The sequence below is a fragment of the Suncus etruscus genome, chromosome 15 (genome assembly GCF_024139225.1).
Source record: "Suncus etruscus isolate mSunEtr1 chromosome 15, mSunEtr1.pri.cur, whole genome shotgun sequence".
NCBI classification, from domain to species: Eukaryota; Metazoa; Chordata; class Mammalia; order Eulipotyphla; family Soricidae; genus Suncus; species Suncus etruscus.
The window spans coordinates 82,754,193-82,888,643 of NC_064862.1; the positions used below are offsets into that span (position 1 = coordinate 82,754,193).

The window sequence follows — 134,451 nt, forward strand, 5'->3', positions numbered from 1 at the left end:
TCTCTGGCCCCCTTTTTTTGTTTTTTTTTGTTTTGTTTTTAGGCCACTCCCGTTTGACGCTCAGGGGTTACTCCTGGCTATGCGCTCAGAAATCGCTCCTGGCTTGGGGGACCATATGGGACACCGGGGGATCGAACCGCGGTCCGTCCTACACTAGCGCTTGCAAGGCAGACACCGTACCTCTAGCGCCACCTTCCCGGCCCCAAGCCTAAAGAGTTTTGCAGAGGCCAAATAGAGGACAGTGGGAGGCCACGTGCCTTGTACATGAGCAGCCCCCTTTTCTTCTTGGCACCCGACAAGTCCCCGACCTCTGACAAGAGTGGTCCCTGAGCACAAAGCCAGGAGTCAACCGTAGCCCTAACAGGAGTGATCCCTGAGCATTGCTGAGTGTGACCCCAAAACAACACCAAAACAACCAACCAAAAGCAATCCCTGGAGGGGAGGGCCACCTGTATGGTTCCGAGGGGACCCAGAATACGGAGGTGCCTCAAGTGTGTGACCTGAGGGTGCCTGTGTCGTCTCCTCCACCCACAGGATCTGCTCTGTGGCCAGTGGGACCAGGGGATGCAGAGGGCAACTGTTTCTCTGGCTCCTGACCAGCTGCTCTTTATGAGTCCTGAGTTGTGCTGAAAGATTGGGGATGTGGGGCAGAGCACAGGGAAGGCTTCTGGGGACTGTTGTACCTGGGGAATGGAAGGTTGCTCCTTGCCAGTGGCCACACACTGGGGGTTGCTCAGGGACACCCCCATTCCTGGATCCGTTGGCCTCTTTCCTTCCCTCCCAGGTTCGTTGCTTCTTGCAACACCCTTTAACCCGGGGGCCGTTGGAGCGGGAACAACTGAAGTGGGGAGAAGAGGAACGAGAGGGGGAGGCTGGGGCTGAGACTGGGCTCCCCGACCCTGGTATCCCGGGTCTGCCTGAGCTCCTTCCCTGCTCCAGGACAGGTCTAGGAAAATGCCGGGCTGCAATCCATAATGGGCAGGATCCTTTCCTGGGACACCCAAGCAGGAAAGGGGGCTCAGGACTAGGGGTGTCTGTGTACACAGGAGAGCTGTGGGTGTACATGAGTCTTACACGTGTGTGCCATGTGTTGGCATGTGTAAGTGAACATGCATATGCTTGAGTGTCTGCAGAATGCATTTGTGTTGCACGGGCGGGTGCGTGTGTTGTGCGTCTGTGGGGGCTTGTGCATCCATGTGAGTGTTGTGTGAGAGTGCCACATGTATATGAGTTGCAAATATGTGTGTGCATGCATGGTCACATGTTTGTGTGTGTGACTTGTGGCACAGACACATGTGCACATGAGTTTCCTAGATGCTCTGGCCTGCAGACACCCACTGTCCCAGCCTGGCTCTGAGCCCTTGTCAAAAACAACAACCAAAGACAGTTGGGAAGAGCCTGCTGTCCCCAAAAGGGGGCTTTAGTCTGGGGGGGTTCTGGGGGTCCAACCCCACCCTGGTACCAACTAAGCCTGTCCTGCCAGGTAACAGGTGGGTGGGTCTGTGCCTCAATTTCCACCCCTGTGCAGTATCAGACCTCACCCTGCCATGATGCCAAGGCCTGGGTAAACTGAGAACTGGCTGAATCTCTCTACTTTATTTAGGGAGAGAACACTACATAGTGTGGTGTTCAGGGCTCAGTTCCAGCTCATTTTTGGACGGTAATTTTGGTTTGGGGGCCTCACCTGGAGGCACTCAGGAGTTACTCCTGGTTCTGTGCCCAGAAATCGCTTCTGGCAGGCTCAGGGACCATATGGGATGCCGGGGAATGAACCTCGAACCATCCTGGGTCAGCCAAGTGCAAGGCAAACATTCTACCACTATGCCATTGCTCTGGCCCCATTGGTCCCAGTTCTGTGCTCAGGAATCATTCCTGACTGTCTCCTGGTGGGGCACCTCGGACTTGGAAAACAAACTGTGTCTGGCCCTGCTCATGGCAAGCACCCCATTCCCATTCTATGTGCTGAGCACCCTTCCCTTCCTGAGCAGAAGTCGGGTCTCAGCTGGTCAGAAGGAGGATGGGGGGGGCTAACGCTGGGGACACTTAGGGCTGCCTGCCCCCCACTGGCCTGGGCATCCTGCCCAACCCACAGCCCCTCACCCCCACCCCTGCTCCTCATCTCCAGGGAGAAGAGGGGAAGTGGGGAGCCATGGGGCAACTCAACGGCCTCCAGCATCCTGGGACTATAAGAAGGTCTCTTGGACACGAGCGAGAGAGACTCAGAAGCCCCCCATTAGACCATGACCCCGAGTTCAGCCTTCGTTGCCCTGCTGCTGACCACACTGCTGGCTGGTGAGTGCTGGCCCCCACTTCGTCAGTCTATCTGTCCATCTGTCCATCTGTCCATTCTTCCTTGGTGTCCATCTCTGGCTCCCTACCAGCTCCTCCTTCCCATGTGGCCCCTCATCCTATGGGACTTGGAGGGTCTGTTTCCAGAAGAAAAAAGTGAGGTTCTGAGGGTATTCCCTAGTATGGATGTGCTTATGGGAGAAGAGGTCAAGGATGAGGTGGTGGAGATGAGCTCTGGTGGGAAAATGTGTGTATGCGGGGGTGGGGGGGGTGTTTGGGGTGGTGGGGACATCCTTTCTGCTGTACTGTGCCTGTTTCCTTTTCTGAGCAACCTTGGTGAGAAGAGCCCTGAGTTCCTGGGGTCCTGGGAATTCAGGAATTGCTGGTTCAGGGCCACCCTGAGCTCCTAGGTTTCAGGTGGGAGTTCAGATCTGACTGACTCGGGCTGGAGAGATAGCATGGAGGTAAGGTGTTTGCCTTTCATGCAGAAGGTCATCAGTTTGAATCCCAGTGTCCCATATGGTCCCCCGTGCCTGCCAGGAGCAATTTCTGAGCATGGAGCCAGGAGTAACCCCTGAGCACTGCCAGATGTGACCCCAAAATTCAAACAAACAAAAAAAAAACAGATCTGACTGACTCAAGGTTTCCTGTCTCCCCTGTGTTCCCCGTCCCGCTTTTCTGCCTTCTCAGGTCCTGCTCTGGCCTCGGAGATCGTGGGGGGCCGTCCAGCTCGACCCCATGCATGGCCCTTCATGGTGTCCCTGCAGCAGCGTGGAGGTCACTTCTGCGGGGCCACTCTCATCGCCCCGAACTTTGTCATGTCGGCCGCACACTGTACGAATGGCATGTGAGTATCCGGCTTTGCTTTCTACTCACTGGGAATCTCAAGGTGGGGAGATGGGGAGTCCGGTCTGGCAGTGTCCCTCCACCATGAGAGGGGGTGGCTGCCTGGAATCACCTTCCCTCCTGCCCCACCTCCAGGAACATTCAGGGAATCCAGGTGGTGCTGGGAGCTCATGACCTGAGCCAGCGGGAGCCCACGCGGCAGGTCTTTAGGGTGCAGAGGATCTTCGAGAATGGCTATGATCCCACAACCTTACAGAATGACATCGTGATTATCCAGGTGACATAAGGGCAGAGGGACACCACAGGCAGGGGGTTGCCTTCTCTAGGAAGTTTCTGGACAGAGGTTGGACCATATTTTATTGGATAACCATCACTGATTCTTTTTAGGGGGAGCACCTTGTAATGCTCAGGACAGACTCCTAGCTCTCTGCTCAGGGATCACTCCTGGCAGTGCTCAGGGGACCCTACGAGGTGCTGGGACTCAAACCCAAGCCAGCAGCATGCAAGGCCAAACCTTAATCCCAGGACAGTAGTACTGTGTCTCCAGCCCAAGCTGAAGCGCTTGGTGATAAGTCAGATCCTTTCAGAAAAATGGTTTATTCCAGGGACTGGAGCGCCGCCAGGTGTGCCCCCTCCCCAAAATAAAAAGAAATAAGAAAATGGTTTATTTCAGACTGTCATTGGAGCAATCAGAGGGTACCCAGACTTTTGTAGTTTTGTTCTGTATTTTGGAGAGAGAGGTTTGCGGGAGTGCTCAGGGTTTACTCAGTTACTCCTGGCTCTGAACTCCGAAATCACTCCTGGCAGGTTCAGAGGACCATTTGAGATGCCAAGGATCAAACCCAGGTTCATCCCAGGTCAGCAGCGTGCAAGGCAAATGTCCTACCACTGTTGCTATTGCTCCGGCTTTGTAAATAATACAACTTTAAAATCTGATGATGTGAGGCTCAAACCATAGCACAGTGGGGAAGGCATTTGCCTCACACGTGGCCGAACCGGGTTCGATCCCCAGCATCCCATAGGGTCACCGCCTCCCCCCCAAGAAAGAAAAAAACCCCAGAAGCACAGTGATGAGGACACTAAGGCACATCCCTGACCCTCTGCCCCCTGTCTGTCTGCCCACCACAGCTTAACGGATCGGCCGCCCTCAATTCCAATGTGGGCCTTGCTCAGCTGCCAGCCCAGAATCAGGGCCCACGAAATGGGACTCGGTGCCTGGCCATGGGCTGGGGTCGGTTGGGCACCAACAGGCCGACCCCCAGTGTCCTGCAGGAGTTGGACGTGAATGTGGTGACATCCGGGTGTCGGCGGACTAATGTGTGCACGTTGGTGCCCCGTCGAAGGGCTGGCATCTGCTTTGTAAGTACCCAGAATGCCCCCTCCTTAAGCCCAGTCCCTGCTCCAACTGCAACAGCTGCACCTGCATAGAGGATTATTATTTTTTTGTTGTTGCTGTTGTTTTGGGGTTACTCCTAGGGGTGCTCTGGGAAGCCTATGGGATGCCGGGGATGGAAGCCAGGTTGATCCCATGCCAGGCAGCGCCCTCCCCACTGTGCTATTGCTCTGGCCCCTCTGCTGAGAGAAAACCTCATTCCCACCCTCTACCCTCATTGCAGGGAGACTCAGGGGGACCCCTGTTGTGCAACGGGGTCATCCAAGGAATCGACTCTTTCATCCGCGGTGGCTGCGGCTCAGGCCTCTACCCCGATTCCTTCGCTCCCGTGGCCCAATATGCAAACTGGATCAACTCCATCATCCGCAGGGACAGCCCGGCCCCGATGCACCCCAGAGACCCGGCAAGCAGGATCCACTAGAAAGGAAGGGGTCTGTGCCCCCCCCCCCATCACCAACTCTGTCCCCTCAGCAGTCCTACAGCCCCTTCTCTCCCCGCCTGTGCTAAGCTCACACAATAAAAACCTCTATTTCCCAGTGCTCAATTTGACTGGCTTAAAAAAAAAATAAAAACTGTTTTGGTCAAGGGGGTCTGAGTACTTGGATGGAGTTTGGGGTCGTCTTGAGAGTCCGGGGCCACTAGGTGGCGGCAGAGACAAGACAAATGTCTAACATGCGCCTTTGGGGACAAAGAGATAGCACAGCCGGGAGGGTGACTGCCTTGCTTGTGGCTGACTTAGGTTGGATCCCTGACACTCTATGTGGTGTCCACTGAGCCCCTCCAGGAGTGAACACTGAGCAGAGAGTCAGAAGTGAGTCATGAGCACCTGGGGAGTAGCCAAAACCCCAAAAAAAGTGTCTTTGCAAGTCAGAGAGAAATGATTGTACAGAAGTTACTTTCTTGCCTTATCTGCTTGCTTGTGTGCTGAGGACCTAGTTTCAAGCACCAAGCCTCACAGGAAAGATCCCTCAGCACAGAGCCAGGAGTCAGCCCTGAGTACCACCTGGTATGCCCCCCTCAAAAAAAATGCTTTTAGGCTGGAGCAATAGCACAAGAGCAGGGAAGGTGCTTGTTTTTCAAATAGCTGGCCTGGAGCCCCGTAAAGTCCACCCCAGCATCACCAGGAGTAACTCCTGAGCACAGAGCCAGGAGAAACCCCTTAACACCACCAGATCTCTCTCTCTCTCTCTCTCTCTCTCTCTCTCTCTCTCTCTCTCTCTCTCTCTCTCTCTCTCTCTCTCTCTCTCTCTCTCTCTCTCACACACACACACACACACACACACACAGACTCACATAATCTCCACAATGATAGCACAGTCGGAAGGGTACTTGCCTTGTACACAGGCAATTGAGGTTCAATGTCTGGTACCCCATAGGATCCCCCAAGCCTTGCCAGGAATGATCCCTGAGCTCAGAGCCAAGAGTCAGCCCTGAGCTTCACCAAATATGTATCCCAAAATCAAACCATCAGATAAAGAACTCACACTCGTACATATTCCTAACTCTGAGCCCTCCTCCCATTGAGCTTGCAATGGGTTTAGAAGGAAGATGAGGGGCCAGAGACATAGCACAGTGGTAGGGCATTTGCCTTCCATGCAGCTGATCCAGGACCAACGATTGTTCAAATCCCAGCATCCTATATGGTCCCCCGAGCCTGCCAGATGCGATTTCTGAGCACAGAGCCAGGAGTAGCCCCTGAGCACTGCCAGGTGTGACCAAAAAACAAAAAAACAAAAAACAAAAAAAAAGGAAGTAAGATGAGATCTAACCTGCAATCACACACTCGGTCTGTTGGTAACTCGCTTCTTTTGTATGTATGAAAGGAGATGAGGATGAGAAAGGAGTGAGAGACAGAGGGGGGACCCCCTACGAGTCATTATACCTCAGCTCAGAAGGCCCAGTTCCAGGGAGTTCTTCCAGAAAGGACAAACAGATGATAGAGTCGAAGAGATAGGACAGTGGGGAGAAAGCTTGCCTTGCACACAGAGTTCCTCAGGAGTCATCCCTGAGCACAGAGCTAGGAGTAAGCCCTGAGCACTGCCAGATGAGAACTAAAAACAAAACCAGTGGTAGGGGAAAATAGTAACGCCTGTGAAAGGGCCAGAATGATAGTACAGTGGGGAGGGCATTTGCCTTACACACAATTGAACCAGTTTCTATTTCCAGCACCCCAGATGTTTTCCTGAGTACATCCAGGATTGATCCTTGAGTATGGAACTAGGAGTAAGGAACTACCCTGAGCACTGCTAGGTGTGGCCCAAAACATTAAACTTGGGGGCCAGACTGATGGTACAGTAAAGACTGATGGTACACTTGCTTGCAAATTGCTGACAAGAATTTGATTTCCCAGGCCAGAGAGATAGCATGGAGGTAGGGTGTTTGCCTTGCATGCAGAAGGACGGTGGTTCAAATCCTGGCATCCCATATGGTCTTCCGAGCCTGCCAGGAGCGATTTCTGAGCGTAGAGCCAGGAGTAACCCTTGAGCACTGCCGGGTGTGACCCAAAAACCAAAAAAAAAAAAAAAAAGAATTTGATTCCCAACACCATGAATGGTCCCCGAGCACTGCCAGGAGTGATCCCTGAGCAGAGAGGCAAACGTTTGCCTTGCACATGGTCAACCCTGGTTCAATCCCCGGTATTCCAAAGGGTTCCCCAAGCCTGCCAGGAGTGATTCCAAAGAGCTGAGCTATCACTCCAGCCTATGAATGGGGCCTTTCTGGCCCGACCCAAGAGACTGTCACATGGTTCCGAGCTACAGAGGCCTGTCAGCTCATCTTCCAGGGCCAGCTCTGATGCCCATAGCAAATCCTCCTGGATCCAGTACCCAAATGAGCCGATGATTCATTCATACATCCTCTTGGAAGCTGCTCTGGTGGGCATGGTAGGAGGGGATTACAGCAAACCCATGTCCCCAGAAATAGGAAGATGGGATGGCAGTTTACCAGATAGAGAGAAGGTGTCAGGACCAGGTAGACTCCCTGGCCACAGTGGTGCCAGAGAAGGGGCACCACAGACAGGGGGAACACATGAGGCAGAGAAAGGGGACATCTTGTCATGTTGGTGCAAGGCCAGCCCATCAGGACCAGTGTGAGAGGAAGCCAGAAACAGCTGGAACAAATTGAAAATTGAACTTGGGGCTGGAGCAATAGCAAGGGTGGTTGCCTTGCACGCAGCTGACCCAGTTTCGATCCCCAGTATCCCGTAGGGTTGCTCCTGGCAGGCTCGGGGGACCATATGGGATGTTGGAAATTGAACTAGGGTTGTTCCTGGGTGTTTCCAAGGCAAACACTCTACTGCCCTACTGTATCGCTCTGGCCCCTAAACTTAATGGTCTTTTTTTGTAACTTTCCCACCAAATTTCTTGTGATCCTACTATAAAATGTTGGCGTGCTGAATGGCCGCTTGTCAGGATCCATAGATGTGGAACATACTCGGTGCCTTGGCAGTTTGATAAGGTTAAGTTGTAGAACCGGGCCATTTCTGCTGGAGTATATAGGGGGTGGTATTGGGCTGCTGTAGCTCATGCAGAAAAAGGAAGCTGCCTGCCCCTTTTTGAGGAGGCCCCAGAGTTTTCAGCCTGGACGGGACTTCCTGGGAAGAATTGGAGGCCATCATTTTCTTTCAGAGTTTAGTAGAGTAGTTTGTTCAGCTTGCGTGAACCCACTGGCTAGTTTGCTTCTGCATTTTCAGACACAAAAGCAGGGTGGACGTTTTTACTGTGCTCCTTTGACTCTAATCCTTAAAAAAAAAACCACTTAAACTTTTGAGGTTAATTAAGCTAATATGCATGTACATGAAAATGTAAAAAGTACTATGCCTCTAATGTTTAAGGAGTTACGTAAGTTTTATGGCTTTAGATTGCCTTGTGTGCTGTTAAGAAATATTATAATGTGTTACAATCTGGGGACTTGAGGGACAAAGTAATTGTACATGAATTCTGTTTTATTTATCTTAATGTTCTTTGGCTGAAAGTTCAAAGTTAAGATATCAGCAAGGGGACTTCTTCTGAGAATTATGTTATGGGTGATTGTCCTTCCACTATAACTTTACCTTGTCCTCTTTCTTTGCATCTTTGTTCTCATAATTAAAAATAAAATTAAAGGGCCGGAGAGATAGCATGGAGGTAAGGCATTTGCCTTTCATGCAGGAGGTCATCGGTTCGAATCCCGGCGTCCCATATGGTCCCCCGTGCCTGCCAGGAGCAATTTCTGAGCCTGGAGCCAGGAATAACCCCTGAGCACTGCCGGGTGTGGCCCAAAAACCAAAATAAAAAAAAAAAAAAAGAACTTAAAATTAAAAAAAAAAAAAAAAGGCAGGGTGGATGGGGCTGGAGAGATAGCACAGCCTTACATGCTGCCGACCAAGGATGGATGGTGATTTGAATCCTTGCATCGCATATGGTCCCCTGAGCCTGCCAGGAGCGATTTCTAAGCGAAGAGCCAGGAGTAACCCCTGAGTGTCACTGCGTGTGACCCAAAAACAAAACAAAACAAAAACAGGGTGGACTCTCAGTTTGGGGCTGAGAGTTGCCAAGGTAACCTGAACTCTTGATCCACATGAATAAACTCCTTTCTCTTCCACCTACCTTGGGTTGTAATCTTGAGTGAGCCAGGAGGCCATATTGACCCCTAGGGCTGTGTCTGTGAGTCCTTGACATCAGAGCAAGAGGACCAGATGATGAGAAAAGCGATCAAGGAGAAACTAAGGACTGGAGAGAGAGAGTACCGAGAGTTAAGACACTTGTGTTATTTGTGGATGAGCCTGGTTTCATCCCCAGCTTTACATATAGTCCCCTGAGCACTGTCAGGAATAATCCCTGAGCACAGAACTAGGTATGTCCCTGAGGAGAGCCAGGAGGAAGCCCTGAGCAGCATTGGTTGTGACTCTAAATAGGTTATGTACCTGGATCAAGCCACACCTGAAGGCAGATGCTGAATCCCCCCACCCACCATGAAATTGTCACTCTTTGAAGTCAATCTTTCTTTTTTTGTTTTGTTTTGGTTTTTTTTTTTTTAAGCCAATCTTTCAAGCAGTCTAACTTGCTGGGGGTGAAGAACCAAGGTGTTAGATGACATTCCCTCCCACCTGGCCTGGCCTCTTTCTCCCAGTTTGAGTGAGAAAGGGGCAGAAAAAGAATGAGGAAGTGGCGCTGTTTACAGAGTGGCCTCCAGGGAAGTTGTGAAATCTTGGAGGTTGAAAGTTTGGGAACACTGGCCTAGAGCTAGGAACTGAGGCATGCCCTGTCCTGGCCTGGCGTTGTGCATCCTACTGGATTGTGGGTCTGTTATGCAACAGGGTTAAGTTTAGGGCGGGAGTACAGAGGCTGAAGGACCCTAGAAATCTGCTGACTCTTAGTTTAAAACCCTGCTGGGGAGGGAGGGGAAGAGATTACCCCATCCCCAGTAGTTGGGGAGGACAGAAGCCAGGATTGGTCCTCCCCCTTTCTCCAGCTGGGCAGCTACCCAGAAGGTAAACAGAATCTGTAAAGCTCTTTCGACCATCCTCCCTATCCCCAGTCCTCTTGGGTCAGTGTCCTGGCCACCAAGGCACCATGGGGGACAGCTGGGTGCGTGTTCTGGCTCTGATCTTCTTAGGAGCTGCCATGTGTGGTGAGTGGGCCTGGGCCAGACATGACAACCCCTTTAAGACGAACCCCTTGGTCACGCCGTCCCACTCAATGGGCTTGGAAGACCCACAGTCCAGGCATTCTCCCAAGTTTGACTCTGAAATCCAGGGTTTCAGAGTGGGGCATACCTGGAGTGCTCAGGGGTTACTCCTGGCCCTGCACTCGGAAATTACTCGTGGCAGGCTCAGAGGACCATATGGGATGCTGGGGATAGAAGCTGGGTAGGCCATGTGCAAGGTGAACACCTACCTGCTGTGCTATCGCTTCAGTCCCCTTGCTTGCTTTTTTTTTCTGATTATTTTTAGGGGACGGTCGCACCTGAAGGTGCTTACTCCTGTTTCTGTGCTCTGGGATCATATCAGCAGCCCTATGCAAAGCTAGGGACTGACCCTGGGTTTGCCCCGTGCAAGACAAAACCTTTCCCACTATCTCTCTGATCCTGTCAGCGATTCCGGCTGAAGCAGAAACAGGAAAGGCTGTCCGGATGGGACTCTGCCCCAGACCTCTGTCCTTGGGTCTTCTCCCACTTGCCTCTCTGGCTCCCTAGAATCAGATCAGCACCCCTGGGCTTTGGGGGAGGTCTCCAAGGATGGAATTGGAAGTCTGCAGCCTTTCCAGCAATGTCCTTCTGTCCTTTTCCCTCCTCCTCCAGCTCTGGCACAACCCCGGGGTCGCATCCTGGGCGGCAGCGTGGCCCAGGCGCACGCGAGGCCCTACATGGCCTCAGTGCAGGTGAACGGCAGTCACATGTGCGGCGGCTTCCTGATAGCGGAGCAGTGGGTGCTGAGCGCCGCGCACTGCTGGGACAACACGTGAGCCAGGGGGCGGAGCTGTATGTTAGAGGGGCGGGGCCTGTGTTTTGGGGGCGGGGCCAGAAGCGATTGGGGGTGGGGTAGTTTGTTAACTTGGGACCCTATGGGTTAAGGGCGTGGCAGGATGGGGCTGGGGGCGTGGCAGGACGCGCTGGGCGTGGCAGGGGCGTTGTGGGCGGGGCTTGTGGTGTAGGGGCGTGGCTGGCGGTGTTGGGGCGTGATGGGACGGGGCTGGAGGCGTGGCTTTGTGGTGTGGGCGTGGATTTGTGGTATTAGGGCGTGGTTTGTTTGTAGGCGTGGCTAGATGTGTAAGGACGTGGCTGGCTGTGTTGCGTCTGGTCGATTGTGTTGTGGGCGTAGTTTGCGGTGTAGGGGCGTGGCTTTGTGTAGGGGCGTGGCTGTCTCGTTGGGGGCGTGGTAGGATGCTTTGATGGCGTGGCTGGCGGTGTTGAAACTGGACAAGGCGGAGTTAGGAGGCGGTGCCAATCGGTGTTGGGCTTGGCCGGATTCGGACCCATCCATTCCCGTCTGCTCCTAGGACCGACATGCAGGTGCTCCTGGGCGCCCACTCCTTGTCGCTACCGGAGTCCTCCAAGCGCCTGTACAATGTGCTTCGCGCCGTGCCCCACCCAGGCAGTAAGCCCGACACAATCGATCATGACCTCCTCCTGTTGCAGGTCTGTATCCCACAGCTCTCACCGTTCCTTGCAGTCCTGGAAACAACTTGCTCCTCATACCCGGCGGCGATCCCCGCTCCGTCTCACCAAAATCCGCCCAGTCCCTCCTGCGGGGTTTCCTCCCCTCCGCCGAACCCCTCCCCCTGTTCCGAATTCACTCTCCTCTCCTCTCCATCAGCTGTCGGAGAAAGCCGAGCTGGGCCCAGCAGTGCAGATTCTGGCGTGGCAGCACGAGGACTTGGATGTAAAGGGTGGCACTCTCTGCGATGTGGCCGGCTGGGGTGTGGACAGTTACACTGGTCACCGACCTGACCTCCTAAAGAACCTGACGGTGCCTGTGATGGATCGCGCCACCTGCAACCTGCGGATCTACCACGATGGCACCATCACCGACAGCATGATGTGCACAGAGAGTCACTACCGCCGAGACAGCTGCACGGTGCGTGGAGCCAGGCGGGCGGCTGGGTCTGGTGACATGGGCAGTTTGGGATAGGGCCTACCCCGGTTCGATCCCTTGCACCACAACGGGGTCCCTCAGGCCCATCAGGAGGAATCCCTGAAGACAGAGCCAGGAGTCAACCCTGAGAATAACTAGGTGTGGCCCCCACAAGCCCGCCACACCCAATAAAAAAAGAGAAAAAAAAATCTCAGGTAGAAAATAGGTTGAGCTCTGTTGCAGGAACGGGACCATCTGGGCGGGGCTACTGAGGGCGTGGTGACGAAAGGGGCGGGGCTTGAAATTGACTAGCTTGTAGCCCCGCCTCCTCTGAGCCAATTCAGGCCCCCGCTGGTGGGCGTGGCAGAGGGCGTGGTCACAATGGAATTGTTGATTGGACGGTGCTTGTGATGGGCGTGGTCTCGGGACATGGGCGTGGCCTTGATATTGACATGCTCGCGGCCCCGCCTCTTCAGGGCGACTCCGGGGGACCGCTCGTGTGCGGAGGCGTGGCCGAGGCCGTGGTCACGTCGGGCTCCCGGGTCTGCGGCAACCGCAAGAAGCCCAGCATCTTCACGCGCGTGGCCCCCTACCAAAAGTGGATAATGCTAGAGACGAACGACACCATCAGTCACCAGAGTAACCTGAGCAATAAAGCCCTGTAGCATCCAATGTCCATCATCCTGCGTCAGGGTCACTGCGTTGGAGCACACGCGGGGCTGGAGGGACCTGCGGCCTCTGGGACACAGCGGGATTTTTTTTTTTTTTTTTTTTTTTTTGGTTTTTGGGCCACACCCTGTGACGCTCAGGGGTTACTCCTGGCTATGCGCTCAGAAGTTGCTCCTGGCTTCTTGGGGGACCATATGGGACGCCGGGGGATCGAACCGCGGTCCGTCCTAGGCTAGCGCAGGCGAGGCAGGCACCTTACCTCCAGCGCCACCGCCCGGCCCCACAGCGGGATTTTTAGGGTCTGGCGCCGTTGCTAGTCAATGGATGTGGGAAGCGACCTCCCCCCACCACCACCATTCCCCCAGGCCGTGGAAATGTCAAAGCCAGTCCTACACCAGACTGATGGAACTACCGGGTACAAGCTTGGTCTGCTCTGAGCAGGATTAAAGGACTATGGAGAGCCTGGAGTGTGCTCCCAGTGGATTTGGAATCCGTGTCCCAGAATGAGGAAACTGAAGCAGCATGTCCCACAGAGACTCCCAATCAAGCCCAGCGACTGTGGACCCTTAGAGTGAGGTTCTCACCTGGGGCTGGAGCCTTAGTAAAGCCGGGCTGGTAATTAATTGCCTTGCAAATGGCTGACCTGAGTTTTTTTTTTTTTTTTTTTGTGGTTTTTGGGTCACACCCGGCAGTGCTCAGGGGTTATTCCTGGCTCCAGGCTCAGAAATTGCTCCTGGCAGGCACGGGGGACCATATGGGGCGCCGGGATTCGAACCGATGACCTCCTGCATGAAAGGCAAATGCCTTACCTCCATGCTATCTCTCCGGCCCCTGACCTGAGTTTTGAGTCCCAGCATTTGAGTGTCCCCTGAACCCTGCCAGGAGTTATCCCTAAGGAAAGAACCAGGAGTCAGCCCTGAGCACCACTGCATGTAGGCCCCTTCCCTCCAATAAAAGGTGTTAATTGTCATATTGGGGAGTGGGAGGCTGGTGATGTCTGAAATCCTGCCCTCAGAACCTGGGACAGAGGGCACGCAGTCTGGGGCAGACACTGGAACCTGTGGGCTTTGAGCCAGGCTGCCACACAAAGCATCTGCTGAGCCACCTGTCATGTGTTCAACCCTGTGATCTTTTGTTTAGTGGGGGGTACTCACCTGGCAGTTCTCAGGGCTGACTCCTGGCAATGTGCTTAGGAATCACTCATGGGGGTGCCCAGGGACCATATGAGGTGCCAGCTCTTCTCATCCGACCCCCTCAGTGTTTTCAATAGATATTCCAGCAACACACAGACCTCCTTATCCCTCATAGCCTGGGGGCCCCCACTAGCCCCAAGGGGTCAAGCATTGCTTCTGTGCTGCCCAGAACAGTGACCCCAGTCGTCCCCAAAAAACTTTTCAAACCGTGGATCAAAAGCCAACAGACTACACACTATACTACTGATTCAGCCCTGGAGGGCCTCTTGGGAGAGAACATTCTGCAGAATACCCACATTCCCAGACCCCGGGATCTATAGCAGGCTCTTGGTGGACTGTACAGGACAATCGTGTTCAGGAACCTTTTGAGTGAACAGTGTGTGCAGGGCAGGGGGTTGCCCCAATAGCACTGCCATATCTCATGTACCAACAGGAAGTCAAGGGTGGAGTCCTGAGTGCTCAGGGAAATAGGGAGCCCGGGAAAGTTCCACAGCACAGATCAAGGGGGGAGTAGTCATGTGGTCCCAGAAGCACAGAGGATCACGAGCGGGGCACAACCCTCAGGGGTGCACACGTTTGGTCCCTGCCAGTGGCCTGTCCCCATGGACCCCCAAGTGCGGCTAGGCACTAAGCTGGCCTCAGGCAGGATGGCAGAATGAACTCATCATCCTGGAAACAGCTTCATGCTAAGTGCCAGGCACAGCTACTACAGAATTCCAGCAGCACACAGGGGCCCCGATCTCACACAGTCAGGGACCCCATCAGCATCAGGGAGCCACACGATGCCTCTGTGCTGCCCAAGAGGGAGACCAGCAGGCGACCCACCACAAGTAACCCCCAAAACAGGAGCCATAGGCCTACAGACCATTGCAGAACTTGAGATTCCTTTGTTTTCATTTTTTTTATTTTGTTTTTTAGGTCACACCCAATGTTGCTGAGAGGTTACTCCTGTTTCTCTGCTCAGGGGACCCTGTGGGATGCCGGGGATCAAACCTGGGTTGGCCGTGGGCAAGCACCTTCCCCAATGGGCCATTGCTTCAGGCTCTTTTCACTGGTATAAGGATGAGATCCTGTTCCTGAGGCCATCCCAGATAGGGCTCTCTAAAGGGGGATCCCAGGTTAGGCTCACCAAGAGGGCAGGACAGGTGGGGGTGACCCCAGATAGGCCCTCTTAGGGCTACAGGGGTTAATGCACATCAGGCTCTGAAGGGGAGTAGACAAGACACTGTAGTACCCCCCCCTAAAGAATGGTTAAGACAGTGGCCAGGAAATGGCCCTGAAGCCCCTGACTGGGTAAGGGGCTTGCTGGCCGTCCCCTCCCCTGACAGCTAAGGAGCAGCTTTATCCTGCACTATCAGGCCCCTCAAGGCTCCTTCCAGCAGCAGCTACCACTTTCCCAGCAAAAGCTGAGGGTGCCATGGGGAGTAGGATCTTAGAGGGAGCAGCTAAAGGCTGGATCGGGGGGAGGGTAGGAGAGAAGATGAATATGGGAAGATCTCTCCTTAGTGGGACCCATCCCTTATGTCTGTGTGTACCTGGGTTACCTTCTTGCTACGAGAAAACAAAAACTGAGCCTGGTGACTGTGAGACCTTACTGTGCCCAGGATGTAGTGGATATGCTAGGGGCAGCGGAGGAAACTGAGGCAGCCCTGAGCTGACTAAAGGGCCTCAGCAGGCTGGAGCCACAGCACAGTGGGGAGGGTGCTCGCCTCGCTCGCTGCAGATCCAGGTGAGATCCCCACCACCCCACAGGGTCTCCCCAGCCCTTCCAGGAGTGATCCCTCCCAGACAGAGTACAGAAGCCAGAAGTCAGCCCTGAGTGCTGCTGGGTATGGCCCCAAAACTAGTAACAAAATCAAAATAAAATAAAAGGGAGAGACCCGGCCCTGCTGGCCCTGCAGCTGGGAGCAGCGTGTCTGGAGGAACTCCGAACTCCAAGGTGGGATCGGGGGTCCTGGGGTAGCCACCGAGGGAGAAGCTACTCCAGGTCACGGGCAGCCGAGGGGTAGCCGCCGCCACAGCCCCCCGCAAAGGCAGTTCTTGCTCCACCGCTGTTCCCACTGCTTTACGGCTGTGGCCTTGTTGGGCGAGTGCAGCATCGTGACGCAGCCACACCTGCGGTACAGGACAAGGCCGCTCACACCTATCCAGGTCCCCCGGAACCCCATGGTGTCTCCTGCCCAGCCTCACAGTGTTCATAAATCACCCTCCTTTCAGGGACATTTGTCCATTCCTGTCCCCGCCCTGCCCTGAAAGGGGGCACCCCTGGTCCCTCCCAGACCCAAGCCCACAGGTGGAGTCACCTGAGTTGTCCCTGCACCCAACTCCAGCACAGTCCCAAGACCTGGTGAGTTTGAGGGAACCCACCTGGTACAGGCCTTGCACTCCTCTGTGGGGTGTGCACCCAGGTGTACACGTCGCAGGTGGTCAATCTTGGGCTGGCCTGGAGCCCTGAGGGGGAGCGGGGTTCAGGGGGTCACGACCCGCACAGGAGGGGTCTCACACGCACTTCCCAGGGCTGGCTGTCAGGCTGTATAGTCTCTGTGTCAAAGTGTTCCCTCCACAGCACGCTTCTCCCCGCTCTGTACCTCTGTACCACCCTCTGGTATACCCCAGCACCCTGGAAGGCATTTCCTGCAGCTCCCAAAGGACCCAGATGGATCTTTTGTCTGGGTCCCTCTAAAAGTGGCTACAGGGTTGGTGATAGCACAGCAGGGAAGGCGTCTGCCTTGCCATAGGGCCTCCTGAGCCCTGCCAGGATTAATTTCTGAGCATGGAGTCAGGAGTCAGTCTTAAGTGGCATCCCAGGTATGGCCCAAATTCCAAAACAGGGGGTAAAACCTCATCATAATTCCTTTCCTGGCAACTCAGAGTGCTGGCCAATCTGCGGCCAGCAGAACCTTCCAGGCCAGGGATCCAGCGACGCAGGGCCTCAGATTGCAGGGAGGCAGAAAGGGAGGGATGAGGGAATTCTAAGTCTGTCCCAGTACCCCTAGCCCCCTCCTGGCTTCATAGAATATGGGTTCCCCTGACGTGGCATCTCCAGACACAACTCATCAAGCCCAACCCCAGCCATGGTCAGGGAGGGTGGCCTGGACTAGCGGGGTAGGAGGGGTGTCCTGTCTGCCTGAGGCCTTGGGGGACCCGAGGGTTGACTTGGGGATCTGAGGGGTTGGGGCACTCAGGCCCACGCACCTGAGCAGTCCGTCCAGTTGCAGTGTGGTGGCACTGCTGGGCAGAGCAGGCGCCCGGCCAAACTGCAGGCGCAGGGGCTGCTTGGGCTGCAGGCGACTGACCAGGCCGTCGCTGACAGGCAGCCAGTCCAGGCTGGGGATGAGCAGCTGGCTGGGTAGCAGGCAACACTCGTCCACCAGCGCCTCGTCCGGCTCACTGGCGGGGCCTTCATCTCGGCCTGGGGAGTTGGGGAAGAGCATTGGAGGGAACCCAGTAGGGCCTGGCACATGGCCAAACCAGGTCTGACCCCTCCACGGTTGTCCCCCAGCCCACTGGGATTTACTGTGCGCCTACACCGAACATGGAACCAGAACAAGCAGGCTGGCTACTCCCAGAGTTTATATTCTGGTGGGGAGACCAACTTGAAAGGGGGACTTATAATTTGGTGGGTGAACTTACAGCAGATCCAGAGCTTGGTGAGCAGGCGGAAGAGCAGAGACATGCTGTCCTGGGTGTCGGAGGTGGCCGTGTACACAGGCAGGCAGCTGGGTTTCAGCAGCCCCCAGATGCGGATGACAACCATGAGCTCCCGCAACATGCCCAGAGAGGTGCCGTCGCGCAGGAAGCTGTGGCCCGGGCGCAGTGGGGAGCCCTGTGGGGAGATGTGGGGCTGGTTGTGGGCTCCATCCTGGGGCTGGGCATGAGGGATAAACCAAGGGGGAGGATGCGGGGTATTGGAGCACACACCTGATTGGGGAGGCTAGCCAGCAGGTAGAGAACGATGTCGCCTACCCACTGTAGCAGCTGCTGGAGTGCCTGCAGCGTGCTCATGTCCAGCACGAACTCCTCCGTCTTCAGGTTGATCATGACCTTGTCGATATCTGTGAGGGGAGTCGCTATCAGGGCTGGGTGGGGTGCCCCCAGCTCGTGTCAACAGAGACTCTGATCCCCATCGGACCAACAGGGTCCCCTCACCCCCATCTCCCGGGCCCCACCAACATCTGTGATCTTGGAGCAGATCTCAGTGAGGCGGTCCCCAGGGCTCTTGTCAGGTGTGTTGAGGAAGTGGGGCCGCAGCAGAGACTTGAGCGTAGAGCTGATGGCAATGAGGAAGAGCTTGGCGTGGTAGTCGCACACGCGGGCCACCGTGCAGGGCGACAGCTTGCACAGAGATGCCTTCATGGCCAGAATTCGGGTGGACAGGACCTGGCATGGGAGAGAGGGACATTAAGGATTGTAGGGGAGTCCCCTGAGAATACACCACTTGGAGGCTGCTCTGGAGCGAGAGGGCTATGTCTGTTGCTCGGAGAAATGGGGGGGGGGGCCTCCTGGATGGGAGGTGGGCATACCAGTCCCCGGGACAGCGGCCCCACCTGTTGCAGCGCGGCATTCTGGCGTGTGTACTCCTCATGCAGCCGCTCCACCAGGCTCTGCACCATGCCAGGCTGCACGTGCAGCAGGATGTCCCACCAGTCGTAGCCCGTCACCATGCAGTACTCCAGCAGGAAGAGCAGGTGCCGCAGGGCCAGGTTCACCTCCAGCGCGTGGCCCATGGAGGGCGAGATGCGCAGCATGCTGAGCTGGGGACCAAGAGAGGGGAGAGGAGAGGGTTGTGCTGGGCAGAAGTGATGGGGTCCCCCCTCCAATTCATTCTCCACACGCCGAGTATACTTGGGCTCTGTAGTCAGATCCCCCAAAACTGGCTCTCAAGACTTGAAGCCTTAGCACCCTGGCTGGGTATATATTTTGGGGCAGGGACAAGAGGAGCCAGGGTAGAGTTGACAGAAGGTGGAACTGGAGGGCAGGGATGGGCGGAGCCTTGGATGGTGGGCGGAGCATGGGTGACAGGGTGGATGAGTCAGGGCAGTTGCCAGAGGCGAAACTGGAAGGTGGGTGTGGGCGTGGCCTGGAAGGTGGGCGTGGCCTGGATGACAAGGTGGGAGGAGCCAGGGCAGAGTAGCCAGGAAGGCAGAACTGGAAGGGGGGGCGTAGGCGGAGTTTGGGTGGTGGGTAGAGCTTGTTGGGTGGGTGGAGCTACCCAGTAGGCAGAGCCTGAACTTTGTCAGGTGGGCGGCCCCAGGCACCGCCTTGGGGCGGGACTTGCACAAGGGCCCCACCCACCTTGCCATGGTTGTCGATGCCCACGAGGGCCAGGGAGGTCCAGGAGAGTTGCATGGCCTTGAAGTGCACAGCGGGCCCGGTGGTGCGCGGGCGCTTCAGGGCAGGCTCATCCATAGCGCGCGGGGCGGCCGAGCTGTAGAAGATGGCCATGGACTGCAGCGAGAGCCGGTGCACGATGTGGACGCTGCCGTCGTGAAAGGCCAGGGCCAGCCCTGGGGACGAGGGGGCTCAGGCAGGTGTCCGATGGCGGAGCACCCCTCACTCCCACTGCTCACGGTCCCATGATGGGACTGCATACCCGACGACCCGGTACCAGGCGGGGCTCGACTGACCTGAGTCAGTGTGCAACTGCCTGCCTACATCCCAGGGCCAGCCCGGTGGGCACCCCAGTGAGAGCCAGCAGGGACATAGGCCCCTCGGGGAACCGACTCAGAGCAGAGGGCAGGGTAGTTGGTAATCGAGGGTGGGGCCCTGTGGGCGGTCACTGTGGCTCCCCTCCAGCCGCCCAAATCCCACCATTTGTCCACAGACCCATAGGTTCTGTGATGGAAAGGTGGGTCTGGGGCAGGGATGGCTTTCACTTATATTTTTTAGGTCACACCTTCCTGGCTCTGGGCTCAGGGATCCCTTTTGGTAGGGTCAGGAGCAACACTTATGGTGCAGAGGACTGACACTGGGTTGCAAAGCAAGCATAGATTCTGTTGTACTATTTCTATCGCTTCTTTTCTTTTGGGCCACACCCAGTGGTGCACAGTGCTGACTGCTGGCTCTGCACTCAACCCTAGAGACTCAGGGGACTTTATGGGATTCTGAGGATCAAACTTCCTACAGTCAATCGATTTAGCCACTCTTATTTTTTTTTTACTGGGGTGGAGAGCAAACCCTATACTGCTTGGGTTACTGCTTGGTCCCAACAGTGCTCAAGGGCCCATGCAGGGCCTGGTATCAAACTCAGGGCCTCTAGTATGGAAAGCCTGTGTCCAGGCTTCTGAGCCATCTCCTCTGACCCTCTTTCCTGTGCCTGATATTGGAGGTGGAACTTGGACTCTCAAGCATATAAGAGCTTTTCAGCTGAGTGGCTAGGCAAAATCTTTATGTTTCTGACTTTCCTGACTATGAGTGGAGGCCTGGAGCAAGCGGAGGCCCCAAGAGCAGTACCTCCCAGTTTGGGGGGGACAGGAAGTGGACACTTTGGGTCTGGAGATGGAGTCTCTGCCCTAGTGGCAGCAGGAGGCAGGCAGCTCGGAGTCTTACCCAGGCCAGGGTAGAACTGGGTGTCGCTGGCCACCTTCAGGTCTGTGTTGGTCAGCGAGATTGGTAGCTTGGGCAGAGCCACGGCGGACACGCGGTCTAGGTCATTTGTGGCCGACAGTATCCGCCACTTCAGAATCATGGGCTGTTTCTCCCCAACTGAAGTGGGATGGGAAAGAGGGGGACAGGAAAGGTGTGAAAGAGTGACAGTCAAGGGAGGCACCAGAGTCCTGTTCTCCAGCCATGCTTCACCCCCTTCTCTGATCTCAGCCCCTAGATTGCAGGAGCTCAGCCTCCTTACTGGGGATACAAACAATGACTAGTAAGTAGATTTGGGGTATTTTTCCAGATACTGCATGCACACACCTGGCCTAGTGGCCCCACCACACGCTGGAGATGTGTCTGAGAGTGGATACCCTAAAAGGGTTCTGAGAGTAACTAAGTGAATGAGAGACATGAGCTTCCCAAACCAATGTGTAAGGAGGTGTGGGAGGCTGATACATCTCAACCCCCACCCCTCAGATGAGCCTGAAGTGGGAGGTGTGGGGAACAAAGAGTTTAATTCCAGGAGGTATGGGCCACACCCGGTAGGGCTCAGGGCTCTGTGCTCAGAGCTGACTGACTCCTGGTGGTGCTTGGGGGACCTGTGTGGTGCCAAGGACTGAACCAGGGTCCACTGCGTGGAAGGCAAGCACCTTGACCCTGACTATCTCTATGTCCCCACTGGCCTGGTAGAGGACTCAGGATCCTGGTTCTATACTACGTGCTGGCAAAGGCAGGTCTGGGGGACAAGCATGACGGTGGTAGCGTCCCTGTATAGGTCTGCAAGGGCCGCCCAGGGCCAGACACTCACCCACGGGGGAGATCTGCTGGAAGATGTTGTTCACGGGGAGACCCTCCTTCCGCAGGGACCAGCATTCCACAATGCTGCTGGTCTGGCTGGAGGCACAGAGGAGCACCTGGAGGGGCACAGCAAAGGCAATGGGGGGTGTCCTTGCTGTGGGAGTAGGCAACAAGGGGCGGGATTTTGAGGAGGGCAAGGCCATCCCAGGGTAGGATCACTGAAGGAGAATGTGTAGAGCCATCTGAAAGATGGGTATGGGTGGGGCTATCTGGGTGGGTAGAGCAGGGGTGTGGTCAATTCTGGAGTTCGGGGAGCGACCCGTACTGGGTTCTAAATCTAGGTCTCAGGATTGTCTAGTTCAACATTCATCCTTCTATTCCCTGGGCTCCTGATGGTATCTCACAGCCCACCCAGCATCCCACCACCTTTTTTTTGTTTTTGTGCCACACCTGGAGGTGCTCAGGGGTTACTCCTGGCAGGCTCACGGGACCACATGGGATGCTGGGAATCAAACTGAGATCCATCCGGGTTTGGTTGCATGCAAGGCAAGCTATCGCGTGCTATCTCTTGGGCCCAATCCCACCACCTTTTATTTTATTTCTCTTTTTAGGGTTTCTTTCTGGGGTCAGTGGCCATCCCAGAAGTGCTATGAGGGGGATGGGGGCCCAGGATGGGCTTCTGAATGGTTCTAAGGTGCAGCACCTGCACTTAACCCTTGAAGCCATCTCCCTGCTCCTCTTCCCCCTCCTGGCAGCACTGCTGGAACAAGAAGGATGACTGGCAGGTCTTTAGGTGGGCAACACAGGATAAAAAAAAGAGTTGGACGAATAGCTCAGTGGGGAGAGTGCTTGCCTTGCATATGGTCAACCCAGGTTTGATCCCTGGCACCCCATATGGTCCCCTGAACACTACTAGAAATTAACCTTGTGTATCATCACAGGGTTATGGCCCCAAAACAAACAAACAATAAAACAAGCAGGGAGGTCTGTGAGTGCCTCAGACACATTTGGCATCTTGCTGATGCCCTCTTGAAACTCGGGACCATGCAAGTGGGATAAATCTGGAGGGGCCCAGAATCCCCTGAGGAGTGGGGAAAGGGTCTGAGTGAGAAAGGGAGATGTGGTGCAGGGAAGCCCTCCACATCAGGAGCCAAAAGGGTCCCTGGGGCCGACCGACCTGCTCTGACATGTCCCGGGCCAGGAACTTGAGGTGGGTGATGGCGGGGAACTTGTCCTTGCGGTTGAGGTCCGTGGTGCAGCGCATGAAGAGTGAGGGCAGGATCTCGGTGTCGATGCGGCACTTCTCGCTGACCACGCTCACGCACACCTTGTAGAACTGCACGGGTGACGCACTGCTGCCATCGGCGGTGGCCACCACAATGTTGCCGCCGCCCGTGAAGGCGATGTCGGCCAGCGCCACGCGGCCCCGAAGCCGGCACAGGCTCTCGGTGGAGGTCAGCACTTGCCCGCTGGGCTTGAGCAGGGACACGGTGACCAGGCCGCTGACTGTCACCGCGATCCAGCCCTCCATGGGTTTGCCGCCGAAGAGCGTGAGCGAGGGTGAGAACTTGACTCGGGAGAACTTCTCTCCGAAGCTGGAGGCCCCTGACTGTGGGCGGGAGCAGAGGGTGGGGGAAGAGGGCTAGGGGCTACGGCTTCAGTCAGGGGGTGCCCAGGGGAGAGTTCAGGAAGAGGACAGCAGCTTCTATTTATATAGTATTTGGTTTAGACGAGAGCAGCAACCAGTTAAGTGGAGGAGCCCTGGGAAAGTGGCCATCAGCTAAATGGAGGAATCAGCTAACTGCAGTGAAATGGGGACAAGGGCCAACAGTTAAATGGGGTGCACTAGGGATGGGGCCATCAGTTCATTGGGAGCATACTGGCGATGGGGATGGGGCCACTAGTTTAATGAAAGCACAGGGGTTCACTGACAGGTTGTTCACAGGCATGAGCGGGGCTCAGGGTTACAAGCCTCGAGGTTACTGGTGGTAGGCAGGAGATGCCTCCTTGAGTAGGAGGTCATGGGTTGTGTCCCCAGGCACCCACCTTCTCCACATGCAGAGCCAGCTTCACCCCATTGTGCAGCCAGGACAGAGCCACGATGGGGTCTCCCTCCACCAAGCTGCCTACGGGGCTCTCCCAGCTGTTGGCCAGGTGGTCAGCCATGCTCCAGCACTTGATCTGACCATCGGCGTCTGCCGACAGGAGCCGGGAACCTGCGGGAACACAAGCGGGTCACCAAGTGGCCTGGGAGGACACCAGCCCCTATGGTGGGACAGTGAAGGGGTGAGGCGAAGGCAGCTCCAGAAACAGCTCTGGAGATGGGAACCGAAAAAGAGTCTAACATGTGCTACTGAGTCTGAGTTCACAGACAGGTAGGCATTGTAGCTCCCAGCCACGTATGATCCCATAACAAGGATTCAGGGTACACGTGAGGGCTAACTCGACCAACCATGAGGGACCCCACAACCAGGTTTGTGGATGCAGTGAGCGTGGTCTGAGTCCTGTAGACATACCTGACTGGTCCCACTCAAGGCAGGTGATGGCCTCACGATGCTCTGAGGGAATGGAGTGCACGTCCCAGGGGTGCTCTGTGTCCAGGATGTGGATCCTGCGGGTTAGGTCTGCGGAACAGGGTGTCAGTGCCCACAGGGACACAGCCCAGCTCCACAGCCGTGGGTGAGCTGGGGTGCCCGAGAGGACCCTACATGTGCACACCCACGGGGTGACACAGGTCAAGGAAGAGGTGTAGGTGCCTTGCAGGGAGAGTGGCCACCCAGATCCAACTTCCCGCACAGCTACATCAAACTTGAGTTGAATTTGCCTCTTGGGCCACATCCAGGGGATACTCAATGCTGAGCATCTGCACTGGCTCTGCACTCAGGAATTACTCCTAGAAGGCTTGGGGACTATATAGGGTGCCAGGAATTGAACTGATGTTGGCTATGTGCAGAGCAAGCAACCTCCTGGCTGTGCTATTGCTTCAGCCCCATCACCCAGGAGCATTTTAAAATAAAGCAGGGGGTGGGGGTTCTGGAGTGATTGTATAGCAGGGAGGGCTTTTGCCTTGAGCACAGCCAACCCAGGCTAGATCCTGGCATCCTTACAGTCTCCTGAGCACCAGCAGGAGTGATTCCTAAGTGCAAAGCCAGAATAAACTCCTAAGCACATCTGGGTGTGTTCCCAAAAGTTCCAAGTCAAACAGAGCTGGATCAATGGTACAGCGAGGAAGGCACTTGCCTTGCACATGGCCAACCCAGGTTCAATCCTGGTACTGTTTAGCATCCCCTAAGCCCCACCATGGGTCACTCCTGGGCATAGAGTCAGGAACATGCTCTGAACATGGCTGGTTGTGACTCAACAGCACCCTCTCCCCCAAAAAAAGCACAATGGTGACATGTAATGTTTCCTCCTCAGCAGACAGGATGCTTGTCACCACGTTCAAGCCTGTGTGGTGTCCCCTCATACCACGGCCAGCCCGTGCCCCTTGCCTGCAAGGTTGAGGCTCTCAGCACCCCAAGTGTAGTGAGGAAACCCTAATAGCGCTGGTGGGCAAAAGGGGGTTCCCCAGATTCCCTCTAAGTCCCGTGACAGGTCCTGTGGGGTTGGGGGATGAGGGTTTCTAAAGCGAGGGGGAGGGGAAACACACCCTGGTCATCGTTCCGGAGGTCTGTGGTGAAGGCAATGAGGTTGCGGCAGGACCAGGCACAGACCAGGGGTACAGACGGGCAGTGGGTGGTCTTGGGCCATTTTTCCCACTCGCAGACATAAGCCAGGTCCATGGCGGCTCCAGAGGACGTCTGGGCTCCTGAGAGGGGGAAGATCAGTTAAGCTTCATGGGTGCCCTAAGTCTGCCAGCCATGGGACACCACGGGGAACCAAAGGGCCCCCATGCCTTTGCCTTGTGGTTCTGGTGAACAGCATCTCCAAGGAAGTGAATTTCAGGGAGAAGAAACACGGTGAGCAAAACTGCAGAGGAGAGAAAGGGCTGGAGCGATAGCACAGTGGGTAGAGCCTTGCAAGAGGCTGACCCAGGTTTGACCCATGTGGTCTCCCAAACCTACCAGGAGTAATTTCTGAGCACAGAGCCAGGAGTAACCCCTGAGCACTTCCATGTGTGACCCAAAAATGGGGGGGGTGCAAAGGCTCCCTTAGCCTGGACATCTAAGAGACAGTATAGAGAGGAAGGCACTTATCTTTTTGTTTGTTTGTTTGGGTCACACCCAGCAGCCTTTAGGGGTACTCCTGGTTCTATGCTCAGAAATCGCTCCTGGCAGGCTCAGGGGACCATATGGGAACCCGGGATTCGAACTACTGACAGAATGCACTTAACCTGCTCCTGGCCAACATTGATTAATCCCTGAGCCTAGAGCCTGGAGCACTTCCCAGTATACCCTGGTCCCCCATTAATAAAAATAAAACAATCAAGGAATGGCCTCAGGATCCCTGTAACAGGAATGAAGGAGTGATGAAGCAGGGGACAGAAAAGAGGATATAGGGCAGATTCTGGATGTCCTGGATTTCTGCCTCCAGTGGAAAAGAATAAAGTAGGGTTGGTAGTGCCTCCTGGCTGCTGGATGTTGCACGGTGACCGGTGAACAATGAAGAGGGTAATGGAAATTAGTTCATGCTGGGGCCATCTGAAGAAAGGAGCCACGAAATGCTCGGGCATCCAGGGCTGACCTTGGCAGGAGAAGGAGGTCTGGGGCTTACTGCATTTACCAATAAAGCACTGCAAGGTGGAGATATGGCACAGGAGGGGAGGTACACGGTTAGCATGGAACCTGGAGCCTGCTTGGTTCCACCCCAGCACCGTATAGGGATCAGAGCACCCAAAACAAATAACGGTACGTGCCCTCCACTCACTATAGTCGATTTTCTTCCACTGTCAATGAAGCCCAAAGAGACCAGGATTAGTTTCAACAGGTGAAATAATTTTAGAACCCTTGGCTCTGCATGCAAACCTTTTCTACATACCCGGAGATGCTCAGGGGTTGTGCTAGGATCAAACCTGGATCGGCCACGTGCCAGGCAAGCACCTCCTCTTGCTAACGCTGTAGCCCCACTTTCATAGACTTTATAAACTTTATGCCCAAAGGCCCTCCAGTCCCATTCCCAGCCATCTTTACAACCTTGCTATCAGGTCCCCAGGTTTAGTCTAAATTCTCAGCCACCCCGTCCGGAAACCCCACAATGTCTTGGCCCCTGGGCCCCTGTGCCCCACAAACCGAGGTCCTTTCCCGTTAACTTCAAGCCCCGCCCACAACACAGGCAAAAATAATTTGCATGCCCCGCCCACCCACACGTGACCCGGAAGTGATCTTCCAGCCCCACCCACAACAAACTCCAGACCCGTCCCGATCTCCCCGGTTATCAGTGCTCCGAACCCTACTCCACCTGAGGCTTCACTCCCAGTTTCCACCAAAACCCCCAGACTCCGCCCACCAGTGTCTCCAGGCCGCTACCCAGCAGCCTTTGCTCCCTAGTTCACCTCTGACCCCCAAAAGCCCCGCCTCCCCAGTCCCCGCCTTTTCCGGGTTTTGCTCCCCTGGGGACCATCCGAACCTCCAACCCCCGGCAGCGCCCCGGCGGGCGCCATTCCCGCGGTCACCTGGCCAGCCCGCGCGTAGAGCGCTCTCTGAGCGGAGCCTCCACCGCCGTAGCGCTGGCGCTAACGCAGCGGCTCCGGCGCCGCCATCTTCGCCTGAACCAATGAGATGCGCGCGCAGCGTGCTGGCAGCTTCCTAGCGACGCCGTGGGCGACTCCGGCTCCGCCCCTGCTTCCGGGAATATTTGCATATGCTAATGAGATGTTTCCCAGCAGCCCCCGCAGTTACCGATCGGATAGAATAATGATCCCCTCTGAATAAATTTTAGTCTAAAAGAGTACTTAACAGTATTGTATACTAGCATGTTTATGATCAACGGCATTATATACCAGCATGTTTTTAAGATAAAGCTGAATTGCTGGCAATAGAGAAACTCACCCTTACTGTAAAGTATTGGTTTCCTTAGCCTATAAATACTGATAGGATTAGACGAGTGTTTGTGCTCGCTTCGGCAGCACATATACTAAAATTGGAACGATACAGAGAAGATTAGCATGGCCCCTGCGCAAGGATGACACGCAAATTCGTGAAGCGTTCCATATTTTGTCCCCTTTTTCCTGCAGCCCAGTAACTCTCGGGCAACGGGTTCAATTCCTGCCGTATCCCGCCCCATGCCTGCGAACCCAGAGCCACACCTGATGTCCCCGGAGCCTGCGGTTCTAGGCCGGACATTCGACAACTTCTTTAGGGCCAGGAGCTCTCTAGCAACAGTGGGGTAACCGGTTGCCTTCCGGGTTTGATCCCGGTTCCCCATAGGGTCCCCTGAGGGTCCCCTGAGCATCCCCGGGTTGATGACCAAAAATAAATAAATAAATAAATAAATAAATAAATAAATAAATAAATAAATAAATAAAACATTTATGGAAACAAAGAACTTGTCTTTTTTTTTTTTTTTTTTTAGATTCTAATTCAAATTAGGAACTTAATAGCTATGCATAAAAAAAAAATCAGGCAGTAAATAGCCCATAATGGTTGAAATAGGTGTGGACAGATCACTTGATCAGGTCCTTATGCTGAGAGAAGAGCCCTCATTCCAGGCCTTCTGCTCAAGGGGACAGAGAGCAAGGAAGGAAGTTGATTTAGCACAAGGCACAATAGCCGCAGCATTAGGGATCCTAGTGTCATGTCCCCTCCCAGGTTACTCCTTAGAGCACTTCCCAAGTGGTAAGGACACAGCAGAAAACCCAGATCCCAAGGGGTACCTTTCCCCCACGACCATCCAAGCACTGGGGTATGGACTCGAATTTGCCTTGCAAGCAGCCAAACTGGGTTAGATCCCCAGCATCCTATAGGATCCCCTGAGTGCAGAGCCAGGAGTAATCCCTGAGCACCACTGGGTGTAGGCCCCCACCCCAAAAAAATGGGTACTCTACTTTGGGGTTCAACTGACCAAGTTTAGTCATTCTGAGAACTCAAGAGAAACAGTGACATAGCACCTTGAGCCAGCACATCCAGCATACAAGGAGACAGTGAGAAACTATGTAACTCAAATCAGTGGCGGGTGCTGGGTCCAGGCCCCCAGGAAGCTCACACAAGTAACTTCTGGTGGTGGTGACACACTTGAGATGTCCAGGGTTGAGTGTTTTATCCTGGGGAGATTCACATTCTGATGCCTTGCAGTCACCCCCAGCCCCTAAGTGTCTACTACACCCCAGCCTGGTACCCCCAAAAGGAATAATCCAGAGTCCAGGACCAGAGCACCAGAAATTTATTTAAAATCTCTTTTCTCGGCGTACACATGTCACACAGGGAGTTTAAGGGGGTTCTCTCCTGCTCCTGAGGGCCAGGCCAGGGGTGACCCAAGTCACCCCCCAACCCAGGGGACAGAGCCAGGAGAACAGGGGTGTCTGAGGGCGGAGGCTTCTGGTTGGAAGTCCCGGAGCCCCAGTTTGAAGGAAGAGGGGAGTCTAGAGCAGGAGGGTTCCCCTAAAGCCCCCCTGGAACACACGATCCGTAAAAGAGGATAAAATGAGAATGATCACACGCGCACATACACACGAGATGCCATTCTTGGGGCACTAGGTAGGGCCCCAAACTGGAAGGGGGAATCAAAAAGGGGCTGGAGCAAAGCACCCCCCAAAAAATCCCCCATATCAGCTGGGGCAAGTTTTTGGTTTTTCTTCCCCAAAGGAAAATTTAAAAATATACAACAAATCACACCAAATTCCTTAAAAGTGATAAAAACCCAGGCTCATTGCCTCCCCCCTAAATAAGCTCAATTGGGGCAAGGAAAATGAATGGAAAAAGGAACTGGGAAGGGACCAGAACTGGGCAGGTCCCCCCACCTGAATACAAGTCCCAGTATGCAAGGGACCAGGTGGGTTTCCCCACCCAAATACAAGTCCCAGTATGGTGGTGGTTATGGGCAGTTGGGAGAGGCTGGGGGGAGACACAGCCACCCCCAAGGGGAGAGAGAGCAGGTGCCAACCACAAATTTAAAATCATGAAGCTCTTGTAAGAGGGGTGGCATTGGGGCTGCAGGGGGGGTGTCCCAGGTGCCGTTATCAGCTGCGCTGCTCCAGGTATGCTGACAGGAGAAGCCCGGGTGGCAAGAAATCCAGATGCCGGTTGCTCACCTTCATCTGCCGCTTGCCCTCCAGATCAGCACCTGAAAGAGGGGACAAGGAGGTCACAGCCAGTCTAGCCTCACCAGCCCTGCGCTCTCTGGATCTGGACCTGGGTCAAGCTCAGGGCAGCCCAAACGCTTCCCCCCCCCCCAAGCTGTTCCTCCAATGGCCATGTTCAGAAGGTCTATCCGAGGTTCATAAAGTCCCATCCATCCCACAAGGCCACATCCCAGGCCAATAAAGTCCCATCTGTCCCATAAGGTCTCACCTAAACAAAGCCCCACCCACCCAAAAGACCCCACCCACAATCATAGCAGGCCACACCCACAAAGTTCCACCCATCCCCAAGACCACGCCCACCCACAAAGCTCCAACTGTCTCGCAAGGACCCACCTACCCAACAAAACCCCACCCATCCCATACAAACCCCATGCACCCCACAAAGCTCCACCTATCCCACAAGGTCCCCCTCAGACCTACACAGACCCCCAAGGTCCCAGGCAACCTCCCTCTCGGGCTGGAGCAATGATGCAGAGCACAGAAGTGTATTCCTGGTGTGAATAAGGCCAAGGGTTTGCTCCCCATTACTGCATGGCCCTCCCACCCAAAGAAAATAAATCTTCCTTTCCATCACCTCTCATTTTAGGGATGGGGGAGCCACACTTGGCAGTGCTCAGAGACCACCTAAACAGGCACAGGGATGGATCCCGGCTTAGCCCAGAGCAAGGTAGCGGGCATTTTAGTCACTATCTGTTCTCTCTGGTCTCCACCACCTCCTTACGCCCCAAGATCCAGGCTAGCCAAGTCAGACCCTACTCTGGGATGTCTCCTCTGCTGGTCTCTGCCTACCCCCCTTCCTCTTAAGGTCCCCTGCACAGTGTACCCGGCCCAGCACTCCCTCCTGTGTCTGTGGAAACAAAGGCAAGTGAGGGGAGCATCTCCCCACGGCCCCCCCAGCTGCAGACCTCATCCTCGATCGCCATGGAAACCTTCCCATGGCAACTCCAGCAGGAAGCGGGGGACAGGCAGGGTGTGGGGACCGCCTGGGGTGCCTGAAGCTAGCGCACACCCCGGGGGAGGAGTGGGGGCAGCAGGAGTCCTGAGACCATCCCCAGCACAGAAGCAGGGAACACAGATTCGGGGTGGGCTCCCCAGAATCCCTGTAATGGGGAGAAAATCTTGGGTTTTCTTCTCTCTCGTTTAAGCTTCCTCCTAACTAGACTGTCACCATGATTGAGGGTATCTGGCACCGGGGTCCAAATATCGGGGTGCATCTGATGTATGAATTCATGTCCGAGGAGAGCCCCTCTCTTCCCCTCAACTTCCTGCCCAGGGTTCAGATCCCATGGGTTCTTGCCTATCATCCATCATGGGGGTCCCGCAGCCACCACTTACTGGCAGAGATAAGGTCCATGTACTGGCACACAGCGTGGAGCAGGAGCCTCTCGAAGCTGTGGAGAAGGGGTCACTGAGCAGTCATCCACCATGAACCCCTGTCCCCCCAGCAAGTGCCTCCATACACATCCCAGTACCTGTTGTCCAGCATAGCTGTGTACACAGCCTGGGGGGACACGGAGAAGAACCGCAGCAGTCGCTCCTCCCATGTTTCCAGAGTGTCCTATAGCAGACATGGTTTCCAGGGACTGGTCAGGCGGGAGAAATCGAACCAGTAGCCCCCACCCAGATCTGGGAGTCTCTAGAGCCTAGCTTGGGGCTCAAATACAGCCCCTAATCTCACTATAGGATTTGCCCTAGACCTCTCCAAAGAGACCGCAGGCTTAACCAAGCCGCAGCTTCCAATGCTGCTGCCTGGTGAACTCCTATTCTTCCTGCAGTGGCCTTGGACATCACCCATGTAAGGAAAAAGTCTCCCATAGCCCTGTTCATGTCCTCTCCAAATAGAGGCCTGAAGATGACAAAACAGCAAATCCCCCCCCCCCCCAAAAAAAAAAAAAACAAACAGCCTGAAGTGGTCCTGGGACTCACCATGGGGATGCGGCTCCGTTTCAGGACAGCACGCAGACGCCTGCTGATGCGCTGGAAGCACTCACGGGGGGTTAAGACTGGATCAACTATGGGGTGGGGGCAGAGGGCAGAGGACACAAGTCATCCACTCAGCCCTGTCCTCTAGAATTAGGGGGCTTTTTATGTTTGTATTTAACCCACAAGCTCAGGGTCACTCCTAGCTCTGCACATAGAAAGTCACTCCTGGCAGTGCTCAAGGAACCATGTGGAATGCCAAGATGGAACCTGGTTCTGGCCCTCCTAGCTCTAGCCCCTGTGTTCTATCTAGCATTGGGCTTCTCCCCAAGAATTCCATTCCCTGCTAGCGGGTTCAGACTACATTTGCATAACCACACCCACTCATCCTCCCACCACTCGGCCACACCCATGCAGAGCCCCTCCCACTTTCAAAGCCACGCCCCCTGACCTAGCTCTGCCATCTCCAGCACGCAGTCACTAGGCCCGCCCCCCAAACTGGCTCTGCCCTATAGCAGCCCAGTCCGCAATCACTAGTCCCACCCCCAGACTTAGCCCGGCCCTATAGCCATCCAGCCCGCAGTCACTAGGCCCACCCCCAACTTCCGGCCCGTCCCACCAACCTCTGGGCCGCTCCTCCCCGCGGCTAGGCCCCCTCCTCCGGGCCTTGCTCTTGGTCTCATCCTCCAGGTAGCGCAGGACTCGCTCCTGCTCCTCCCCGGAGCGGTTCATGAAATCATTCCAGATCTGGGGAGCCAGAAGTGGGGAGGCTGAAGGGGGAGGTACCTCAGGCCTCAGTTTCCCCATCAGGCCAGCACCCAAGGTGGGAACCACTCATGACAGCCTCGGTGCCTGCTGGACTTTTGAGCTGGGTGCTGGGAAGGATGGAGATCAGCCAGGGGTGCTACAAGGTTCTGGGTTGGGAAAGGGGGCTCCGGAGGGGGTGCATCTAGTAAGGACCCCGTGGGCAACCCCAGCTGTCTAGGGAGGGGACCCACCTCCACGTAGTTCTCGTTGTTGCAAGCCTCTGCGAAGATGCCCGGCGCAGCTGGGGGTGTCAGGTCCCCATCATCAGGACCCGGGGTGTCCCCCTCGGCTTCCAGCAAGGTTAAGAGGTACTGGGCTGATGGGAAGACAGATGCAACCTTTAGATTTGGAGGTAAGCAAGAAGGAACCTCCTGGCTTCTCTCTCTAGCTCTGTCCAGCCTCCCAACCTCCATAACCTCAGCAACCTCTTGGCTTGCTAAATCCTACACAGCCCTCAAAACCCTAGATCGCCAATGCCAAGTGCTGATGCCCACTTGTACACACTGCTTGGAAGAGACCTAGTGACACCCCCATCTCCCCTATCCGGGGCCACCCCCCCATCTCCCCTGTCCGGGGCCCACCCCACCCCACCCCACCCCACCCCTTAGCCCCACTCACTGTTCTCCAGTCGCTGGAGGCTCTTTCGCCCTTTGGCTTTGGGTACCAAGTCTGAGTTGCGCACGGCCTGGTTGATGAAATGCCGCTTCCGTCTGGAGGCTGAGAATCTCTTCACCTGGGGGCTGGCCAGGGGGGGCAGGCAGCCAGGGAGGGGCCTGGGGCAGAGTTGGAGAGAGAAACAGCCCTTAGAGGCCAGACCAGCCAGCACCTCCTCTACAGTACTTGGGACCGGCCCCCCCTTTTTTTGGGGGGACGCACAGGGCTGACTCCTGTTTTTGTGCTCAGGGTTGTCTCCTGGCCAGATACAGGACCTATGGGCTTCCGGGGATCGAACCTGGGTCTGCCACATGCAAGTCAAGCGCCTTCCCCACTGTGCTATGGCTCCTCCCTCCAAATAAGTCATTCTTTGTTACCAGGAGTTGGTACCTCTTCCAGAAGCCCAGGAAAGGAGAGGTTTGCCCAAAGACAGCTATGGGACTCCCCTTTGAACCCCAGATTTGAGCCCCAATCAGGGAAGACTGAACTTCTCAGGCACTTACACAACAGCTTACACTGGCTGTGCCCCCTCTCAGAAACTCAAGGCCAGGCCCAGCCCACCTGCTGAGTGCACCCCATGAGCCCCCCATAATGGCCCAGTCCCCCTGAACCACAGAGAGGTCTGAAGAGCAGCCCCACAGAGCTAATCCTAGCATATGGCATTAATGGTAGATAAGGATTAGCCAGACCCAGGGGAGCAATGGCTCTAGCAGCAGAAATGGGGACCAAGTTCTGAGCTGGGAGATCTGACCATCTCCCCCACTATTGGGGAATGCTTGCTGCAAATATGAGGGGGCAGCAGGGAGGGCACCCCAGATCCTGGCCCTTTTCCCTCTGACTGCCCAGCCCTGTCATACCTCCTGGCTATTGTCCAATGGCTAGGCCCCCTCTCTTATTCTTCTTTAGTTTTTGGCTTTTGGATCACACCTGGTGGCTCTCAGGTGTTACTCCTGGCTCTGCACTCAGAAATCCCTCCTGGCTGACTCGGGGAACCATATGGAATGCCAGGAGTTGAACCACAGTCTGTCCTGGGTCGCTGCCTGTAAGGCAAACACCATACAACTGTACTATCTCTCTGGCTCCCCTTTCCTATTTTGGGGGGGTTTCACACCCAGCAGCGCTCAGGGGTTACTCCTGGTTTTATGCCAGAAATCGCTCCTGGCAGGCACAGGGGACCATACGGAATGCCAGGATTCAAACCACCGTCCTTCTGCCTGAAAGGCAAATGCCTTACCTCCATGCTATCTCTCCGGCCCCCTTTCCTATTTTTTTTTTTTTTTTTTTTGGTTTTTGGTTTTTGGGTCACACCCGGCTGTGCTCAGGGGTTACTCCTGGCTGTCTGCTCAGAAATAGCTCCTGGCAGGCACGGGGGACTATATGGGACACCGGGATTCGAACCAACCACCTTTGGTGCTGGATCGGCTGCTTGCAAGGCAAAAGCCGCTGTGCTATCTCTCCGGGCCTCCCTTTCCTATTTTTTGTCTCTGGATTCTGGTCAAAATTCACAGGTGAGGGGCCAGGAAGATAGTTTAGGAGTCAGAGCACAGGCTTTTGCATGCCAGAGTTTCCATGATTCCGTCCCTCTATCACACCCCGAAATGCAGGGTACCCTGAGCACTTCCAGGAGCAAATCAACCCCGGCACAGCCCACTGTGGCGCCACAAAATAATATCCTTTTTTTGGGGGGGCGGGGCCCACACCCTGTGATGCTTAGGGGTTACTCCTGGCTATGTGCTCAGAAATCGCTCCTGGCTTGGGGGACCATATGGGATGCCAGGGATCAAACCCATGTCCGTCCTGAGTCAGCCGTATGCAAGGCAAACGCCTTACTGCTGTGCTATAGCTCTGGTCCCCTCCTCTGCGGGACCCCTTGAGCAAAAAGTAATTGGCAAATGACAGCACCCAGGTCTATGCAACTGACCAGCAACAAGGCATCTCTGAGCATTGTGCACTGTCCCCAACTGCCACCCTGAGTTGAATCCTGAGGCTTGTGGTCAGAGTTCAAGTTCAGTCAAATGGGGAGAGGGGATGTAGTTGTGGGATGGGGTCCTCCCCTGAGACAGAGGGATCGAGAAAAATCCTCTCCATGGTAGTTCCAGCCTCACCTTCTTGATTGCTTCCTGGGACAGGGAGCTCACCCCTTCACCCTTATACTTGATCCTACAGCTTTTTCCTGGTTGGCCCAGATCCCGTAAACAAAACAAAAAAAGGAGCAGATGGGGATGGGGCCAATGAGTGAGCAGCAATCATCCCACACCTCAAGTTCCAGAGTCACCCCAAAACATTAGGTCTGCATCAGCTGGAAGGAGTTCCGAGTTCCGGGTGGCAGCCTGGTGGCAGCTGATAACAGAGGTCACATGGGGGTGGGGGGAAGCTGTTAAGGAAGGGGGGAGGGACCCAAAGACAGGGCCCTTCCCTTTTCACCTAGAGTAGAGGAGGGCTGGGAATTTGAACTTAGTAGAAAGGCTCCCCCAGGACCACCAAGGGAGAACCCCTCAGTTCTGCATCCCCCCAACCCGGCTCCAAGGCACCCTCAAAGCCTAGTTGCTCCAAGTTTCCAGGGAGAGTCACCCCATCCTATCTCTAACGGAAACACAGGAGCTGGTCACCATCTAGACTTCAATGCCAAAAGGAGCACAAAACCAGGAGTCCCTGCAAGCCAAGAACAAGCTCCAAGTGATTCCAGCAGAGAGGACTCTGTTTTTGTGGGGCTGGCGCAATAGTACAGCAGGTGGGACACCTGCCATTCACAAGACCGGCCCAGGCATCCCATAGGGTCTCCTGAGCCCCACCTGAAGGAATTCCTAAGCGCAGAACCAGGAGTAACACCTGAGCATCACTGGGTGTGGTCCAAGACACAAACACACACACAATAAACTTTATCTTTTTGTACTATCTCTCTCCAGCTTTAGGGGCAGAGAGATAGGACAGCCAGCAGGCGGGTGTTTGCCTTGCATACATCTCACCCAGGTTCTGTCCCCAGCACATCACCCATTGAGTCCCCTGTATGCTGCCAGGAATGATGCCTGAGTCAGAGTCAAGACTCAGCCCTGAGTACTGCTGGGTGTGGCCCCAAAAACAAACCAAACCAAAAAAGCAGAAGCAACCCCAGCTCCCCGTTCAGGAAACAGCCTTGAAGGTGGGGTCAGCAGGTCAGGTGGGAATGAAGGTGGGTGTGGATGACCCTGAATCACAGAATCTGGATCCAAACACACTAATGCCAGGGCAGGGCCAGGGAGAGGTCTTGCACGAGACCTAGGAGGCCCCGAGCAGAGCATGACCCCATCACCTTGGCCTTGGGCCCAAGCAAAACCCAAACCCAAACCTCTTTCCTGCCTCACTGTTGGTCCCTCGCCACAGCAGGGACCAAACTGAGCCTCTGAGGCATTGGCAGCCTCTGGTCTTTATTTTTATTTTTTTATTTTTTTATTTTTTGGTTTTTGGGTCATACCCAGCAGCACTCAGAGGCTACTCCTGGCTCTACGCTCAGAAATTGCTCCTGGCAGGCTCGGGGGACCATATGGGATGCCAGGATTCAAACCAATGTCCTTCTGCATGCAAGGCAAACACCTTACCTCCATGCTATCTCTCCAGACCCTGTTCTTTATTATTGAGGGGTTGAGGTTTGGGCCACACTTGGGGGCTTCCTCCTGGCTCTGCATCCAGGGATCACTCCTGGCGGGGCTTGTGGGGCCAGGTTGTACGGGGTGCCAGGGATGGAACTCTGGTAAAGCATGTTTTCATACACAGCGCAATTGCTCAGCTCCCTGCCTCAGGGCCTTTGCACAGCCTGTGGCCCCATTTCCCTCAGCAGCCTGGCTCCTTCAGGCTCTTGTTCTCTGCTTACACTACCCACCTCAGCGGTGCCCCAACATCACCCTACCCTCCCCGAGTCCTATCACCCCATTTTCTTTCTGTTTCTCACCACTCCTGTTGACTCTGGGCTCCCACACAAAGCAGGTGCGGGAAAATCCAGGCCTGTGTCACCCCATCACCTGAATATGGCCTTCACCTCTGTCCACAGTGCTAAAGGCTGCCTGACATATGGGGAAAATAAGGTGCTCACAGTTGCCTCCGCAGACATGGGGAAGTCTCTACCACGAAATTAAGAGTCCCGGGCCATGCCTTTGTGTACCTGCACCCCTGGGGGGACAATACACCTGGTCAGTGATGGGGCACCCCTTAACCCTGAAGTGCAGAGAGGAACCTACTCCAGCAGGAAACCCAGAGGGTTGCAGCAGAAGTGACTCAGGAGGGTGGGGCACAAGGGTGGAGGCACCAGGCACCCCATTTCCCCTGGGGACCCTCCAGGTGGGTAATTGCACCCCTTGGGAGTTTTAGGGCCCTTTAAATGGGTTTCACCTGCCCAGGGATGAAGCCCCAAGGCCTCTTTCTGACCCAGGTGAAGAAAGTGAAGCAAATGGCTGGTTGTTTTGTTTTGTTTTGGTTTGGTTTTTCGTCTGTGTGTGTGGTGATGGCTTTGGAGCCACTCCTGGCAGTGCTCATGGCTGACTCCGGATTCTGTGCTCAGGGATCAGTCCTGGTAGGGTTTGAGGGGGGTTGCTATGGGATGCCAGGAGCCAGCCAGGCACTCTCTCAGAACTCTCTCTCTCCTGTCCTTGAAAGTGAAGACATTAAGAATAAACAAACCCATAATATAAAGACTAAAAGGCTTGAAAAAAAAATCAAGAAAAAAATCAAATACAGGGCTGGAGCGATAGAACAGCGGGGAGGGCTCTGGCCTTTAACCTGGCCGAACCGGGTTCAATCCCCAGCATCCTACAGGGTTCCCGGGACACTGCCAGGAGTGGTCCCTGAGTGCAGAGTCAGGAGTAACCCCTGAGCACTGCTAGAAGTGGACCCCCCAAAACACACACACACACACACACACACACACACACACACACACACACACAAATTCAGAGAGAAGCCCAAATAAAGAAGCTTGTATGATCACCACCCCCTGGCACTCAGAAATCCGGGGTCCAGGGTCTCCTTTAACAGATGGGGAAACTGAGGCAGGAGGGGGTCAAGTCGTGCCAGGTCCCTGCCTGCACAAAAGCAGTCAGAGTCCCAAGGAAGGGGCGCCTCCCACATGGACACCTACCATATGGGGTTCACCCCCAGGGCGCCCTGAACCCCACACGCAAGGGGTGGGTGGAGGTGAAGCGGCCTTTAAGGGGGCACTTTACCCCCAGAAGAACAAAGCGCTCCAGTGCACCAGGAAAGGTTGGGGGGGGGGGGCTCATCTTCCACGGTGGGGAGTTGGTGGCCAGGTGACCCCCCCACACACCCAGTTCAAGGTCTTAGCACTCGTCCGGGTTTCTGGGTGCACACAGACCCAGAACCCCCCCATGGGCAAGGTACAAGGAACTCCCCAAGCCCGGTGTCAGCACTGGGACCCCAAGACTTCAGGGTCTCCAAGTGGGAGCAAACACAGCCGGGGGATGGGTTCCTTCCCCAGCAGCAAACACTTGGGCCTTCCAGCTGAGCACTGTCCGGGGAGCCACGGAAACCCCCACCCCAGCCCACCACCCCGGGGGTCCCCGAGCCAAGGGGGCGGGGCGAGCTTGGGGCTACCCGAGAAGGGGGTGCAAAGCAGGGGTCCCCCCCCCACCGGGCGCGTCCCGCCCGCCCGCGCTCACAGCGTCCGCCGCCCTCCGGGGGCGCCCCCCGCAGCTGGTGCCGCCTCCTGCGAGCCGCCCTCCTGGGTCTCCAGCGCGACCATGGCCCGGACGCCGCCGTAGTGGCCGCAGCCGCCGCCGCCCGGCAGGGCCTTGTCGGCCGGGAAGGAAGTGACGGGGCGCCCGGGGGTGGGGCGGGGCGGAGCCTGCGGGGCGCGTGCGGGCCGACACCTCCCTCCCCGCCCCTCGCCGTGGACGGGCGGGGAAACTGAGGCTGGCCCAGTTGGGGAGTGAGCAGCCGGGTGGCCGGGTGGGGGGCGATCGCCGTGTCCTGGGGGTCGGGGCTCGGGGAAATACTGAGGCCCGGCATGAGGAAGGGCCTCCCCATTGTCACTGGGCAGCCAGGACACAAGGGGGAAACTGAGGCTGCACTCAGCCAGCTCTGTAGGGTTTTGGGGGGGTGGATTTTGGTTTGGGGCCACAGCCGGTACTCCTGGTTCTGTGCTCAGGCCAAGGAGCTGATGGGCTCAGGGGGCCCTGTGGGGTGCTATACTAGGGCTCCGCCCCCCACCAGGCCAGGATTTTGTTCTGTTTTGGGGTGTGGTTTTGAGCACTGCTGCGTGTGGCCCAAAGAGTAAAAGCCCCAAATAAATGAATAAGTAAATAAGAAATCCTGGGCCACAGAGATAGAACAGCAGGGAGAGCGCTCGCCCTGCACACAGATAGCCGGGGTTCCACCTTCCGTGTCCTGTATGGTCCCCCGAGCCTTGTCTTCACTGGATGTGATCCAGAAATCTAAGGGGGAAAATGTGGCTCAAAGCATTTTATTCCAAATCCAAGCAGAGTTGGAATGTTTGAAGACTAATTGGCCCCCACCCTCACCCTGGGGACTCCTCCAGCACAGCTGTGAAGCGTCCTTGTCCCCAGAGTCCGGGGACCAAGAGAACATTCAGGCTTCTACGGGCTGCACCTGTCTGCAGCCTCTCTAAAGTGAAGGACAGGGCCAGAGGATGGAACACTGGGGAAGGTGTTTTGGCCTTGCATGCAACTGACCCGGGTTCAATCCCTGGCATCCCATAGGGTTCCCTGATCAAATCCAAGAGTGACCCTTGATTACAGAGCCAGGAGTAAACCCTGAACATCACTGGTGTGGCCCCCAAATAAAATAAATAAATAAAATAGGGCCCGGAGAGATAGCACAACGGCGTTTGTCTTGCAAGCAGCCGATCCAGGACCAAAGGTGGTTGGTTCGAATCCCAGTGTCCCATATGGTCCCCCGTGCCTGCCAGGAGCTATTTCTGAGCAGACAGCCAGGAGTAACCCCTGAGCACCGCCGGGTGTGGCCCAAAAACCAAAAAAAAAAAGCAAAAATAAATCAAAGTGGAGGTCTTTGTATTTATTCTTGGACCACATACTGAGGTGCTCAGGTTCTGTGTTCAGGCAGGCAGCACTCCTGGTAGGGCTTATGGTGACCCTGTGGGGTCCCTCTGTCTTATCTCTCTGGCCACAATTGTTTTGATTTTTGGAGGGCCACATCTGGCAATATTCAGGGCTTGCACCTGGGTCTATACTCAGATATCATTCCTGGTGGTCCCAGTCAGGGGACTTGGTGGGGTGCTGGAGCTTGAACTCGGGTTGACAAGTGCCCTCCCTGCTGTACTATCTGTCCTGCCCAACTTGCTTATATTCAGGTAAACTTCTGTTTGGAGATAGAACCTGGACTCTGGTCCAGGTAATAACACAGAAGGGAGAGCCTTTGCCTTGCACACAGCTGACCCAGTTCGATCTCCAACATCCCATATGCCCCCCTGCCAGGAGCAACCCCTAGCACCGCTGGGTGTGGGCCCCCCCCCCAAAAAAAACTGGATTCCTTGTGCTCAGCCTTTTGATCCTCCCTCTCTCCTGCCAAGGTCACAGTGTCTCCCAAGCCCTTCCCTCTGTCCCTTTGTTTTTGTCCCTGGCTGGCCTTGCTAGGCACACACCCTACCTCCTGAAGACTCAAGTGCCTGGTGTTTGTTTACATTTTTGGCCACACCCGGAGGTTCCCAAGACTCTAACTCCTAGAGGGACATGGGATCCTCAGGAAGGGACCTGGGGCAGCCACCTGAAAGACAAGCACCTCCCCGCTGTCCTACCACTCTGGCCCTGGTCTATGTCACTCCACTGAGTTCCTGTCAGCGCCCACCAGTGTCTTTTTTTCTTCCAGGCCACCTGCCCTTCCCCTGCTGCCTCAAGCACCTGCTCACTGCAGCCCCCACCGCTGGCCACCCAGGGGGACAGGACTGCAAAGTGGTTCTGGAGGTGTCCAGAGTGGATAAAGTCTCAGTAAAAGCGCAGCAGGAGCACAACTGGGGGGAACATGGGGGTATAAAGACAACAGCAGCTGCAGCTCCTCCTCCAGCAGAGGAGCCACAGCCCAGAGACTAGACTAGGAAGTCCTGGTGCATCAAGGGGTGCATACACGCTCCCCCCTCCAGGCTGCACAGAGCAGGACGAGGGCCCATGGCAAATCTGGAGGGCAGCCAGGAGGAAGAGAACCTTGATGTCATGAGCACATCTGGGATAAATGAGTCTGAAACCTGGAGGGTGCTCACCAATGCCTCAGCTAGCCCGGCCTCCACACCACCAAGGTCCGTGGATGCCTGGATGGTACCTCTGTTCTTCGCTGTCCTCATGCTGCTGGGTTTGATGGGGAATTCGCTGGTCATTTTGGTCATTTGCCGCCATAAGCAGATGCGCACAGTCACCAACTTCTACATCGGTGAGCACGGGAAAGGGGGTTCCGCTGACACAGCTGGGCTCTCACTGATGGCAGAGAGGTCAGGGGCATGCTTCGAAGCGGTGCTTTGGGCCACATCTCCTTAGGGGTCCATATCTTCGGGGCTTCCTTAGGTTGCAGTTTGCAAACTCTGGCGTTGAAGGATGGGAGGAAGGAGAAAAGGGGTTCAGGAGGAAGAAGGGGAGCAGCTCCAGGAGGGTCTGCACCCCATCCACTAGGAAGGCATCTGAGGGACTGATGGCCGATGGCAAAGTGGAATGGGGTGGACGCTTGTTTTGTACATGACTGACCTGGGTACGATCCCCAACTCCCCAACATCCTATATGGTCCCCCAGCACTGCCAGGAATGATTTCTTTTTTTGTTTGTTTGTTTTTTGGGTCACACCAAACCGCGCTCAGAAATTGCTCCTGGCAGGCTCGGGGGACCACATGGGATGGCGGGATTCGTATCACCATCCTTCTGCATGCAAGACAAATGCCCTGTCTCCATTCTATCTTTCCGGCCCCGGGGGGGGGGTGATTTCTGAGTGCAAAGCCAAGAGTTACCCCTGAACATCCCTGGTATGCCCTCCCACCCAAAATAAAAAGGAATGATCTACTTGGTTTGAAGGCCCTAGTTTGAGAGCTTTGCTCCAAAGAATCAGTTCCCACATCTGCAGATGGGGGTGTCCCACCAACACCATTCAGTGACCATCATGATTATTGTTGTTGTTATGTTATTAATATTATTATCTTGGTGTTTGGGCCACACCCAGTGATGCTCAGGGCTTACTCCTGGCTCTATACTCAGGGATCAGACCTCCTGGCAGTGCTTGTAGGAATCTATGGGGTGCCGCATATAGAATTCGCACATAAATCTGGGTCGAACCTGTGCAAGAGCAGCTCCTGAACTGCTGTCCTATCACTCCAAGCCAGCGGCCTTTATCTTGGGGTGGTGGATGGGCCCAAATGGGAAAAATGAAGCTCAAAGGGGCAAGGCCCCAGAACATTAGCACAGCGTAGGTCGTTTGCCTTGCACAGACCCAGGACCAACCTCCGTTTGATTCCCAGCATCCCATATGATTCCCCAAGCCAGGAACGATTTCTGAGCGCATAGCCAGGAGTAACCCCTGAGCGTCACCGAGTGTGGACCTCCCCCCAAAAAAAATATCAAAGGGGCAAGTCCAGCTGGCCGAGTTATGATACCCACGAGAGGAATGTTGGAAATGCAAAAGGAGAATCTGCAGGAACCCCAGCTTTCCTGTGCCGCAGTGTGTGTGTGTGGAGGGGGGACCCCCTCTGGACCAGTCAGTCTCACTGATCATGCAAGCAAAGGCAGGGCTCAAGGTCTGGAAAGGGCACTAAGGTCCCTGAGATCCCTGACCCCGGCGCCCATGCCTCATGAACGCAGCCAACCTAGCGGTCACCGACGTCACGTTCCTTCTCTGCTGCGTCCCCTTCACGGCGGTGCTGTACCCGCTTCCCGCCTGGGTGCTGGGCGACTTCATGTGCAAATTCATCAACTACATTCAGCAGGTGCGTGGGCGGGACCTGGACTGGGGCAGAGCCTGGGATTGGTGGGGCTGGTCTGGGGAGGGGCGGGGTCTGGTTGATATGGGTGGGCCTGGGTTGTTAGGGGCGGGACCTGCTTGGTAGGGGCAGGTCGTTCTGGGGGCGGAGTCTGGATTGGCGGGGCGGGGTCTGGATGGGTATGAGGCAGGTCTGGGTGAGGGGCGTGGTATTTTATGGGCGGGGCCAGTTTGGTAGGGGCGGGGCCTTCAGGGAAAGGGGCGGTGCCAAGAGCGAGTTAATCAGGGGCCTGCCGAAGACTGAGCCCTAGTGGGCAGGACTGAGTGGAAATGGGGTTTGTGAATGTCTGTGGATGGGGTCTGGAGTGTAGCAAGGAGAGTTTTGGGGTGTAGTGTGAGAGGAGCATAGGTGACGTGCTTTGGGATTCCTGGAGTGGATATTAGCACATTGTGGGCGTGGTCTTGTTATGGGCGGGACCAGGGGAGCTAGGATCAAAAGTTATGGGCAGGTTTGAAGGCTGGAAACCAGGGCCGGGTCTGAACTCAGGGCGGGTATAGTGGACCCTGGACCGGGTGTGGCCAGAACCCGGCCTTGATGCCCAGCCAGACTAGAGAAGAATAGAGTCTGCGCAAAAGATTAATGTGGGGTTGGGCTGGCATGGTCTGTTGTGACAAAGGCCGGGCTCTGGCTCGGTGGAGTCCCTGGGTAAAGACTGTGGGTCATGCAGACTAGTAGAACAGGCCGAGTGCAGGATACAGAGGTCACAGGGATAGTACAGTGGGGTGTGCGCTTGCCTTGCACATGGCCAACCTGGGTTCAATCCCCAGAGATCCATATGATCCCTTGAACCCCACTGGGAGTGATTCCTAAGTGTAGAGCCAGAAATCAGCCCAGCACCTCTGGGTGTGACACCCCTCAATTAAATGGGGGCCTACAAAATGAAAATTTGGTAAAGTGGTTACAGGGAGAGAGGTTAGAATCCTGGGGTTTCTTGTCCACCATAATCTGGGGTCCTGGATGGTTCTTTGCTTTTCCATGGGCCCCGCAGTCCCCCTAAGCATTTTGGGGTTCTGCTATTGCCTTCTTCTGCCCCTTCATCTTTCCACCCTGTAAGACCTTCTGGTTTGTATATGTGCTGTTAAAGTGAGCACAGGAGACCCTCCAGGTTTGGGCACATAGGGGCCACCCTCAGGGTGGACACAGTCAGGCCAACAGGGAGCCCCATGCCCCTCCCAGGTCTCCGTGCAGGCTACATGCGCCACCCTGACGGCCATGAGCGTGGACCGCTGGTACGTGACCATCTTCCCCCTGCGGGCCCTGCACCGCCGCACGCCCCGTTTGGCTCTATCCATCAGCCTCTGCATCTGGGCCGGTGAGTGGTGCCGCAAGATTGGGGAGGAGGGTGTGCATCCTTCCCTGGGCGCATGAGGACACCTAAATGCTCCCGCGGTCATGCATCTGGGAAATGGGCCCTCGCCATGCACACAGTTCAGAACCCCGCAGCTCTGCACCCCTGGACTTCAGAGGCAACTTGTCAGTGAGCTCGGCCTGTCTGTGCACAGGCTCGGCGGCCCTGTCCGCGCCGGTGCTCGGCCTGCACCGCGTGTCTCCGGGCCCACGCACCTACTGCAACGAGGTCTTCCCCAGTCGCGCTCTGGAGCGGGCCTTTGCCATCTACAACCTGCTGGCGCTTTATCTACTGCCGCTGTCCGCCTCCTGCGTCTGCTACGGGGCCATGCTGCGCCACCTGGGGCGCGCCGCTGTGCGCCCGGAGTCTGGAGACAGCGCCTTGCAGGTGCGCCCTGGTGAGGTGGGGCGCACAGGGGATGGATTCGGACATGGGACATGTGGGTCGGGAGAGGTCGGCGCAGGGCTGGGATCAGAAGGGAATGGTCACCTCTAGCTCTGATCAAACTCTGCTGTCCCCCCACATTTTCCAACCCTCAGGGGCAGCTCCTGGCCGAGCGTGCCAGTGCGGTGCGCGCCAAGGTCTCCAGGCTGGTGGCGGCCGTGGTGCTGCTCTTTGCCGTCTGCTGGGGCCCGATCCAGCTGTTCCTGATGCTGCAGGCGCTGGGCCCGGCGGGCTCCTGGCACCCGCGCAGCTATGCGGCCTATGCCCTCAAGACCTGGGCGCATTGCATGTCCTACAGCAACTCGGCGCTCAACCCACTGCTCTACGCCTTCCTGGGTGGCAACTTCCGTCGGGCCCTGCGACGAGTCTGCCCCTGCGCTCCCCGTCGTCGCCGGCGCCCCTCGGACGCCCCAGAGTTGCACCGCCTGGCCGCCCGCCCAGCGCTTTCTTCTGGAGCCCGCACTGTGTGTGCCCAGGGAAGTGGCTGATCCTCTCTGAGCCCGCTCCAAGGAAGAAGGAAAGCATACTAAGCTTTCTAGAATAAGTCCTCTCTCTCTGGCTTCTGCCTATGGTGTCTTTAGCTCTGTCCCAGATCCTCCTGTCCTTTTCCTGTGCTCTCCTCCTTCTTCCAGGGTGGTTTCTGCCCTTCCTTGATACTGGGTTCTGGCTCTTTCTGGAATGTTCCAGAAGGCACTAGCGATGGTAGTGGTTTGCAGCCTGGCGGTGGATTGCTAGATTCCTCCTTTTTTTATTTTTTTTCCCAACTATGAAAATGTGACCTTAGGGTTGGTCCACTCTGGAGAAGTCCACGTAGGCCCTTGAACTGTATTCCCCTCTCTTTCTAGCCACTCGCTTCTTTCTAAGTGAATTCTAATCAATAAAAATAATCTTGCTTCATCCAAACATCACACTAAAATAAAACAGCTATCTAGCTTCACACACACACACACACACACACACACACACACACACACACACACACGCAGAAGTGATAGTTCAGTGGTGAGACGTTTGCCTTGCATGTTGCCAACTAGGGATGAACCTGAGTTCTATCCCCACATCCCATATGGTCCTCCTAGCCTGCCAAGAGCAATTTCTGAGCTCAGAGCCAGGAGTAACCCCTGAGGGAAGCCAGGTGTGGCCCAAAAAACAAACAGAGAAAACAAATAATAATAAAGGGCTGGAGAGATAATACAGCAATTAGGGCCTTTGCCTTGTAATCAGCCAACCACCAATTAATTGTTGATGGCCTCCCATTGGGTCCCCTGAGCACTGCCAGGAGTGATCCCTGAGCTCAGAGCCAGGAGGAAGGCCTGAGCACTGTTGAGCATGACCCAAATTTTTTTAAAACGAGGGTAATAATAATATGGGCCAGAGCCGGAGTGATAGCACAGTGGTAGAGGTAGGGCATTTGCCTTGCCTGCAGCCAACCTGGGACAAACCCAGGTTTGATCCCTGAATTCCAATATGGTCCCCCGAGCCTGCCAAGAGCGAGTTCTGAGAGCAGAGCCAGAAATAACCCTGACGGGGGGGGGGGGGGAAGAAATAACCCTGACACTGCCTGGTGTGGCTCAAAAACAAACAAACAAAAATAATATGGGCCAGTATGTAGCACAAGATATGTAGTACACACAGTACAGCGAAGAGGGCATTGGCTTTGTGTATGGCTGACATGGGTTCACACAATGAATGTTCACCCAAGCCCACCAGGAATAATTCCTGAGCACAGACCCAAGAGTCAGCCCTGAGTACCACTTGGTGTGCCCCCAAAACAAACCAACAAAATGTGATCACAATGACTGTTTTCACCTGGAGGGACAGGGCTTCCTCTGGCCAAGAGTGGGTCCTAACCCCCTCTGTGGACAAATGAATAAATATAGTCAGTCTTGAGGGCTACAGAAGCCACCCTGAAGCCCTAAGAGAGACACTCGAAGGAACTGTTTTGTCCTCATGCTGTGGCGTGAGTGGGCTCTGCAGTTAAGGGGATATGAATGAACCCCTTTAAACACAGGCAAGTGGGGCCGGAGTGATAGCACAGTAGTAGGGCATTTGCCTTACATGCAGCTGATCTGGGACAAACCCAGGTTCAATCCCCGGCATCCCATATGGTCCCACAAGCCTGCCAGGAACAATTTTTTTTGTTTGTTTTTGGTTTTTGGGTCACACCCAGCAGCGTTCAGGGGTTACTCCTGGCTCGACGCTCAGAAATCACTCCTGGCAGACTCAGGGGACCATATTGAATGCCGGGATTCGAACCACCATCTTTCTGCATGCAAGGCAAACGCTTTACCTCCATGCTATCTCTCCAGCCCCAGGAGCAATTTCTGAGCACAGAGCCAGGAGTAACCCCTGAGCACCTCTGGGTGTAGCCCCAAAACAAAACAAAAATAAATAAATAAACAAATATGGCCAAGTCTGGGGTTCAGGTGTCTCGAAGAGCCTTCAGCTCCTTCTCCAGATCCTCTTCACCCCTTCATTTTCTCCTCCTCCCTTCTTTCCTTCTTTCCTTCCTTCCATCCTTCCTCCCTTCCTGTTTGTGAGCATTGCTGAATGCTCAGGAGTTACTCTGCACCCAGGAATCACTCCTGGCCATACTAAGAACAGTATATTGGATGCTGAGGATTGCACCCGGGGTGACAATGTGCAAAGTGAGCACTTTACCTGCTGTACTACCTCCCCAGCTCCTCCCCATGGTTTTTTGGGCTCCCTCCCAGCATGAAGCTCAACCTTACTCCTTGCCAGAAGCTTCTAAGGAGACATGGTGTTAGATATTATAGTACAGCACTTCTTTTGCTCCTTTCAATAGTTTTTTGTTTTGTTTTGTTTTTAGTCCACACCAGATGGCACTCAGGGATTACTCCTGGCTCTGCGTTCAGAAATCATTCCTGGCAGGCTTTGGGACCATATGGGATGCTGGGAATCAGACCTGGGTTGGCCATGTGCAAGTCAAACACCCTCCCTGCTGTACTATCGCTCCAGCCTCTCCTTTCAATGTGTAGAAAGTTTTAGGTTCTGGAAAGAGGGTAAGGGCTTGGGGAGTGGGGCTGCATGCTCCTGCCCTGGGAGAGGGTTTCAGGGTCCTCCCCAGCTGCCCTACAGGCCTCAGACTGAATTCACTGAACACCCACTGTTGACTCCCATGGTCCTCTGGAATACTAAGAGCTAAGAATTCGGGGCTGGAGAGATAGCATGGAGGTAAGGCGTTTGCCTTTCATGCAGAAGGTCATCGGTTCGAATCCCGGCGTCCCATATGGTCCCCCGTGCCTGCCAGCAGCAATTTCTGAGCATGGAGCCAGAAGTAAACCCTGAGCACTGCCGGGTGTGACCCAAAAACCACAAAAAAAAAAAAAAAAAAAAAAAAAAAAGAGCTAAGAATGCTAAAGCGATACCACAACGGGTGGGTGGGTAGGCATTGATTTTGCACACAACGACCCTGGTTCGATCCCGGGCATCCCATATGGTCCCCTAAGTGCTGGCAGGAGTGATTCTTGTTTTTGTTTGTTTGGTTTGGTTTTTTTTTTGGTTTTTGGGCCACACGCGGCGGTGCTCAGGGATTACTCCTGGCTATCTGCTCAGAAATAGCTCCCCCCAGGTACGGGGGACCATATGGGACACCAGGATTCGAACCAACCACCTTAGGTCCTGGATCGGCTGCTTGCAAGGTAAACACCACTGTGCTATCTCTCCGGGCCCAGGAGTGATTCTTGAGTGCAGAGCCAGGAGTAAGCCCTGAGCATAGTCAGGTGGGGCCCAAAGAGCAAAATAAATGGACTCACCTGGAATCGAGAGGGATCCAGACCAGGCACTCTGCCCAGCACAGGCTTCTGGCCCAAAACTGTGTGTATGTGTGTGGGTGTACAGAGGATCCTGGAATCATGCTTCCATGTTGTTGTTGACCGGAAGCCTGTTCACTATGGAACAGACTGAGCTGGAGAGGAAGGTGAAAAGTTCCCAGCTTATAGGCCCAGAGCCTGAATCCCCTGAGCACTTCTGAATGTAGGCCCCCAAAAGTTTAAATATATATTTAACTGAACAAGCATAATGTCCTGATGCAGAAATACAACAGGAATAATTTTGTTTATTTTAGGGAGACAGGTGGTGCTGTTACTCCTGGCTCTGCACTCAGGAATCATTCCTAGTGGTGCTGAGAACCACATGCCATGCCTGGATCGAACTCGCATCACCTGCACGCAAGGGCTTACATGCTGTACAATCTCTCCTGCTAAAGGGGACCATGTTACCCAGAAACTGCACAGTGGGGGGAGGGTTTCGAAAGAAGCCACAGAAGCAGGGGGTTGTAGAGGATTGGGATGGGGGTGTCATTTGTCAGAGTTTGCACAAATCAAACCCGGGAAATGTGATTTCCAGGCGCAATACCGCCACCTAGCGGCCACTCGCGAGAGCAGCAGCATGGGTTGCGCCCCGTAGAGACTACGTCCCGCCCTCCGTACTGGTCTCTTCCGGCCCCGCCCACTTTATGCTGTGCTCCACCCCTCCAGTTGTGCCCCGCCCCTTCCACAACCTGTCCCGCCCATCCTACGCTCTGCTACTAGTGCAGTTTCACCTCTGTACACCAGGTGGCGCGCGCGCCTCACGATCCTATCTCAACGCCTTTGGCGGACCCCCACCAAGATGTCCCTAACATCCAAAGACGTGAGGTTCCTTCCATCCTAGGGCCACCTATAATCCTGGCGACAGATTTTCCAGCCTTTAGGTGGTCAACGTGGAAGCACAAGGAACTTCCGGGATCTCTAGTACTTTTGTCTCGTGACCCCCTTCAATGCCAAACATTTAAAATTACATGTGAGAGGGTTCCAGCTGTACATAGGTACAGTGGGGAGAGCGTCTTGCATGAGGAAGCCCAGGGTTTGATCCCAACATTCTGTTTGTTGTTGTTGTTGTTGTTGTTTTGGTTTTTGGGCCACACCCGGCGGTGCTCAGGGGTTACTCCTGGCTGTCTGCTCAGAATTAGCTCCTGGCTGGGCCAAGAGAGATAGCACAGCGGCATTTGCCTTGCAAGCAGCCGATCCAGGACCAAAGGTGGTTGGTTTGAATCTCGGTGTCTATTTCGATGAGCTATTTCTGAACAGACAGCCAGGAGTAACCCCTGAGCATTGCCGGGTGTGGCCCAAAAAACAAAAATAATAAAATAAAATAAAAAGAAATAGCTCCTGGCAGGCACGGGAGACCATATAGGACACCGGGATTCGAACCAACCACCTTTGGTCCTGGATCAACTGCTTGCAAGGCAAACGCCGCTCTGCTATCTCTCTGGGCCCTGATTCCAACATTCTGGATGGTCTCCCCCACCTGCCAGGAGTAACCCTGAGTATTGCCAGGTATGATCAAAATAATAAAAACAAACACAAAGTATATTTGAACTTTGGCATCAAACATCAAATTTGGGTTTATTTTATATTAGTCTCTGATTTTGAGCCATACCTGAAAGTACAGGAGGTAAAACGTTTGCCTTGCATGTCGATGTTCCGGGTTCTATCCTGGCATCATATAGGCCCTATATGATATAGACCCTATATTATAGGGTCTCCTGAACACCACCTGGTGTAACCTAACTCTCCCCAAAGCCCCCCATCAATAAAAAACAAAGTTGTATATCTTCATCAAAGGAAAGATAGTAAGGCCGGGGCTATAGTACAGCAGGGAGGACACTTGCCTTATACACAGCAGACCCCAAGTTTGATTTCCGGCGCCTTATAGGGTCCCTTGAGCACGGCCAGGCCAAGCATGATCCCTCAGTGCAGAGCCAAGAGTCAGCCCTGAGCACCTCTGGGTGTGGCCTAAAAAAAACAAAACAAACAACCAAAAAAGGAAAGATTGCAACCTAGTGACTAGGAGCTGTGGCTTAAAGGAACCAGGCAGCTGGGGAAAGGTGGGGCTTTGTGTCTTCCCATGGGACAGGCACCCCAGCACACTGGGCAGGAGGGCAGCCCAGGGAGGCTCTGGGCTCCAGGAACCATGCGTTGCCCTGGATGGAATCTTAGGGGCAGCAGCAAAGACCTTAAAGCCTGTACTATCTCTATTCGGAATGATTTGGGGGTTCTTGGGCCACATTTGGAGGTGCGCAGTGCTGACTCCTGCCGCTTGTATTTATGCTTGTGCTCAGGGACCACTCCTGGTATTGCTCTAGAGTGCCAGAGATCAAACCTGGACTGGCTGGTGCAAGGCCATCGCCCTCCCCGCTGTAATAGGACTCCAATCCAATCTGCTCTGATTTTTTGTCCCTCTGCTCTTCCCCCCCCTCCCTGCGGGGAGTCCTGAAAGAGTTTAAGAATTTAATTGGGTTATACAGAACCCACTTTGCAGAGGCTCTGAAAAGGCAGCAGGAAAAGGCAGGGGGGGGAAGGGCAGGAATGTTTTATTGAGAACATACTAGGGCCCCAGGGCTGGGCCGGGCAGGTAAGTAAACACAGCTGTTTCAAAATAGAGGCACCTCCAGGGAGATAAAGCCCCACTGAGTGAGGCTGAGGGGATGCCCTGAGGCTAGAAGGTGAGGGGGCACCAGGCCAGAGGGGCACCAGGATTGAAGCTGGTTGGGGGGTGTATGTTCAAACCCACAAGGGTGTGCAAATCTCTGGAGTGCCTTGATTACATTTCTCTCCCTCTTTTTCTTTTATTGCTTTCTGCTGGGGATCAAACCCCCAGGGGCTGCAGGGAGGGTGTTTGTCTGACACTCCTGGTTGACCTGGGTTTGATCAGCAGGGTCCCTTGAGCACTTCCAGGCGTGATCCCTGTGATCCCTGAGCGCAGAGCCCTGGTGTAACACCTGAGCATTTCCTGGTGTGGTTCCAAAAACCAAACCAAATCACCAAGCCATCTCCAGCGTGGAAAGTCTGGAGCTCAGCCTGTAGAGCACTTTCTGGAGCCCTGTGAGTCCCTCCATCCTCCAGGCAAAAATTAGGCTCCCTTCAGGTGAGAGTTGGCCATCAACACTTCATTAGTTGGTGGCTAGATTGGCCCCTGGCAAGATGGAAAGGGGCAAGGGGCGGGACCCCCTCCAGCCTCTATTCCCTGTCTGTCTCCTTCCCAGCCCGGAGGAAAGAGAAACTCCAAAGTACTGGAGGGATCCAAGATTGGACAGAGCAGAAGGCACTTGGCCTTACATGGAAAGGACCTAGGGTTTATCCCCCACACTGCATAGCCCTCCCCCCAGTACCACTAGGAGTAGACACACACACACACACACACACACACACACACACACACACACATACACACACACACAAACACAAACTAGTAGGGTGTTTGCCTTGCACTCAGTCAACCCTGGACAGACCTAGATTCGATCCCCAGCATCCCATACCGTCCCCCCGAGCCTGCCAGGAGCGATTTCTGAGTGAATGCAGAGCCTGGAGTAACCCCTGAGCACTGCTGGTTGTGTCCCAAAAACCAAAACCACAAATAAACAAGTGTTAAGATAGGGGCTGGAGGGGCCGGAGAGATAGGCATGGAGGTAAGGCGTTTGCCTTTCATGCAGGAGGTCATCGGTTCGAATCCCGACGCCCCATATGGTCCCCTGTGCCTGCCAGGAGCAATTTCTGAGCCTGGAGCCAGGAATAACCCCTGAGCACTGCCAGGTGTGACCCAAAAACCAAAAAAAAAAAAAAAAAAAAAGATAGGGGCTGGAGAACGCATAAGGGTCACTCAAGTCCCATTTTCGGCACCACATGGTCCCCCAGACCACCAGTGTGGCCCCAGGAATCCTCTAGCCCCTTCAAACCACTTTCTCTGGCCTGGGATGAAATCACTACTTGTGTCTTGTGTCTAGAGAGACATCTCAGGTGGTCCCTGAGCATAGGGTCAAGTGTAATTAATTTATCAACTACTTTAGGGTTGGTGCACCCCCAAACCAAAATAAACCAATGCCTGATTAACCAAGATTTTCTTTTTTTGGTCACACTCGGTGGCACTTAGTGGTTACCCCAGGCTCTGTGCTCAGAAATCGCTCCTGGCAGGCTTGGGGGAACCATATGGGATGCCAGGGATTGAACCCAGGTCTGTCCTGGCACAGCCACATACAAGGCAAACAGCCCTGCCGCTATACTATCGTTTTGGCCCCTAGCCAAGAATTTCTGGGAGTTTACCCCTCCAAAAAAAGATACAAAGAGAATTTATTGGGGGACTGGAGAGATTGCACAGTGGTAGGGCGTTTGCCTTACAAGCAGCTGACCAGGACCAAAGGTGGTTCAATCCCTGCAACCCATATGGTCCCCCGTGCCTGCTAGGAGCGATTTCTGAGCAGATAGCCAGAAGTAACCCCTCAGCGTAGCCGGGTGTGGCCCAAAAACAAACCAAAACAAATAAATGAGAACTATTGGGCCAGAACAATTGGCAGTTTGCCTTGCACACAGCTTAACCAGGTTTGATCTCAGGCATCCCATAGGGTCCCTCGAGCACTACCAGGAGTGATTCCTGAGTGCAGAGCCAGGAGTCAGCCCTGAGCATTGCCACATATTGGCCCACACCCCTAAAAAAAATAATCACCAAAGGAAGGAGCGGTATGGCATTTGCCTTGTACGTGGCTGACCCAAGACAGACCTTGATTTGATCCCCGGCGTACCATATGGTCCCCAAACCAGGAGCGATTTCTGAGCGCAAAGCTAGGAGTAACCCCTGAGCATCACCGGGTGTAGCCCAAAAACCAAAAAAACAAACAAACAAACAAACAAAATCCAAAACCCAACAACAACACTACTAAAGGAAGATTACTGACCCATTTTACAAATGGAAAAACAGAGTTGACAATACAGGCAGCTTCCCTGCTGGCTTGGTCTCTAAGCGGCCTCCTCCCTAAGACATGGAGCCACGCCTGAGGGTGAACTGCCTTTTGTGGAGGGAAACAGTCCCTGGCTGTCTTTGCAATTGTGCTGGGTCTGGTGGGGGGGTCAAGTGGGGTGGGCAGGACTCAGACATACCCAGGCACCCAACCCTAGGCTCGGAGCCCCCTGAGACAGACAGCCCTAAAACTGAAAGCAGGAAGCAGGGGCAGGCTAGAAGGTAGCCGAAAAGGAGCCCCCAAATCCTGTGTGTCCCCCTCCAGCCATTGACTCCCTAGAAAAGGGGGTGAGCACTGGGTCCAACCATCTTGGGTTCATACTCAGACTCTAGGGTGCTCCAGGAATCAGATCAGTTGGTTGGACCCACTACGCACCCCACCACATCCACCATCCTGCTTGGTGCTTGTTTTCTGCCCTTGGAGACTAGAGGGAGGTGTGGGAGTGGTACAGCTCCCAAAACCCCAGCATCCAGCATTGGGGGCACTGCTGGTCTTGATCTCTGGGTGGCCAAGTGCTCCCAGAGATTTTCAGGGGCAGAGCCAAGAGGGCTCTAGGTTTGAGGCCTCCGAACAGAACAGGGTTCAATCCCCATCACCCCCATGGGGTCCCCATGGAGTCCTGCCAGGGGAGATCCCTGACTGCAAAGCCAGGAGTCAGCTCTGAGCATCATCGGGTGTGACCCCACAAACAAAACAAGGAATGATCCTCAAATCACATTTAGAAGATAATGGGGGGCCAGAGTGATAGCACAGTAGGTAGAACATCTGCCTTGCATACGGCCTCCCTGGGTTCAATCCATGGCATCTCATATGACAGTCCTCCAACCTGCCAGGAATAATCCCTGAGCACCCCTGGATGTGACCCATAAACCAAAAAAAAAAAAAAAAAAAGATAACTGGGGAGCCTGAGCCATACATAGTACAGCAGGGAGGGCTGCTGCCAACCTTACAGGCAGTCAGGCAGTCACCCCAACCCGAATTCAATTCCTGGCATCCCCCGAGCACTGCCAGGAGCGATTCCTAAGCGCAGAGTACGGAATAACCTGAACACCACTAGCTGTAGATCAAAAAAATTTAAATTAGGGGCTGGATGGTAGAGGGATAGTACCTGCCGACCTGGGTTCAATCCCTGGCATCCCATATGGTCCCCCTAGCCTGCGAGGAGAGATTTCTGAGCACAAAGCCAGGAGTAACCAAACCTTGAGCGTTGGTGGGTGAAGCCCAAAAACCAAATTAAAAAAACATTAAAAATTAAAAGTTAATTAAATGGAGAAGGGAATGAGTTTCTCTTTGGATTGGGTTCCCATTACTAAGTGGGACAGGATTGCAGTACAGGGGCTGGAGATAGCACAGTGGGTAGGGAGCTTGTCTGGCATCAGCGGCCCCGGGGTTTGATCCCTGGCATCCCATAGGGGCCCCCCAAACCCTTCAAGAAATACTTTTTGTTATTATATTTTGGGGTCACACCGCTAGTAGGTAGTAGGTACTCAGCAGTTACTCCTGGATCTGTATTCAGGGATCATTCCTGGTGGTGCTGATTTGGGGGAGACCCTATGGGGTGCTAGGGGATTTGGGGGGGTTAGAATCCAACCCTAGTCTACATCGTGCTCAGCAAGCACCCTCCCCAGGGTACAGTCTCCCCACTCCTAGGAGTCTTTATTCCTGAGCACCGAGCAGGGTGTGTCCCCCAACAAAACTTGGCCCACCCACCCCCAAAATTTATTTTTAAAAAGCCGAAAAGAAAAAAATAAGAGTTGAGCAGAATTTCTCAGCCATCAAGCACGGCCCCGTCCTCTCCCTCTCCCTCTCCCTCTCCCCATCGCGGCGCCACGCCCCGTCTCCCGCCCCGTCCCGCCCCAACTCTCGCTCGGGGGGCCGGTCGCGGCCGAGCGCTCACTTCTTCCCCGCTCAGTGCTCCCCACTCGCCGGACGGACGTGCGGGAGCGCAGCCAGGCTCTGCCCGGCCCGCCCGGAGGCCTCTAAGGGACGGGGGCGAAACTCCCAACCTCGCAGTGGGGAAGACCCCCCCCAGCCAGTTTCAGGGTTCGGTAAGAATTTGGGGCGAGCGGCAGAAAGAGGGAGGAGATGGAGAAACCCCAGCCGGGTTCGGGGTCCAGGAGAACCCCAAAGGGCGGAATTCCAGCTCTCCCCGCTTAGCCCGTGTGTGCGTCCGAGACCGCGGCTCGCACTTTGCCCACGGTCCCTGCGCCCGGCCGGAGTGGGCGGGGCTTGCCGCCGCGCGGCGGCCCGGCCGGGGCGTTAGTTTAGCCTCTTAAAGGGGCCGCGACCCGCGATCGATCGGCCAGCGACCCCGCGCCCGGGCGGCCCCGGCCTGCTCCCTTCCGACCTGGGCCGGCCCGGCCAGCCAGCCAGCAGCCAGCCACAGCCCCGCGCTGCCGGGGGCGCTCCGCGGGGGGCGTCCGGGAAAGGGGCGGAGGGGGCCGGGCGAGACCCCTCCCCGCTGCCGGGCCCTGGGCGCTGAATCACCGGCCAGGCATTTGCATCTGCGAGTGACTTGTCACCCAGTGATTTGTCTGCGGGCCGGTGAGCGCGCGGCGGGTCGGAGCGGAGCGGGTGGCGGGGACGCGGCCCCGGAGGCCGGGCGCCCGGGGAGGGTGGCGGGCGGGCGGGCTGGAGAGCTCGGTGAGTCCCGCAGCGCCCCGAGCCCGCTGGGGCCGGGAGGGCGGCGGGGCAGCGGGCAGGGCCCGGCCCGATCGCCCGGGTCCCGCGCGGCGCGGCCTGGAGAGGCGAGGTGGGGGTAGGGCCGGCCTGGGGAAGGCGCCTCGGTGTTGGGGGGCCCAGGGAGGAGGTCCCCAAAGTTGGATCCGGGGTCCGGCGGGGCCTGAAAAGCCCCGGGGGCTTTCGGGGTCGGCGGGGCCCGGGCTGGCCGCAGCATCTCGCACTTGGGGAGACTTGGCTGGCACGGCCCGGGGGCGCGCGTGGGGGCGATCGGGGGGCGCGCTGTCTCCGCCTGGTCCCCCCCAGCGGAAGGAAGTGGGGTTCGGGCGCGCGTGGAGTGGTTTTTTTATTTCTCCCTCTGCTCAGAATCGGGGTTTGCTCCCGTGCCCACCTTCCCCACCAGCCCCCCAGGAGGTTGGAGGGGTTTGGGGTTGGCTGGCTGGTGTTGGGTTTTATTTTTTTCTCCTTTTGCTCAAGTGCCGGTTCTCAGGCCCAGCGGGTCCGAGAGAGACCCCCCCCAGGCCGGATCGCCTCGCCCTCGCCCCCCAAGACCCCGGGGATTGCCCCCCCCAGCAGCCCTCCCGCGCCCCCAGACACAAAAGCCGGCGCAGGAAGCCAAGCGGGGCCCGACCCGTTTGTCAATCCCAACGTTCGGTTCCGTTCCGCCAGGCCGACCCCGGCGGGGAGCGCGCGTTGGTCAATGCGCTTCCGTTTTCGGGGCACCGGGTCGGGTCGAGGGGTTCCCCGCCCCCCCCCCATGCCTTGCCATGCAAATCGGCCTCTTTCCTAGAAGCCATGAAATTCAGCCCGAACGAGCGCTCCTCTCCGGGTCTGTCAGTTTTTCCCCCCCTTTTCTATTTTTGTTTATTTCTAATTTTTGATTCCTCCAGCTCATTGATTCCCAGACGCTGCCCCCTGCCCTGCCCTGCGACCCCCCCCCCCCCCAACGAGGGGCCCCTTCGTCGCCACCGCAGGCCGGCCTGGCGCTTGCACAACTCTTTAAATAACTGTGTTTTGCAAGGCCCAGGCGCGCGCGCGGGTGACCTCCCTCCGGGAAGGGGGGGCAGGGTGTGGCCATGGCCCCCCACTCCATTCCCCTGGCTCCCCAAGACCACCCAGAGCCCCCCTCTTGCTTGGCCCTCGCCCCTGCAGGGGGATCCCCCTGCCTGCTGTCATAAAGTGGGGGCAGAGGCCAGGACAAAGGGCTGCGAAGGGAGGGGGCGGCTGTAGCCTTTAAGTAGGGGTTAATGGGGGTGGGGGCCCTCCCCCCACGGGACCCGGAAAGGGTCTTTAAACCCAGTTGGGCCCTGGAGTGAGTGGGGTGGGGGAAAGGGACCAGGCAGGGGGCGTGGCTTCCTCTGGCTTCTTCCTTCTACCCCCCCAAAGGGGGGGCGTAGCCCATAGCATTTCCGTGGGGGGGGCCTTGAAGTTGTCAAAGGTGGGGGAGGGGCGGCCCTGGGCCTTGAACCAGGGGTGAGATAATGGTCTCCCCCAGTATTGCTCTGAGCCCATGGATGGGGCTCTGGCCTGGTGAAGGGGGGTCCCCCTCAGTAAGCCTGTCCCAGGTGGGGAGCTGGGAAGGGGCTCCCTGCTCTGGCTTTGCTCAGCAGCCCACCCCAAACTTTTGGATCTTTGGCTGAAGTTTTTGGGGCTTTTTGAGAACATATCCAACAGGGTCCCCAAATGTCACCATTAGCCCCTTGCCCCCCCCATGCTCTTTTACTAGTTTTCCCGGGTGTGTGGACGGGGTGTCTGAGTATAGGGGCCCCCCAATGTGGGGAGGGGTGGTGCCCCCTAGATTGGGGAAAGGGCTTTGCTCTCAAGACACCTCTGGCAGCCCCCAGTGAGGCTGGGGGGGGGGGCTGATACCCATGTATGTGAATGCCCCAGCTCAACACAGGAGCCCATGGGGTCCACTGGCTGGGTCGAGGTGCCCTGTGGCCACCCCCCACCGTGTCCACATGCTAGACCATCTGGGTGTCACCCTGTGCTTGTCCTGTTCTGCCTGGACTGTTTTATGGGCGGATGGGGGTGTGGCCCTGCTGGGTGCAGTGCTGGGATGGCCGGCCTCGTCCTGTCCTGTCCTTTCTGCTGTTCTGACTGGGGGTTGTGCCAGATCCTGGGGGTGATCCTGCCCCAAGCCCTTCCCACCCCCCCAGGGCTGGTGACCAGGCATGGCTGGGACAGGTGTCCATGTTTCTGAGCAGCTGGAGTGTCCCTGTGGGTGTTCAGGGCTCCCCCAGTCCCTCTTGGGATCTCCAAGCTGGTCTCACCTGCTAAGGGCACAGTGTAGTGGGGCCCATGGACAGCGGAAGAGGGGCTTTGCCTTCCTTGCTGCTGGCCAGGGTTTGATCCCCGGCATCCCATAGGGTTCCCCAAGCAGAGAGCCAGGAGTCAGTTCTGAGCGTCTCTGAGTGTGGTGGCCCCGCCAAAGAAACCCCAAATTGGGGACCCTGCCCTGTTCCTTCCCCAGCATCAGTGAGGGACACTGTGGGGCCACTTTCTAAGAACCCAACTTAACACAGACCCCCTTGTGTGTGCTTGGAGTGTCCTCTGTCTGGGGCATGGAGTGCCGACCTGGCCACAAGTGACCCCTGGAACTCAGACCCGGAACCCAGAACCTTTGGGTTCTGAGTTCCACCGGTTGCCAGGGCCTATTACCCTGGTTCCCCTACACTGTTTATGAAGCAATAATTCTGGGCCCTCCTCTCTGGGAGATACGGTTGGTGCCTCTATGGCTCTGACTGTGAGGGTTACCCACCCGAGACCCCCTCTGGGAGTCCGTTGTGGGGGTGACCCTGCTACCCAGCAGCTTAATGGGCTGGCAGATGGGGCCAGCACTCCTGGTCACCTCCAGGAAGGTCTCCAGGTCTGCATCTCTAGGAAAGGCACGATTTTTCTCAGGCCTTTGGTGGTTGGATCGGTGAGTGGGGAAGGGGAGCGAATGTTGACCCTGTGTCTTGTACCCCACTCCAGGTTCCTGCGCACACGTGAATGAGCTGGATGCCCAGAGCCCAGCGTGAGGAGACGCGGGGGACCGCTGGCATGCCCCACCCGCCTTCGGCCTGAGCCCTGTGGCCCTAGCCCCCCACCCTGCCCCTCGCCACCCTGCACTGCCCCGGCTCCCCCGCGGCCCCCACGCTGCAGTGCGGCCGGGCCCCTTCCCCGCAGGGGCCGCCCCCCCCAGGCGCCCGGGGGGGCCCCGCGCGCAGGGCCATGAAGCTGCAGGCCGTGATGGAGACGCTCCTGCAGCGGCAGCAACGCGCGCGCCTGGAGCTCGAGGCCCGGCAGCCCCCCGAGCCCCCCGCGCCCGCCGTCCCACCGGCCCCTCGCGCGCGCCCGGCCCCCGACGAGGACCGAGACCCCGAGGGCGCACGGATGCAGCGCGCGCAGATGGCCGCGCTGGCCGCGATGCGGGCGGCCGCTGCGGGCCTGGGCCACGCGGCCAGTGCCAGTAGCTCGGAGGACGAGGGCGCGGCCGCTGAGCCCAGGGACACCCCGAGTCCTGACGCGCAGGGGCACGGCGCCGCTGAAGGCGACCGGGCGGAGCCCTCGGAAAATGAGGGCTCGGAGGATGAGCTGTGAGTTTACCCGGGGTCCCCTGGTAATTCCTGGTACGGTGTTGGGGGGCCCCAGAGAGCCTCCAACTCTGCCTGTCCTTAAGAACTTTCTAGATGGTGGTTGGTGGTGGTGGCAGGGCCCCATTTGCAACAAAACTGACCATGGGGTTCAGAGCAGACATCTACCATCAGAGCACATAGAAGTGGGGGTGCAGGCCCCCCCTTCAGCAGGCACCGTTGGGCCTCTGATGGTGTCACTGGGTCCTTAAGCCAGACTCCCTGGGTGGGTTTCTGAGAAGTTTCTGAGAAACTGTTTCTGGGGCCAAAACAGTAGCATTACAGGGAGGGTGCCAGGTTCTGGCCTTGCACATGGCCAAGCAGGGTTTAATTTCTGGCATCCCATGGGGTCCCCAGAGCACAGAGCCAGGAGTCAGCCCTGAGCAATGCTGGGTGTGGCCCCAAAACCAAACCAAAAAAAATTAAAATGCATGGGGCTGGAGCTGTGGTGCAGGGCGTAAGGCGTCTGCCTTGCTCGCACTAGCCTAGGATGGACTGAGGTTCGATCTTCTGGTGTCCCATATGGTCCCCCAAGCCAGGAGCGATTTCGGAGCGCATAGCTAGGAGTAACCCCTGCGCATCACTGGGTGTGGCCCCAAAAAGCCAAAAAAATAAAAAAAACTGTTTCTTAGGCAGATAAATTGGGAGTACAGGAGTGAGCCAGCTTTCCATGGGACTAAGTGGGGGTTCCCGAGTTCAAAGCCTGTAGGGGGTTATTTTATTGTTATCCACTCTCCTCTGGGGCCAGGGTCTGGATGTAGGGTCAGGCGGGGTTGCATCTGTGGCCCCTCACCCTCATCCCCTTGTGCCTCCACAGAAAGCGGAAGTGGGAGGAAGAGGAAGATGAAGAGGAGGAAGAAGAGATGGAGGAAGACGAGGAAGACTATGAGGAAGAGGATGAGGAAGACGCCCCAGGCCCTGCGGCCCTATACCCCCGCAAAGCTCAGCCCCCCCAGACGTACCGTAGCGGCGGGGACGGCCCCCGGACACTGGGTGCTCAGGAGCGTCCAGGGGCCGGGTCAGCCACACCTGGGGGGGCCGCCCACGTGTTCCCCGCGCTGCAGCCACCCGACCATGGAGACTGGACCTATGAAGAGCAGTTCAAACAGGTGGGGTGCCCTGGATTGCGGGAGTCGGGGTGACTCATCTGTGATCGGGGGTTAGGGGGCATTGCGCAGATATTAGGGGGTTGTGGAGGGGTTCTTCGGGCAGAAAAAGGGACCCAGTGTGGGGTCTTGTGAACAGCCGGGTGGGGTGGGGCTGAGAGGTGTGGGTTGGGGGGCCCTGCGAGGGTTTATGCCTTGCACACGGGGGCCAGCGGAAGTGGCCTGGCGGGCGCGGCTTTGAAGGCGTCGCTGGGCGGCAGATGGGAACCAGATGGTGAGGCCAGGCCCAGGCAAATTCCAGCCTTGGCCAGCTGGGTCCCGCCAACTCCCGGTGTGGCGGCGAAAACCCGGCCTCGGCCGGCCAGGCTTTGGGGGCTTCCAGGAGCAGTCTGGGTGCTGCTGGTCTTGTGAGGGGCACAGAACCTGAGTATGTGCTTGGGATGCCCTCTTGTCCTGAGTTTCTTTTTGGCAGGGGGCCACCCAGCTGTGATCAGGGGTTTTTACTCCTGGCCTTGCACTCAGGAATTACTCCTGGTGGGCTTGGGGGAATCCTAGGGGGTGCTGGGGGTCGAATCCAGGTTGGCCACTTGCAAGGCAAACGCCCTCCCTGCTGTTCTATTGCTCCAGCCCCCGTAAGACTCATCATAGAGAAAGAATTGCCATAGAGTGTTTAAAGAGGTGGCTAGACCTGATCAGGGTTAACCCCCTAGAGGCAGAGTGTTGGGGAGCTCGAATTTCCAGGAACAGGAACTGGGAGTCAGGTTGGTGAGGCACCTGGTGGAAGGGGGTCACTCATGCCCCTCCCAGGTCACCTGTCTGGTATTGGTGGCTCAAGTAGAGTTCACTACGGGTCCCAGCCAGCCCCACAACCCCTGTGGGGCCTCCAAGCCACCCCTGCCTCAGTTTTCCTCTGTTTTGAATGTGAGAAGCTGGGACCAGGTTTTCTGGGGTTTGGATAACCATAAGGGCAGTTGGGAACCCCTTTCGATTTGTGGTTTTTTTTGGGGGGGCACACCTATTGTGCTCAGGAATCACTCCTGATAGGGCTCAGAGGATTCTATGGGGTGCCGCATTGAACACAGATTGTGGAATCAAGACCCACTGTCCTCGCTCCAGGCCCCCAAAGCCACTTTGAATATGATTAGATTTGGGTTTCCAAGTCTCCAGCCTGGAAGGAGAATGGGGGAGATGAGAACTCAAGGTTAGGGGTACCCTTGAGTGGTTGACAATGCCCAGACCCTTTCCCAAAGCCTCCCCCAGAGGTAAGGGCCTCTGGAACAGAAAAGGAAATGTCTATTCATCACAGGGGAAACTGAGGCCCAGGATGGACTGGGAGCCACATGTCCTCTCAAGTGGCCGGTAGAAGTGTTCTGTGTGTGACCTGGCTGCTGGGAGGGTGGGCACCAGCCACTTCCCAGAGAAGGGACCATGCTGTTTTTTGGGGGTGTCGTGCAAAGGCCTTGAGGCAGGCCGTAATGCATAGCTGCCCCCACGATGCAAGGATAGGGCCTGGCTGCCCAGTGAGCACCGGGGCTGGGGCCAGCAGCCGGCAGATGTCGGCTGTGTTGACTTGGGGTGGCCTCAGCCCTTCCTGGCACGTGGCGGCCCCCCGGCTGGCCGCCCACTTGGCATCCTTGCTGCCTCTTCCTCCCGGTCTTGGCAGGATCCCCCGTTAACATCTGCTCCAGAACTTGGCGGCGCCCTTGATGGTGGGAGGGACGGAGGACTGCCTGGTGGGGGCTCCCGGCCACAGGAGCTTTTCCTGAAAACCCCAGAGCGCAGCCACTCCGGTCTGGGGCGCCTCTGAGCCTCCAGCTGACGGAGGTGACATCCTGGAACATCCTGGTGGCTTTCCTGTCCTGTCACTGTCGCCGAAACCTAGACGTACGTGGGTGTGAGCGAGGGCAGGGCCTGAGAGTTTTCATTGATTTTGTTTGAGCTTCGCACTTTTGTCCGAATTTTGGTGGGTTTTATTTGCACTCATTGTTACTCATGGCTCAGTGCTCAGGGATCAGTCCTTGTGGTGCTCAGGGGACTTGAAGGGATGCTGAGATCGAACCCAGGTCAGCTGTGTACAAAGCTGGCGCCCTCCCGGCCCCCTTTGTGGGAGTTTCACTGTCCCTTTGTGTTTTGGGTTTGGAACTCTTCCCCTTTTACTACTGGGAAAAGGGGGAGACCAGATGCTACCTGGAGGTCTGAATCTGGGTTTGCCCACTCCTGACTCTGTATTCAAGGATCATTCCTGAAGGTGCTCAAGGGACCCTGTGGAATGCCAGGGATCGAACCCGGGTCAGTTGTGTACAAGGCATGTGCCCTTTCTGCTGTACTAGTACTTCAGCTCCTAAGTCGCTTTATTGACTTAACATTTACCTGGCTCGGAACCTCACTGCTTGTTGTTCTTTTTAGTTTATTTTAGAACATTCCATGCCCTGAAAAGGATGCCCCATCCGTCTACCCCACCCCCCCACAGCACCTCCCACTCCCTTTCCCCAGCTTGGGCATCAACTTCCTGTTTGCAGGGGGTTGTTCGAGAAGGTTTCATCTCTTCCGGGGGTGGGGTGGGTCTGGGCTCTGACCATCCCCCTGAGTATTCTGATTTCATGAGTCACCCATGAGGTATGGGCCAGAAGTGCTCCTCCTTTACAGCCAAAGGGGGATTCACAGTGGGAGATACCCCACATGGGTTTGAGCTTTGTCTCCGGTGGCATGGAGGTAGCAGTGTTGCTAGCTCTAGCCTTGCTGGCTGTGCTCTTGGGGGTTCCTGGTTCCTGGCATGATGGTGCCACTCTGAGATTTGGGGTATGTGGTAGGACAGGGCCTGGGGTCATAGCCGCCTTCCCCAAGTCACTCAGAGGTGAGCTTAGGGACGGACGAAGTTCCCTTTAGTGACTTTCTCTGCAGCCGGACTGTATACTGCAGCCTCCCCAACTCCATGGTGAGGAAGGGAAACTGAGGCACGGGAGGCAGGAGTCATGGCTGAGATCCCATCCCCAGTGAGACTTTCCAGGACAGAGATAGCACAGCAGGGACAGCGCCTGCCTTGTTTCCGGCTGACCAGGGTCTAATCCCCCTCATCCTGTAGTCTCCTGAGCACCGAGCCAGGAGTCAGCCCAGCATACAAATAGACCACACAGCCCCAAAATGAAACAAAACAAAAGGATGAGACAGTGGCCTCAAAGCCCAGAGCACTCTCCCACTCCCCCGTGTCCTGTAGATGCCCCCCAAGCCCCAATTTTGGTGGAGCCAAACCCAGAGCCTGGCTTTGCTTGCTTGCTTATTGTGATCAGGATCACATAGACCCTTCTGGGACCATGAGAGTCACCCAGGGACCCCCGGGGAACCTGTGTCATGTGGTTGGGGGGGTCCTACCCACTTTGAGAGCCGTCAAGGCTGGATGAGTGAGAGGGCCCTTGGAAGCTGAGGTTTTGTGGGGTGTGTAGGAGTTTACCAGCTGTCCATTGCGGATTGGGCTCAGCCCTGTGGTTGGAGGAGGTGGGAGATCTGGGGAAAGTTTAGAAGTGGAGGCAGGAGAGGTCACAGGGGATCCCTTCTGGGGCCCAGAAGGATATCCTGGGCTTGGGCCCAAGCCAGCCAGGCAGTGGCTGCGAGGTCAGGTGGCCGGTCTGAGTCCAGCCCTGAGTGTCCGGCATGCCTGGATGGGATGTTTGTCTGGCCGGGATGGCCGCATGAACTGGGGGCGGGGGGTGCCCTGGGCCTGGCCTGCGCCAGGGGCAGGGGCGGGGTGTCCCAGGGGACCCCCCGCCGGGCTGTTCCCTCCTCATCAAAGCTGTGGCTGCTGGCAAGTGGCCAGCGGGCCGTGGCAGGCTCGGAGGGTGCCCGCCTGCGCCTCCAGCCCCTGGCACCGTGCCCCCGCCCGTGCCAGCCCTGGGAACCGCGTTGACTCAGCCGGAAGCGCCTTATCGGGCCCTCTCGCCGCCGTCGTGGGGTCACCGCCGTGGCCGGCCCAGCCCGCAGCAGCTGCCAGGGGCCCCGCCCCACGCTTTCTAATAACACACGCGCCCAGGCGCTGGGTGCTGGGCGCGGTGCCCGGCTGGCGGGCGGGGCGGGCACAGAGGGGCCCTCAGCCGCCTCATTTAGCCGCCCGGTGTTTGGCTGAGGCCCCCCAGCCCTTCCACTCGGCTTTGGGGGTCTCTGGGCTGTGGAGCGCTTCCTGGGGTCCTTCATGTGCATGGGGGGGGTGGGTACTCCAGTGTCTGTAGGTGGCAGGGTGCTGCGCTGCTGGGTCCCAGTGGGACAGGATGTGGCTAGGAGATTGTGTGTGTGTGTGTGTGTGTGTGTGTCTGTCTGTCTGTCTGTCTGTCTGTCTGTCTGGGGTATGGGTGTGTACGTGTGATGCGTGAGTGTGGGGTGTGGATACAGCAGCACACAGAGTCCATGGGTGTGAGTGTCTGATGTGTGTGTGTATGTGTGTGTGTGTGTGTGAGAGAGAGCCGCTGATCAACTCGTGTCCCCTGTCTCCATGTGACTCCTGGGGAGACCCGGGTGCCCCCTGAATCCCAGGACGCTGTGACACACACCCCCACCCCCACCCACCCCCATCCCCTGGGGCTCCCGGCTGCCCTCAGCCTCCACTGTGTCTGCGGTTCCTGTACTGCATCGCTAATGGGGACTCCTCCCCTGAGCTCTGAGCCTATGGCTGGCACCTCCATCTCTGAGCTGTCATGAGGGGACCCCCTGGCAGGGCTTGCTCCAAGCCTCAGTTTCCCTGCTAGGTCTCTAAGTCTTCTCATGCCCAGATCTACTTATTCCTGGCTGTCCCAAGGTGGCCCCCAGCACCGCTGTTGGCCAGCACAACTGCCCTGCCCGGTTGGGGAGCAGCCGGGGTGCTGGCGGTGGGTGGGCAGGCGTGGGGGGCAGGGTTCAAGCCGCCCCTTCCCCACTGGCCCTGCTGAGCCGCCAGAGGACAATCGGGGGTCACGAGGTTAAATGGTGACTGATGGCCCCATTGAAGGGCGGCTCGTGTCTTCTCGGGGTCAGGGCTGGGCAGGGGTCTCCGGGGGCCGGGAGAGGGGCAGGTGGGAGGGGAGAGGAGGTGCTGGGCGGCCTCAGACACGTGGTCCCAGATGACAGCAGGACCCCAGCTCTGGGCTGGGGAACAATCAGTGGGCTAAGCACAAGTTACTCAAGGGAGCCCCAGATTCCATCCCATATGGTCACCCTGAATTCTGCTGGGGCCAACACAAAATCAAGAGTAGCAGTGTGGCCAAAAAAATTTAAAACAAAATTAAATAAAATAACCCAGCAGAGGGGCCGGGCGGTGGCGCTAAAGGTAAGGTGCCTGCCTTGCCAGCGCTAGCCTTGGACGGACCGAGGTTCGATCCCCCGGTGTCCCATATGGTCCCCCAAGCCAGGAGCAACTTCTGAGCGCATAGCCAGGAGTAACCCCTGAGCGTTACCGGGTGTGGCCCAAAAACCAAAAAAAAAAAAAAAAAAAAAAAAACCCCAGCAGAGGGCCAGAGTGGTGGCACAGCAGTAGGGCATTTTGCCTTGCACATAGCTGACCCAGGATGTTACCTGGGTTCGATCCCCTGGCGTCCCATATGGTTCCCCAAGCCAGGAGCAATTTCTGAGCACATAGCCAGGAGTAACCCCTGAGCGTCACCAGGTGTGGCTCCAAAATACAAACAAAAACAAACCAGCAGAGACCAGAGCTGTAGAACTGCTGCAGGGAGGACGTTTGCCTTGCACACAGCTGACTCTGTTTGGCCCCCGGTATCCCATAGGTTCCCCCGGCGCCACCAGGAGTGATCCCTGAGCACAGAGCCGGGAGTCAACCCTGAGCACTGCTGGGTGTAGCCCAAACAAAGAACCAAAAACAAAAATCAAAGCTGGGCTTTACAGCAGTGAATCTGGACTCGGGTCCCAGACGCCCAGCAGTTCCTGGCTGGCCAGGCCACAGTGTGTCTTTAGTCAATGTGAGGTCCCCAAAGACTTAAGCAGGGGAGGGCCCCCATAAAGAGATAGTTAGGGATTCAGAGGGGGTGAAGCGAGGCCTGGCCCAGGCACTAGATTAGTGTCTACAAAAATGAGGAGGTGGTATCTGTCTTGCCCCTTGGTTGGAACAGACTCCCCCCCCCCCCCTGCACCCCAGGCCACAGACACTGGGGAAGAAGATTCTGTGCAACTTCACTTGGTTCCTGTTGGGACCCCAAGCTCCATGCGAGTACAAGTGTGGGATACCCCACCTACTGTCTGGGGGTCACTCTGACACCTTTTTGGGGGGTTAGAGAGTCACATCCGAAGATGCCCAGGGCTGACTCCTGGCTCTACACTCAGGAATTAACTCCTGGCAGGCTCGAGGGACCATATGAAATGTTTGGGGTGAACCCAGTCGGCTGCATGCACGACAAATGCCCTCCCTGCGGTACTATCACTCCAGCCCCCTCAGGGATCATTCTTTTTTTTTTTTTTTTTTTGTTTTTATTTTTGTTTTTGGGCCACACCCGGCGGTGCTCAAGGGTTACTCCTGGCTGTCTGCTCAGAAATAGCTCCTGGCAGGCACGGGGGACCACATGGGACACCGGGATTCGAACCAACCGCCTTTGGTCCTGGTCCTGGATCGGCTGCTTGCAAGGCAAACACCGCTGTGCTATCTCTCCGGGCCCTGCAGGGATCATTCTTGTTGGTGCTCAGAGCTGACTCCAGGCTTAGGGATCACACCTAGCAGGGCTTGGGGACCGTAGGGGGGGGAGGCCATCACAATCCAATGTGGGTCAGATGTAGTGTGGGCACTGCTCCTTTCTCTAATCCATTTTCTGGGCCCAAGCAGCTTTTTTTTTTCTTTTGGGGCCACACCCGGTGATACTCGGGGTACTCCTAGCTCTGTGCTCAGAAATCACTCCTGACTTGGGGACTGTATGGGACTTGGGGGGTTGAACAGCGGTCCATCCTAGGTTAGTGCATGCAAGGCAGACGCCCTACGACTTGTGCCACTGCTTTGGCCCCCAAAGCAGCATTTTCTTTTTTTTTTTTTTTTGGTTTTTGGGCCACACCTGGTGACGCTCAGGGGTTACTCCTGGCTATGTGCTCAGAAGTCGCTCCTGGCTTGGGGGACCATATGGGACGCCGGGGGATCGAACCGCGGTCCTGTCCAAGGCTAGCGCAGGTAAGGCAGGCACCTTACCTCTTGCGCCACCGCCCGGCCCCCCAAAGCAGCATTTTCTTCCACACAGTCTGTTGTTTGTGGATTTCTCCTTAGATTTTTTTTTTTTGGGAGGGGCCCCGCCTGGTGACGCTCAGGGGTTACTCCTGGCTCTGCACTCAGAAATCACTCCTAGGGCCGGAAAAATAGCATGGAGGTAGGGTGTTTGCCTTGCATGCAGCAGGACATTGGTTCAAATCCCCCCAGAGCCTGCCAGGAGCGATTTCTGAGTGGAGCCAGGAGAAACCCCTGAGCACTGCTGGATGTAACCTAAAAACAAAACAAAACAAAACAAAAAAGAAATCGCTCCTGTCCAAGGCTTACGGCTTCCACCACCACTCCGGCCCAGATTTTTGTTTTCTTTTTTTGGGTCACACCCGGCATCATTCAGGGGTTATTCCTGGCTCCACGCTCAGAAATCGCTCCTGTCGGGGCTCAGGGATCATATAGGACGCCAGGATTTTAACCATCGTTCTTCAGCGTGCAATGCAAACACCCTGCCTCCATGCTATCTCTCGGGCCCCAGATTTTTGTTTGCATTCTCTGTTTCATGGGAAGTATACCCAACAGTGCTCAGGGCTGACTCCTGGCTCTGCGCTCAGGGATCATTCCTAGTGGTGCTTGGGGGACCCTCTGGGATGTCTGGGATCGAACCTGGCTCAGGCACATGCAAGGCTAGCAGCATCCTCTCCTGCACTGTCTCCACCCACTCTGACTCCTTTAGTGTGAGTGTATGTATCGCCGGCCCCGCCCTCCAGGCCTTTCTTCGCACATGCGCTGTTGCTGCCTCCTTGCAAATGGCCCAGCCCAGCCCTTGCCAGGGCGGACCTGTCTGGGCACCAGGGGGCCACATCTGTCATTGGCGGGCCCGAGAGGCCCCCCCAGACCCCTGAGGGGCAGGTGTGGCCAGTGGGGGGCCCTGAGGGGTTGTCTGGCCTTTATCTGGAAGGGGAGGGAGCAGGCGTGTCTGTTTGTGTCTGGCTGGATGGGAGTTGCCTTAAGGGGGTGACAGGCTGCTGGGCTACGTGGGGGGGGGGGGCGCTGGCATCCTGATCGAGGGGAGGGTCGTGCACAGCAGACGGAGCCCTGGGGTGTCTTTCTACCCAGGTGGGGCCCCTAGGGTGGCTTTCCGGCTTCAGTTGTGCAGGGTGAGTTTAACTTTAACTTTATTCTATGCCCCTAGGGTGTGTCTGAGAATTCTGGGCACCCCCGCTGCTCCACCCTGTGCAGGTGACTCCCCCACCCCAAAGAGGGGTGCTGAACCCATTTAATAAAGGGAGGCTGGATGGAGCTCAAGGGCTGAGCTGGCTTCTGCTCCCAACACTGTGGGGTTCCCCCCAGCACCCATTGTGGAGTGCAGAGAAGGTACTGAGGGGAGGGCGTTTGTTTTGCACATGGCCTACTTTGGTTCAAATCCCCAACACCTGAACCCAAAGCATGGTCAGGAGTGATCCTGAGTGCAGAGCCAGGAGTAAGCCCTGAGCTCCTCCGGGTGTGGCCTCAAAACCAAATCAACCCCCCAAATCAAACCTGAGTTTTGGGCCCCCAAACAGGATTTGGCACTCACCCATGATAATCCCTGATAGTCCAAGGTAGACCCCGTTCTGCAATAAATCCTCCTCCGAAGACATAACAGTAAAATAGGAGCCAGAGTGTTAGCGCAGTGATAGGGTGTTTGCCTCGCACGCGACCCACCCAGAATGGACCCACGTTGATCCCCGACATCCCATATGGTCCCCCGTGCCTGCCAGGAGTGATTTCTGAGTGCAGAGCCAGGAGTAACCCCTGAACGCCACCGGATGTGACCCAAAAACCAAAAAAAGAGAACAGTCATACAGCAGACAGGACACTTTTTTTTATGTGGTTGACCTGGGTTCGATCCCCAGCATCCCATAGGGTCCAATGAGCACCGCCAGAAGTGATTCCTGAGTGCAGAGCCAGGAATCAGCCCTGACCACTGTTGGGTGTGGCCCAAAAATCAAAGCATAATAACAATAATAAAATAATAATAATAATAATAACCCATCTGGTGAGCCCCTTAAGTGTTTCCCTCAGACGCACGCTACCATCCTCTCCCACACCCCAGCAGGGCCCGACTCAGCCCCGTCTGTCCTTTTGTGTCGTCCGGGGAACCTTGACCCCGCCACTGCCTCTCCCGCGGGCACCCTGCCCACCTGGCACCGTGCCCGGCCACCAGCTCTGTCCTCGTTGCCTTGGCGGGGGCCACACCAGCGATTCCTGGAAAGTGAGTTCTGACTCCACAGCTGCTCCCTGGGTCCCTGCCCTGGTGGCGATAGCGCTTCTGGGCCTTTCCCGGGCACCTCTGTTGCAGTTTGGCAGGTGGCAGAAACCGCCCTTTGCCAGTCCCCGTCCCGTCCCCGTCCCCGTCCCCCCCCCCCCGGCCCCCCCCCCCCCCGCTGTGCCCCTGCCCACTGCTCCCTAAAGATTTGTCGGGGAGGCCACTTGCCTTGTACCCAGATTCTATCCCTGGTGCTCTGCCAGGAGTGATTAACATTGAGCCAGGAATCAGTACTGAGCACTGCTGGGTATACCCCCATACAGAGATCGTTGCAAGCAGGGATGTGGAGTGGCCCCCAGAAAGGGAGGCACTAGGTGCTGGCCACAACCACCAGGAAGTTCTGGTGGGGTGTGGGGGGTGTGGAGTATCTGGGGGGTGTGGAGTCCAGGCCAGCCTGTAGCCCCTCTGTCCTGCCCATCACCAAGACAGGATTTGATCAACAGGTTTGAGGGCTCCTTGGGACCCTCACTCCAGGTCTGCTTTCTGAATAGCTAGTGCCAAAGTTTAGGCAGGTGAGGTCTCTTCCCTGGGCAGTGGGGAGTAGAGCCTCACCATCGTGGAAGATCAGTTATGGGGAGCTACCTCTGAACCTGCAGGTGCTGGGGGGACCCCATTTGCAGTAGCCACAGAGATGGAGTTTTTACCTGCCTTAGAATGGGTTGGAGAAGGTTCTGGAGTTTTGGTGGAGCTTTGGGGTGCACCAGTCCCTCTGTGTCCTCCACCCACGGTAGCCCAGGTGCTTTGGGGTGTTACTGACACCCCAACACCTGCGGGGGGGGGGGAGTTCCTGGTCTGGCCTCAGTCACCCCATCTGTGAAGTATCTATATGCCTGGACTGTGAGTGGTTTGCATGTGGCCCTGGGGTCCCGTTGGCCTGGCTTCCTCGAAGTGTCTCTCTCCTACCTTGGGCTGCCTCAGTTTCCCCAGTTGGGATCTGAGACTTACGGATATAGAAGGGGTGCACCCCCTGGCCCCAGGAGAGCAGAAGAAAATATGGAGGTTCTAGAAAGAAGCACTTTGTCCAGCAGTGTTTCATGTCAGCCCCGTGATGGGTTTGGTGCTTTCTATTAATATCTGTGTGGTTGAGGGGTGCTGTCTTCTGGGGCCCCCCCCCCAGGGCAGCCGAAGCCTATGGCAGATGTTTCTCTGCCCAGCCTAGAATCACTTCCCCAATTTCCTGGGCCCAGCAGGTCCCCAGTGGCAGCTGTGTGTTTGAGGCCCCTTTTGGAGATCTGATGGGAAATGCAGGTTTTGGGGAGCCCAGAGACCTAGGGGTTGCCCCCGAGTACCTGAGATGGGAAGGGGAGCTTGTGGGAGTTTGGACAGTGGCTAAGATGGGGAAGGATTTTTTTCCTTGGGGGTCCCACCAGTGGTGCTTGGGGTTACTCCTGGCTGTTCACTCAGGGATCGATCCTGGTAGGCTCAGGGGATCATATGGGGTGCTGGGGGTCGAACCCGGGTTGGTTGTCTGCAGGGCCAGAGCCCCTGACCACTCATTTCGTGAAGGGTCACTCTGGACCAGACATGCCTCAACTGTAAGAAAAAAACTTCAAGGGCAAAGCAGGCTCTTGAATGCAGGTACCCCATTTACCCCCTCATCCCCCTGGCTGGTGTCCCCCAAAAGATAAGAGACTGTGTGGGCTAGGGCCAGAGCACTAGATAGTGGGAAGGGTGCTTGCCTTGCACGTGGCTGACCTGGGGTTGATCCCTGGCACCCCAAGCCTGCCTGCCAGGAGTGGTCCCTGAGGACCACCGGATGTAGCCCCCAAACAAAAGCAAGACAAAAAAAAGTCCCTTTGGGCTGTAAGTCCCTCTCAAGGGGTCTTGGAGGAAGATGGATGGGGTTCACGTCAGCCTTTGCCTGCCTCAGTTTCCTCATGAGCATGGTGGCTGTGGGGGAGCCCTGAGGGGAGGGCCCAGTCCCGACAACTGTGGGAGTTTCTGCGAAGGGGCCATAGTTCTGCCCACCTGCCCCCCCAACCAACGGCTTTTAGTGCTGAGTCATCTCAGGGAGACCGAGATGGGAGTGTGGGGGCGGACATCGGGACAGCCCCCCATCACCCATGGGTGCACACTTGCCCGCACCTGGCAGCCATGTGAACCTTCTTATGTCCTGGGGGGTTTCGTGGGCTGGGGGGGTCTGTGGCTGTTCAGAAGACACTGACCCAGGGTATATGGGGGGTTGGGCTGCTGGGACCACCCCAATGGATGGGTCTGCCCACAAGGAAGGGAAGAAGAGGCCACAGAAGGGCATTCCACCTGTGGATGCCAAAAGGGGTCCCCCCAGTGTAATAGTTTGGGGAGCTGCCTTAAGTGGGTACCACCATGCTTTCCCTTTATCCAGGTGACCCCATTTGTGTCTGAATCCTCAGTGGGGTCCTACCCACAGCTGTGACCCCTGATCTCAGAACACTCAGGAAGAGCCAGACCCCCCTCCCGGGTGGGGTCCTTCGGGATGGAAAGATCAGGAGAGGCCAGTGTGCCGACAGGAAGTGGGTGTGGGGCGGGAGTGGGGTCTGCCAATATGGACACTGCAAATGTGTGTATAATGCTGTGGAATGAGCCGGGCAGCTCAGGCGCAGCGGTGGTGTCTGCTGCTGGGTTTTGCTTTGTGGGGAGCCTGGAGGGACCCCTAGGACTCAACTCTGGATTTGGCCTCTGGGGGGGCGCCCATGCCAGGACCAGCTTGTGCTCAGTTCTGGGGTGTCACTCTTGGTAGGCCTGTGGGCCCACCGTGGCTCAGGGTGGAAGTGGGGGACCCCCTTTTAGGTCCGGCCTGTCAGTGCTGACAGATTTCCTGGGGGGGAGTGGGGGTGTGCTGTGGACCTGAGAACACAGCCCTCACTCACGTCCCCCCAATGGTCAGGACGCAGCGTGACTTCTGACCGTTAGTTGCCAGTCCTGGGGCACTCGTGAGTTCCCTCCTGCCTTCCACTCCGGGTCCCCCAGTCTGGGGCCCCTCCCCAGGTGGGCCCCATGGACTTTGGAGTCACTTGGGTGTTGGAGGGGCTGGGTGGGGGGGGGTGGCGGGCAAAGGTCCCTTGGGCTCTGCGGCGGTTTCTTTACCGAGGGGCCCCGGGAGGTGGTGGGGGGACGGGGTGCTCGCTGGAGGCTCACTGCTTCCCTCCCTCTGGGAAGGACCACTCACCCCAACTTTGTAATCACGGCTGTACTCACGGGGAGCTGGTGGGACGTCCCCACTTGTCCCAGTCTAGGTGGACACCCCCCAAGCTGAGGTTCCCCCCCTTGGACCCGTATAAAAAGCTGGGGGCTGGTCTGGGCCTGGCCGCTGGGGGCGGGGTGGGGTTAAAAATGCGATTTCGCCACAAACAAGAATTTCCTGTTTGCCCACCGTGGGGCTCTAGGGTTGGGGGGGGCGGCTTATCTGGCGCTGCTGGGGCACCCCTCCCCCACACCTGGGTCCTTATCTATTTCCTTCTCACTGTGGGGCCCTGGGGTCCCTCTCTGCCCCCACCCCTAGGCTGAACCCAGAGCTTGTAGGGGAGGGTTCCCAATTCTCTAGCATCACACAGGGTGCTTGCATCTGACCGATGCCCCCCAGCACCCATGTACCCCACAGACCCCTCCAGGGGTGATCCCAGAGCCGGGAATAAGCCTTGTATGTGATCCCAAAATCCAGATGTGATGGAGGAGGATGACTGGGGTAGAGGGGGTGAGAAAGGATCATGGGTGGTGTGAGGACCCCCAGTAATATGAGGTCAGTTTGGGCCAGACGATCCAGGGACCCTGAGACCTGGATTGGATTTGGGGTGTCCGTTGCAGTCAGGCTTTTGGTGGGGGGATGGTAGGGACTAATGGAGACTCTGAGGAGGTCACAGTCAGGCCTCAGTTTCCCCTTCTGGGAATTGGGAACAGGAGCTGGACTCTGGGCCAGCCCAGCCTTGGTGGTGAATTAGGTGTGGGCCCCCCACAGCCCAGACAGAGAGAGGGAACCCACCCCATGTGCCTCTGCCCTTCAGGCCCAGACAAACACACACATACCGGGGTCCTGGTTGCCAGGACTAAGGGGCCCTCCCAGAGCCAGACTGGGGGGGTCCCCACCCCTCAGGGCCCCGTTTGCTTGAATGTGTCTGGGTTCTCGAAGCCTCAGGGCCACTGGTTGAGAATTGATTAGGCTCCTGCTGTATGCAAAGGTCTGGAGAACTGGGGCAGCAAGCAGTGGGATCCGAGGGGCTGGGGACCTGCTCCGAGGGTTGGCACACATGCCTGACAGGCTTGGAGGTCTCCCACAATGTCCTGATCACCTCTAGTTGTGTCCCCAATAAAAGATGCCGAGGAAGCAATTGCACAGTGGGGAGGGCGCTGGCCTTGCCCACAACTGACCCAGGTTCGATCCCCCGGACCCAATAGGGTCCCTGAATACCACCAGGAGTGACTCCTGAGCACAGAGTCAGGAGTGGGGGCCTCTGTCCCAGGGACTGGGGTGTGGGGTGTGAGGCCTTCAAAGGCCTGGGGCAAGTCCAATGGGAGATGAAGGAGACTCTTGGGGGCCTCCTCAGAAGCTGGGGAGGGGGGGAGGACAGTGGGCATTGTCCCCAGTTTCCCAGCCTGGCTGGCCAGGACAGTATAGGACAGGGTGGGGGCAGGGACCGGAACTTCTGGCCTGAGCCCCATAAAGCTGGCGCTGTCTTTATAGCTGCTCCCCGCTCCCTCAGCCTGGGGGCCATTCACCCTTTATGGGGCCCTGTTGGTCCTGGGGGGGCTGGCTGCATCCCCTGCCATTTGGCCTGGGGGTCAGCCCCACCTTTGCTGGGAGATCACAGGGAAGCCCCCCTTGTAACTCACATGTATGTGATTGTTGTGTCAAACCACTCTGACCTGGAGAGCTGGGGAAATTGAGGCAGGAGGGGGCACCTGGTATTTTTTGTGGGGCTGGTCCCGGGGAACCCCCAGATACCCATGTCGGGACCCCAGGGAGTGCCTGCATTTCCCAAACCCCTGTAGAATCATGGGGGAGGCTGTGACAAGCCCTGTTGACTGGGAGTTGCAAACTGGGGTTCACTCTCCTGGGTATTTTTTTTAGGGGGAGATACAAAATCTCCAGGGGACCTCCTGGGCTCTGCCCACCCACCCACCTTCCTTTTCCCCTCCTGCATTTCTGTGATCTTAACACTAGTGCCAAAGGGCTGTTTCCAGATTTAGCTTATTATTTTTTAGTTTGGGGGGCCTGCCTTTTACTCCCAATCTGCTCCCCCTAAGCCTGTTAGTCGCCAAGGCAGCTGTTTATGGAGGGAACCCTGGAAGAAAACTCAGCGGGCGCCCTGGAGGTGGTGCCCCCCCTCGCCTAGGTGGTCCCCTCGCCAAGGATTGAAGAGTAGGGAAGGGGTGTCCTGGGCCAGGAGGTGGGGGCGGAAGAGGGGGAAGGGGAGAAGCTGGCCTGGGAAGGGGCAGGCCAGCTGCCCCCGGCATGTCCACCTGAGGGCCCCACACCCCCGGCAGGCCCCGGCCTCCAGCCCCATAAATCAGCGCTGGAATGTGGCTGGCTAGCTCTGACCACCCAGGCGCCTCCCCCAGCCCCGTCTGGAGCCTTGGCGCCCCGCCCTGCCTTGCATGCGCCTTCTGAGTACAGATGGGGAAACTGAGGGAGGGCCAGGGCAGCCATGTTGCAGGGTGGCCAGTCCAGGACTCCCAGCCTGGCCTGCGTGGCGCCTGGGGGGGAGAAGGGGGGGGGTCTGTGGTGGATTATCTAGGCCGCCCATCCGGGCTAATTGATAGTTTCAAGGCCCCCCTCACCCCTCCCTCAGGCTGGGTCCCAGAACGGCCCCACATTCCCCAGGGTTTAATTTTAAAGCCTGTTATTTGCTTCTCCGGTCCAGAGCCCCCCAACACACACACACACACACACACACACACACACACACACACACACAGCACCCGCTCTGCTCTCTAATTATTCTGTTGGCTTGTCCGGGGAGGAGATGGTCACACAGCCCAGCCCGCCTGGGACCCCCATTCACCACCCCTGCACCCCTCGCATGGCTCCACCCACCCTACCCGCACTACCACCACCCGGAGTCCCTGATCTCTGGGACGGCTCTGCATGGGAGGGCCGGTTGTGTGCCCTAAATTAATATCCTTACGGGAGCTGGAGTGATAGTACAGCAGGGAGCTGCCCTGCATGTGGCCAGCACCAGGTTCGATTCCCCCCTCCCTTGGCATCTCATAGCCCCCCCCCCCCATCAATACCAGATGTGATCCCTGTGCACAGTCAGGAGTAACCCTTGAGCACTGCCAGGTGTGGTCCACAAGACTGTGCAAAGCAATTTAATGAAAAAAAAAAATGGAGCAGATGTGGTTGGGTTGCAGTTCTGCTGAGTGGGCTACCTGACAGGCCCAGGGGCAGGGAGGTGAGATATGGGGTACGTAGTCTTGAGTACCCCCAGTCATCCCCACATCTCGGCTTTAGTCGTTGGCCCTGGGCTGGGCCCCAAAATCTCCGTGGTTGGTCTAACACCCCCTTCCCTGTGTGTGACTCCCAACCCCACGTGCCCCCCCCCCATCTGCCCATGGCTGGCTGCCTTCGGGGGGGCCCCCTACCAACACCTTGTCCCTGCCCCCTCAGCTCTATGAACTGGATGGAGACCCCAAGCGGAAGGAATTCCTGGACGACCTGTTCAGCTTCATGCAGAAGCGAGGTGAGCATTGTGCAGTGGGCACCTGGGGGGGGGCTGGAATGGGGTGGGGGGCCCAGCATCTGGGAACCTTCAGAGGTGGGGACACCCCACACACACCCCCTCCAGGAGCCTCTGAGAGGCAAGACTTGGCTGTGGGTGGTCATAGCGAGGTGATCTGGGTTTGCTGGGTGATATTGGTTTATGGGGTGACATGGTTTATGGGGTTCTGGAAGGACTGACCAGTGTGGGGCAGGTGATTTCCCCACAGCCCAGCTTTCACCTCTAGGGGGAACAAACCCCAAATCACTGCCATCCTGGCACAGCCCCCTCAAGGTCTGGGAACCACCAAATACACATGGGATGGGATGCCCTGGAACTAATCTAGCTGGGAATTCTTGTGGGGAAACTGAGGCAGGGGTGCCCCCAGTCAGCCTTTGACTACATGGTGGGAGGATCAAGCCCTTCCTGGGTTTGTCCTGGAGAAAAGGGTGAAATTCCCCCCTCACAGTCAGAAGGGAAGTAGGGTGGGGGGCAGGGATGGGGCCTCTGTGCCCCCCCCAGCAGGAAGGGGTGGGGCAGGAGGGCTAAGGAGCCAGGCCACTGACTTTGTCCAGTCTGGGCCCCACCCTGCCAGAAGGTTCTATAAACAAGGGCCTGGCAGGGGAGGGGGCATCTGCTGTAGCCTCTTCCTGAGGAATGTTCCCCTGGCCTGAGGTACAGAGGTGCTGGCAGATGGAGTGGGGGGTGTGGGCCCCGGGCCTTATCGCCCTCCCAGCCCAGCCAGGGCCACTGCCCCTGTGGTCAGCAGGTCCTCCTGCCCCATTATCACTGACCACCGGCCCGGCCTCAGGCGCCCCCACCCCACCCCCTCAGTCTCAGCCCAGCAGCCCCAAGCTGAGTCCTGGGCTGGATTTTCTTGGCTGGGCAGGGACCCAGAAATAACACATCTCTGAGCTGCTGTAGCCCCCCCCCCCCAAAAAAAAAATCTGGCCACTCCAGCAAACTCTTTTTTTTTTTTTTTTTTTTTTGGTTTTTGGGTCTCACCCGGCAGTGCTCAGGAGTTACTCCTGGCTCCATGCTCAGAAGTCGCTCCTGGCGAGCACAGGGGACCATATGGGACGCCGGGATTCAAACCGATGACCTTTTGCATGAGAGGCATGATAGAGCCTTACCTCCATGCTATCTCTCTGGCCCCAGCAAACTCTTATATACCCCTAACACCCAGCCCCAAGGTGCCCCCTGACACCACCTTTATTCAGACCTGTGTCCTCTGGAATTGGGAGCTGCCAGATTGAGAATGTTGGACAAACCCACCCCTCTCTGTCTCCTAATCCCACTCCTGTACCCTGTGGACCCCTTCCTCTTTTCTTCCCTTCTCTTGGAGCAGAACCAGCATGTGCCCAGCAGGATAGGGCTGACTTGACTGGTTGGGGGCTGGAAATGAGGGGTGCTGCCATAACCCATCCTCCCATCGTTTCCTAGACGACTCCCACCCTTCCTTATCACCCTCCTCTGACTGACGGGGTGGGGGAGGCCTGATCTTATAAACATCCTTCTGGACACCACCCTGGCTATGGCAGGCAGGGTTGGGCAGGATCAAAGCGGTGCTGGGTGGGGAAGGGTACTGGCTACTTGGGGTGCCTCTTGGGGTTGAGGCTTGGACATGGGATGGATGTGGGGGTCCCTGAGGGGCCAGGGGCCAGGGCTCAGCAGGCACAAACATGGGCACAAGGTCAGGGAGTTGGGGTGAGCCCCAATTCTGGGTTTCTGTGCAGCCCCACTAGGCACATGTGAGCCCCAACTTCACTGTGGCTTCTGGAGGGACTGACCAGTGGGGGGGCAGGTGGTCACTCCAGAATCCACGTGTTGGGGTACTGGAGAAGCTCCAGGTTTTGGGGTAGGGCGGGGGGTCATTTAGACCCAGGACCTTGCTTAGAATCTCACCAGAGTCGGGGGTACTGCTGGGCGTAGTCTGACCCCTCACCACCCCCAAAAGAAAAGGGCTGGTGCCTTAGCATGGCATGGAGGATGCTTGGCTAGCATGTGGCTGAAACGGGTTTGATCTCTGGCATCCCATATGGTCCCTTGAGCACCACCAGGAGTGAGCTCTGAACACCAACAGATGTCGCCCTCAAACAAAACAAAAACAAATTTGAAGTTTGGACTAGGGAATTAATGAGATAGCATGTTTGGGGGCCACATCCGGTGGTGCTCCAGGCTCACTCCTGGCTCTGTGCTCAGGAATCTGTGCTCTTGGTGAGTTTGGGGGAACACTAAGTTAAACTTGGGAGTTGAACTTGGGTCCCTTCCATGCAAACCAACTGCTCCCCCCTGTTCTATCTCTTGACCCTCCCCTTTCCTCCTGTAGCCCTCTGAGGTTTGTGGGGCGCTCTTAGTTCTGGCACCTGGACTGTTACTTCTCATACTCAAGTCCCTACCCGTACAGCCTCTCCACCCCCACATGAGATCAGCTTAGGCTTGATCTAGGGGAAACTGAGGCAGACTCCTCATCCATGTGCTCTTGGGCTGCTAGGAGGGGTCTCTTCTGAGATAGCCCCATTTCCCAGGGGACAGTGGTGGTCAAATGGGACAGGGAGTGGGGCTAGAACGGTAGAATAGCAGGGAAGGCATTTGCCTTGCACACAGCTGCCCCGGGTTCGATCCCTGGCATCTCATAGGCTCATGAACACAGAGCCAGGAGTCAGCCGTGAGCACTGCCAGGTGTGGCCCCCAAAAAACAAGATGAGGGGAGCAGGGTTGGATGCCTCTCCTCCATACACTCAACGCCCTGTGGAAGACTGTGTCTCTGCTTGGGGGATGGGCGCCGGGCCAAGCCCTTCTCCTCACTCAGTCACTGCCCTCTCCACAGGGACCCCCGTGAACCGGATCCCAATCATGGCCAAGCAGGTGCTGGACTTATTCATGCTGTATGTGCTGGTGACAGAGAAGGGCGGCCTGGTGGAAGTGATCAACAAGAAGCTGTGGCGAGAGATCACCAAAGGCCTCAACCTGCCCACCTCCATCACCAGTGCCGCTTTCACCCTACGCACACAGTGAGTGTTGGGGGGCGGCAGGCTCAGGGCTGGCAATGAGCAGACAGCCTTGAGAGTTTGGGGAGTTCCAGGGAACAGCCTGAGCACACACACTCCCACCCATCTTCTACACTACTGCCATCTTCTATCTGCAGATACATGAAGTACTTGTACCCCTATGAATGCGAGAAACGGGGCCTGAGCAACCCCAACGAGCTGCAGGCGGCCATCGACAGCAACCGCCGGGAGGGCCGGCGGCAGAGCTTCGGGGGCTCCCTCTTTGCCTACTCGCCTGGCGGTGCCCACGGCATGCTGTCCTCACCCAAGATGCCAGTGCCCTCTCTGGGTTTGGCTGCCAGCACCAACGGCAGCGCCATCCACCCAGCCCCCAAGATCAAGAAAGGTGAGAGTGAGACTCTGGATGGGCACAGTGGCCCCCCCCCCCCCGAGGAATTTGGGATCATGGGGACACACACACAACCCCAAAGTGGTATGGAGGAGGGGATTGCACCATGGCCAGAGCTGTGCCCTGCAGACATCACCAGTCAATCACACCTGGCCCCATACCCACAGGCAGGCATCACCAGTCACACTCAGGCATCACTGATCTTATACTATCCTTGTAAATCCAGGGGCCAGATTAGTGGCACAAGCAGTAGGGCATCTGCCTTGCACATGCTAACCTAGGACAGACTGTGGTTCTATCCCCCAGCGTCCCATATGGTCCCCCAAGCCAGGAGCGATTTCTGAGCGCATAGCCCGGAGTAACCCTGAGCATCACTGGGTGTGGCACAAAAATAAACAAACAAAAAAACAAAACTATGCTTGGAAGGCCATACTGGCTGACAGACATCACCTATCAATCATGCCCAGCCCCCATATTCCTAAGCAGGCATCACCTATCAGCACTACCTGCCTTTTCCAAGCAAACTGGCCACTTATTTATTTTTTTTCTCCAGTCTTGTGCCCATGCTTGGTATCATGAGCATTTTCTTAACCCTGTTCTGGCTTTGACAGTGATCTTTCCCCAGAAACCATGGCAGGCATCACCCATCTAGCATTTTTTTCCTCTAGCTCTGCAGCAAGGCCAGACATGAACAAATTGAGCCTTGTAAGCTGGCTAGACTGACATAGTGGCAGACAGTGCATACCCATCCCTGCCCTCTAGGGCCCAGGCTGCTGCAGGCATCATCAGTGGAATGCTGAAGTCTGACACCTCATCCTGTCCAGACCTGGCTAATCGATTATAGAGCAGTGGCCTCTCTCTTGTCCATGCAGAACTCAGTGCAGTTCATCACTGCATCTTTTCCCTTTTCACATTGAACAACTTCTCATCATGGGGTATCAGCTGAGACCACCTTGATAGCCTGCCAATTGACTGTTATCAGGGACCCTTCACTGCCAACATCCTTTATGGGAAAAGTGCAAAGAAATTTCTGCTTGGGGCCGGAGAGATAGCATAGAGGTCCCCTAAGCCTACCAGGAGTGATTTCTGGTGTTTTTGTTTTTGTTTTCTGGGCCACACCCAGCGGTGCTCAGGGGTTACTCCTGGTTATCTGCTCAGAAATAGCTCCTGGCAGGCACGGGGGACCATATGGGACGCTGGGATTCGAACCAACCACCTTAGATTCTGGATCGGCTGCTTTCAAGGCAAACGCCGCTGTGCTGTCTCTCTGGTCCCAGGAGTGATTTCTGAACATGGAGCCAGGAGTAACTCCTGAGCGCTGCCAGGTGTGACCCAAAAACAAACAAACAAAAAAGGAAATTCCTGGTGGGCAGAGTCCAGAACTATGACATAGCAAGGAAGGTGTTTGCCTCACGCATTTGAACCTAGTTCGATGCCTGACACCCCATTGCATGTTCTATCTGGCTCCAACTTTTAAGATTTTTTTGTATAGGGGCAGGTGTGATAGCACAGCAGGTAGGGCGTTTGCCTTGCATGCAGCTGACCTGGGCTTGATTCCTAGCATTCCATATGGTCCCTTGAGCCTGCCGGGAGTGATTTCTGAACGCAGAGCCAGGAGTAACCCCTCAGTGCCGCTGGGTGTGGCCCAAAAACAAACCAAAAAATAAATAAACAAAAAGAGAAACAAAACTGACCAGGTGTGGCAAAAAAAAAAAAAAATACTTCTTGGTTTCTTTGTGTGTGTGTGTGTGTGTGTGTGTGTGTGTGTGTTTTGTTTTTTGTTTTTTTTGAGCCACACCTGGTAGTGCTTTCTCCTGGCAGGGTTTTAGGGACCCTGTGGTTTATTGAGGAATGAATGAACATGGATTGGATGCATGTGAGATGAGCACCCCCTCATCTGATACTATTTCCCTCTTTTAGAGGAGGATTCAGCCATTCCCATCACAGTCCCCGGCCGCCTGCCTGTCTCACTGGCAGGCCACCCAGTGGTGGCGGCCCAGGCTGTAGCTGTGCAAGCTGCCGCCGCACAGGCAGCAGTGGCAGCACAGGCGGCCGCCCTGGAACAGCTTCGGGAGAAACTGGAGTCTGGGGAACCCCCAGAGAAGAAGATGGCCCTGGTGACAGATGAGCAGCAGCGACTCATGCAGAGGGCGCTGCAGCAGAACTTCCTGGCCATGACGGCCCAGCTGCCCATGAGCATCCGAATCAACAGCCAAGGTAGCCCATGAGTTGCATGTGTGGGACTGGGCAGAAGGTGGTGTGGGGTGCCGCTGGGCAGCAAGGAAAAACCCATGAGCCTCCCTATGTAAAGAGCAGCTAGAAAACCACTAAGAACCTAAGAACCTCAGAGCTCCAAGCTGTCGAACAGTAGGAGGGATGCTTGCTTGTACATGGCTAACCCAGATTGGAAACATGCCTCCTCATAGGATATCCTAAGTCCTGCCAGGAGTGATCCCTGAGTGCAGAGCTAGGAAGAAGCCCTGAGCACCCCCCAAGTTTGATCCCAAACGAAACGAAAATTATCAATGCAGGGTCGGAGAAAAAAAAAAAAAAGAGGTTAAGGCCTTGCATGCAACTTCCCCCAGTTCAAATCCCCTGCACTCCCTTGGGTCCTAAAAGCACTGCTAAAGAGTGGTCCCTGAGCTCAGAGCCAGGTACGGGCCAAACCCCTCCTAGAACAAAGAAATATCAACAGGTTAGCCTATATAATGAGTGCTTGCTGGGGTCAGAGAGAGAGTACAATAGGTAGGACACTCTGCCATCCAAACCAGATGGAGCAGAAGAAATTTTCTTACAAATAAGCCAGTGCCTATTGCCCATTTCATCAGCCACTTTCACATTTTCTAGATGGGAGGTGCTTTCTTTAGACGAGGGATCTCTCATCTCCCTGTTTTGGGATGTGAATGCTTGGCCTATGCTGACTGTATGCTCAAAGATCACTCACTCCTGGGCAGTGCTTAGAGGCCCCTCGTGGGCATTGGGGGTTTGCGACTGGGGGGCAGCTATGTGCAAGCCAAGTGCTCCAACCTTCTGTTAATCTCCACAGTCCTGCACTGATCTCCTCCAGATTTTTCTTTTTTTTTTTTTTTCCTCCAGATTTTTCATGGTGCCACACTCAGCTCAAAGCTCTCAGGGATCCATCCCATGGGGATCCTGTGGGGATGATGGGTATCAAAACTGGGGTAGCCCTGTGCATGATAAGCACTCTACCCTCTGTATAATTGCTAGAGCCTAAGCCCCAAGTTTAATCCAACACTGGAATAAAAAAAATTTTTTTTTCTTTTTTTTTTTCTTTTTTTTTTTTTTTTTTTTGGTTTTTGGGCCACACCCGGTGGTGCTCAGGGGTTACTCCTGTCTGTCTGCTCAGAAATAGCTCCTGGCAGGCACGGGGGACCATATGGGACACCGGATTCGAACCAACCACCTTTGGTCCTGGATCGGCTGCTTGCAAGGCAAACGCCGCTGTACTATCTCTCCGGGCCCTTTTTTTTTTTTTTTCTATTTTTATGTGTTCAAGGCTTTATTCCCAACTTTGGTGCTCTTCTGGCGGTGTTAAGGGGGACAGTGTAGTATCAGGGATCAAACCCCAATTCCTAGATACAAGTTTTTCTGGATAGAAAACTTCTCTCACAGGGTCCAGAAAGAGGGTACAGTGTGGAGGGCACTGGCTATAGTCCTAGGTTCGATATCCAGCCTCCCTGATCCCTACCAGGAATAATCCCTGCGTGCAGAGCTAGGAGTCAGCCCTGAGCACTGCTGAGTTGGGCTCCCAAACCCAAACTCCTCCAAAAATCCCCAAGTCTCACCCCTACTGCTTAATCAGACACCAACACCAGTTGGAGCTTCTTAGGGTAGGGGCAGGGACGGGGCATGGCCGGCAGGAAGTGGACAGTGGGTGGCCTGGATGTGAAGGGTCCCATCAATGGTCGCTCTTTTCCCAGCCTCCGAGAGCCGCCAGGACGCAGCCTTGAGCGTGACCGGGCCCAACGGCGGCAACAGTATTAGCATGTCCGTGGAGATTAACGGGGTCATGTACACAGGTAGGATCCCTGCCTTCTGTCTGTCCCCAGTTTTGCTTCAAGTTCCCCCTGGGATCTGCAGCATGAGAGCAGATGTTGGTGGGGCGGGTTGTCAGATGATGCTTTGCAAGTCCCTTTTTGTTTTGTTTTGGGGGCCACATCCAGCAGTGCTCAGGGGTTACTCCTGGCTCTGTGCTCAGGGGATCCTATGGGATGCTGGGGTTTGAACCCAGGTCAGCCACATGCAAAGCAAGCGCCCTCCCCTCTGTGCCATCATCACTCTGGCCCCCTCTGTTCTAGTGCCTCAGCCCATTAAGTCCTTGCATCAGGGGCATGCCTCAAAGGACTGGCATGGGGTATAGCAGGCCTGGGTTTGATCCCCAACACCCCACGGTTGTCCCCTTCCAGCATATCCAGAGCCAGCCTGCATGTGCAGAGCCAGAAGAATCCCCTGAGCTCCTCGGGGTGCCCCTCTCCAAAATCAAACCCAGGGGCAGAAATAATAGCAGAGGGGAGGCCTGTGTGTTTAATCCCTGACATCCTAGAGAGTCCTCTGAGCCCACCTGAAGTAATTCTTGAATACAAAACCAGCATTCAGTCCTGAGCACTTCCATGTGTGGCCCAAAACAAACAACACCGCCCCCCCCCCCAAAAAAAAACAAAAAAAACCCCAGGGCCAGAGCAATGGAACAGCAGGTAAAGAGCTTGCCATGCATGTGATCAACTTAGGTTCCATCCCTAACATTCCATATCATCTCCATGTCGAAGCCAGGAGTGATTGCTGAGTGCAGAGCCAGGAGTAACCCCTGAACATTGCTGGGTGTGGCCCAAAAACAAAACAAAAATACTCCACCCCACCTGCATTAATTGTTCTCTCTGGGGTTCTGGGCTCCCATGCTCAGAACCTACTTCTGCCTCTGTGCTCCAGAGTGTGTTTGTTCTTGGCTGTGCTCAGAGGTCCCACATGGCGATGGGGACCAAATTCAGAACTGCAGGGCATGAACTCCCACCCTTTGAGCCACGAGGGCCCAGGAGGGAGATCTCAGATTTCAAAGGCTCCAACTTGCATGGCCAGGCAGCTATTTTTTCTGTTTGTTTTTATTGAGGGGAGCCACACCCGATGAGGCTCAAAGCTGACTCCTGGCTCTGTACTCAGCAAGCACTTCTCAGCAAACTCAGGGGACCCTATGGGATGCTGGGGATCAAACCCTGGTTGGCTATGTGCGAGGTCAGCACCCTCCAGAGTGTCTCTTAAACACCTTAGTCCGGATTATTCCCACTCCCAATGTCATGGATGGTTCGGGGTTTTATTTGGGGGGTTTGGGGGAACAGGGATTTGGACATACCTGCCTGTCCTTAGCAGTAACCCCTGGCTGTGCGCCCTGTGACATGCCGGAGATTCAAAGTGGCAGTGTTCAGGGGGTTACTTCTGGTCCTGTGCTCAGTAATCACTCCGGGTGGGCTCAGGAGACCCTATGGGATGCCGGGGATCAAACCTGGATTAGCTTGAGGCAAGGCAAACACTCCTGGGCCCCTTTTCAATTATTTCCTTTTTGGGCCACACCCATGACATTCAGGTGTTACTCCTGGCTATGCACTCAGAAACTGCTCCTGGCTTGGAGGATCATATGGGATACTGGGTGATCGAACTGCGGTCCGTCCTAGACTAGAGCGGGAAAGGCAGATGCCTTATCTCTTGTGCCACTGTTCCACTCCCTCCCACATTTTTTTCCCCCTTCTCAATTATTTTTGTGCTTTTATTGAGGGGGTCCATACTGGGTGATACTCAGGTATTATTCCAGACCGACTTTGCACTCAGCAATCACTCCTGGCAGTGTTGTAGGGGGGTACTCTGTGGGATACCTGGGATGGAACCTGGGTCCCCCACGTTTTGTATACCACTACCTCCCTCCCCGCTGTGCTATGGCTCCAGTCCCTCAGAGGGGAAGTCTTACCACCTGTCTTTGCATTAGGAGTGCTGTTTGCCCAGCCTGCAGCACCCACGGCCCCCTCGGCCCCCAATAAAGGAGGCAGCCGGGGAGGGTCCAGTGGAAACAGTGGAAGCGGTGGTGGCAGCAGCAGCGGCGGCGGCGGCAGCGGCAGCGGCAGCAGCAGTGGTGGTGGCGGCGGCAGCAGCAGCAGCAGCGGGGGCAGTGGCCAGGTGCCCCCCACATCTACCTCAAACAACTCCTTGCCTTAACCCAACCTCGGCCCACCTGCCGCCTCCCCACAATTCCTCCAGCCCCAGCCTCAGCCCTGGATCATCGCAAGGGCCTCAGGGGTGGCTGCAGATGTTGGGGAGAGTTAGAGAGGGGAAGGCGGGAAGGTGACACGGCTGGGGAGGGTCGACCTTCATAGAGGAGCCACAGCTAAAGCCAAAAAACACAAATACATACACACACAAACACACACAAAAAAAAAAATAGAAAAAAAAAAAGACAAAAAAAATAGAAAAAGAAGAGATACGGATATATATAAATATATATATAAAGAAAATTTAATAAAACGGGGGAAAACGAAGGAACACTTGAATGACTCAGGTCTCGGACACGTAGAGAGAGAAGTGGGGGGCGCTGTGAGATCAGCCCAGCAAACAGGGGGCACGTGCCAGGGGCCCCACTCCAAGTCTGGGGCTTTGTAAGTGTCAGCACTTCCGGGGCGGGGCCAGGCCAGACCTGGCCCCGCCCATGTCAGTTACCTCACCTGGTCCCAGAATCCTGGCTTTTGCATTTTATCATTTTTTGGGGGTAACGGGGAGGGTGGTTTTTAATTGTGTGTGTGTGTGTGTGTGTGTGTGTGTGTGTGTGTGTGTGTGTGTGTATGAGTGGGATTTTTATTTTTTAAGTTTGGAAATATCTCCAGTGTCTTTATGACTCGCACTCACCACACCCAGCTCCTTGTGTTGAGAAAAGGGCAAAAAGGAAAAAAAAAAAACAGAGCCACTAATGCTTTTGAATACTTTCCTTTTTATTTCTTTTTTTTTTTCCCCTCCTCCCCTTTGTGGCTTTTGGGAACCACAAAAGGAGATTGTGTGTGTTCTGGTTTGTGTATGTGTGGCCTGTGTGTGTTTTTGTTGTTATGGAGAAAATCGATGATATTCAGACTTCATAGGGTTTTTTTTATTATTATTATTGTTTTTGTTTTGCAAAACAAAACGTTTGGGGGGGTCATTTTGTAAATATTTTATTTTTTTCGGGGACGAATCAGACTTTGGCGAAGGGAGTTCAGTATACAGCTATATATATATTTGTGTTCATCCAGGGAAATGACTTGCAAAAAAAAAAAACAAAACACAAAAAAAAAAGGGATCCCCGTGTCCCACCCCTGCTGGCCCCCAGCGGGTCCCCAAGTGGCACCGCATGTGGCTGTGCTTTGCAGGGTGCTGGATTCTTGGGGAGACACCAGCAGTGGTAAACTCAGGTGCTGAGGGGGGGTGCGTGATGAGTTTGATGAATGAGACTCCATCTTTCCCTGTGATCTTTTCTATCCTGCTTGCATTGCATGGGGGGGGGGGGTTGCTCTCTGGGGTAAGAATTTGGATGTCTTAAGGAGAAAGTGCTAGAAAATGCCCTCCAATCTGGCCCCCCAGGTTCCTGTCTCAGGGATGAATGAATCTGACACCCCATCTTCCCCCAGGGACTGCCTCACCCCAAAAGGGTTGCTTAGGAGAAAGGATCAATACTGCAGAATGGGGTACAGCCGGGCTTCGCTCAGGGCCAGGTTTTTGGGGCCACGGCGCCTGAACCCTCATTCTCCCTTTCCTTCTCTCTGGCCTTTACAAGCCTTCTAGCCAACAGGCCGGGGGTGGCCTGAGCTGGAGAGGGACATTATGCACCTGCAGCTGTCCCCACCAGAAACTGGGGGCCTGGGACTGCCTTGGGTGTCCTGCCCCAGCCCAGATCCTAGAAACTCCGGGGTATGAGGCTTATCCCTTCCTGCCCATGGCGGTGGTGGTAGTTTTTTTGTTTGTGTATGTGTGTGTTTTGGGATTTTTTTTTTTTTTTTAGCTTTTCACTGTCTGCTTTTTCCTTTCTCATGGGGGAAAGGGGGTGGCAGGGTGAGCTCAGCTGTCCCCTAGAGGGGAACTTGGCATCTAATTGGACCCCCGGGAACCCCACTAACGAGCCCAAGAGGAGCAAGGGCAGACTCATGGCCTCATCCCAGGGGCATCTGGTTGCCTCGGAAACGGGGGAAGGCACTGAGCTGAACCCCAGAATCTGGAGGCTTGCCTTCTCATCAGCCCCGTGTCTTTGGGAGGGAACCCCTCTATCTTTGGTATATCTCAGGGTTTTTGATGCCCCCCACTTCCACAAGGGCTGGTGGTGGGTAGTGTCCAGGGGTTTTCTTCTCTTAATCTTCTTTCTTGAAGGTTTTCTTCCCCCCTTCCCGTCTCTTGCTGCAGCAGCACAATCATTGTGTGAATGGGGGGGTGTAGCTTGCCACCCCCAGACCAGGCACAATCCCCCTTTCTCCTTGCTGCCCTGTTTTTTGAGGAGCAGACAGGGTGGGTAATCTGCTGCAAGTTTCTTTCTACCTCAGGTGTGACTTTGGATGCCAAATCCCCCTGCTTTGCTGACTGCACCCCTTCCTGTGCTCATTCCCACCCCAGTAGAGGATGGGGGTCTAACTCAGGGCTAGCCTGCTGTTCAGCGCTGATGATTGTAGGGGACAGTGGGGGGCGAGGGCAAGAGGGGGAGCTGCATGGGGGGGCTGGAGCACCCCTACCTCACTGACTGGTCACTTCTGGTCAGTGGGGGGTTCAAGAAGATCCCGGGGTGCAGACCTACACCCCACTTTGTGCACAACCCTTGGGGGGCGAGGTCCCCAACTTGCCTCTCTTTGCAGAAAGGGTGGGAGCTTAGCTGTGTAGTGATGGCGGGGACCCCCAACTCCGTCAAAGAGGGGTACCCCTATCAGGAGATTGGGGGGGAAGGTGCTTTTATCCTTTGTGACCTGGCCACAGGGCCTTCCTGCTGGGGGGTGGGGGGTGTCAGAATTAGTATGGGGGGTTAAGTGCGTTCATGCAGCTACGATTTTTTTCCCTCTCTTTTTTTCAAAACCCTTTCCTTTTCGGCCACTTCTTGTTTGTTAGTTTTCTTGATTTTGGCTTTTGCCTTTTTTTTCTTTTCTGGCGGTTGATTTTTTTTCTCTCTCCACAGACACAAAATTCAGCCTTTCATTCTTGACATGTGAAGTTTCAGTTCCTCTGGGGAGGGTCAGAGGGTTCAGGGACCATACCCCCCAGCTCAGGTTTAAAAAAAAAAAAAAGAAACGTTTTCTTTTTTTTTTTAATAATAAGGTATAAACAATCTCTACCTCTGGTGGCTCAGTGATATGCACTGGCTGTCATGGATTTCAGTTTGTTTGTTTTCTTTTTCTTTATCTTTTTTTTTTTTTTTTTTTTTTGCAGAACATTCAGGTATTAAAAGGGGGGGGAGACAACCCAACAAAAAAAAAAAGGACAAAAGACCAAAAAAAAAAAGTGTGATTTTTGAAATTTAAAGAACACTGAAAGTTTACACTTTATAATAACATTATTATACAGATTGTATTTAAACTTCAGAAATATTTAAGACAATTGTGTAACCCTGTAAAGCTGATGAGATATTAAAACGAGACAAAACACTCTTTTAACAGAAACTGGGTCTCTGGTGGTCTTTGGGCGTCGGCCTCACTATCCCAACCTACTTGGAAACCCCTCAACCAGAAAAGAGCCCCTCCCCAAGAGATAGCAATTGTCTATGAGACGTTTGGGGAGCTCAGTGCTCCCATACATCAGAATCTGCAAGTGCCTTGTCCTCAAATTGACTGTACCTGGTGTAGAGTAGGGGACCCCCAAGATTAGAACTTGGGGCTCCATCCACTGACTCAGGTTCCTTGGTGCCAGATTGCCCCTGGACCTTTGCACTTCTCTCTCCAGGCCTCAGTAGGCCTTCATGGGGACCAGACAAAGCAGGCCCCGAACCTGGGTTTCCTTCTAGAGTGTGAGGGGTGGTCCTTGCTGAGACCAAGACTTGTAGGGGTTTCCAGCCTATCCCCAGGGTTAGAGTAGAAAGGGCACTGACCTTGCACATGGCCTTCTGGTTTCCTGAGCCTGGCCAGGTGGGTCACTGAGCACAGAGCCAGGAGTCAGGCCTGATTACCACCGGATGTGCCCTCCAAAAAAAAAAAAAAAAAGACTTGTCTTCGAATCATGTTCTTGAGCTCAGAGCTTGCCCTCGCCCGCCCCCAGTCTGCGCCCCTCCAAAAAACGTGTTCTGGGGCTGAAGAGATAGCATGGAGGTAGGGTGTTTGCCTTGCATGAAGGACAGTGGTTCGAATCCTGGCATCCCATGTGGTCCCCTGAGCGCTGCTAGATGTGACCTAACCCCCCCCCCCAAGAAAACACCAAAAAAACATGTCCTCAGCTACAAAAGGTTCAAGGAAGGGATATTCAGGTGCCACCGCCCAGGTCCACCCTGTGTCCCATAAGCCTCATCCCCGTCTCGAAGCTGGCCAGGGCTGGTCCCTTCTGCCCTGCTCAGTGCTCCAGCCCCAAATCGGTAGGTCTATGGGGATGAGTCAGCCCACCCGTGCTCCCTTCCCCCAGGGAGAGAGAGGAAAAATAATTTGAAAAGAGAAAAAAATATTTTAAAAATCCTTACAGCAAAGTGGCCAGGCCAGTCTGGGCATTCCTGAGCTGCAGAAACCCCGGGAGGGTGGGATTGGCCTGAAGATCACATGGGACACACATGCACACGTGTGCAACTAAATCAGGCCCCACCTCCCCACTGCCCATTAGGGGCTAGCCCTGCTTATAAGGTACCCCCAAGAAGCTCCCAGGTACTGATACTAAACAGAGTGGGGGTGCAGAGAGATAAGATTTGGGGGTGGAGAGTCAGAAGGTGAGGGTCAGGACTCCATGACCCATGGGCTAGATCCATAATCCAAGAGGTGCAGCACTGGCCTTGCTGACCCCGGTTCAATCCCTGGCACCTGATAGAGTGCCCCCAACCCTGACCACTGCTGGGTGTGGTCCCAAAGCTAAAACTAGAAAAGACACCATAGCTGGAGTCAGAGGTGGCAGAGGTGGTGGATGTTAAAAGGGATGGTCCCTATTCAGGGCTTACCTGATCTCTGCCTCAGTTTCTCTCCTGCTGCCTCCCACCTTTGGACTCAGGCCAAGTCAGCCCCCTGATGGTCCTGGGATGCCCCCCCCCAAGTATGCCTTTGTCCTGTCGGCCCAGCACACACACAGCTGGTCTGTCCTCATTCCAGGAAGCACTGGGGGTGGGGTGACCTCTGACCCTTCACTGCTGCCCGGCAGCCCCAGGGGAAGGGAGGAGGGGAAGGAGAGGGGCCTGCAAGGGGGCCGGAACTCTTGCCAGCTGCCAGGCCTGCTGCGGGTCCCACCCGGCTCCCACCCACCCGCCTGCCCCCTCCTCCCCAAGGCCTGGACTGTGGAAACTTCCAGGCCACACCTCCCCCACCACAGCACAGAAGGGCCCTGCCCATCACGCCCTGGGTACAAGCTCGGTGGGGGAAACTGAGGCCCATAGCTCATTGGTGATGTGCCTTGTGGCTCATTAGCACCTGGTTCCGGCCAGCTTGAGGATGTGGCCCAGAGACTGAGTAAATCTGGTTTGCATGTGAAATCTGGAGCTGGATTCTATTTGTCCCTGTACCAAAGTTTGAAAAAACAAACAGATTCAAACCCCAAATAGGTGTTCAGACAGGGGGAGGGTGTGTGTGGAAAGATAGAGGAGAGAGAGAAAGAGAGAGAAAGGAAAGAGAATTCCAGCGGCCTTACATTCCACCAAAGTTTAAAAAAACAAAAAGATTCAAGCCCCAAATAGATGTTTCGATGGGGGAAGAAAGGGGGGGAGAGAGAGGAGAGAGGAGAGGAGAGGAGAGGAGAGAAAGAGAGGAGAGAGAGGGAGGGGGAGAGAGAGAGAGAGAGAGAGAGAGAGAGAGAGAGAGAGAGAGAGAGAGAGAGAGAGAGAGAGAGAGAGAGAGAAGTCCAGGGGCCTTACATTCCTTAATCACTTTCAAAACATTTGAAGAGGAGCCAGTGAAGTAATGGTACAGCTGGGAAGGTATGTGCACCAGGCCAACCCAGATTTGATCCCTGGCACCCAAAAAAGTCTCCTTGACACCCACCCAGGAGTGATCCCTGAGTACAGACCCAGTATTAAGTTCAAGCACCACCAGGTTTGACAAAAAAAAAAAACCGGGCCCGGAGAGATAGCACAGCGGGGTTTGCCTTGCAAGCAGCCGATCCAGGACCAAAGGTGGTTGGTTCGAATCCCAGTGTCCCATATGGTCCCCCGTGCCTGCCAGGAGCTATTTCTGAGCAGACAGCCAGGAGTAACCCCTGAGCATCGCCGGGTGTGGCCCAAAAACCAAAAAAAAATAAATAAATAAAAAATAGGGCCGGAGAGATAGCATGGAGGTAAGGCGTTTGCCTTTCATGCAGGAGGTCATCGGTTCGAATCCCGGCGTCCCATATGGTCCCCCGTGCCTGCCAGGAGCAATTTCTGAGCCTGGAGCCAGGAATAACCCCTGAGCACTGCCGGGTGTGACCCAAAAACCAAAAAAAATAAAATAAAATAAAATAAAAAAAAAAAAAAAAAAAAAAAAAAAAACCATGGGGCCAGAGAGATAGCATGGAGGTAGGGTGTTTACCTTGCTGCAGCAAGTCGGTGGTTCAAATCCAGGCATCCCATATGGTCCCCCAAAGCCTGCTAGGAGAGAATCCCATATGGTCCTCCAAGCCTGCTAGGAGAGATTTCTGAGCATAGAGCCAGGAGTAACTAACCCCTGAGCACTGCCGGGTGTGACCCAAAAACCAAAAAACAAAAACAAAAAAAATTTATGGGTGAAAATCAAGAATTCCAGGTTCTAGTTCCAATCTGCCTTTGGAAGCTGTATTTAGTTGCTACCTCAGTTTCCCTAGCTGGAAGTATACACACTATCTACTTAGCAAAGCCCTTTCGTTTTTCGTTTTCCTTGCCCTCACTATAATAATAATAATAATAATAATAATAATAATAATAATAATAATAATAATAATAAAAACCTGATGGCCAGTGAAATAGTACAGCAGAGGGCACTTGCCTTACTGAGGGCCAACCTAAGTTCCATTCAGGCTTCCCAAGTACTGCCAGGGGTGACCTGAAAATGTAGAGCCAGGAGGAAGCCCAGAACACAGCCCTAAAACTAAAAGCAAAGTCCTATAAAGAAACTACTTGTTGCTTTTGGGACACACCCAGCAGTCCCTCGTGGTTCTGCTCTTAGAGGTTACCCCTGGCAGGCTCCCGGAACCATGTGGGATGCTGGGGATTGAACTTGAGTTGGCCTCGAACAAGGCAAATGCCCTACCCACTGTGCTTTTGTTCTGGTCCCTAGAAAGAAACTTAATGGTGGACTAAGGAATAGCCAAAGACTTGGAAATGAAGAGTTTGAGATCTTAGCCAGAGCAACAGCACAGTGGTAGGGTGTTTGCCTTGCATACCGTTGACCCCGGTTCCACGGCATCTCATATGGTCCCCCCAGCTCACCAGGAGTAATTTCTGAGCACAGAACCACGAGAAACCCCTGAGCACTTCCCGGAATGGCCTCAAAACAAAACAAAGCAAAACAAAATAGTTTGAGAACTAGTTATTTGGTAGGAAACATACTATGGAGGGGCTGGGACTGAGTGAATGTGTGGGACTGGGGGAGGAGGGAGATGATGAAAGGAGTAAAGTGATAAGTATGAAACAGGACAGTAAGTGTAACAGTAAGTAGCCACAGTGCAACATTTTATATTAAAAAAATAATTTTGTGGGGCTTAGCCACACGCCGTGGTGCTCAGGGCTTTTTCTCTCGGCTCTGAACTCATGGATCACTCCTAAAAGAAAATTGGGGGACTATCCAGGAGGCTGGGGTTTTGAGTCAGTTTGCCCTCCTCGCTTGTATTACATTGTATGCCTGAGTTCCAGTCATGAAGGAGTTTGGAATTTCACTGATTCAGTAAAAAAAAATAAAAATTGGGGCCAGAGAGACAGCACAGTGGTAGGACGTTTGCCTTGCACATGACCAACCCAAGAGATGGTGGTTTGATTCCCGGCGTCTCATATGGTCCCCCGAACCTGCCAGGGGCAATTTCTGAGCACAGACCCTGAGCACTGCCGGGTGTGACCCAAAAACTAAAATATATATATAAAAACCCAACACCAAAATCTTGATATCCTGACACCAGGGAGTCAGAACTATAGCGAAGGGGAGCTTGCCTTGCACGAGGTCGACCCGGATCCAATCCTCAGCATCTCGTAGGGTCCCCCAGAGCCCTCCGGAACCCTGACCCCTGAGCACAGAGCCAGGAGTAACATTTGAGTTATTACAGGTGTGGCCCAAGAAAACAAAAACCAAGTTCTGATGCCAGAGATTACAGGAGTTAAGGCATTTGCCAGGGATCCAGGACCCAGTGCAGCACCACATAAACCAGGTGATCCCCTGATAACTGAGATGTGGCCCAAACCCACCCCCCTACAGCACCCCCCGAATCCCAAAACTGCCCGCAGACCACCACGTCCAACAGGGTCTAACGTCTCACCCTCCACTTGGCTCCAGGACCTTTGCAAGCAAGCGTCTCTGCCCACCTTCATCTCCAGGTTTGTCAAGTCCCTTCTCTGGGAAGCCCCTCCCCAGACCCCCAAACCAGGCGGGTCCTGGGTGAAGACCTCCCTCTTCACCCCCCACACACCCACTGCTTCCAGTTCCCGACTTGAGCGTTTGCCGAGTCGGTGGCTCACTCCTGCCATCTGGCGGTCTTGAGGGGAAGCGCCTCCACTTCCTCCCACGTGCGGATCAACGACCCCCAAATCCCACTTTCCATCTTGTAGGCTGGAGCACTCCCCCTCACCCCTTCCCTTGCTGAGCACTACCCAGAGAGGAGGACGCGTCCGAACGCAAACTCCCCGATCCCCCTGGACGATGATTAAGGCTTGAGCCTCTCTGCAAGTGAGGTGACCGGGAGATCCGGCCCAGCAAGGAGCTAGTGAAATAAAATTGGGTCCATGGGGCCAAAGGGGAGAAATGACCTGAAGGTAGGGCGTTTGCCTTGCATGCAAAAGGATAGTAGTGGAATCCTGGCATCCCATATGGTCCCCTGAGGCTGCCAGGAGAGATTTCTGAGCTTAGAGCCAGGAGGAACCCCTGAGCGTTGCCGAGTGTGACCCCAAAACCAAAAAACAAAAATTGGGGACCATGTTGTTCCCCTCCACCCCAACTTACACACAGACACACACACACAGACACACACACACACAAGAGCTGGGGAGGCAAGGTCCTTGCATGCATGAATGAACGTGCATTTAGTACACTAGACACGGGATGGTGTGCACTGGGGAGAAGGCCGCAGTCTGAGTGCACCCCTCTCGGGTCGGGCCTGGTTGCTCGGATTAAAGGCAAATGGGGTCCATTTCGCTGAGACAGTCGGCGCAAAGCGAGCAGCAGCAGCAGGCCAGGTACTCGGGCCACGGCGGGGGGGTCTCAGGGCGGGACTCCGGGCTTTCCTTCCTCCGGAGGTACACCACGTCCTTCCCGGAGGTCCCGTTCCCGTCCTTGCAGCTCTCCTGGGGCGGCTGGGCCGTGGGGTCCGGGGGGACCGGCGCCAGGCTCTCGGGGCGCCGGGACGGGGAGGAGCGCTGGGACGGCGAGGAGCGCTGGGACTGGGACGTAAGTGCGCCGGGGGCCGCGGGAGGGCGGCTGTGGGCGTGGCCTCTGGGGCCGCGCCCCTTGTCGGGTCGCGCGTTTACTGACGTCATCGGCCGGCGACAAGATGGCGGCGCCCATGGGGCTGGCCGTGGGTCCCGCTGCTTCCGCGCCGCCGCTCGGGAGCTGCGTTGTGCGGGCGCTGCTGCCCTCGGGGGCCGAGCCTGCTCGCGTGGCGCTGCTCGACGGCGAGTAGCTGGGCAAGAGCTACATCGGCGCCTGGGAGCTGTGGCGCCCCCGTGGGGATGGAGGGAGGGTCGCCCGGGCCGGGCCGGGCCGGGCCGGTGGATGGAGGAGCCCGGAGCCGGGGCGGTAAGAGGCCACGCGCGCCCCCAAACTGAGGGAGGATGACGGAGGGGCGTTGGGGCGCGCTCGCTTCCCACATCCTGCGCATGTGTGGGTGTTGGGGCTCGGAGCTGGAAAGGGGGCACGCGCCCTGAGACTGGTGGGAGCCGTTAGGGTGAAGGGCGCAGGCGCTGAGCTTGCGGGGTGCGGGTGCCGCGAGGGGGGTTTGCGCCTGAATACTGAGTGGGCGCAGGCGCATAGGAAAGGCTTGGAAAGGAGGGGTCCCTACAGGGCGGGAGATTTCGTGAAAGCGATCATTGTGAGCGTGGGTTTGGAGGGGGAAAGAGTCCTGACATGGTAGACCAGAAAATTGTGCGCGTGCATGCATGGACTCTCCAAAATGCAACCCTGTTATTGGGGTGGGGGTGACACCCGGCTGCGCTCAGAGACTACTCCTGGCTCTACTCTTAGAAATCGCTCCTGGGGCCCGGAGAGATAGCACAGCGGCGTTTGCCTTGCAAGCAGCCCATCCAGGACCAAAGGTGGTTGGTTCGAATCCCTGTGTCCCATATGGTCCCCCGTGCCTGCCAGGAGCTATTTCTGAGCAGACAGCCAGGAGTAACCCCTGAGCACCGCCGGGTGTGGCCCAAAAACAAACAAAAAAACAAACAGAAATCGCTCCTGGCAGGCTTGGGGGACCATATGGGATGCCGGGATTCGAACCACCGTCCTGCGTGCAAGGCAAATGCCCTACCTCCATGCTATCTCTCTGGCCCCCCAAGATGGAACCCTTGGGATGAGCTTAGGATCCGCTGCAGGAGCTGAGAAAGTTTTTCCAGTGTGGAGATCTGGAAGCTGTGCTTAGTTAGGGTCACAGTTCATGTGGCTCGGAGGAAGCACTGGGGGTGGTTGGGACAGCTGTCTGGTTGCTCCATTCCCTGCAAACTCCGGGCCCTCTTGAGTTTTGCTAGCTCTCCCAGTCCCTCAGAGAATCCTTAGTCCTGGCCTACATTGGCGCTTCTCTGTGGGTCTTCTAAGACTCCATCTCTCCTGGCCGTCCTCCCTCCTCTGTCCTGCTACTCTCTAAAACCCTTGGTTCTGCTTAGGGTTCTGGCATCATGTCGGCGGTTTATCCCTCCAGGATCAGCTGCTTCAGAAGATTGATTATGTGTCCTGAAACTGTCACCTGTCTACATTCCCCCATGGCTTCTATGTCTTGGCGGGCATTGCTGAGAGCATCTATCTGGAGGAGGTGAGAGAAGGGATCCTGCACCCAGAGACCATGACATAGGGGACCCCATTTTGCAGAGGACAGGATATAATGGGGTTCTGTCGCTCTTTAGCTCATTCTCACAGTGACCTCACCAGCACCCTCTCTTATTTTGGGCTTTCCAGTGGCTAGGACTCAATTCTTTAGCTTCTGGCCCTCTAGACTCACTCTAGGAATCTGTTTAGTTTGGGGCCACACCCAGCTCAGAGGTGACTTCTGTCCAAGACTCGACCTAGCACAGAGGCAGGAATCAGCCCCAAGCAACAGGCAGGACCCAGCTGCTAGATTGTGGGTGAGTTCACCCCATTGTGGTCGCAGGTTGCAAATGCTAAAGGGCCCGTGCTCCGAGCCTTACTGTTCTCTGTACCACAGTTTCCCACTCGAGGTCTGTCGCCCTTGGACTCAGGCAAGGTCAGCCTCCTAGATGGTCCAGGATGCCCCCCTAAGTATGCCTTTGTCCTGCGGCCCACACACACAGCTGGTCTGTCCTCATTCCAGGAAGTAATGGGAGTGGGGTGACCTCTGACCCTTCACTGCTGCCCCTGCAGTCCCAGGGGAAGGGAGGAGGGGAAGGAGAGAGGCCTGCAAGGGGGCCGGAACTCTTGCCAGCTGCTGGGCCTGCTGAGTCCCACCCGCCTGCCTGCCCCCTCCCCTCCAGGGCCTGGACTATGGAAACTTCCAGGACACAACTCCCCACCACAGCACAGAAGGGCCCTGCCCAGCACACCCTGGGTACAAGCTCGGTGGAGGAAACTGAGGCCCAGAGGTCCCTGCTGGCTCATTAGCACCTGGTTCTGGCCAGCTTGAGGATGTGACCCAGAGACTGAGTATTTGCTTTGCATGTGAAATCTGGAGCTGGATTCTATTTGCCTCTGCGCCAACGTCTAAAAAAAAATAATTCAAGCCCCATGTTTTAGTTTTTTCCTTTTTTTGTTTTTTGGGTCACACCTGATATCACTCTTGGCAGGCTCAAGCGACCTGGGATGCTGGGATTTGAACCACCATCTGTCCTGGGTCTGCAGCATGCAAGTCAAACACCCTGCTTCAGTGCTATCTCTCCAGTCCCCAAACAGATGTTTAATACGGCCTGAACCCACTTTTATGAGAGAGACAGACACACAGAGAGGAATCCAGGGGTCTTACATTTCTTAATCACTTTCAAAACATTTGAGGAGAGGCCAGAAGAATAGTACAGCAGGGAAGGTGTTTGTACCAGATCAACCCATGTTTGATCTCCCAGTACCCCAAAAAGTCTTCTGACCATCCCCAGGAGTGATCCCTGAATGCATAGTCGGAAGGAAGCCCTGAGCACTACCAGATGTAGCCCAAAACACAAAACCAAAATCCTATGAAGAAATATAATAGTGGACAAACGAATGCCCAAAGACGTGGGAACAGTTTTGAGAAATGGTTATTCACTAATTAACACGCCAGAGAAGGTCTGGAAGACGGAACAGGGGCAGTATTTATGGTGGACAGTGCCTTAACCATGAGAAGAAGGGGTGATGCTGAAAGTGGGTAAAGTGTTACCTATGAAACTCTCTCAGCAGCAGAACTGTAAACCACAGTGCAAAATTTTATTATATTTTTTTCAAAGTCTATGGGAGATTATACTCGGAAGTGCTCAGGGCTTCCCCATGGGGGCGCTCAGGGGACTAATGGGAGGCCCTGATTTGAGTCCAGTTTGGCTGTCTGTAAGGCAAGCTCCCTCCCCACTGTCCTGTCTTTCCTCCCCAGCAGCTCAAAAAAGCCCCAAACATAGAAGCAGACTGGTTGGTAAGTGGGAAGTAAATGGGGGGGTCACTGACTATCGAAAGTGGATGCTGGTCAAGGGGTTGGGGATTGAGGTGTTGTATGCTTGAAACCTAATCATAAAGCACTGTATGATTTCACCGTGACTCAATAAAAAATTAAAAAACAGAAGTCCCAGAAGCCTGATGTCCTGTAGCCAGGGCCAGAACAATAATAAAAATGAAGGGCCTCACAGGAGGCCCACCTGGGTTTTGTTTGGTCTTGTTTTCTTTTTTGCTTTTTGTGCCACTCCTGGAGGCGCTCAGGGTTTGCTCTTGGCTCTACTCTCAGAAATCACTCCTGGAAGGCTCAGGGGACCATATGGAATGCCGGGGGATTGAACCCAGGTTCGTCCAGGGTCAGCAGCATGCAAGGCAAATGCCCTGCCGCTGTGCTATCGCTCTGGTCCCACAGACCCGAGTTTGATCCTCAGCATCCTATAAATAATCCTCCAAGTACTAGAGTCCCACCAGTAGCACAAAACCAGGAGTAACCCTTGAAAGGTGTAGGAAAAAAAATTCTGGGCCCGGAGAGATAGCACAGCAAGCCGGCAAGCAGCTGATCAAAGACCAAAGGTGGTTGGTTCGAATCCCAGTGTCCCATAGCCAGGAGCTATTTCTGAGCAGACAGCCAGGAGTAACCCCTGAGCACTGCCAGGTGTGGCCCAAAAACCAAAAAAGAAAAAAGAAAACAAATTCTGATACCAGAGATTACAGGATTTAAGGCACTTGCCTTGCTTGCCAGTGATCCAGGATCTATCCCAGCAGTAAGATAAGTACTCTGATAACTGAGATATGACCCAAACTCACCCCTCACACCACCCCAAACCCATCCCCAGACCACCACGTCGACATGGCCCAGTGTCTCACGCTCCACTTGGCTTCAGGACCTGAGGCTGTAAGCTCCCTGTTTTATAAAGTCCCTCCCCAGACCCGCAAACCTGGAGGATCCTACCACCTGGTAGCCATGCAGGGCGGTGTCTCCATCCGCCAAGCTCCACTCTACTTGTGAGTCAACGATCGCCCCCTCTGCACCCTCATCCCCGCTGAATCCACCACCCTCTCAGCAACTTGCCGCTCAGCAAGCAACTACCTGCACCAAGCTACTGAAATAAATACGATTGAATGTCGCTCTTCTCACACACACCCCAATATAAGAAACCGGAGCTGGGGGGAACACGGTAGCTACATTCGGGAATGTGCATTTAGTACAGTGGGGATATATGCACTGGGGTGAGGGCGTGCAGCCATCTGCAGGCGGGCCTGAGCGCTCGGGCTAAAGGCAAACGGGATCCCGGAGGCCGAGGCAGTCGGTGAGCAAGGAGCAGCAGTAGCAGGTTAGGCCTTCGCGCCACGGCGGGGTGTCAGGCCGAGTCTCCTGGCTTTCCTCCCGCTGGAGGGGCACGCTGGCCTGCTTTGATGTCACCCGCGGGCTCTTCTCGCTCTCCCGGTGCGGCTGGGCCATGGGGTCCGGGGGCACCTCCGCCAGTCTCGCGGAGGGCCTGGACGGCGAGGAGCGCACCGACTTGGACTCGAGCGCCCTGGAGACGGTGGGGGCGCGCCGGTTGGGCGTGGTCTCGAGAGCCCCGCCCCTTGACGGAGCGCGAAGTGGTGACGTCATCAGACTGCGTCAAGATGGCGGCGCCCATGGAGGTGGTCGTGTGCACCGATTCTTCCGCGCCGCTCTGGAGCTGCGTGGTGTGGGAGCTGCACTCGGGGGCGAACCTGCTCACGTACCGCGGCGGCCAGGCGGGACCCCGCGGCCTGGCGGTGCTCAACGGCGAGTACCTGCTGGCGGCGCAGCTGGGCAAGAACTACATCGGCGCCTGGGAGCTGCAGCGCAAGGTGCAACGGCTCCCCACCCTACCCCACCCCCCCCCGTGGGCCGGGCTCCCCGGGATGGTAGGGTCACCCGGGCCGGGGCGGGGATGGATGAGCCGGGAGCCGGGTCGTAGGGTTCGCGCGCCCCCAAACGGGAAGAAGGAGGAGGTGGTGGGCGCGCTTAACTGCGCGTGCGTGAGTGATTTGGCGCCTTGGGAGCCGTTAGTTGGAGGCGCGCAGGCGCTAGGAAAGTCTGGAAAAGCAGATTAGATTCGGGGAAAGCGAGAATGTTGCTTTTGGGCTTTCTGGTGGGCTAGGAGGGTGAAAGGACTCAGGCAACGCATGCATGCTGGATCCCTCTCCCCACGCCCAAATCAACCCTTTTGTGCCTTGGCATCGCCTGGGGCGAGTTTGGTCTGCTGCAGGAGTGAAGGCCAAGTGGCCACCAGGTGGGGGTTACAGCAGTCTGGTTTCACCACCTTCTGCAAACTGTGCTCTGATCCCCCTAGAATCCTTCATTGGCGCTTTCATTCATCCTAGATCCTTCATTGGCGCTTTTCTGTGACTCTTATAAGACTCTATATGTCCTGGTTTTACTCCCACCCCCAAACTCTGACCTGCTACTCCCTAAGCTTCTTGGTTCTGCCTGAGGCTCAGGCATGATGTCTGTGGTTTATCCCTCCAGGATCAGCTGCAGCAGAAGATTATGTGTCCTGGACCTGTCACCTGCCTGACCACATCCCCCAACGGCCTATACGTCTTGGCAGGCATTGCTGAGAGCATCTATCTGTGGGAGGTGAGAGAAGGAATCCCATGCTTCTGGAGCCCATAGACCATGAATGGGGGACACCCCTTCCCTTTTGTAGAGTGCGGGATCTGGGACCAGAGGACAGGTCGTAATGGGGCCAGGTATCCTTTTATTTACCTTCCAGCCTCCTGGTCTTACTTTAGGAATCTGTTCAGTTTGAGGGCCACACTCAGCAACAAGATTCAGATGTGACTCTATGTTTACCCAGTTGCTTCTGTGGTTTTCAGGGGTTGTGTGTGCTCTGGGGATCTAATCCTGGCTGCTCCTCTCTGCAAACACTGTAGGGTCTGGGTCCTGACAGTTTGGAGGGCACTTGCCTTGTCTCAGCCTACCCAGGTTTGATCTTTGTCACCACATAAGGGTCCCCTGAACCCCTTCAGGAGTGTTACTTGATTGCAAAGGTAGAAGTCAGTCCTGAGCAGCTGCAGGTGTGACCTAAAAACAAACCAACAACAACAAAAAGACTGAGCTCTGGGGCCAAAGCTATAGCATGGTAGGTAAGATGTTTGCCTTGCATGCAGCTGATCCAGGTCAGTCCCCATCATCCCATATGATCCCTTGACCCTGCAAGAGTAATATCTGAACACAACTAGGAGTAACCCCCTGAGCACCACCAGACCAAAAAAAAAAGTCCTGAGCTCAGTCCTTTGAGCTTTCTCCTGCTTGGTCTAGGGCAGTGGTTTGCAAGCTCTGGCTCGAGAGCCACATGCGGTTCTTTACACTTTGTTTTTATTTTTTTGGTTTTTTTGGGCCACGCCCATTTGATGCTCAGGGGTTACTCCTGGCTAAGCGCTCAGAAACTGCCCCTGGCTTGGGGGAACCATATGGGACGCGGGGGGAATTGAACCGCGGTTCTTCCTTGGCTAGCGCTTTCAAGGCAGACACCTTAATCTCTAGCGTCACCTCACCGGCTCCCCTTTACACTTTTTTTTTTTTTTTTGGTTTTTGGGCCACACCCGTTTGACGCTCAGGGGTTACTCCTGGCTAAGTGCTCAGAAATTGCCCCTGGCTTGGGGGGACCATATGGGACGCCGGGGGATCGAACCTCGGTCTGTTCCTTGTCTAGCGCTTACAAGGCAGACACCTTATCTCTAGCGCCACCTTCCTGGCCCCCCCTTTACACTTTTTAATGCGGCTCTTCTGTGTGCCAGGCGGCCACTCCAGGAGTCAGGACTCTGCTCCTAGCCTCTGTCAGTGCACACTCTGTGTGGCTCTCAAAATAAGTTTCAATTGTGGTTTTGGTGAGATTTGGCTCAGTTGAAAAAAAAGATTGCCCACCACTGGTCTAGGGATTTGAAAGACAGAAGTGATCCCAAAAAATGCCCTCCTGTTCCCCATGGATGTCACTGTCACTCTCATATGGATGTTTTGTTTTGTTTTGTTTTGTTTTTTTGGTTTTTTTTGGGCCACACCCTGTGACGCTCAGGGGTTACTCCTGGCTATGCGCTCAGAAGTTGCTCCTGGCTTCTTGGGGGACCATATGGGATGCCAGGGGATCGAACCGCGGTCCGTCCTAGGCTAGCGAAGGCAAGGCAGGCACCTTACCTCCAGCGCCACCGCCCGGCCCCTCATATGGATGTTTTGAAGCTCCCCTCTCCATGATGGGGACAGTGGCACTGGGCTGTTTAGGTGGTGAGTGGTCCAGCCATCTCATGGAATCCTGAGAAATTACCAGGAGGGGACGCCAGAGCCACTTTGTTTTTGGTTTGTATAGCAGGGGGGCATGCCTGGCATTTTTGAGTTAACTCTATACTCTGTACAGTACTCTGTGCATTATTCCTGGAAGTCTTAGAGTCTAGGGGTGATGGTATTATATGAGAAGTTGGGATCGAACCCTGGTTGACTACATATGAAGGACATGTCCTCTCTGCTATATCACCATTCTGGGACTGTCACAGCATCTGCACCTGCCTTGGCCTGGTCATAAAGCTCATACCTTAGCCTTATGACTGACCCAACCCTCACAAAACCATTAGGCCTTTGTGTGGCCATGGGGTTAAGAGAATGAGGCCGGGGCTGGAGAGATAGCATGGAGGTAAGGCGTTTGCCTTTCATGCGGGAGGTCATCGGTTCGAATCCCAGCGTCCCATATGGTCCTCCCGTGCCTGCCAGGAGCAATTTCTGAGCCTGGAGCCAGGAATAACCCCTGAGCACTGCCGGGTGTGACCCAAAAAAAACACAAAAAAAAAAAAAAAAAAAAAGAGAATGAGGCCAGGCCAGGAGTGAAAAGACAGCAGGGAGGATGTTCTTGTCCTCGGACAACTCAAGTTCGACCAGCACTGCCAGAAATAATCCCTGAGCATAGAAATAGGAGTCATCCCTGAGCACTGCTGGGTGTGGCCTCTCCCTCCAAAAAGAGAAAGAAACAGACCATGGGGTCAAATTGTATAGGATTACGGTGTTTGTTTTGCCTGTTCTGAGCCCAGTTCCATCCCTGGCATCCCATCGGTCCCCAGGAATGAACCCTTGGAGCAGAGCCACTAGAAAGCTCTGAGTATCGACAAGTGTGCCCCCCCCCAACAAAAAGGACCGATCTTGGCATTGGAGTAGGGAGGACCCTGTCCAGTCCTGGACACGTACAAGGGAACTGGCACCTCAGGAAAGCTGGACCTGTAGTTTGTAGTACCCCAGTTTCTTCCCATCCTGCTTTGCCGTCCCTTAAGATACAAGAGCCAATGGGGCCAGAGTGATGGCACAGTGGTGCTTTGCACAGGACTGACCACAGTTCAATTACTGAGCGCCACTGGGTGTGGCCCAAAAACAAAAAAAAGGGGCCAGAGCAGTGGCATGGAGCAGTAAGGCGTCTGCCTTGCTGGCGCTAGCCTAGAACGGACCACGGTTCGATCCCCTGGCGTCCCATATGATCCCCCAAGCCAGGAGTGATTTCTGAGCGCATATCCAGGAATAACCTCTGAGCATCACCGGGTGTGGCCCAAAAAAACGAAAAGATACAAGAGCCAAATTTGTGCTCCTTGGGAATGGGGCATGGTGCTCAGCAAAGGTCCCCCGTCCTATCCCAGCCCTGGCACCCTGAGTGCCTCCTAACCTCCCAGATGACCCCTTGGACCTGACTCATTATCCAAGACTCTGCTAAGCACCTGCTCCTGGGGTGGGGGCAGAGTGTACCCTAAACAGCATCTGTGCTCTCCCCAATCACAGGCCTGCCCCAGCACGATCCTCATCTGCTAGGCAGCATGATGGGACTGGGGTTGACTAGACCGCCCAGGTCTCCCCACTGACCATGCACTGCTTCCTCAGGTGTGCACGGGGAACCTGTTACTGATCCTGAATCGCCACTACCAGGATGTGTCCTGCCTGAAGTTCACGGGGGACAGCAGCTACTTCCTGTCGGGGGGCCAGGACTGCCTAGTCCTGGTGTGGGATCTGTTCAGGTGCCTCCGCTGAGCCTGGGTGGGGTTGGGGGCACATGGAAGGGGCTGGTGTTCCCTGAGAGGTGGGCAGCAGGCTGAAGGCTCAGGGATATCCCCTCCCCCACAGTGTGCTGCAGGTGGACCCAGCCCGGACCCCCGCCCCACGCTACGTCTGGTCTCGGCATACCCTCCCCATCACAGACCTCCATTGCGGCTTCGGGGGCCCCCTGTCACGGGTGGCCACGGCCTCCCTGGATCAGACAGTGAAGGTAGGTTATACCTGCGCACACACCCTGGGCTTGTCCCCCTCTGCGCTCAGCCACTAAATTAAAGGGATGGGCAGAAAGTTGTGACCAGCAGAGGGCACCCCTTCCGCTACCAGGTGTTCCTTGTCTATGGCCAGGACCACCCCACACAACTTCCAGTGTTTCTTAGAGTGATAGGACAGCAGGGAGAGCATTTGCCTTGTATACAGCTGGCACAGGTTTGATCCTTGGCACCCCATAGTATCTCCAAAGCCCACGAGGGGTCATTTCCTAAGTGCAGAGTCTGGCGTCAGCCCTGAGCACCAGAGTATGGTGCTCACCCAACACCCCAAATAAGACTAAAAGGTTTCCCAAAATAACTTACTTCAGCCAAGTGTCAGGGTCCCCAGCTCCCCCTGCAAAGTGTCCTCTGCGCCTCTTTGACCCTAGCTCTGGGAGATCTCCTCTGGTGACCTCCTCTTCTCCGTCTTCTTCGATGTGGCCATCTTGGCCGTGACTCTGGACCTGGCTGAGCACCACATGTTCTGTGGCGGCAGCGATGGCACCATCTTCCAGGTGGATCTGTGCACGTGGGTGAGTGCCTGGGGGTCACCCCACATACCCTCATTTGTTCCCCACTGTTTGCCCACACCTATCTTCCTGTCTGCCTCTTGGCCCGCAGCCTGGCCCTCGAGAGAAGAACTTCCCTCCAGATCAGGAAGGCAAAATCTTCAAAGGACACAGGTGCGTGGGGGAGCCAGGGGATGTGGGAGGGGAATCCTTCTGGCTTGGGGCTCACAGGCTCGCTGTGCCCAGGAATCAGGTGACGTGCCTTTCCGTGTCCGCGGATGGCTCAGTGCTGCTGTCTGGCTCGCAGGATGAGACGGTGCGTCTCTGGGATGTTCAGAGCAAGCAGTGCACACGCACGATGACCCTGAAAGGTATTGGGTTGGGGGGGCACCTCAGACCCAGAGGCAGGTGATAGCTCCAGGTGGAACCTGACCCCCATCCCCTGCCATCCTTGTGTGTCCCCACCCCAGGTCCGGTGACCAACGCCTGCATCATGCTGGCCCCCGCCAGCATGCTCAGCTCTGACTTCCGGCCCAGCCTGCCACTACCCCACTTCAACAAGCACCTGCTGGGCGCTGAACATGGGGACGAGCGGCAGCATGGGGGTCTCACACTGCGTCTGGGCCTGCACCAGCAGGTTCTGTACCCCCAACCTACCCCAGGACCCTTCCAGCAGCAGTGTAGTGCATCACCCTGGCCACCTCACTACAGCCTGATCTGTCTCTTCCTGTCCCCACAGCCCACCTCCACCCACCCATGTCTTCCACTCCCCACAGGCTCTCTGGGGGTCCCGGAGCATAGGGGAGCCCAGTGCTTCTAGGTGCCCCTTCCCTGGAAAACCCTTTTCCAACCCTGGCTTCCCTGTGAGGATGGCACAGCCCTGGGTGTTGCACATTGAAGGAACTATTCTCCCCAGTCACCCACAGCCTCTTCTGTTTTAGGGTTCTGAACCCAGCTACCTGGAGCGCACAGAGAAGCTGAACTCTGTTATGTGCAGTACCATGGAGAAGGTGGGTGGGGCCAGAGGCTTGGGGGTGGGGCAGAGTGCTGTGGGCGGGGCCAGGGTGAGACTGTTTCCTAGTGGGTGGGGCTTAGGGGACAGCAGCCCCATTCATTCATGGCAGAGCAGGGGACCCCTTTCTGCTCTGGAGCCTGCTCCCAATCGCCCCCAAACCTCCTTCTCCAGAGTGTCCTGGGCGGCCAGGACCAGCCGCGCATCCGAATGACGGAGCTGGAGGACGAGGTGAGGAATCTGCGCAAAATCAACAGGGATCTCTTTGACTTCTCCACCCGCATCATCACGCGGCCGGCCAAGTGAGCAGCTGCCGCCCCAGTGCTCTCGGATTTTGGTTATTTTCAAGTCGGGGTCACACTCCCAAAGGCGTTCAGGGAACAGTGTGGTGCCGGGGCTGGAACCCAGGGCTCCTGCTGCCTACCCCTGCCCTGTCCTGCCTGGCTTGGGTCTCTGTTCCAGCCACTCCGTTTGAACCCCAGGCTCAGCCTGCGGGTACTGTTGGTGCTATTTCTAAAAAAACACTCAAAATCCTCCTCTCTGACCTGTTGTGTGTAAGGGGACCTCCCAGACCCCACAACGGGTGCTGCCACCGCTAAACTGCTGGGTCTCCAGCTTTGGGGCTGCTTTGGGTGGGTGGGCTCGGGACAGCCTTGGCTGCTGACTGGGGTGGGGGGGGTCAGGAGATGGGGAGTGTGGTGGAAAGAACCAGGGGAGACCCCATCTTGGCAGTACCAGAAGACAGCTTCCTGGGGCTCCCCCCTATCAGGCTGAGCTCACCCTGCCCTGGGGACACAGCCGGCCAGTACCTGGAATCCAGCCCAGACGCGTGGGCCCAAGGCTGTCGGCAGAACCTTCCAGAAGGCTGCCCTGGACTGACAGCCCTGCTTAATGATCCAGAAAATCCCTGTGATTTAATGGGTATTGGAACAGCCTCTGCGAGTGCCCGCGCCAGCGCTGAGTTCATGCTTTTCTGCTGGTAGTCACCCCCTTCCTGGCCAGCTGGGTGCTGTTGCCGCACTGTTAAAGACTGCCTGGGCTGGCCACCTCCTAGTCCACTGTATACTACAGCCCCCCACATGCACCATTGGGGTCCAGCTGCTCTTTGATGCCAGGAAAGCGACCTAGGGTGGCAAGATAGGTCCTTGGGGGGGGTGGCGTCCCACTCCCCAGAGCACCCCTGCTGAGTCTGCATCAGTGACAGTCACCGTGGAGGGCAGAGGGAGACGGAAGTCTGGGAGGTGGCACGTCTGGTCACGTCCTGCCAACCTGGCAAGTTGCCAGGTTGAGGCAGACTAGCTGCTGCATCCAGTGGGAGGGGTGTCAGTTCCCCCACACTGACCTCCGGGGTCCCCAGTGGCCCTCAGCAACTGGGCACCTGACCGCCAAGCCTAGGGGCTTCTCAGTCTGACCCACCCTCGGACACCCCAAGAATCTGGGCAACGGGGCTGATGCAGATAGTCTGCAACCATGGCTGCGTGTCCTTGGGCCCCCTGTCCCTGGCCAGTTACCGTCCCTTCCCCCTTCTGGCACCTCCAAACACTGAGCAGGGGACCACGCCGCTGAGAGCCAGCTTGGTCCAAGGGCACCTGGCTGGCCTGGCGCAGACGTGCCTGGGCTCTGGCTGAGCTGGCAGCTACTCAAAGGGCACAGACAGACTCGGTCGGTGACGCGCTCACCTCAGTTACCTCAATGGGAGGGTGCAGAGGGGAAATTCCTGCAGTGGGTGGGGAAGAGTTCCAGGAGGGAGCAGAGGGGGAAGGGTCTGGAAACTGGGGAGGGGAGTCACCTAGGAGCTGTGAACTTAGACCTGGTTCAACTGAGGGGTCTGTGCACTTGACCGCAATCACCTCACCCTTGGGTAGGTGGGGGAACTGAGTCACGCTATTTTCAGGCAGCAGTTCCATTGTACCCCCCCCCTCGTGGGCCCTGGAAGAGGTGCTGACCTTTTGATATAGGGCTCAACTGCCCCACACCCACTGGACACGGGAATTTCCATGGCTAGTGGGATGATAATGCTGCCCAGACTGACCCCTCTTGTTTTAGGGAGTCCGTTTCCAGGTGTGGGATGGGTCTAAGCACCCCCATCCAAAGATGACCTTGTCACTCAGAACCACCCTACCTCCACAAAGAAAAGGGGGGGACGCTGAGAAGTAGCACAGCAGGTAGGACCTTTGCCTTGCATACGTCCTGCTGATCCCTGAAGGACCCGGGTTTGGTTCCCAGCATCCCTTATGTTCCCGAGGCTGCCAGGAGTGAATTCTGAGCGTAGAGCCTCCTGGCCGTGGTCTGTCACCTCCCTCCTCCACGGCGCTAGACCTCCCTCCTTGTACGTGGAGACTACCCCGTGCAGACTCAGTAGCTGGAACATGGCCGCGGGGGCCGCCTTGGTTTCCTGAACTCTGCACCGTGTGGGCAAAGGGCTGGGCACAGAACCTGGTGGGACTACAGGAGGTTCTGGATCAACAGCAGCACTCTTCAAAAAAGGTTTGTTCCCGCAGCTGTTGAAGCTTGAGGGCACTTGCTGTGTGAAAGGGAGGGGCTCCCACGAGCTAAGTGAAGAGATGCCCCTGGGTGGGGGAAAAGTTTGTAGAAACAAAATCTTGGGGTCCATGATGGGTAGGGTGTGGGTAACGACAGGGGTATGTGGGGATGTCCATTCCTGGAGAGAGATGGGAGTGTTTCTTAGAGGGTGCAGGACGCCTGGGGGCTGTTCTGTCCTCTTCTACAGAAACTTGGGGAGAGGGGCATTTAGTACTGGATCCCGCAGAGTGGACGGGAGTTCGCTGCACAACAGTTGCATGTGTGCAGACCAGCCATCTGGATTTTCACCAGCGATGCTTGCCTCAGTTTCCCCAGGGCGTCCGTTTGGATGCATCGTGGAGATGAGAATAGCCGCTGCGGACCAGGGAGTAGTAAGCTCCCAGCTCGCTTGTGCTTGGCTTCTCGGATGGAGGATTTGGGGACCCGCATAGGGGAGCACGTTGGAGATGTCTGTCCCTCCCTGGAGAGATAGATGTCTGACTCAGCAGCGGAGTCGGCTCCCTCGGAAGTGCGTTCCGGTCCCCATCCCCCGGATCCAGCGGGGGTGGAGGATCGCTCTGGCCCGTGGGGGCCCCCCGCGTGAGCCCGGGGCGGGCCGGGCCGGGATCCCGCCTCCCCGCACGGTCACACACACAGCGGCTCCTGCCCGCGCTGCGGGGCGCGCAAGTTGGAGATGGAGTTTGTGCGGACGCCGTGGCTCGGCCTGGCGCTGGCGCTGGCCCTGGCGCCCGGGCCCTCGGGGGGCCACCCGCAGCCGTGCGGCGTCCTGGCACGCCTGGGGGGCTCCCTGCGCCTGGGCGCCCTCCTGCCCCGCGCGCCCGCCGCCCGCGCCCGCGTCCGCGCCGCCCTGGCCCGGGCCGTCGTGGCGCCGCGCCTGCCGCACAACCTGAGCCTGGAGCTGGTGGCCGCCGCGCCGCCCGCCCGCGACCCCGCGTCGCTCGCCCGGGGCCTGTGCGGGGCGCTGGCCGAGCCGGGCGTGGCGGCGCTGCTCGCCTTCCCCGAGGCGCGCCCCGAATTGCTGCAGCTGCACTTCCTGGCGGCCGCCACCGAGACCCCCGTGCTCAGCGTGCTGCGGCGGGAGGCGCGCGCGCCCCTCGGCGCCCCGGTACGCGTGGACGCCCGGGGGTCGGACCTGGGGCACCGGGCGCGGGGCTCCGGGTGGCGGATGCCCCTGGGGTGCCAGAACACCTGGGTGGTTCTGGGTACCCACGGGAGACCCTGGAACCGCGGGGACAACACGCAACCCCAGGGTGGAAGTTTGCACCACGGGCGCAGGGATGGAGCCTGGGACCCCCGCAGGACGCCTCCAAGACTTGGGTGGCTGGGAACCCCCCAACGCATCCGAGCAGACAGACCCCCCCCCTCCTTCCCTGGTCCCCTCCACCTTGTTGCGCGGCCGCCTTTGCTCCTGTTGGCAAAGGCCACACTGGGCCGGGCGCTCGTTCCCCGTTGGGGGTACTTAGGGAGTTCGATTGGGGGACACCCCGCTTGCTTCCGCTCCCGAACTTAAGGCTTGCCCCTCCTCACCTCCATTCCTTGCGCCCCGGCTCCGTGTCCTTGGAGTTTTTCCTTCCACGCCATCACCCCGAGGGCCCGAATTTTGGATAAAATTTTTGGATGGAAAATGAGGGAGGAGGGAGGAAGAGAGAGAAGAAATTAAACATACAGGCTCTTGGGGACTCGCATATGCCAGGGAAAGGCGTCCCTTATTTCCAAAGGGGAACCTCCCCTCTGCTCCCCCAACTCCAGGAGCAGCTGGGATCACCCAAGCTGGGGGCCAGGGCGCTGCTGGGTGGGTGGGGGAAAGGTCCAAGGCCCAGCCCTGTCTCTCCTCCACACCTTCCCTTTCAGAGACGGGAGACCCTAACCCTTGGGACACGGGGTCCTCAAAGCGCCCGCCTTGTGCCCCCTCTGCCGGCACAAAACTCCGTGGTCCCAGATCTCCCTGGGCGAGATGCTCTAGTCTGGTAGCTAGAGCCAAACTCCAGTGTGTTGATGCCCTCTGCTGCCGCCGCTGGGAATTGTACTCAGAGGAGGTGGCAGGCACTGGCTTGCTAGACTACTAACCCCAAGAGCTGGGCCTGTACCCCAGCATTGAACTCCCGGGTCACCTTAGGTGTTCAACGAACCTTTTTCTCGTTTTAGCACGTTTAGAATAAACACAGGTGGGGCCGTTTACATAGTACAGTGCGAGTGGGTGGGTGCTTGCTTTGCATGTGAACAAGCTAGTTCCATCCCCAGCATCCCACAGGGTCCCCCAAGCACCACCAGGAGTGACTCTTGAGTACAGAGTTATGAGTCAGCCCTGAGCACTGCTGGTGTGTCCCCCTAAAAAGGAAGCACCCAGCTTCATTCAGCCCAACTGGTGGTTATTGGTCTCTCTTGGGGGGCTTCCCCAACAGGTGGGCTGGTGGGGGGGCAGGATCAGGATGAAGGGAGAGGCCAGAAGCTAGCAGAGTACAAAGGGGATCCTGTGACCTACCTGGGAGGACTAGGACTGCCTGCTAGAAGAGGAGCAAAATGGGCTGGGTTTAGAAGGATGTGTAGGAGTTGGCTGACATCTGAGGAGAAACTTATCCCAGCTGGAGAAGGTGAAAGCCATCCAAAATATGTGGGACCACCAGAATCTGGGCTGTGCTGATGCCAAAAGAGGTGACCAGTTCTAACAATGTCCTCTGCTCCCCAGACCCCGTTCCACTTGCAGCTGGACTGGGCCAGCCCCCTGGAGACACTACTGGACGTGCTTGTGTCGGTGTTGCGGGCACACACATGGGAGGACGTGGGCCTGGCGCTCTGTCGCATGCGGGACCCTGCGGGCCTGGTGGCCCTCTGGAAGAGCCGGGCGGGCCGGGCTCCGAAGCTCGTGGTAGACCTGAGTCGGCCGGACCCCGAGGACGATGAGGAGCTGCGGGCGCGTCTGGCCCCGCTGGGTTTGGTGCCCTCGGCGGTGCTTCTGGGCTGCGATGCCTCGCGAGCTCAGCAGGTGCTGCGGGCCGTGCCACCCGGCTCCCATTGGCTGCTGGGCACGCCGCTGCCCGCCCAAGCCCTGCCCACCGAGGGGCTGCCCCCGGGCTTGCTAGCTCTGGGCGAGGTGGAGCGGCCCCCGCTGGAGGCGGCCATCCAGGACGCCGTGGAGCTGGTGGGCCGGGCACTGGGCAGCGCAGCGCTCACCCAGCCCGAGCTCGCCCTTCTTCCAGCCACCGTGGACTGCTCCGACCTACCGCCCGAGGGGCCCGAATCCTCAGGTCGTTTGCTAGCACGGTGAGCTGGGAACTGGGAGCTGTGGCAAAGGCATCAGGGTCCCAATGGGGACACCTCTAGCCCAAGGGTGAGGTCATTTGGCCAGTGCCTGGCCCTATCGGTGGTGGCAACCCCACTAATGGAACTGGGGGTACAGGGCTTAAGAAAATGCCTTGGAAACAGCAGAAGGGCTGAGAAGGACTATTTGGGTTGGGTTTGGTTTTGAGGCCACACTCAGTGGTGCTCAGGGCCTATTCCTGGCTCTGCACTCAGGCTTATAGGATGGGGAATGAACACAGACTGGCCGCAAGTAAGGTAAATGCCCTCGCAGCTGTGATTATCCTCCAGTCCTGAGGTCATAAGACATGGAAGGAATGAAAGGGGGGGGGGGTTGTCTCAGCAGGTATGGCCTGGTCCTGAGTCTAGGAAGATCCCTGGGCTGCCATCCCTAGTGTCATACCCCCAATAAGAGCTAGTGGTGGGCATTGATTGATCTGCTTCTTGAGGCTAAAGCCCCTGCAGTCATAGTGGAGAAAACAAGTATCTTGGGGTCTCCAACATGTTATTTTTATCTTTTGGTTTGGGGGCCACACCTGGCAGTACTCAGGAGTTACTCCTGGCTCTGCACATAATAATCACTCTTGGTTGTTCAGGGGACCCTATGGGATGCCGGCTATCGAACCCAGGTAACAGTGCATGCAGGACCAGAACTCGCCCCGATGTCTTCTCTTTCCTGTTCCCCAAAATTCTAGAGTTTTTAAATGCTTTGGCGGGGAGGCATCTGGAGCCGGACTGAAAACAGATTTGCGGTGGGGGAAGCGGAGGGGCAGCTCCACCTGCTGCCTCAATTGTTTCGGGGGTATAGATAGGGTCTCCATGTGAATCTGGGTGATCAACCCGCTGCTTTTGGCCTGTGTTTCAATCACCACTTCTGGGGGTTAAGAACCCCATGGCCTGGGCCAGAGCAATAGTCCAGTGGAGAGGATGCTTGCCATCTACACAACCAACCCGGGTTCGATCCCCTGCATCCCATAGGGTCCCCTGAACCCTGCCAGCAAAGATCCCTGAGCCAAGAGGCAGGAGTCAGCCCTGATCCTTGCCGGGAAAGGCAAAACCAAAAACAAACGAAGCTGGCTTGGGCGTGGGGCCACCCAGAGGAGCCCCATCTGACTGCCACATTCCCATCCACTCTCAGGTTCCTGGCCAACACGACTTTCACGGGCCGCACGGGGCCTGTGTGGGTCACCCCCAGTTCCCAGGTGCACATGGCCCGGCGTTTCCAGGTGTGGAGCCTGCGCCAGGACCCGCGGGGCGCCCCGGCCTGGGCCACAGTGGGCAGCTGGCGTGATGGGCGTCTGGAGACGGAGCCAGGCGGTGCCCTGCGAGCTCCAGGGCCACCTCCGGGGGCCGGGGCGCGCCACAAGCTGCGCGTGGTGACGCTGGTGGAGCACCCATTCGTGTTCACCCGCGAGGCCGACGAGGACGGCCAGTGTCCAGCGGGCCTGCTGTGCCTGGACCCCGGGCCCGCCGACGGGGCGGCCCTGGACGCGCATTTCGCCGCACTGGCCAATGGCTCTGAGCCCCACGAGCTGCGCCGCTGCTGCTACGGCTACTGCATGGACTTGCTGCAGCAACTGGCCGAGGATGCGCCCTTCGACTTCGAGCTCTACATCGTGGGTGACGGCAAGTACGGGGCGTTGCTTGACGGCCGCTGGACCGGCCTGGTGGGCGACCTGCTGGCTGGCCGCGCGCACATGGCTGTCACCAGCTTCAGCATCAACTCGGCCCGCTCGCAGGTGGTGGACTTCACCAGCCCCTTCTTCTCCACCAGCCTGGGCATCCTGGTGCGCACCCGCGACACTGCCTCGCCCATTGGCGCCTTCATGTGGCCACTGCACTGGTCCATGTGGCTGGGCGTCTTCGCAGCCCTGCACCTCACCGCACTCTTTCTCACACTCTATGAGTGGCGGAGCCCCTACGGCCTTACACCCCGAGGCCGCAACCGGGGGACCGTGTTCTCCTACTCGTCTGCCCTCAACCTCTGCTACTCCATCCTCTTCGGCCGCACGGGTTCCAGTAAGACGCCCAAGTGCCCCACAGGCCGCCTGCTCATGAACCTCTGGGCCATCTTCTGCCTACTGGTGCTGTCCAGCTACACGGCTAACCTGGCCGCCGTCATGGTTGGGGACAAGACCTTCGAGGAGCTGTCGGGGATCCACGATCCCAAGGTGGGAGGTGTTGGAAGGGCTCTCGCTAGTCCAAGTTTGCAGGAAGTCAGCTTGAGGGGGCCCTAGGGGATAGGGGTGGTGTCAGAAAGCAGATGGGAGAGGGCAAGTTCAGAGAGGCCAGACTGGGGGCCAGAGAGATAGCATGGAGGTAGGGCATTTGCCTTGCATGCAGGATGACAAAAAGTGAGGCAGGCCAGGCTGAGAGGGGAAAAATGTTTGTAAAGGACTTATATATGTTTATATGCAGGAGGAGTGTGCGAGATTAAGTTACAGTCTGTGCAAAGAAAGGCCCAGGGGCAGCATCTGCGTGTGAGGGAAAGTGAGAAAATCACATGAAAGTCAAGGGAAGGGCAGATTCCAAAGCACTGCCCACCCCTCAAGACAACTTTCCCAGGGACCCCTGTAAGGTTGTGGGTTGTGCAGAGGTATGCCTCAGGTTATATTGTTCTGACCACACACCACAGTGCTCAGGGCTTGCTCCTGGCTGCATTCTAGGATGCTGAAGATCAAATCCAAGTCAGCTGTATGTGTGTGTGCCAGGCCTTAACCCCTACATTTGAGTTTGTTTGGGGACCACACCTAGAGTTGTTCAGGACCTGCTCCCAGAAGAGCAGGCTAAGTGAGTCCTGGCCACATGCAGGCCGCCTTCTAAATAAGGGAGTTTCCAGCTGCACAGGCTGAGCCAGTCTCCATAGGGCACTTCTGGGCCACTGTGCTGGGTGGCAGACAGTCCCTTGGGGGGATTCAGAGTGGCCACCATAGGAAGCAGAATTATGCCCAGCAGGATGAGCTCATGACCAGGCAGAGGACACTTGAGGACATCTGTGACTATGGGGACCAGGGAATCACATTTCTTGGGCCGAAGACATCCCCAGAGTAGAGAACTACAAGCTTGGAGGGAGAGGGGGGTCCTCCTGGGATACCACAAACGTGGCTGTGGTCCAGGTGGCCGCTGCTGGCAGAGGGATGACAGGATGGGGTCTGCCCGCAGCTGCACCACCCCTCTCAGGGCTTCCGCTTCGGCACGGTGTGGGAGAGCAGCGCCGAGGCCTACATCAAGAAGAGCTTCCCAGACATGCACGCGCTCATGCGGCGACACAGCGCACCCACCACACCAGACGGAGTGGCCATGCTCACGTGAGGAGTGGGGCTAAGTGGCAGGGGGCAGGACTTATAACCATGACATTGGTGCATGGATGGACCCTGACAGTGGGCGGAGCATAGGGAAGCAGGCCATGTATGGGCAGAATCTGCCAATGGAAGGTGGGACCTTCAGGCCAGCGGAGCTTGATGGGAGGCTGAACCTGCAAATGGGCAGACTAGCAGAAGGCAAGGCCTCTTAGTGGGTGGGGCCAGGCGCTAAGCAGGCAGAAACCAAAATACATTCTGCCTGGAAAAGGCAGACAGGGCTCACTGAAAGTGGGCTGCTGGCCCCACTCCCCGACTTGCAGGAGCGACCCCCCCAAACTCAACGCCTTCATCATGGACAAGTCGCTGCTGGATTACGAAGTGTCCATCGATCCCGACTGCAAGCTGCTGACCGTGGGCAAGCCGTTCGCCATAGAGGGTGCGGGCCTTGCTGAGTGCTCACTTCGCAGAGGGCTCACCCCATATCATCCGGGCCCTACCAACCACTCACCCCAATGCTGCGGAGCTCCCACCCCATTCCCATTTGGGCTCCGCGGAGCACAAGTGCACGATGACCCAGCCTGAGTCCTGGTTCCCTCACCGCAGGCTACGGCATCGGTCTCCCCCAGAATTCGCCCCTCACCTCCAACCTGTCCAAGTTCATCAGCCTCTACAAGTCCTCAGGCTTCATCGACCTGCTGCACGACAAGTGGTACAAGATGGTGCCGTGCGGGAAGCGGGCCATCGCTGTGACAGAGGTGGGCGGGCCCTGGGGTGTCAAGGGGCGAGGCGTGTGGGTCCCTGAGCCTGAGTGGGCCCTGTGTTGTCCTCACACGAGTTCCTGGTGTGCTCTTATGCACTCCTCTTATCCTACAGAGCCCTAGTCCCGATGCCACTTCCTGTCAGCCCCTCAGGCTTGTTGAGGGTGAAAGGCTGACGCTTGTGTCCCCCTGCAGACCCTCCAGATGGGCATCTACCACGTCTCAGGGCTCTTCGTGCTCCTCTGCCTGGGCCTGGGCAGCGCCCTGCTGGGCCTGCTGGGGGAGCACGTGTTCTTCCGCCTGGTGCTGCCGCGTATGCGCAGGGGCAACAAGCTGCACTATTGGCTGCACACCAGCCAGGTGAGGGGCACAAGGCCCGGGGAAGGTGGGCTTCAATCAGCAGCACCCCGAGCCAGCCGTACCTGAACCCATCCTGGTCTGGCTTCTAGAGAATCCACCGAGCCCTCAACCCTGAGCCGCCTGAAGGGCAGGAAGAGCCTCAATCCAGGTAAGGGTCAAGAGGGTTGGGGGTGCAGAGGGTGTGGGTGTGGGTGGTGCCTGACCCCATCTAAGGCAAAAGATAAGGGTAGGGCTGGCCATGCTGGGGGTGAAGGGGCGCATCACCCCGCCCACACATACCCCCAGGCCCCCCGAAGAACAGCAAGAGGACACTCCGGCGGTCAGCACAGGTGCGCGGGGCTGGAGCCGGGTGCGCCGGACCGTGGTGCGGGAGCGACGGGTTCGCTTCCTGTTGGAGCAGCCTGCGGATGCCCCAGCCATCGAGGAGGACAAGGACGCCGAGGTGGAGGCAGCCTCAGAGCCTGAGGCTGGGCTGGGGCCAGCGGGCCCCGAGCGTCTCTGCTCCAACGGCCGCCCACCGGCTGGGCGCCACCGCGAGTTGCAGGAGCTGGAGCAGCGCATCGAGGGCGCACGCGAGCGGCTCCGCCAGGCCCTGCTGCGGCGTGGGGAGCTTCTGGCTCAACTCCGGGACCGGCCACCTCGGCTGCTCCGAGCCTGCACTGGCGGCGCCACCCCCGAGACAGCGCGGTGACACCCCGTGACACCCCTCCGCCCGCGACCCCATACAACCATGCAGAGGCGGTCGGTGGGCGCTGTCCACGACAGTTTATTCTCTATACAAACACAATTGTACACTGCAATTAAATAGAATGGAATGGGCTCGTCTGCACTCCTCACCCAGGGATGGGGATCCTGGGGCCCGCCCTGTCCCTGCCCCGGGACCCCAGCCCTGGGGCGAACACACTCTCAGGGGGCGGGGCGTGGAGAAGGCACTGCGCACGCGGAAGGAGCACCAGCCGAGCTGGCCGGGAAGCTTTGGGGGCCCGGCCGGGGATTCAACTTGCTCGGGCTCGCCCGGCTCTGCAACTGGGGGCAGCCCAGTCGGCTTCACCAAGCCTTCTAGAACCTCCCACGGAGACAACCCTACCAGCCTTCCTGCCAGGCTCTTACCCGATGCCTCTGCACCAACTGATTGGGGGTGATCAGGAACAGGTGCAGGCAGACCCCCCCAGATGGGGGGAGATGCCACTTCCCCCAGCCCACCTGGTATCCCTGTGGGCTCCCGAGTCCCGGAGCCAATAGGGGATAACTTCCCCACCCTGCAGGTGCCCCGTGGCCAAACACAGGTGGCTGGGGGTTCGACTCTGGGCTGTCTCAGGACCCCATCTCCGAAGGGGCATCTGCCGGGGTCAGAGCTGTTGGTCTGGGTGCACTCACCCCAGCAGCTGGGGGCACAGTGTCAAGTGCCGGAGAATCACTGGGGACACTGTCTGGGGGCGCACGAGGGAGCCCTCCTGTAGGGTTCAGGGCGGTGGCCCCTCGCCGGTCCAGGAGGGAGGCACTCAGGCCAGACAGAAAGGAGGCGTCTGTGATGATGGCTGCCGTCTCCGCCATCCAGCCTAGGTCACCGCTGGCCGCTGCTGCCACCGAAGCTGCTGCTGCCACCAGGGAACTAGGGGCCTCCGCCAGGGTCCCTGGACCCCCACCAGCACCTGGGCCCAGGGCAGATGGCTGCCCGAGGTTGGGGCTGGAGGCCGGGGCCCCACTGTTGTTGTTTAGGTCATCGGGCAGGGCGGTGGCGGGCCCTGGACCCAGCGGGGGCGCCTGGAGCAGCATCTCCTGGATGCGCAGCTGCTGCAGGATGGCTGGCAGCTCGTAGTGGTGGAAGAAATAGAGCATGGAATGCTGGAGGGGTGGGGTGGCAGGCGAAGCCAGCGTCAGGGCCAGGAGCCAGTAGAACCCTACCTGGCCAAGCCCGGGTCTGGCATGCTTACCTGGGTGAAGAGCCAGGAGGTGAGCAGGGCCAGGCTGCTATACTGCCCGTTGAAGCGGTAATGGTACGCATAGAAGGCGAAGTGGTACAGGTAGAAAAAGCTGTGCCGAGACACGGGCCAGGTCAGGGCATGAGCCAGGAATGTATGTGCCTGGCCCGAGTGCATATGCCAGCATCCCTGGGGCCCACGAGGAGCTGCATTCTGATGGGGCACCCCACAAACAGGAAAGGGGCCTGCAGGGAGCCCTGCCTGGTCTCCCCAAGCACCCTGTCAGGGATGCAGATCCCTCAGGCCCTGCTAATGCCCACTGTGCCCGGGGCCACCCCCCAACTCCTCTCACCGCAGCCAGTGCCTCTTGCTGGTGTTGGTGTGGCAGCAGATGGCATCGTACTGGTCGGCCAGCCACACGATGAGGATGATGTAGAAGGCCGTGGTGGTGTCGTTGAAGAACTCAGACATGATGGCCTCCATCCCTGCAGGCAGGCACAGGGCCGAGGGCTGGTGTAGAGGCAAGGCCCGGGGCAAGCGGGGCAGGGGGCACAGGCAGGCAGGCAGGCGGGCAGGCAGGGGCCTCACCAACGAGAGCCAGGATGACAGTCAGCAGGGGCGCTGCAGGGAAGGCGATGGCCATGTTCATCTCCAGCATCTGCAGCAGGTCCACTGCGGGCAGAGGGTGGCAGGCGGGCGGGCAGACCGATGGCGGTGCCAAGCGCCAGGGTGGGGAGGGGCGGGCAGGGGGCCTGGGGGTCCAGGAAGTGGGTGGGGAGACCCTTGCCTTCCCCCCACGCGGGCCGGAGGGGAAACTCACCAATGAAGACGAAGATCTGGTGGTGGGAGTAGCGCAGTAGCATGGACACGCTCAGGGTCTGCAAGAAACAGGGTGAGGTGGGGCGCTGGGAGGGGGGAACAGGGTAGAGGGTGCTGTGGGTGGGGTGAGACAGGGAGCAGAGGAACCTGAATAGGTAGGAAACTGGGTGGGGAGGGCGGTACCGGAAAGGGCACTATAGGGACAGGGCAGGATACTTAGTGGACAGGAGGAGAGGCTGAAGGCTAGACAGAAGGCAAAGCAGTGTGCTGATTGGGTGGGATGGAAGGCTGGAGGCGGGGTGGAGAACAGAGCCTAGCTGATGTGATGGGGTGTGAGGTGGGCGGGGCCTCCCTCCCTGCCCTTCCCACTCACAAAGATGACCATGATAACGAAGGCGGCCAAGTAGGAGGTGCGCGCCATCCACATGCTTACGAAGCGGTAGTGCTCCCCAGACACCACGTTCCGCAGGAAGCCTGGAGGGATTGGGGAGGTGTGGGGTGAGCACCCTCGGAGCGTAGCCCGGCTGGGCCAACCCTGCCCCGGGATTTGGTGGCAGGGGGCATACCCTTGCTCTCCTCGTTCTCAGCCAGGCCCTTCACACTGGACATAAGAATGTCGTCGTAGCCCAGGAACTCGGCCAGCAGCAGGCGGCTGAAGCGGTCCCCGAAGCACTGGTCCCGGGTGGGGTCTACAAGCAGGCCCGTGGTGGGGTGGCGGCAAGAGTTGGCAGGGGCGCCCCATGTTCTGGGCCTAAAGCCTGCCCCCCCTCCCCTCCTGCTGCTGAGACTCACCCAGCGTGACCACCATGACGGGGATGCTGAGACGCTGCCGGGTGGCCTGCGAGAGGCGGAGGAAGCCGTACTCCAGCGAGTACTCCACGATATACTCGTCCTGTGGCCACACTGCAGGTGGAGGGTCAGACTGCTCAGCAGGGGGGCCCCAGGTCTAAGGTGGGGGGGAGAGGGAGGCCTCTTCAGGCACACACCTTTGCTGGGCGTCTCGGTGAAAGAGAAGTCCTGGCTGTCGTTGGCATCGGCCTCCCCAGGCAGGGGAAAGACTTTAGGCTCAATGTCCAGCTCCAGCTAGCAAGGGAGTGGGGGACAGGGTCAGCAGCTGTGGGCACAGGTCATAACCTTTGACCTCAGGCTAGGCATTCCCATATCCCAAAGGGGCGCACCTTGAAGGAGCTGTTGGCAAACATCTCCACTGTGAGCTCCTCCTCCTCATCTTCCAGCTCCAGGCCCGGCTCCACGGTCAGCCCAGGGAAGCTAGTGCGGGCAGTGCCATCACAGAACTGCAGGAAGACTGGTGCGCGGCTGGAGTTGGGGCGCACCTCCACACGCAGGACACCCTCTCGGGGCCACTGCTCCCGCACATGCTCCAGGCAGTTGACGGGCGAGCGGGAGAAGACGATGTGGATGTAGGCCAGCACAAAGAGCACGAACAAGGCCTGTGGGAGGAGTGGGTAATGAGGGCCCGCCCCATGCCCCCCCACCCCCCTGCACCCTGGAGCTGGGATGCCATGGGCTCAGCTGTCCTCAGGACGCCCCTGACCTCAGCAGCTAAAAACAGCTTTCTCTGCCGGCCAGGCAAGCCCAGGGCCCCAAGTGGCTGGCAGGGTCCCAGCCAAGGACCTTCCAACTTCCCAAAAAATGGGGGCAACTGGGGCCAGAGAGACAGGACAGTGGATAGGGAGCTTGCCTTGCCCATGGCCAACCGGGATTTGATCCCTGGAACCCCATTGGGTCCCCTGAGCCTGCCAAGTGATATCTGAACATAGAGCCAGGAGTAATCCCTGAACACCACCGGGTGTGGCCCAAAAACTAAATTAAAAAAATTGGGGCAGCTGAGATTCCTACAGGACCAACCCACAGCACGGAATCACTGCTGTGTGTGGAATGGGCCACTTCAAATCATGTATGCTTATAGCCCCCCTCCCTCCCTGAGCCCCAGTCAATCACTTTCTCGAGATGTCCCATCAAGTGTCACAGACACAGCCTGGACTTGCTGAATCCACCTTTTTTACCTTTTTTTTTGCTGAGCTCTCACCTCCCAGCATGAGCCAGCCAGGGGGGACTCTGACACATGAGCACATAGCTCCCCTCGGCCTACCTGATGCAGTCAGGGCCAAACACCCTCACAGCCCCTAGACAACTGCAACCCTTTCAGGGCTGCTTGGAAACATGCAGGGTCGATGCCGAACCGTGCAAATTCAAGAGCATTCTGGGAGTTCCTAGGGCTTAGCCAGGTTAGGACAACAAACTGCCAGCCTCCATCCTGCCCAGGCCAACAGAGCTGTGATGAGGGGGTCCCCCCACAGGGAGCTAGGTAAGTGCCTAGATCTAGCTTTTCCTGTAGAGATTGGCAGCTTCTCCAACCACAGCTACCACCAAGGCCCACACCTACAAATCCCTAATCTGAGTTACCTCCAGTCTTCTCAGGTTCCCTAAACTCTATTTCCTGTTTGCAGAACAAAGTGCTTGGGGGTGGGTGGGAGGAGCCAAGATCTAAGTAGAAACAGATCTGTAGGCCCCACCCAGGCTCAGACAGCCCCTTGGAATGCAGTGAGGCCCATTGCCTAGCAGGATCCATGCCCAGGACTAGCTACTCTGCAATAGCCTCAAGTGTGTCAAGCCATCAGGAGTGCTGATGTGTGTGTGTGGGGGGGTCCCCCTCCCAAGGCCAGATAGTTCAGCAGATGGGCTACGGGTAGCCCAGTTGGTGTGAGGGTCTCATCCTGAAGGGCAAAAGGGTGGAGAGTCCAGGTTCCATGGCCGGTGGCCCTCACCAGGCAGGCAGGCAGGCCTTGTAGAGAAGGGTGAGTTCTATCCTGCAATGAGGGCCTCAGTTTCCTCATCAGATTTCTGCCCATCTGCCCCTTCCAACCTATCAGTGGCCACAAGAGCAAGCCTGGCAGCAGTCAAGGGCACATAGACCCTGTTCCAGTTCTCTGAGGACCTTCCATGTCTGACCAAGCCACAGGTTCCCCCCCGTGGGCCTGAGCTCCCAACAAAACCCCCACAGCTTTGCAGTCTGTTCAGCTGAAGTTCCCCCCGCCCCTAAAAGGAGTGATCCTGAGAGGTGCCTGTATCTTCTCACTGCATCCCTCCACAGGCACACATGGCTCCCAGTCTCCGCACTGGTCAAGGTGCCAGGGAGGTCGCCCAGGGGTGACAGTGCCACAGGACCCAGAGTGTAGAGTCCACAGGCGGCGGCTGCCCGCCAATGCGACAAAAACTGGCCCTTCTCAAGGGCTCCTGCCACTGCACTGGACCCTGGGCCCCTGAGAATATCGGGAGGAGAATCTGCGGAAACCAGACAGGGGCCCTGAGTCTGCAGATAGGAGAGAAGTGGGGCGGGCAGGAAGCAAAGGGCAGAGCTTTCTGGAACTCACAGCAGCCTCAGACCCCCACTACGCTCCCTCTAAAGCTTAACTCAGGGCCTTGGGGTTCATCCAGAGCTCAGGGGTGGGGCAGGCACAGGAGACCCACCAAGGCCAGCACCCAGAGCTATCCCATACAGGATGGGGAGCCCTTGGCAAGGCTGAGCCCAGGTGGCCACACCAGCTGTCCAGGGAAGGATACTGTGGGTTGCATTCCCACTCGAAGTAACAGGAGCTCCCAGCTCCTCTGAGCACCCAAGAAACAAGCCCAACAATCTCCGTACCTGGAGAGACAGACACTCAGCCCACCTCAGGATGGTCCAAGGAAGCGGAAACTTCCCCAGAGGAGAGGTATTTACACCCAAGTCAGACTGTCCAGTAGTGTGACCCCATTCCCCACACTCCACAACTAGGCAAGGACAGAGCCACCCTGGCACTTTCTGAAACAGAAACAGCCACCTGCCCCCTTCACTGGGGAACTCTGAACCCCCCTCGCCTTTCCCTTCTCTTAACTCCTCAAAAAGGAGTAGACATCTGCTTCCTGGGAACCAGGCCAAAACCCCTCGGACATGCCTACTGGGAAGACTTCCTCTCCCCTAACCCCCTCCCCCGTGAAACTGGACACAGGGAGCACCGACTTTGCAGCTGCAGCACAGTGGGGTGACCTCGGCTAGGTCACATGTTCTAGGAAGGTTCCTAAGAGGGAGCCCTGGAGTGGGTTCAGGCCAAGAAGGAGGTATGCAGGGTACAGAAATGGGGGACCCAAGTGAAGGAATTGTCACCAAGTTTTCGCAGTGGGTGGTCAGGGAGGGGCGTGTCTGGAATCTGCCCGTGATGCCCTCAAGCCCCACACAACAGGAATGGGGTTCAGAAGAGTGGGGGAAACTGTCTGAAGCTTGCATTAGACCCGGAGTTGAGCCAAGAGAGGGGTGGGGCCCTGATCCCGTGGAGATGGGGATCCGGGAACAGGGGTGAGAGTACATGAAGAAATCGGGGTCAGGAGCCACGGAGGGCACTGCGGAGGGCACTGCGTGTCTCGGGGCTTCTGCAGGGGGTCTGGGGAAAGTGGGGGGTCTCGGGGGTCGGTCGCAGACCCCAGAAGTGGACGGATGATCCCCATTGGCTCGGGCGGCCTCCGCAGGTGGGAGGGACTCGCGCCCGGGTACCATCATCGGGGCCCCCCGAGTCAGAGGTGGAGGGGACCCCGGTCGCTGGGGGCCGGGGTCAGAGGTCAAAGGTCAGGGGTCGGGTCACCTTGAGCAACACGAAGAACTCGAAGAGGCGGCGGAAGGCGGGTGGGAAGAGGCGCGAGTAGGTGACAGCCATCTTGAAAAACAGCGCGTGGAACAGCCGGTCGCGCACGTTGATGAGCGGGTTGGGGTTCAGGTTGGGGGTGCGGGGCCCGCGCGCGGGGACGGCCCCGCCGCCGTTGGGCCCAGGGCCTGGGGCCCCGGGCGCCGCGTGCTCCGACATGCCGCCCGGCGTCGCCCCCTTAACGGCCCGAGGGTCCCCGAGGGCGCCGCCCCGCTGCCATGGGCTGTGCTCGCCGCCGCAGCTCCGGCTCCTACGGACGCGCGAAGCCCGCGGCCGCCATCTTCCGCCTCCGCGTCCGCCGCGGCCTCGGCGCCAGCGAGTCCCGGCCGGCCAGAGCGGCCCTGCGCACGCGCGCCGCGGGGAACGCTGGGATGCGGCGCCGGTCCGGCCTAGAGGCCTCGCGCGTCATCGGCGGGCGCCCCGCCCACTTTATTTGCATATGCGCCCCGCCCAACGCCTGCGATTGGTGGTAGGAATCAATCAGATTTGTTGTTGTTGTTGTTATTTTGTTTTGCTTTTGGGGTCACACCCGGCAGCGCTCAGGGTTTACTCCTGGCTCTATGCTCAGAAATCGCTCCTGGCAGGTTGGGGGACCATATGAGATGCTGGGATTCAAATCACCGACCTTCTGCATGCAAAGCATAGGCCTTACCTCCATGCCATCTCTCTGGCCCCTTCTTTTTGGGGAGGCACACCAGGCTTATTCTGTTTCCCCAGAGATCACTCCTGACAGGCCTGAGGGAGTGGGGGCTTGCTTTGTGGAATGGTAGAGATTGAAGGCCCTAACTGCTATATTCTTGGGCCCCAAGAATTTTCTAAGCCATGACCCTTTACTTAAACTCTCTAGGACAGTGGAAGTGGAGCGGTCAGAAATGTGCTAAGGGGTAGGAGCAAGTGACACATGCGGTAGGGTGTTAGCCTCGCACGCGCTAACCTAGGATAGACCAAGGTTCGATTCCCCAGAGTCCCATATGGTCCCCCAAGCCAGGAGCGATTTCTGAACACATAGCCAGGAGTAACCCCTGAGTGTCACCTGGTGTGGCCCAAAAACAAAAACAAATGACAGAAAAAAGAAATGTGCTCTGAGTTCATCTGGCAGTCCAGTCCAATAATCAAACATGATGGGGGGATGTCCATGAAATTGGTCAAAGTGTCATTTTATTGTAGATTCTAGGGTGCCCAGCATCCAATTCTTCTTTTGCTGCTGAAGAACATTCCCTTAAATGCTGGTGAAACAAGGCCCTTGGTGAGGCCATTTATTACAACTCCTGATTCTGTGTGCTCAGTGGTCACCCCTGTGCAGTGCAGGGCATGGGACCGGGTCTCCAGCTTGCAAAGTTTACTCTTCAGCCATTTGAACCATCTCTAGGTTTATTTTGGGGCCACACCCAGCCATGCTGGCTTACTCCTGGCTCTCACTCAGGAATCACTCCCATCGGGCTCAGGGAACCTTATGGAATACTGGGGGATAGAACCCGGGTCAGTTGTGTGAAAGGCAAACACCCTCCCCTTTGTCCTTTATATAGCTCCAGTCTCCCATCTCTAGGTCCACGGGGATGCTCTTGGCATCTCAGGGACCCTGAGAACCCAGATCTAGCACTGGCGCCTCTCCGCTACCCAAGGAGACCTGCCATTGGGCAGCATTGGCAAGGTCTTGCCCCTATTTAGAGCCCCCCTCTCACCCCAGGTGTCACCCAGGTGTCCTTAGTGGCCTGTGTTCAGATTGAGAATTTAGGACCGGGTTATGGGAAGATGCCAGAAGCACCACAGACGCTGAGTCCCTGACCTTCATGTACCCAAGGTGTGGCCCTGTGGCCCTTGGCAGACACCCTACATGACCCTAAACACCTCACAAACACCTCTATATCCCACACTTCTTCCCATCCTCATGTGTTGATTGGTTGGTGTTTTGGGGGCAACGCAATTGTTCCTGCTTGTTGTCCTAAAGCTCTGGGCTTTGGGTTTGTTGTTTTGGGGGTTTTGTTTGTTTGTTTGTTTTGGGGTCACACGCGGTGGTGACAGTGTGCAGTGCAGCGGCGCTCAGAAGTTACTCCTGCTCTGTGCTCAGAAATCGCTCCTGGCAGGCACAGGGGGACCATATGGGATGCTGGGAATTGAACCCAGGTCTATCCTAGGTCAGCCTTGTGCAAGGCAAGTGCCCTATTGCTTGGCCCCAGAGCATGCAATTATTTTGATTTGTTTCTGGGTCACACCTGGTGGCGTTCAGGGGTTACTCCTGGCTTTGCGCTCAGAAATTGCTCCTGGCAGGCTGGGGGACCATATGGGATGCCTGGAATCGAACCTGGGTCCCTCCCAGGTTGGCCACATGCAAGGCAAATGCCCTACTACTGCTATGCTATCTCTCTGTTCCTGATTTTGTTTTGAACCACACCTAGGGTATTCAGGGTTTACCCTCAGCTCTGTGCCTGGGAATCCCTTCTGGCAGTGCCAGGGAACCATGTGTCCAAGAAGCAAACCCCACCTCCTGCCTGCAAAGCATGTACCCTATCCCTCCTATGAACCATCTCCCCAGACTCCTCCCTCACCATTGGGTTAAGGTTTGGGGACCACATTCAATCGTGCTCAGGCTCACCCCTGACTGCATAAGATTATCCCTGATTACGTCTAAGGGATCAAATGTGGTACCAGAGATCAAATCTGGTCAGCCACAAGCGAGGCAAGTGCCTTCACCCCTCAATTATCTCTCTGGCACCCCGCCTCTTTTATCTTTGAAGGGATTGGAGGACTCAGATGCTGCCTTGGTCTGAGAGAACCCCCTCTTGCAGGCATTCCTGGGTGGCAAAGTGCTTCCAGCATTCTGGAGCCTATGCCAAATATTGGGGTCCCAAGGATCCATGTCTCTCATTTATTTATATTTTTGGGGGGGTCATATTCAGCGGCGCTCAGGGATTACTCATGGCTCTGTGCTCAGAAATTGCTCCTAGCAGGCTCAGGGGATCATATGGGATGCTGGGATTCGAACCACTGTCTTTCAGCATGCAAGGCAAATGCCCTACTTTGATGCTATCTCTCAAGGCCCCATGTCTCTCTCTTTACAGAACTGAGGACCAGCAGAAGAGGGTCAGCCAGGCTCATATCCTGCCCACCTGGGAGGGCACTGCTTCCTCAGTAGTGACAGAGAGGGACCTCTAGGAAAGAGAGGTCACAGATAGGGGTGGGGAGGAGGCTCCCAGCGGAGAAATGTGGGCTGGAGCCAGAGGCTGTGAGAAATTTCCAGACCTCCCTGCCAGGTTCACAAATCCCAGGATTTTTGCTCCCTGGCTACAGAACAGGCCTTCTGAGAATTGATGTTTTCCCAGGACCCAACTGCCCAATTTTGGCTCAGCACAGGGCTTGGTAAACAGCAGGTGTTCGATAAATGCACACACTTTGTTAGTCTTGGTACCATATCCAACGGTGCTCAAAGGTTATTCCTGGTTCTGTGCTCAACAATCATTCCTGGCAGACTCATTGGACCATATGGGATGCCAGAAATCGAACCTGAGTTGACTCAAGGTAAACGACCTACCCACTGTGTTATTGCTCCAGCCCCATTGCAAATGATATTTATTTGTTTTGTTTTTTGGGGGGCCACCCACGGTGGTTTTCAGGGCTGATTTTTTACTCTGTCATCACTCTAGGCAGGGCTTGGGGATCCTGTGGGGTGCTGGGAATTGAACCCAGGACAGCTGTGTAAAAGGCAAGTCCCCACCTGCTCTGAGTCCTAAGCACACAGTTTTGCTGTGATGACAGATCATTTGCAGATCACTTAATGCAAAGGGAGAAATGGGGGCCAGAGTGATAGTACAGCAGGGAGGGTGATTGCCTAGCATGTGTTGTAAAATCACCCCACACACTGTATTTCCAACCCCAGGTGAATGAGTCTGAATCAAATCGTGCATGGAATAATCCAAACTAGGCTAAGGATGTAATGTGTAGTTTGGCAGTCTTCTACCTAGTATGGAGCCCTAGCTGCATGCCAGAATTGCCATTTTTTTAATTGACTATAGAGTCCATCCTTGGATGGGGCAGTAAGGACAGATAGCTCAGGCTATCCTGAGCCAGTTCCACAAGTAAGACAATCTCTATTTTGGGGTAAATCCAAATTGTAAGCAAACATACAAAGGAACCAAGGGTGATCATTGTTTTAGGTAAAATAAGGTGGAACCTAACAATGTGTCAACACATCCTCAGCACCCCATATAATCCCCTGAGCTTACCAGGTGTGATTTCTGAGCAGAACCAGAAATAAACACTGAACATTACTGGGTGTGGCCCCAAAACAAGCAAAGGGACTAGAGCAGGGGTTTCAAACTCGTGTCCCGTGGGGCCGTTTGCGGCCCTCCGTACAACATTTTGTGGCCCGCGGCTGGCCTTCAAATATCAAAGTATTCACAATTATTCGCTTACTGAATAATCACAATTAAAAATCGCATTAGTCTTTCCTGGGAGCCGGGAGTCTAGCAGGAGGAGGTTTGGCAAGCCCACGCCATGCCGGAGGCCTGCTTGGCCAGGCCTAGGGGGGGTGCGGGACTTGGGTAACCCCAGCACCCCTCTGCCGCCTTGCTCCAGATCTCCAGGGCTTCCCCGGGCCACACGCCTGGGCAAGCCGGTGAGTTGGGTCCCTTGGTGGAGCTTGAAGGTACCCTAGGCCTTCCCCCACTATCCATGCGGCTCCTTAGGGAGGGTCTGGGTGGGGCTCTGAACTTCTGGTCTCCCAGCTTCTTGAAGGATCTCTCCTTCCTGGGAGCCGGGAGTCTAGCAGGAGGAGGTTTGGCTGGCACTGGTAATCTCTGTCCAGTCTACATTCTCAAAATCGCGCGGGGGCACAAGAAACATTAATAGTAGTCTCACAAGAAACATTAATAGTACTCACTATCATTGAATTATGTTTTTATGTATGCAGAATGTCCATTTTGTACTCTGCACTTTTGCATACCCCTTCATAAGTTCATATTTCTCTTTAACTTCTTTATCTCCTATCATCATTACTCCTTTTTTACCCTTTCTAACTTAAGTACTGTTGAGTTCTAATTCACAGACCAAAGTGGTGCCCAACTATTTTAAAAGGCATAAAAATGACGCATATCTTTTCAACATTTTATGGGTGTTTTCTTTGACGGCTATAACTTTTGCTAAATACTTTCTTATACAGTAATGATCCCCCCCCCCATGTTTTTTATCTTCTCTTTGTGAACTGCTCAATATGGAATTTGGTGTGAAAGAATCCCTCAGTTTAATACTTATGTTTGAACCAAATCATGGGTCTTGTTGAAAATGTTCTTATGCCCCCATATATCTGATAGCACCACGTGGCTTTATTACTTGTTTGCGTAGGCACACTAACATGGGAATATACTATACATACCAATAAGTTCTTATCTAATAGAAATGGGAACACACAAATATTGTAGTGCAATGAGACCTTACACCCTGAACATTGACATAAAGACCTGGCACAGGCCTCAGAAGAATGGGCATTCTCCATTTACCCCTTGATCTACAGAAGACATTTACAAAACATCCAAGGTTGTATATAACATCACCCGGAGGCATTCCTGTACCAGGGACGACCCTACAGCTGCTCTGACATTGATCTACTCAAAAGAGACATCCCTTAACACTGAGAAGACAACAAGAACAATGACCTGCTTACTGGACAGGGCTTGCTGTATTGCCCCTTTATGGTGAGGTTTGCCTATAACAGCACCTGGAAGCAATCCTCTACCACGGAAGACCCTACCACTGCTCAGACATCGTCCTGCTCAAAAGAGACTTCCCTTAACACTGAGAAGACTTAACAACAACAACCTGCTTACAGGACAGGGCTTCCTGCATTCCCCTTTCATGGTGAGGTGAAACGAGAAGGCACTCCACATCATGACTTCAATATAGGACATGCAGATTCCAGAATCTTTAATACAGAAACATGAGACCGACAACAGAGACTGTGTGATAAGTGTGTTGGCGCTACGGACAATGTCTTGGAGCGAACGATAACTTTCCTGAGGCCTAGAGCTGGTCTTATGCCAGGAAACTTCAGGGGTAGGATCTCTTTGTATTTAGGCCAAGGCTATTCCTTTCCATGCCTCTCATATTTTGGTGGGCCTATGCAAACAACAATTGCCACTCTAACACCGTTTTTACTGTGCTCCTTTGACTCTAATCCTTAAAACACACCCACTTAAAATTTGAGGTTAACTTAAGCTAATATGCATGTACATGGAAATGTAAAAAATACTATGCCTCTAATGTTTAAGGAGTTACGTAAGTTTGATGGCTTTAGATTGCCTTGTGTGCTGTTAAGAAATATTATAATGTGCTACAATCTGGGGACTTGAGGGACAAAGTAATTGCACATGGATTCTGTTTTATTTATCTTAACTTTCTTTGGTGAAAGTTCAAAGTTAAGATATCAGCAAGGGGACTTCTTCTGATAATTATGTTATGGGTGATTGTCCTTCCACTGTAACTTTACCCTATCCTCTTTCTTTGCATCTTTTGTTCTCATAATTCATAATAAAAAATTATAAAACTGAAAAAAAAATCGCATTAGTGGGTCCGGAGAGATAGCACAGAGGTGTTTGCCTTGCAAGCAGCCGATCCAGGACCAAAGGTGGTTGGTTCGAATCCCGGTGTCCCATATGGTCCCCCATGCCTGCCAGGAGCTATTTCTGAGCAGACAGCCAAGAGTAACCCCTGAGCATCGCCGGGTGTGGCCCAAAAAACAAAACAAAAAAAAATCGCATTAGTAAGAAAAAAATCGCATTAAACATTCGCATACCCCAAGCAGTTTAATTCAGAGTATGCAAATGTTTAATGCGATTTTTTGCGATTTTTTTCTTACTAATGCAATTTTTTATTGCGAATATTCAGTAAAGGAATAATCGCAAATACTTTGCACCTATCGCAGATGTCATTTCCGCTGCTCCTCCCACTATCCCTTGCATTATCGGAGGCCTAAGGGAGAGAAAGAAGAGAAGTTTATTACAGAATTAGATTTTGTCATACCTTCATCAAAGCCTGCAGTGAAGAAAAAGATTGATGACAAGCACAGACAATTTCAGGAAAAGTGGGAGACGCAGTATTTCTTTGTTGAGCACAAGGGCATCCCCACATGTCTTATTTGCTCAGGGAATACAACTTGAAGTGAAAGCTTTCATGGAGAAGGATGGGAATGCTGTTTCTGAGTTGAGTGATCACAAATGGCTCATGGACTTAGCTTTTCTTGTTGACTTCACACATAAGCTGATTGTACTAAACAAGATGTTACAAGGCCCAGGGCAGCTTATCAGTGCTGCATATGACAACGTGAGAGCATTCTCCACAAAACTTGTGTTATGGAAATCCCAGCTCAGACAAACCTTTGCCATTTCCCAACATACAAGGAATTTGTAGATGCAGGCATACCATTCAGTGATGAGAAATATGTTGGTGCTATTTTTAAGCTAGAGAAGGAATTGGATCACAGATTTGCAGACTTCAAAAAGCACAGAGCCACTTTGCAAATTTTTGTGGACCCCTTTTCCTTTGATGTGCAAGATGCCTCTCCTGTGCTTCAAACGGAGCTCATTGACCTGCAATGCAACTCTGATCTCAAAGCCAAGTTCAGGGAGATTAGTGGAAAAGCAGACATGCATGGGCAATTTTTTTTTTTTTTGTTTTTTTTTTTTTGTTTTTTTTTTGGGCCACACCCGGTGACGCTCAGGGGTTACTCCTGGCTATGCGCTCAGAAGTCGCTCCTGGCTTGGGGGACCATATGGGATGCCGGGGGATCGAACCTCGGTCCTTCCAAGGCTAGCGCAGGTAAGGCAGGCACCTTACCTCCAGCGCCACCGCCCGGCCCCGCATGGGCAATTTTTGAGAGAATTGCCCCCCAGCTTCCCTGAGCTTTCCCAAATGTTCAAGCGCACCATGTGCCTTTTTTTTTTTTTTTTTTTTTGGTTTTTGGGCCACACCCGGTGATGCTCAGGGGTTACTCCTGGCTTCTGCTCAGAAATAGCTCCTGGCAGGCACGGGGAACCATATGGGACACCGGAATTCGAACCAACCACCTTTGGTTCTGGATCGGCTGCTTGCAAGGCAAACGCCGTTGAACTATCTCTCCGGGTCCACCATGTGCCTTTTTGGGAGCACATATTTGTGTGAAAAGTTATTCTCCACATTGAACTTCAATAAGTCAAAATACAGGTCTAGACTTAATGATGATCATCTTCAAGCCATACTGAGAGTCTCAACTGCTTCCTCTCTAAAGCCAAATGTGGTTCAGATTTGTGAGAAGAATCGCTGTCAAGTCTATGGCAGCAAGGAATAGGCAAAAGATGCCATGTTCAGAACTCTTCATGATCTTCACTCAATGTTCTATTCATGTTCAGAAGAAGTAATTAAAACTGTTAATAATGATGTTTGAAGACTTTTTTTGTGTGTGTGAAATTCCTTATGCGGCCCTGCCTCACCCCGACTTTGCCTCCTGCGGTCCCCAGGTAAATTGAGTTTGAGACCCCTGGACTAGAGTGTTAATTTGGCCTCCCAAATTTGATCCTCGGGCCCGGAGAAATAGCACAGCGGCGTTTGCCTTGCAAGCAGCCGATCCAGGACCAAAGGTGGTTGGTTTGAATCCCGTTGTCCCATATGGTCCCCCGTGCCTGCCAGGAGCTATTTCTGAGCAGACAGCCAGGAGTAACCCCTGAGCATCGCCGGGTGTGGCCCAAAAACAAAAACAAAACAAAAAAAAAATTTGATCCTCAATACCGTGTAGGCACAGGGGTCTCAAACTCGAGGCCCATGGGCCGCAAACGGCCCTTCGTACAACATTTTGTGGCCCTGCCCTAGAGGAATCTTTTTTTGTTTTGTTTTGTTTTAGTTGTTTGGGTCACACCTCCCAATGTTCAAAGCTTACTACTGACTTTGCACTCAAGGATCACCCCAACTTTGCCTCCTGCGGCCCCCAGGTAAATTGAGTTTGAGACCCCTGGAGGGTTACCTGAGCACTGTCAGAAGTGACCCCAAAACAGGGTTGGAAAGATAATATCTAAATAAAAGCAGTTTGACAGGCCACAGTTTGATCCTCAGCACGCCAGAGTGTCTCACCAGCACCACCTAGAGTCACTCCTGATCACGAAGCACCACTGGGTGTGGCCTCATCCCAAGTAAGTGGCCAAAGACTCACTCAGAGGTTTAGGGGCCCCAACAGACAAGCGCCAGCCCTGTTAGTGGGACTTCAGCCTCCACCACGTCTGCACCTCCCCAACTAAGTACTTTGTTTTGTTTTTCAACCACACCTAACTCCTGGCTCTTTGCTCAGGAATTATTCCTAGCAGGCTGGAGGAACCCAATGAAATGCTGCAACTCGAACTCAGATTAGCCACATGCAAAGCACCTTC

General features: G+C 56.0%; 9 protein-coding genes and 1 non-coding gene across 10 annotated transcripts; 7 read left to right on the forward strand and 3 right to left on the reverse strand.

Annotated features, from left to right (window-relative positions):
* The first annotated feature begins 2,240 nt into the window (after positions 1–2,240).
* On the forward strand, positions 2,241–4,949 carry LOC126030032 (neutrophil elastase-like). Its single transcript, XM_049788240.1, has 5 exons — positions 2,241–2,292; positions 2,980–3,136; positions 3,271–3,412; positions 4,264–4,494; positions 4,752–4,949. The coding sequence occupies exons 1-5, from the start codon at positions 2,241–2,243 to the stop codon at positions 4,947–4,949; spliced, it is 780 nt and encodes a 259-aa protein (XP_049644197.1).
* A 5,073-nt stretch (positions 4,950–10,022) lies between these two features.
* Positions 10,023–12,760, forward strand: CFD (complement factor D). The gene is made up of 5 exons (XM_049789052.1): positions 10,023–10,138; positions 10,808–10,967; positions 11,506–11,644; positions 11,823–12,083; positions 12,557–12,760. Exons 1-5 carry the CDS (start codon positions 10,081–10,083, stop codon positions 12,743–12,745), a joined length of 807 nt encoding a protein of 268 aa, XP_049645009.1. The 5' UTR covers positions 10,023–10,080; the 3' UTR covers positions 12,746–12,760.
* A 2,571-nt stretch (positions 12,761–15,331) lies between these two features.
* Positions 15,332–27,089, reverse strand: MED16 (mediator complex subunit 16). The gene is made up of 15 exons (XM_049789047.1): positions 26,943–27,089; positions 24,981–25,139; positions 23,848–23,955; positions 23,378–23,547; positions 22,509–22,940; positions 21,342–21,447; positions 20,492–20,647; positions 19,238–19,449; positions 18,490–18,696; positions 18,112–18,322; positions 17,864–17,997; positions 17,576–17,768; positions 17,138–17,354; positions 16,310–16,393; positions 15,332–16,057 (listed from the first exon to the last, which is right to left on the reverse strand). The coding sequence occupies exons 2-15, from the start codon at positions 25,111–25,113 to the stop codon at positions 15,931–15,933; spliced, it is 2,490 nt and encodes an 829-aa protein (XP_049645004.1). The 5' UTR covers positions 25,114–25,139; positions 26,943–27,089; the 3' UTR covers positions 15,332–15,930.
* Positions 27,090–27,379: 290 nt separating this feature from the next.
* LOC126031552 (U6 spliceosomal RNA) lies at positions 27,380–27,486 on the forward strand. Its single transcript, XR_007503385.1, has one exon. It is a non-coding gene; the product is annotated as a U6 spliceosomal RNA (small nuclear RNA).
* Positions 27,487–28,632: 1,146 nt separating this feature from the next.
* R3HDM4 (R3H domain containing 4) lies at positions 28,633–38,738 on the reverse strand. The gene is made up of 8 exons (XM_049789051.1): positions 38,594–38,738; positions 32,913–33,067; positions 32,486–32,610; positions 32,111–32,234; positions 31,494–31,579; positions 31,040–31,125; positions 30,903–30,958; positions 28,633–29,548 (listed from the first exon to the last, which is right to left on the reverse strand). Exons 1-8 carry the CDS (start codon positions 38,674–38,676, stop codon positions 29,445–29,447), a joined length of 819 nt encoding a protein of 272 aa, XP_049645008.1. The 5' UTR covers positions 38,677–38,738; the 3' UTR covers positions 28,633–29,444.
* A 2,336-nt stretch (positions 38,739–41,074) lies between these two features.
* Positions 41,075–45,200, forward strand: KISS1R (KISS1 receptor). The gene is made up of 5 exons (XM_049789050.1): positions 41,075–41,333; positions 42,742–42,866; positions 44,097–44,232; positions 44,423–44,655; positions 44,808–45,200. Exons 1-5 carry the CDS (start codon positions 41,075–41,077, stop codon positions 45,198–45,200), a joined length of 1,146 nt encoding a protein of 381 aa, XP_049645007.1.
* Positions 45,201–59,401: 14,201 nt separating this feature from the next.
* ARID3A (AT-rich interaction domain 3A) lies at positions 59,402–95,425 on the forward strand. The gene is made up of 13 exons (XM_049788241.1): positions 59,402–59,766; positions 60,620–60,911; positions 76,953–77,025; positions 79,874–80,057; positions 80,192–80,439; positions 82,363–82,659; positions 84,384–84,482; positions 86,435–86,568; positions 89,307–89,365; positions 90,934–91,003; positions 91,768–91,965; positions 95,055–95,156; positions 95,327–95,425. The coding sequence occupies exons 1-13, from the start codon at positions 59,402–59,404 to the stop codon at positions 95,423–95,425; spliced, it is 2,220 nt and encodes a 739-aa protein (XP_049644198.1).
* Positions 95,426–101,177: 5,752 nt separating this feature from the next.
* Positions 101,178–107,900, forward strand: WDR18 (WD repeat domain 18). Its single transcript, XM_049789049.1, has 10 exons — positions 101,178–101,387; positions 102,049–102,159; positions 105,430–105,563; positions 105,670–105,811; positions 106,238–106,381; positions 106,470–106,531; positions 106,604–106,728; positions 106,828–106,994; positions 107,299–107,367; positions 107,544–107,900. The coding sequence occupies exons 1-10, from the start codon at positions 101,178–101,180 to the stop codon at positions 107,673–107,675; spliced, it is 1,296 nt and encodes a 431-aa protein (XP_049645006.1). The 3' UTR covers positions 107,676–107,900.
* A 2,686-nt stretch (positions 107,901–110,586) lies between these two features.
* GRIN3B (glutamate ionotropic receptor NMDA type subunit 3B) lies at positions 110,587–118,449 on the forward strand. Its single transcript, XM_049789054.1, has 9 exons — positions 110,587–111,018; positions 112,600–113,174; positions 114,349–115,381; positions 116,373–116,518; positions 116,833–116,948; positions 117,116–117,267; positions 117,466–117,630; positions 117,720–117,778; positions 117,916–118,449. The coding sequence occupies exons 1-9, from the start codon at positions 110,587–110,589 to the stop codon at positions 118,319–118,321; spliced, it is 3,084 nt and encodes a 1,027-aa protein (XP_049645011.1). The 3' UTR covers positions 118,322–118,449.
* A 344-nt stretch (positions 118,450–118,793) lies between these two features.
* TMEM259 (transmembrane protein 259) lies at positions 118,794–125,228 on the reverse strand. The gene is made up of 11 exons (XM_049789048.1): positions 125,009–125,228; positions 121,550–121,822; positions 121,358–121,454; positions 121,164–121,274; positions 120,938–121,060; positions 120,745–120,845; positions 120,373–120,430; positions 120,141–120,224; positions 119,905–120,037; positions 119,565–119,664; positions 118,794–119,475 (listed from the first exon to the last, which is right to left on the reverse strand). The coding sequence occupies exons 1-11, from the start codon at positions 125,225–125,227 to the stop codon at positions 118,945–118,947; spliced, it is 1,830 nt and encodes a 609-aa protein (XP_049645005.1). The 5' UTR covers position 125,228; the 3' UTR covers positions 118,794–118,944.
* Positions 125,229–134,451: the final 9,223 nt, after the last annotated feature.

Bases quoted from the DNA above. Each gene is read 5' to 3' on its own strand.
- CFD (XM_049789052.1), top strand. From the start codon at position 10,081: ATGGGGGACAGCTGGGTGCGTGTTCTGGCTCTGATCTTCTTAGGAGCT. The intron at 10,968-11,505 runs GTGAGCCAGGGG...GTCTGCTCCTAG, and splicing joins GCGCACTGCTGGGACAACAC to GACCGACATGCAGGTGCTCC. The intron at 11,645-11,822 runs GTCTGTATCCCA...CCTCTCCATCAG, and splicing joins ATGACCTCCTCCTGTTGCAG to CTGTCGGAGAAAGCCGAGCT.
- WDR18 (XM_049789049.1), top strand. From the start codon at position 101,178: ATGGCGGCGCCCATGGAGGTGGTCGTGTGCACCGATTCTTCCGCGCCG. The intron at 105,812-106,237 runs GTAGGTTATACC...CTTTGACCCTAG, and splicing joins CCCTGGATCAGACAGTGAAG to CTCTGGGAGATCTCCTCTGG. The intron at 106,532-106,603 runs GTGCGTGGGGGA...CGCTGTGCCCAG, and splicing joins AAAATCTTCAAAGGACACAG to GAATCAGGTGACGTGCCTTT.
- TMEM259 (XM_049789048.1), bottom strand. From the start codon at position 125,227: ATGTCGGAGCACGCGGCGCCCGGGGCCCCAGGCCCTGGGCCCAACGGC. The intron at 120,038-120,140 runs GTGAGGCCCCTG...GCCTGCCTGCAG, and splicing joins TGTCATCCTGGCTCTCGTTG to GGATGGAGGCCATCATGTCT. The intron at 119,665-119,904 runs GTGAGAGGAGTT...GTCTCGGCACAG, and splicing joins AGCAAGAGGCACTGGCTGCG to CTTTTTCTACCTGTACCACT.
- MED16 (XM_049789047.1), bottom strand. From the start codon at position 25,113: ATGGACCTGGCTTATGTCTGCGAGTGGGAAAAATGGCCCAAGACCACC. The intron at 22,941-23,377 runs GTGGGTGCCTGG...TCCCGCCCACAG, and splicing joins TGGCTCTGCATGTGGAGAAG to TCAGGGGCCTCCAGCTTCGG. The intron at 16,058-16,309 runs GTGGGTTCCCTC...CCTGTACCGCAG, and splicing joins GAGTGCAAGGCCTGTACCAG to GTGTGGCTGCGTCACGATGC.
- GRIN3B (XM_049789054.1), top strand. From the start codon at position 110,587: ATGGAGTTTGTGCGGACGCCGTGGCTCGGCCTGGCGCTGGCGCTGGCC. The intron at 115,382-116,372 runs GTGGGAGGTGTT...GTCTGCCCGCAG, and splicing joins CGGGGATCCACGATCCCAAG to CTGCACCACCCCTCTCAGGG. The intron at 117,779-117,915 runs GTAAGGGTCAAG...ACATACCCCCAG, and splicing joins CAGGAAGAGCCTCAATCCAG to GCCCCCCGAAGAACAGCAAG.
- LOC126030032 (XM_049788240.1), top strand. From the start codon at position 2,241: ATGACCCCGAGTTCAGCCTTCGTTGCCCTGCTGCTGACCACACTGCTG. The intron at 2,293-2,979 runs GTGAGTGCTGGC...CTGCCTTCTCAG, and splicing joins GCTGACCACACTGCTGGCTG to GTCCTGCTCTGGCCTCGGAG. The intron at 3,413-4,263 runs GTGACATAAGGG...TGCCCACCACAG, and splicing joins ATGACATCGTGATTATCCAG to CTTAACGGATCGGCCGCCCT.
- ARID3A (XM_049788241.1), top strand. From the start codon at position 59,402: ATGAAGCTGCAGGCCGTGATGGAGACGCTCCTGCAGCGGCAGCAACGC. The intron at 91,004-91,767 runs GTAGGTCTATGG...GCTGCCCGGCAG, and splicing joins AGTGCTCCAGCCCCAAATCG to CCCCAGGGGAAGGGAGGAGG. The intron at 91,966-95,054 runs GTACAAGCTCGG...ACTTGGCTCCAG, and splicing joins CCCTGCCCATCACGCCCTGG to GACCTTTGCAAGCAAGCGTC.
- KISS1R (XM_049789050.1), top strand. From the start codon at position 41,075: ATGGCAAATCTGGAGGGCAGCCAGGAGGAAGAGAACCTTGATGTCATG. The intron at 44,233-44,422 runs GTGAGTGGTGCC...GTCTGTGCACAG, and splicing joins CAGCCTCTGCATCTGGGCCG to GCTCGGCGGCCCTGTCCGCG. The intron at 44,656-44,807 runs GTGCGCCCTGGT...TCCAACCCTCAG, and splicing joins CTGGAGACAGCGCCTTGCAG to GGGCAGCTCCTGGCCGAGCG.
- R3HDM4 (XM_049789051.1), bottom strand. From the start codon at position 38,676: ATGGTCGCGCTGGAGACCCAGGAGGGCGGCTCGCAGGAGGCGGCACCA. The intron at 31,580-32,110 runs GTTGGTGGGACG...CCCACCCCATAG, and splicing joins CGGGGAGGAGCGGCCCAGAG to TTGATCCAGTCTTAACCCCC. The intron at 30,959-31,039 runs GTACTGGGATGT...CCTTCTCCACAG, and splicing joins ACAGCTATGCTGGACAACAG to CTTCGAGAGGCTCCTGCTCC.